The 135,677-nt window shown below is 39.9% G+C and overlaps 6 protein-coding genes across 8 annotated transcripts; 3 read left to right on the plus strand and 3 right to left on the minus strand.

The window, feature by feature from the left end:
* The first annotated feature begins 5,908 nt into the window (after positions 1-5,908).
* Positions 5,909-7,972, plus strand: cks2 (CDC28 protein kinase regulatory subunit 2). The gene is made up of 3 exons (XM_036587144.1): positions 5,909-6,125; positions 7,203-7,330; positions 7,411-7,972. The coding sequence occupies exons 1-3, from the start codon at positions 6,067-6,069 to the stop codon at positions 7,452-7,454; spliced, it is 231 nt and encodes a 76-aa protein (XP_036443037.1). The 5' UTR covers positions 5,909-6,066; the 3' UTR covers positions 7,455-7,972.
* A 92-nt stretch (positions 7,973-8,064) lies between these two features.
* On the minus strand, positions 8,065-10,677 carry odf3l2b (outer dense fiber of sperm tails 3-like 2b). 2 transcript variants are annotated; one of them, XM_036586925.1, is made up of 5 exons: positions 10,627-10,677; positions 10,094-10,419; positions 9,370-9,480; positions 8,785-8,898; positions 8,065-8,549 (listed from the first exon to the last, which is right to left on the minus strand). In XM_036586925.1, the coding sequence occupies exons 2-5, from the start codon at positions 10,146-10,148 to the stop codon at positions 8,065-8,067; spliced, it is 765 nt and encodes a 254-aa protein (XP_036442818.1). In that variant the 5' UTR covers positions 10,149-10,419; positions 10,627-10,677. The 2 variants fall into 2 exon arrangements, with proteins under 2 accessions (XP_036442818.1, XP_036442819.1); XM_036586926.1 differs by having other exon boundaries at positions 10,094-10,192; positions 10,354-10,664.
* Positions 10,678-11,861: 1,184 nt separating this feature from the next.
* On the minus strand, positions 11,862-63,499 carry cpamd8 (C3 and PZP like alpha-2-macroglobulin domain containing 8). Of its 2 annotated transcripts, none has more exons than XM_036586032.1 (43): positions 62,654-63,499; positions 59,787-59,938; positions 59,301-59,323; positions 58,930-59,095; positions 58,158-58,210; positions 57,646-57,663; positions 56,937-56,991; positions 55,158-55,271; positions 54,907-54,991; positions 54,722-54,830; positions 54,040-54,267; positions 53,707-53,877; positions 53,226-53,354; positions 52,767-52,962; positions 51,978-52,153; positions 51,498-51,647; positions 51,229-51,387; positions 49,972-50,111; positions 49,764-49,826; positions 49,371-49,602; positions 48,551-48,704; positions 46,996-47,135; positions 46,219-46,270; positions 45,691-45,989; positions 44,417-44,642; positions 43,920-44,096; positions 43,662-43,743; positions 40,806-40,962; positions 40,532-40,606; positions 38,614-38,779; positions 38,123-38,209; positions 37,534-37,670; positions 37,272-37,427; positions 36,098-36,160; positions 35,045-35,295; positions 33,340-33,427; positions 31,344-31,418; positions 31,022-31,127; positions 30,820-30,930; positions 29,602-29,814; positions 17,224-17,298; positions 13,783-13,969; positions 11,862-13,300 (listed from the first exon to the last, which is right to left on the minus strand). In XM_036586032.1, coding segments are annotated over exons 1-43 (5,583 nt in total). In that variant the 5' UTR covers positions 62,740-63,499; the 3' UTR covers positions 11,862-13,299. The 2 variants fall into 2 exon arrangements, with proteins under 2 accessions (XP_036441925.1, XP_036441924.1); XM_036586031.1 differs by having other exon boundaries at positions 11,866-13,300; positions 13,783-13,972.
* Positions 63,500-64,685: 1,186 nt separating this feature from the next.
* On the plus strand, positions 64,686-71,890 carry rex1bd (required for excision 1-B domain containing). The gene is made up of 5 exons (XM_036586924.1): positions 64,686-64,790; positions 65,009-65,091; positions 67,305-67,509; positions 70,608-70,696; positions 70,833-71,890. Exons 1-5 carry the CDS (start codon positions 64,788-64,790, stop codon positions 70,903-70,905), a joined length of 453 nt encoding a protein of 150 aa, XP_036442817.1. The 5' UTR covers positions 64,686-64,787; the 3' UTR covers positions 70,906-71,890.
* On the minus strand, positions 71,716-84,860 carry crlf1b (cytokine receptor-like factor 1b). Its single transcript, XM_036586922.1, has 8 exons — positions 84,568-84,860; positions 82,839-83,117; positions 81,048-81,177; positions 80,664-80,833; positions 76,538-76,695; positions 76,011-76,179; positions 74,315-74,496; positions 71,716-72,454 (listed from the first exon to the last, which is right to left on the minus strand). The coding sequence occupies exons 1-8, from the start codon at positions 84,704-84,706 to the stop codon at positions 72,431-72,433; spliced, it is 1,251 nt and encodes a 416-aa protein (XP_036442815.1). The 5' UTR covers positions 84,707-84,860; the 3' UTR covers positions 71,716-72,430.
* A 3,941-nt stretch (positions 84,861-88,801) lies between these two features.
* tmem59l (transmembrane protein 59-like) lies at positions 88,802-101,861 on the plus strand. Its single transcript, XM_036586632.1, has 8 exons — positions 88,802-89,078; positions 92,523-92,628; positions 93,054-93,148; positions 93,258-93,410; positions 97,716-97,824; positions 98,322-98,436; positions 98,695-98,812; positions 100,076-101,861. Exons 1-8 carry the CDS (start codon positions 88,914-88,916, stop codon positions 100,232-100,234), a joined length of 1,020 nt encoding a protein of 339 aa, XP_036442525.1. The 5' UTR covers positions 88,802-88,913; the 3' UTR covers positions 100,235-101,861.
* The last annotated feature ends 33,816 nt before the right edge of the window (positions 101,862-135,677 follow it).

The following is a 135,677-nucleotide window of genomic DNA, read 5'->3' on the forward strand; positions in this document are numbered from 1 at the left end:
AAGCTTTTTTGTTTATAAACTCAAAGTCAACACTGACAAAATTGTCTGTGGTACTGATCCAATAACATTACATGTAGTGATTATTATCTCTTTAATTTTGGGCAGTCTGAGTCATAAGTTAGTTAACACTTTATTTGGATAGTTCACTTTATTTACTTTCAAGTTACATTCAACTAAATATCCACTAAATTGACCATAATTTGACTTTTTTTATTGGGGAAAGTCCTTTGAAAAGAACATGGGGAAAAATACAAAATTCACATTATATCAAACAATATAGTAATTATATCAAACAATAACAGTACTTTAGTTAGCACCACAGTTATGACTATCTAAGGACAGTTCCATTATGGGCCTATACAGCTGCTTTACTTTCAATGCTTGTATGCTTTTATATACCTTTATACACATAAATACATAAATACATACACACAATCCTCTTTTTCTAATCTTTGCTTTTCTTATGGTAAACATATTTTAATAATACCGTCCATATTAATAATCATTATAAAGGAAGAGTAAAAGAAAGAAGGAAAGAAAAGAGAGAAAAAAAGACCATCATTTTCTGTAACTCTAAACCTGGCTCTAATCCTAACCCTAACCTTAACCTAAACCCAACCCTCACCCTGGTCCTAGCCCTAACCCTGGTCCAAATCCTAACCGTAACCCCAACACTGTTTACAATCAACATAGTTTGTTAATAATTTGAACATCTGTAGATAATCTAGATGGGACTATGGTGGACTATAAAAATAAAATGAGACCACAAATTATAAACAATTCAGCATGTAAACACTGTGACTTGTCCTAATATGCTGTTGAAGCTGACGTTTGCCACCCTTCACTTTACACATGAGTCATTTTACATAAAAAAGGCGTATTTGTGAACAGATCAACAGCAGCATCAGTATGATGACTGAAATATCTAAAGGTCAAATTATGTGTGAAAGGAGTCAGAATTTCTGCTAATGCCGTTACAGTCTGAAACAAGTTATGTGAGGCAACATTATTTTAATGTCACTTCCTGCCAAGGAAGTCGCCCAGTGAGGTAAGCTTTAAAAGATTCACATATTGTAATTTTTTGCAGTTTTAATGATGAGTGAATGTATGAATGTAATTGTAAATAAGTGTACTACCCCACAGTATACCACACGTCATCATTTCTGAGATGTATGATCCATTATTTGCTAGAAATATTTACTTTTTAATGCTACATGTAGGGCAAATTGGATGGGCTACTCACAGGAAGGAGTCTTTTAATGCCAACCAATCATTTTTTATTCCATATTGCATTGAGCTTCCGTCTTTGTTTGTTCTGGGTTGGCATTTGTTCTAGTTTGAAAGGTCACAGGAACACTGTGGTCAAATTTTAGCACTTTGACATTAAATAGTGTTTCACCTTAGCTTGGAGTTCACTTTAGTCACATGATCTCACGTCAAAATAAACAGCGTGTCTGTAGATCAGAATGAATTTGATGTTACAATTGACAAAAATACTGAAACACTCGACACACAGTGATGTGTGTGTGTGTGTGTGTGTGTAATGGGTTCCCACTGGGGAAAAGGTGTACTAGGTTTTGCTACCTACTTTTATACACTGTTGACATTAATGTGGGCGAGAATTACGTTTTATCGTCGTTGTACTTATTCCGCTTCTAGTATATGTGTAGGCCTTTTACATTCGGCTTTTCAACATCTACAGGAAAAGCCCCTAGTGAGCCCACCTAAGTCTAAGTAAGCATTTTTTCACACAGATTTTTCTGATTTTGGTGATATACCTTAATGATATATGAGATGAAAGATTAAACTCTCTTTTAACACAAGCAAACAAGCTTTATATGATTTATTTTAAAATAATAAGAATAATAAACAGAAAAGATGAAAACCAGTGGACTGTCATTTTTAAGCCCACTTGTATTTTTAAATACACCCACTTACTAAACTTTAACAGTTTTTTTTACTGATCTAGAATTAACATGACTGTGAACTTTAGCCATGACAGTGTACCATTTCAAGCCCACCATCAAAATAGTTGCTAAAAAAAATAAATAAAAATAAAAAAACATACAAACCTGAAATTATTCGTTTTAATCATAGGCGTAGATTTATTGGGGCGAGAGAATATGTGTCCCCTTCAGTGTTTGGAGGGGGATGAATTGTCCCCGACTAATAATTCGCTGATTTGTGATTGTTTTTGGTTCATACATTTGACCAACAATATATATTTTTAAATCATATAATTGTTAAACAACTATCTGTGATTTAAACAAAAGAGAGGATCTCCAGTTTAAAGCCTTATTTTCTGTCATCTCTTCACGTCCCTGTGCAGAGACTCAAGGGAAATGCAGTCCATCTACAGTCAGCATCTTTCATGTTCCTCTGCTTAAGCTTAGCTTTTCTAATGTTGAAGACTTTTAAGCATGTAAAAGTGAGGTGAAACTAAGCTACCCGTAATTATGTAAGACACTGTCAGCTTATCATCCGCAGACTGTGGCTGTCCCCCCGATTAACAACACTAATGCTGTAGACAGTTTGTTAGCAATAGCCAGCTATGTTAGTAGGTCAGCAGATTTATCTACTTTGTTAAACCAACAAAAAAACGTCTGCATCTAAAGATGTACTTTATGTATTCATGACTCCTACGTTCTGTTTGACTAGGGTTGCCAGGTGTCCAATTTGGATCGGAGAGTCCAGTTTTAAGCTCCGCGGTACGGCCGGCCGCCCGTCCTGTCTTGTTGAGTCTGGCTGTAAAGACATTCAGCCTGTTGAAGCAGATAAAGTGCTGTAGTTGTGTCATCGCACTTCTCTCACTCAGCCCTCTGACTAAAAACTAGACTGATCTGAGTTACAAATTCAGATCAAACTGGAGATCTGTGTGTTTAAACTGAAGAAAAACAAGTCTGATAATACACTTTTTCTGGGAGTCAAAGGCAAAGTGTAAGAGCAAGCATTAAGGGTCAGGTGGGATGAGTGGAGCCCCCCACCCCACAAAGTTGAAAAGGAAAACTACACCGCTAATTTTAATAATTGATAAGTAAATGAGCTACTGAATAAAGAAGGATTAAGAAACATTTAAACTGGGAACCTTTATTTATACATATTGTAGCATGTTCAAGAAATGTTTTGGTGTGTTTTAGGTTATGTATTTTTCCTGCATTTACTGCACGAGGTTTATTTTGCTATGAACTCTGATGGGGCACCACCCTGCGGGTGTATGTGTGTGTGTAGAAAGGGAGATGTGAGCTGGAGGAGAGAACGAGTTGTTAGTGTACGGCGTGGCTGTGGCCGACAACAGCTGTAAAATAAAGCACCATTGCCTCTGAATAGTGGTGAGTTCTTTAATGTTTTCAACTGAATGTGTCACTCCACTAATCGCATTCGTTTTGTGTGTATGTATTTTTTCAAAAGCTATAGATATGTTTTTGTAAATGGATGTTTGGACCATGCAGCCAGTGTCCATATAAATTAATCATGATTCTACTTGAACGTGTGGTTCTTGTGCATTAGTCATGCACTGGGTACTGAAGAGAAAAGCAGATACAACATGAAAAATTGCTGTAAACTCCTCAGTGCAAACCCAAGTAGGTCACTAATTCCTTTCCACTCGACTCATACTGCATCCATGAGCTCTTATAGACTTTAGGCTTCCATTTAAAATCTACTGACAAATGCCATAGGAATGAGTGGTGGGCTTGTTGAGAACAACAGTGTGAGAATTGAAGCATTTTGTGTAATTACACACCAAATACAGATTCAGATATGTTAGTGATTGCTTATATTAGAGCCTAATTAATACAGATTTGCATTGATGATTTTAATATATATATAAAAAACAAAACAAAAAAAACACATACACACACAAAACTGACCGTTTTTATATAATGATTCACTAAAAATAGAACTGGAATGCTTCCAGCTACTATTAAGAATTTTTAGGAGTTTCTTTTTAGTAATATTCCAGACTGTTAAGACTGTGGTTGGTCATTTGACTTCTGACTTTAGCCGCTTGCTCAGAGAAGCTATTTTTGAAATAGGAAGTAAGCAACCCTGTCATATAAGTACTCCATTTACTCATTAATCTCTACGTTTTGTTGATGTTATTAACCTTTAACCTATTAACCCTGTCATGTTTTGAGTTGACATTGTGAATAGAAAACCCAGCTGTAGGTCTCTGTAATTCCTTTTCAGCATTTACATTTAAAAATGCAAGGGGGCATCTGTGGTATGCAGGCTTATTAGGGACTTTCCCCCTATAAGACCACACGCTGACATTGTCACTGTCTATATATAACCATGTTAGGTGTTATAACCATGTGTTACACTTTTTAAGTTAAACTTTGCTATCTTTCCCATTAAGCTGCATCTTTTCTGCATGCTAGTGTCCTAGGGCACAGGTTCCCAACCTTGATCCTGGAGTAGCCGTGTCCAGCACATTTTAATGTTTCCCTGCTCTAATACATTCATTAAACTCAGCAAGTTAATGAGCAGGGCCCAGTTTCCTGAACGCATCTTAGTATTAAAGGTGAATTCCACCATTTTTTCAAAGTTTCTGCGTAATTTAATTTGAGATGTAAACAATCATTCTGAATGATTTGATGTGAAATGCTCTATAGTCCATAAACATTTTATGTAATAACTTTCTGCGAGGGAGCTTTTAGAGGCATTAAACTCTTCAAACGCCTGGTTCCTTTCGCCACCACTGTGAACAATTCTGACTTAGTCAAACCACTCTGAATGATATTTACACCTAACACATTTAATTATTTGAGAAATTGGTGGAATTCCCTATTTAGATCATCTTAACTGGTAGAGAGCATGTTCAGTGTGATGCTTTTGGGAAACACGGCCCTGATTACTCTGATCAGATGGGTTAGATCATTGAAAGCATAATAAAACAACAAAGAAACAAAAGACAAAACAGGAAGCAAGAAGAGACAGAAAAGACAGTGCTTGTTGCACTAAAGAAGACATCTGCATAAACTACCCATATATAGACACCTTCAAGTGCTGAAGAGTGGAGGGAGGTTTTACGTTTTAAAATCTTAACGCTGAGCGGTAGGCAGGTTTGTTCTTTGTGTATATATAACTCCAGAAATGTCCAGGAATTTTGAATTTAATAACAAGAAAGGCAGTTTGAACATTTGTTTTGCTGTAAGCTTAAAGAGGAATTCCAATACCATCAAAATGTATGCATACTTAAATCATTAAGATGTAAAAAAAAAAGTCATTCAGAGTGTTTTGATGTGAAATGGTGCATCATAGAAAAACTTCAAAAATTGTTCACAGCAGTGGTGAACCAGATGTCTCTAAACGCTACTTTACAGAAAGTTATTACACAACATGGTTAGGAATAACTCTGTAAAGCCTGAGACATTTTTATTCAATGACAGAAAATAGTTTTATTGGGTGGGAGGGCTATAAGCCCCTGCACTATATATATATATATATATATATATATATATATATATATATATATATATATATATATATATATATATATATGCCCCCTTTTTATTTTATTTTATTTTTTATTAATTATATAAATTAATGTAAGGTTTGTCCTAAAACATTATATATCATTTCAGCATTACGTATAAAATAAAAACTGGTCGTGTTAGATAGGAAATACGGTTGTATTTGTGTTGTACACATAGCGACCACTGGTTCCTTTCACCACCACTGCAAAGAAATCTGAGTTAACGTTGCTAAGTTTTCTTTGTAATGAACCACTTCACATCAAACCACTCTAAATTACTTTGGAATTTGGAAAATCTGGTGAATTCCTCCTTTAAAAAAGCGAAATCTCGGTGTGTCCCTCTGCGCCTCCAGTCAAGCCCGTCTGCGCGGGCGGAGCAGACATTGGTGTCTCGTGCGCGCCGCTCGGCCAATCAGAGCGCAGCGAGGGACCGTTACAGTTCAAAATCTGAAGCGGCTGTTGAGCTGCTGGGTGTCAGAAAAAGCGCTACGGAGCACAGAGAGTTTATTAGAGTTTCCACATAAAGGCCGTGGCCGAACAGTTAGCTAGCGCTTCCACAACGTGATTCTGTATTGTCAGAATTTGGGAAAATGTCGAAGAAACAAATTTACTACTCCGATAAATACACCGACGATGAGTATGAGTACAGGTAGGTCACTGTCGGTGAACGAGGCTAACGGCACCCAGTACTGAAGTCGAATTGTTAACTTTCAGACAGACAAGCCGAGCAGGCGTCTGCGCGAAATGCGTGTTTTCGTATGCGAGCTAAATTTGAGCACTAATGTTGGTAAATAAGCTTGTATTCTGAAAATCAGTACTCTAAATTAGACAGCTAGGTTAGCTAGCTAACGACATTAGTTTGACACCGTTAATGTAGTCAGAATCTAGGAAGAGCTGTGACCTACTTAGCGCTGGGTGACGTTGACGTGTTTAGTTCCTTAGCAGTTGTTTGTCCGCTTTGCCAGAAATTTGGAATAATGTAGCCAGCTGGCTACAGTTTGAGTGTCCTCCAGGAAATGCTGAGTTAAAGGGGAATTCCACCGTTTTTTTTTCTAAATGTCTATGTAATGTAATCGTAAAGATGTAAACAATGGGCCTTTATTCGCCAGCCATTCTTGAGAAGAAATTCCTTCTTAAAACTCGTGCAGTTTTCATGAAGGTCCTGGCTGTGCTTTAAGTTTACCTCATACCACTCAGTGCCAGCTGTCATGTAAATACAACAAATCTGACTCATATGCCATGTAAATATGCAAATAGATATACTTTTATCTTATTTCTCTTGTACTGTAACTTATGTCTAGATTTATTTCTATTTTTCTGCATAGTATATGTAAGTTTATGTGCAGTTGTGCATGCGTTAATGTTATTATATGTCTTGCTACTGAAACATTGCAATTTTCCCTTGGGATCTATCTATCTATCTACATATCTACATTCACCAGTGTTTTCTTATTTTAGGAGGTGTTTTTAGGTTAAGAGCACAGTTAGTTGTATGAACAATTCTGCCGTTTAAGAACATGTCATGAATCTGATGTAGACTTTTTCCTTAGGACGATATCGGTGATTGAGCCCCTGTGCTAAAAACATCTGAATTGATGTTTTTCTACAGTGAGCAATTTCACATCAGACAACTCTGAATGGCTCTGTTAACATTTCAGTGACTGAATTTTTGCAAATTTTGCAAAATAGGAAGAATTCCTGTTGATCCTTTAAACTTAATACACAGACATGTCATGCTGCCGAAACATCTTTCCAAACTGGTGCCTTCTTCCCATTTAATGTCCGAGGAGGAATGGAGAGGGCTAGGAGTGCAGCAGAGCCAGGGCTGGGTCCATTACATGATCCATAAGCCAGGTAAATTATATTTTAAAGTTTAGGTCATGCCTTCAATGTGCATTGAAATGTTTTCACAAATCTAATTCCTCTGCTTTCAGAACCCCACATACTGCTTTTTCGAAGACCTCTTCCCAAGGAATGAGAGAACTGGAAGATGACCATCAAAGATGAAGTGATGTGGTCAGCATTAGGCCATGTGTGCATTTCTTTCCATGTTTTGGGTTGTGTATATAAGGCTCCTTATTTACAGATCTATGGTATTGAAATGTTACGAATTGTTCCCCCCCTCTCCCCTTAATTCTGGAGGTGTAATAGTGAAGGCCCAAATGGAGCTTTAAGGGGAAAGGCCTGTCTCCTGTGTACAGAAGTGTCTGTTTAGATCTACACTGAGGTCATGTAATGAAAAGCTGGGTGGATTGACATGTTATTTCCAGGTCTTACTGGCATAAATATGTGACATAGTTTGAAAGGTGTTGATCCTCTGGTGCTTTGCATTGGTAAACCAGAGCCAGAGTGATTCATCAAAGACATGTTAGGTCTAAAATTTTACTTGGTTGTTGGCTGCTATGAATATGTAATAACATCCCTTGTACAAATGTAGACCAGCGGATTAGTTCATTAATTTGTTATCGACATCAATAAATATCTTGTTGAGATAGATCTTAATGCGTTTATTTTTATGAATGTTTGTTTATATTTTGGTTCATAGTATTCTAATACTTTTACACATCCTTTTCCAGACAAAGTCAATTTTATATGTCTACTACTAAAGGGGTAACAAACTCAGAGTGTCTGAAACCTAAAGTGTAAGCAGGTGCTCGACGCTTATGCACAGTCACGTTCTCTGGGTTATGACTTCCAGGTCCAGGTTTCAACAGAGCCTCACTGGGGCTGCTGTCATGTTTACCTCGCATTGAGAACGCTGGTTGTCGGGGGAGGTAAACGTTGGGGTCTGTGCGGTTGTATCTGCCAGGGCCTGGAGTCTTTGACAGGTCTTCTGCATGACAACCAGACTCGTATCTCCCAGAGATTGTATAGCTGGCACTGGCATGTTTCGTAAGCACGTGGGAACCCATAAGAGCTGGAAGGGTGTACTTGTTTGGAGCTGGCACTGTGTCCGCAGAGCGATAGGGTGTGCGGTAGCCCATGGTGTAGGATGGTGGTCTCCGGTGGGTGCTGCATAAAGGAGCTATTTCTGGGCTGTATGCACCTGGTCCTGGCGTCTTGAATATTCTCTCTACAAATTAGAAGCAGGTTTTGTAAGAGTGACCAAAGCAGTGGTACTCAAAAAATCAGTTATTCAGCTGATGTCATGTTGCTGTTTCAGTTCCACTCAATTAAAGGCTTTGAGCTTATCCTGTCAATACCAAGTGATGTTGCCTTATGGTTGTGACATTTAGTGGTCTTGAACAGTTCACAAGTAAGTCAACGTCCTATTTAACAACAGCTCAAAAACTACTTAATCGACTTACTTGGACCTGGCATTCTGCCAAGTATGGAGTAGGCAGGACTGCCATCTTTACCAAATCTAGTGACCTTTGCATCAATGTGATACTGAGGCCCTGGACTGGAATCCACATAATACACTATGGAACAAATTAAAGACCATGTTTATTACAGTTTAAGCAAACACCAACAACAGGAAAAAATGAAAGTTAAATATTCTCAAAGAAGCCATGAAAATCATTTCAAATTGCGAAATAGTAATTTGTGATGAAATAAGCAGGTTGTTTTCACTTATTACAGATTTTATTTAAATTAATGGTTTTCATTGCCTGTCCTTGTATTTTCCATGCTGTAAGTCCCATCTTATTATTGGCTTAATAATGACCCGATAGCGAGTTGAATCAGGTAGCACAGAAATGTGCAGTTCATGGCTCTTCGTCTCCCCCTAGTGCTTCTAATCTGGTTGTACAACATTTGATTTAGAGCAATGGGCTCTACACAGTAGATAGTACAGTGTCTCATTATGCTGGAGAGGCAAGTGATTAAATTACATTTTTTTTAACTGCTACAATATGTAAACACTTAAATTCACAAGGTCTGCCATTACTCACTTTTATCGCTCATCCTTCCATGGAAGGAGTATGCTGGACTTGTTGCCTTGGTGAAGTCATGGCCTATAAAGCCAATGGTTGATGGCAGGGCGTAGCGACCTGGACCGGGCCCTTTTGACAAAATGTGAATGGTATTTGATAAAATTAACAAGCAAGCTTGCCCAGTGTAATTTTATAGTTTTGTATAGTCTCATCACATTGTTAACTTTGTGTCATGTAATTATGCTGCTTGCCTTTCATTAACTGTTTCTTTTTTTACCTTAAAACTCACATGAAGTTCAGCTTCATGAACAGCATTGCACAACATAAAGCTAAATGCCTAAACAGTACATACACAGAGTAATGATAAGCAGGGTGTGGCTATAGCCCATCAGAAGTGGAACCTCATCTCATTATGATAGGCCTACTCTGAGTGGACAGGTTAACACAACCTGCGTATTATTATGCTGAGACACTATCAGCCTACAAATGTGGGATCTTGAAACATTCTTTCACATCAACTCCTGCATGTTCCGACAGGCACTAGGAGATTCCTCTCAGGGGCAGAGATAAACTCCCACTGAGAATGAAGAATTACAGTTTAATGAATTTAATTCTGCTAGTTTTCAATACAACGCTACTGTACAAATCTTAAGTAATAGTTTTGAAAAAAAAGTCAACATATACTATAATATAACAATCTGCTCATCATCAACGCATCTGGAAATACACTGACATGACTCACCTTTCTCTCTGCCTGCGATGATGGGCCTCTTTTTTTCCATATCGCTCATAGTCATGAATACTTCTGGAAACCGTGGCAGATCTGTTTGTGTAGAATTAACTAGACAGATGTTTCACACCAGGTTAAACTAAACAAAACCCCAAGCCATGTCTACTAGTAAATTTTTAGTGAACAGTATGACGCTATGTAATCCCTCAACTTTGCTATAAGGTCTAGACTACACAAAAATGGAGCTTCTGAGATGATCCTTATCTTCTCACCAGCAGAAATAATAAAGGCACTCTCTCCGGAGACTGTCCAGATGGCTCCAGCTTGCCAAGTCAAACCTTGTGGAGAAATATTGTGGAGAAATATTCCTTTTAGATTCAACAGGAATTCCTTCACCTAGTTTATAGAAACTAAAAAAGGACTTAGGTGTTGGATACGAAGTGCGCTCCTCTGTGGTCACCTCAGACTGAGCCAGACTGGCCCATAAAATATACATACAGGTATTTCAGAAGCACGAAAGGAGTGTTTAGCAAAAGTGTCATCACCTGAATCCTGGCTAGTGTAATGCTATCTCTCTAGTGCTCCTCAGATCACCCTTTTCCCTTTCATTCCTTCAACCATGTTCATCAGAGCAGGCTGGACTATCAGCTTCAGTAGAGCATGAGGTTGCCTGAGAGACCTGCAGACAGGGGGGCCCCCTGCACAGCTGCTGAAAAAATCTTTGGATGAATTTCTTAGGTATTTTGCATCAGTGCACACAAATAACATATACTGTAGTATACAAATTATACTACCTCGGCTTCATTCCAGTGTTACGAAAATGGTAACTATACCAATACCATGCTGGCTAAACTGTAGTGCCTAATGTGCAGAGTCACTATGTCATACAGGTGCATGCACTGCAGACACTGACATAAGCTGAAACATGACCCCTGCCCTGAGCTTCCAGCTGAAGCATTTCTATACTTTCACGAGGTCTGTTGTTTTAGACGTGGATCATGCTGCATCAAGTGCAGCAATTTCGTATTATAATCAGTAATCATTTTTTAAAAAAGTATGCACTCACCTTTTGGAAGTGAAATATTGGTTTTATTGAAATATATCACATTCTGGTATATTTCTATAGTCCAATAGTTGAAGCTACATTTGTGTATTCAAATTTACAGTACTGTGCAAAAATCAGATATCCTTTTTCATTTAATTTCCAGTCAAAACATCCATAAAGCACAAGTTATTCATTTTTCAAGGGACATTTCTGAGAAGATTAGATATTAAATATTCCGCCACCATAAGGCAGGGGAAAGTCAAAGGAGAATAATTTATAGAATACTATTTTAAAAACATTTAAAAGATTGAAAAACTGTCTTAAGTCTCCTGAAAATAAGGAAGCTGTAATAAATGCAAAAGATGGACACACAAATTACTAAAAAAACTGGGCTTCTCTGTAATTTTCTGTTAAATATGTTTTCTGCTTTTTGACAGGAATTAAATAAAAGAAGAGTGGTCTTTGACTTTTGCACAATGCTTTATTTTAAAAATAAATCTGAATCATGCCATAATGATCTAAAACACCCAGAATCACATCCTAAAAAACTGTAATATAAATTGAATTGAGGACAGATTTACATGATCGTTTTTCTAAGATGGCACAGTACTAGTTTTTCTTTTATAATACCGATACAGATATCAAAGTACTGGCTAATTCTAATGCAATATCTTTTCTTTAAAGTGACTATGCTTTAAAATGAGCTTTTTTATTAAACCACTTCACTTCAGATGAATGTCAAAAAGTACTAAAAGTAAACTAAAAGTAGGTGATGATGCTCAAACTACTTAAACATTCTATTACCCCACAAAAGAAAGACACAGCTAACATCACATCGCACAATGTGACAGTGTACTATTTCAGTCTACATTCGTTATAGATTTACAGATGGATTTATTCTTTTCCCTCTGATGTCCACTCCAGCATTTTCTGACGATATTGGTTCTTATACTTTTATCCTCCCCCCACTTCACATTGTGCCCCCCAAGAAACTCCATGGACGGCTCTGGTGTCATGGACCTTTCAAACTTTTCTTCAAGCTCTGAACAAGTTACATAACAGAAAACTGAGGCTAGGAACTTCACCTGAGGCTCCGACTGCATCTTAAAGCCCCCACCTCTTTTGAAACAGGTTGGTTCACCTGCTCCTCCCTTCACCACACTCATCCTCACATTTTCCAAACTCACTGAACTTTGGAGAAAAACAGGAAAAACATCAAAGTTCGTATACAATGTTTATTTCCTTGTTCTTATTCTTCCAAAAAACAGAATGTACCTGACGAGACTGGGGTTACATTCAATTCAAATTTAGTCAATTTACATCAATTCTTGAAACTTCATCGTTGACTTTCGGCCAGTAGTCCTTTGTACTGAACTTAAAACAGCTTATGCACTGCACAGTCTAATCTGTCTGCATGACAACGTAGGGACTGCAACCAACAGACCGACTGATTTAGACAGTGTAGGAACGTGTATCGGTTGCCAGGGTGAGCTTTAAACTGAGCTTATTCTGTGGTTAGTCATTACAGCTGCTCTCTCCGTGCTATCCAAGAAGCGAATCCTTTCTCCGGTAGTTGTGAAGAGGAAGAGTCCATTACGTAATGATAGTAGTCAAGCACCTCAACGTTTTAATGCAAGGCCTGCATTGGCAGTGAGCTGTCAATCTTTTGTGTTCAGGCAGAGTAAAGAGTAGAGTGGAGGACAGCAGGGAAAGAGAGGTGGTGTAGAGAAAAAGGAGAGGATAAGAAACAACAAGAGGAAAAAAGGCACTAGCTATAAATAAATACCACAGATAGAAAACAAAACAATAAAATAGCATTTTGTTTTTTAACAAATATACTTACAAACATAAATACTGGACTATTCAAATGAGATTACAACACGATTACAAGTAGACAACTTAATATCAGTAAATACTGTATAAAGAGCTATGGCAACTACTTCTGAGAAAGAGAGATGGCCATTATGACGTAGAAAGAGGACAGAGACAGTAGCTCTCTTTCAAACACACACACTATCACACAGACACATACACACATACATACAACATAGTACCGCCATCTTGTTGCAACAGATTTGGGTAACCCTTGTGTTCTCAAGCTCTCCTTTCACACAAACATATTCACAGAGAATGTACAATGTGCGTTCATCTTCGCTGCCGCCCGGATAAGCTCTCTATTTGAAAGACAGAGAAAGGGAGGAGAATTAGTGATGAGTGAGAGCACTGCTCAAGGCACATATTCTAGATAACGTACTGTTGCACAAGCACAATAATAAATGAAAAGTAACAGCATATTTTTAGTAGATTTTTACAGCCAGGACACTTGTCAACTTTACTGATTCTCAGTTTTTTTTTTTCATTATAACCTGATGCAAGCAGCTAGCCAGCTAACCAGGGCCCAGTTTCCCAAAAGCTTAACTAGTAGAGAGTATTCTGTGTGATTCTCGCTTTACCATTTATTAATCATCTTTGTGCCAAGATGCTTTTAGGACACCCAGCTCTGATCAACAGAGGAAAACCTCATTGTCACTCAGGGTCAGAAAGTACAGTAGTTGGTCATATGCATTCAAATACTGTTCGATGCAGATATTCGTATATCAAAATAATAATAATAATCCATAGTAGAGATAGCGGGGCCTCAGTAGCTGCAGCTTACCATCGTTCAGGTGAATCCTTTGTATCCACTGTCGGTGGGTGTCTGTCCAGGGGCCTGAGCATTTCAGCAGCTTCCGCTTCCTCTCCAGTCTGCCCCAACTGCTCCTCTTTCTCCAGAGGGAAGGGCTCCACATCAGGGTCATACTCATAGGAATAGTAGGACACTTCCCCCATGGAGTCCTGCTCATCTTCTAACACATGACAGCAACGGTCAGGGCACTGTACACATACACCGATCAGGCACAACATTGTGACCACCTCCTTGTTTCTATGCTCATTGTCCATTTTATCAGCACCACTTACTGTATAGGTGCACCTTGTAGTTCTACAATTACAGACTGTAGTCCATCTGTTTCTTTGCATACTTTGTTAGCCCCCTTTTACCCTGTTCTTCAGTGGTCAGGACCACCATGGACCCTCACAGAGCAGGTACAATTTGGGTGGTGGATCATTCTCAGTACTGCAGTAACACTGATGTGGTGGTGGTGTGTTAGTGTGTGTTGCGCTGGTCTGAGTGGATCAGACACAGCAGTGCTGCTGGAAGTTTTAAACACCTCAGTGTCACTGCTGGACTGAGAATAGTCCACTAACCAAAAATATCCAGCCAACAGCGTCCTGAGGGCAGCGTCCTGTGACCACTGATGAAGGACTAAAGGATGACCAACACAAACTGTGTAGCAGCAGATGAGCTGTCGTCTCTGACTTTACATCTACAAGGTGGACTGACAAGGTAGGAGTGTCTAATAGAGTGGACAGTGAGTGGACACAGTGTTTAAAAACTCCAGCAGCACTGCTGTGTCTGATCCATTCGTACCAGCACAACACACACTAACACACCACCACCACATCAGTGTTACTGCAGTGCTGAGAATGATCCACCACCCAAATAGTACCTGCTCTGTGAGGGTCCATGGTGGTCCTGACCACTGAAGAACAAGGTAAAAGGGGGCTAACAAAGTATGCAAAGAAACAGATGGACTACAGTCTGTAATTGTAGAACTACAAAGTGCACCTATATCGTAAGTGGAGCTGATAAAATGGACAATGAGCACAGAAACAAGGAGGTGGTCATAATGTTATGACTGATCAGTGTATGCCACATTGTCACCTTCCACATCAGTCGGGGACAAACCTTTGGTGCTGGATCGCAGCGAAATCCATTGCTAACAAGAGTATGCCCCATCTAAAACCCACCCCCAAATTTCACTAGTCTGGGCTTTTTTCAGTGTCCAGAGTACAATCGTTTAGCACGAATGCAAATCCCATAGCTGGCCTTTTCCTGAACATAGCTGCCAATTCTCATTTACTCAATTCACATTTACTCTAGCTGTGTTGTTGCAACTGCGAAAGGCAGAGGCCTCATACAGCAGATGGTAATATTTTATCAACATTTACCACTATCTTCTAAAGCTGATCCTGCTTCTGCTGTTTTTATCTCTTTTTGTCCATTTTATAGATAACAGTATTTCACTCACAACATGAGTAGGTTTATTCAAGGTCCCTAAAAAACAAATCAAGCTGATTTCGAGGATGTGTGTGATGTTAATTGGTGGGTATAAGCTTTCGTTTTATGTTAGCTACATTAGACAGAAGCAAATATCAGAGACCAAATGTGTTGTGGCTAATTGACTGCATTTAGGATATGGAGGAAATCGAAAAATCTAAATTTGATTTTGTGTACTCAACTATTCCAAACAAGTCACCAGAGGACTGTCTTAGATGAGGCCTGCAGGGGGAGCTCCTAGCTAACAAACAGTAATTCCACAGTCTGTCTAATCTAAAAATCACTTAACATATAACTTAATATGTGCAAGTTCCACAGTCTATATAATCTAAAAATTACTTTCACCATCTTATCATTTCACTCAAAAATAAAACCAAAAACATAATGGTAAGTTCATCATTGTTTACTTAATTTCTTAATATATTCTTGCTTATTGCCCATAAACATTGATAATTTGTTTGTGTGTGAGTTACAAATAATCTACCTTTTTCCTAGTTTTGCACACCACAGAGTGTGTGTTGTCGACAAGCTGGTCATGTGTATTCGACAGGTCATCGCTACAGTGGAGGAAGAATACTTCTGCAGCTGCAGAGTTTGTGATCGGGGGTGCATTTGGACTGTGCAGGGTTTAGCTTAAGGCTGCAGCAAGACACAGCCAAGCAGCAAGTCTGCACAAGCCAGGCCACCTCAATACACACACATTCATCATGTAATGATCCCTTAGCACACTAAAGATTAAGCTCAAGAAACACATCAATGCATACAATTGCCAGGTGGGTAGTTAGCTCTGAGTGAAGATTATAATTCAGAGGCTTAGATTTGTGCCTCGTAGGAGCTAAACTAGAGCACACAGAGTTAAGCTCAAAGCTGATGAACACTGAGAGCCAACTCAACAAGCACATCATTTAACTTGCTCCGACACAACACAGGGCAAGTCCACTCAGTCTTGCTGGAGCCTTTCTAATCAGTGTTCCAGTGGCTCTACACACACACACACACACACACACACACACACACACTATAGATATTTTGGTAACACTTTAATGAAGGACAGCGTTCATAAGGCTATGAGACACCTACGTAAGTCTTTCAGAACAACTGACATAAACCTACACACATTTATAAAGGCCTATTCTAACAAGCCTCAGTTGTCATAATAGGCTACTTTTTGAAGTGGAATGATGTCAAAATTGACAAAAACAGCCTTTATGAGAACTGACGCTTTTTGGAATAAGCCTTTATAAATATGTTTATTTATACAGAAGGTGTACATCAATTGTCTTGAAAGGCTTAAGGTGTCCTGCACGAATGCTTATGGATGCTGCCCATCTGTGAAGTGTTACCAATATTTTATTTACTACTGCCTCATTAAGTATTTGATTTTTGCTTTTTTGGCACATCATAGCTTTTGTCACACAAGTAACTCCACTATTCAAACCTCATGTTCCATCAATTTGAAAGTTAAACACACTCCACAGGAATATGGGTGCCAGGCTCCCACAGAAAACCAGATCCCAATGTCTTTAATCAAAGTGGACCCAGAATCTCATGCTGCCTGGTGTTACTTGTATGTTTTGCAGGTGAGAGAAGGTTGTTTGCTGCTACAGAGAGAGACGGAGTTGAGAGCAGAGCAGCCAATACCTTTATTTAACCCCGACTGCCTCGCAAGACACAACATGCACAAGCTTCCCTTCAATCTGCACTTCAACAGGATAAGCTCTCCAGCACCTGTCTGTGACTGACACACACACTCCTGCAGGGCGAGTGCAGCTGGTGTGCAGACAGAGGGATGGGGGTGGAGGGTGTGTGTGTGAGTGAGAGAGAGAAAAAATAGACAGAGAGACAGCCATTGAGAGAGATATAGAAAGGAGAGAGGAAGAGAGAGAGAGGGACAGAAAGATGGAGAGAGAGAGAGGGAGGTAGAGAGAGAGGTATTACCTGTAGGAATAAGTATGGGGATCTGCTCTGGCTCCTCGCCTGTAGCTGGCTCTCGCTCTTCAACCATCACCTCCACTGCAGACACACACAAACACACACACACATATACACATACAAACACAAGTTAAGAACAATTTTAAGCAAAAACCAGGAAACCATCCTCTAAACTAGTGTTTCACAATGTATCAGAGGTTGGTCAAACTTGGCCTGTTAGGACGTTTGATCTGGCCTGAGAGAGCGTTATACTTTTTTCATAATGAAATCATTTACAATGTAAACAGAAGTCATTCACAGTGGTTTTGTATGAAATCAGCTGTTATATATGCTCATGCAAATGTGAGTTGCCTGCAATGACAGTTAGACGAAGCAATTCCAAAAAATCAAAGTACACACAATTTACACAATTTCTCCACTGGTTAAATTATAATAATTTACATATTTACATTTTTTACAATCTTAATGTAGTTTTTCCAGCTGTCATTTCTGTTATTTTATATATCTGTGTTTTATCTATCTAGAGTTCTCTACTGTATATTTGAGGGTTTTTTCAATCTGTTCTGTGTATGTTAAGCCTTTGATAATTAATGATTAAATAGCTATTATGGTTATAGCCTACTCACTTGAAGCACAAGTTAGTTGAAGACCTGCTTCTGTAATAATTTGCATGCTTTAGTTAGTTTAATGATTTAGTGTCATGTAGTTTCAGATATGAAAGCCTCACCATGTAAGGCCAGCACTACAGAGTCAGAATTGTTTGCACTAGAGGTGATAGGAACCAGACGTCTTAAGTGTTTAATACCTCTAAAAGCTACCTATCCAATTTGAAACCGACATACCAGGGTGGACCTGTAAAGATACTGGCCTTAGCCTAGTTTATTGTAGAACTGTTTTGGGATATTTTCCCTCATATTTTTCTTTAAATCAACCTGTAAAATGTGCAAGTTCAATTTTTTAAATTTAATGCAAGTATTAACATCAACAAGATGTGAGATACAGCATCGTTGACTGGCATGTCTTATAAACAAAATCATAAAAAAAAACAAAATGAAAGAAGAGCAAAACCAGAAAAAACTGAAAATGAAAATACTTGTAACAGAAAAAGACGTGTCAAAAACAGATGCTTTTCCAATAGTTCCATTATTAAAGTCTTCTGCACACTTTCTCTGTCCACATCAACCCTCTCTTTTACACGTCTCTTCTCTAATGTTCTACTCTATCTATCTGTAGCACTCTATTAGGAACACCTCCTTGAGTCTACACCCTCTATTTTATCAGCTTCACTTACCATATAGGTGCACTTTGTAGTTCTACAGTCACAGACTGTAGTCCATCTGTTTCTCTGCATAATTTGTTAGCCCCCTCTTAACTCTGTTCCTCAATGGTCAGGACCCCCACAGGATCACCACAGAGCAGTTATGATATGGGTGGTGGATGATTCTCAGCACTGCAATGACGCTGACATGGTATTGGGGAATTAGTGTGTGTTGCGCTGGTTTGAGTCAGACACAGCAGTGCTGCTGGAGTTTTTAAAAACTGTGTCCACTCACTGTCCATAGCGAGTGGTACAAAGTGCATCTATATGGTAAGTTGCTGCACAGTTTGTGTTGGTCATTCTCTAGTCCTTCATCAGTGGTCACAGGACACTGCCCACAGGATGCTCTTGGCTGGATATTTTTGGTCTGTGAACTACTTCAGTCCGTAAGTGACACTGAGGTGTTTAAAACCTCCAGCAGCATTGCTGTGTCTGATCCACTCATACCAGTGCAACACACATTAACCCCACCACCACGTCAGTGTCACTGCAGTGCTGAGAATGATCCACCACCCAAAAAATACCTGCCCTCTGGTGGTCCTGTGGGGACCCTGATCATTGAAGAACAGGGTGAAAGGGGGCTAACAAAGTGTGCAGAGAAACACATGGACTACAGTCTGTAACTGTAGAACTACAAAGTGCACCTATATGAAGTGAAGCTGATAAAATGGACAGTGAGTGTAGAAAAAAGGAAGTGTTCCTAACTAAGTGTTTGGTGAGTGTATTTTAAAATGATAAATAGTCATTCAGTAAAAGTCTTCTTGCTTAAAACAGAACAAAAAACAATATCTGAAATATGCTTGAACACAGCATTTCATCTTGGTAATTGTATGAGAGTTCAGATAACGTAGGTAAAGTCTTTTTTACATAAACTTTATGCACTCAGACATTTTCTCCCTTGTATTCTCTCTCTCTTTCTCTGCTAGGGCCCGAGGTTTGGGTAAAGTTTGCCTGCCTTGCTGATGAAGACAAAATATGCCAAAGGTCATAAATCCCTGACCTGAAAAGTTGACAATTTAGCTAATAATGCAAAAATCAATTCTGGACAGGTTCGCATCTTCACGATTAACAGGCAAAGAAGCCACCTGACACCTAATCTTAGAACATGCTAGATGAGGCCATGTGTAAATTAGTTACGTACTTGATTGCAAAAGATTTGTATTAATAAAAAGGCAGAAAACATGAAAAAGAGATGTTAAATATAGAGTAATAAGTGGAATATTCTTTGAGCACTGTGAGACTACACACAGTATCAAACTCATAATTCTGGTATCATGACAACCCTACCCAAAACACACCTGCAAATTGGTCTGTTTCCCTGAATATTAATAGTGTTATGGAGTTACACAGGTCAGGTTATGGAAAGAATTACAAAGGCTAAAAAATGCTCAGAGAGGATTTCACCATTCTGTAGTTTCAGCCTTAGGTGTAATCTGGCTTCCATAACCAACGCCCAGGGGGATACTTCTGTGCCTCTCTTGACACTTCAAACCTCACTTCTGGAACACGATCAGTCCCTGATTTTTGAGCCTGTGTTTACGCAAAACTGGAGCGGGGCACCAAACATATCCAAACAAACACAAGCGGAACTCTTAGCCTGCCGCCGCGGCCCCTTTCAAGCCGGTCAACAGGAAGGAGTGCTTGGCAAGGCCTGCGAGATTTCCCGCGCGGCCTTTTTCTTCTGCCCCCCTATTCCCCCTCCCCACGGCGCTCCGTAAAACAAGAAAGCGCCTTTGTTGTTAGTCTGTGCGTCGGAAAGGAATGTGACACGGATTTTCCTTTTTTCCCCCTTTCTTTTTTTTTTCAAAGGGCCTTGGACAGAAGTGCCATGTCATTTGGGGTGCCCTGTAATACAGCATAGGCTGGGAAGTGTGTGCATGTATCTCTGTGTTTCATGTAACTACCAGTCTGCACCTGAACAGCTGTTTCGACCAACCAGGCACACACACACCTCACACTTTCAGGGACGAGCTGGAATTAATCTCTAAAGCTGAGCTTGTCTGGACAAGGAAAGGCTGTAATTGCAAGCAGGGAGCTCTCTGTGTCCCCCCTGATGTGTTTTCAGGTGTAAGAGAAAAACTGTCCAGATTCATTAGTACAAAAACAGTCTGAATAACGCTGTAAGTCTAAACCACTCCACTCTGCTGTGATCCACTTTAGTTTAGATGTTCTTTCAGCCCTGAACTGAACAGCTGCTGTTTGTGTTTTGTCTTTTACAGAAAACTTCACTATAAGCAGGGCCACTCTGAGTGCACTGGCTAAGGCCTCTGGGGTTTATGGTGTAGAAGCACATTCACTCTGAATATACTGGCTGAGACCTGTAATTACTGTTTAGCTGCAATGGTCACTACTGTATTCAAACGCATTTATTCTGAAGACAGCGGCTGAGCAGTCTAGACAGTGCAATGGTTTCCAACCCTGGTCCAGAAGTAAACATATTCTGTGTATTTTGGTATTTTTTCTAGGGCCGTCATGGTTGTTATATTATAATTAATCACTTGATAAAGCAACTTAGTGATTAGTTAGCAAATTGAATGAGAAACAAACACAGTGTTTTCTTTTGTGTCTTTAAAAAAAAGGTTTGCAACATAGTAGCTCAGGAGTTCTTGGGTTAAATGTGGAAACTTTGGGCTACCGAGTGGCACAACCGTCTAAGTGTTGGCCCTATCATCAGGAGATCGCGAGTTTGATCCCTGGTGATGCTACATCCAACCGTAGCCAGGAGTCCAAGAGAGCACAATTGGCCTCGCTCTCTCTGGGTGGGTAGGATGGCCCCCCTTCTCCCCCCATCAACCAACGCAATGCTAGTCAGCGCAGGCGTCTGTTAGCTGACGTAACAGATCTGGCGGTTGGCGCTTTCCTCCTAGCACGTTCAGCTGTCCAATGACGCTGCGTGAACAGCAGTTCGAAAAGATGCAGTGGCTGGCTTCACAGGTCTCGGAGGAAGCCTGTGCTAGCCTTCACCCTCCTAGCGTTGATAGTATCGTGTGACTGGGGGAGTCCTAACTAGCGGGTGGAATTAGAGACGATTAAATTGGGGAGAAAATCAGGGAAAAATCCAAAAAAAAAAAAATTGTGGAAACTTTGACGTGGTGATTTTTATAGTAGGAGCCAATCACGTTAATCGCTGGGCAATAATGATACTGAACATGAATTGTTGTAGTTTGTTTCACATCCCTATTCTTTATTTCTAGGTAATCTTATTTTTATTATGTATTTTTAACATTATAATTACAAAGCCTACTGCAATTTCAATGCTCATTTTCTCTTAAGTCCTGGGCTTCTGTGTCAAAAATCCCAAAGAGTGTTCTATAACTCTGTTGGGGTCTTTGAAAAGAAAAAAGAAAGAAATTAAAAAGATTACTTGGATAATCATCGAAATAATCACCAGATTACTTGATTACTTGATACTTGATCCTAAATTTCTCTGCTGTAACAGACCTGATCCAACTGATTAACTAAATATCAAGTACTTCCAGAGTTGAATTGCTAGAGCAGGGAAAATACTAAACTGCGCAGGGCAATGTGTGCAGGAGCAGGGCTGGTTTAGTGTATAGGGCAGATTTGCCCAATGTGAGTCCAGCAGGGTCAAAGTTCAGCACCAACTGTTGATTTCTCTGCTCAGACAGACTTGATTCAACTAATCAGCACTATGTAAGATTTTGGAACTTAGAGACCTCTCTGGTAGAAATATGTTCAGGGTATTTGCACATTTTTAAGTACAAATTTAATGACTTTTAAGACCTTTTAATACCTCTAAAAGGAAAAAGTAAAACCATTACTAACTGAATTTGCATGTACCCATGGCTGAACCTGCACTGCTTACTCACAGCGTCGTGCTCGTGTTTTTTTTTTTACTGCTGTAGCCCTCAAATCAAAAGCTGAATGAAAACGTTCTTTTTCTAGTTTGAAATCGAGATCACGGCCACAGAAACCGTACTACCACAACCTACCATGGATGTACACTATCTATTTAAAGTAAAATCAAATACTGTAGGTATTGGATGTTGCAGCAATGGTCATTGTTGTGGAATATAAAATACCGTTAAAATAAATCATAAAAACTGAACAAAAATAGACATGCTCATTCATTCTACCCCAGATAAACTTTAATCCCTCCTACAACCCCATTTCCAAAAATGCTGGGACGCTGTGCAAAATGTAAATAAAATATGATGTGCAATGATGTGCAAATCATGTAAGCCCTATATTTAATCGAAAATACTACAAAGACAACATATCAAATGTTGACACAGAGAACTTCTGTTATAATTTGAAAATATATGCCCATTTTGAATTTAATACCAGTAACACGTTCCAAAAAAGTTAAGACAGGGGCATGTTTACTACTATGTTGCATCACTTCTTTTAACAACACTCTGTAAGCATTTGGGAACTGAGGAGACCAATTGCTGTAGTTCTGAAAGTGAAATGTTTCCTGTTCTTGCTTGATATAACATTTCATCAGTTTAACAGTTTGGGGTCTCATTTGTCGTGTTTTTCATTTGAAAATGGGCCACATGTTTTCAATGGGTGACAGGTCTGGACTGCAGACAGGCCAGTTTAGCACCCAGACTCTTTTACTAGGTCATGCTGTTGTAATACATGCAGAATGAGGTTTGTCATTGTCTTGTTGAAATAAGTCAAGCCGTCCCTGAAAAAAATGTCGTCTGGATGGCAGCATATGTTGCCAAAACCGGTCGTTTAGCATTAATGGTGCCTTCATGATGTGCAAGTCACCCATGCCATGTGCACTAATGCACCCCCATACCATAATGGACGCTGGCTTTTGAACTGTGCACTGATAACAAACTTGATGTTCTTTAGCACCGAGGATACAGTTGTAACAATCTGATCAACTCAGCAGTTACTAATAAAATCCGATCACTAATTTGGTGAGAAAAAAAAAAAACATGAGCACCAGAACACAACAGAGCCTGCACAAGCTGTTCAGACACTGAAAACTGAAATGAGGAACTTACAGGAGGATTTTCTAACAGCCAGTGAAAGTGCAACAAACCGAGAAGTTATGCTCAGAGAGAGTATGGATCAGAGGTTTGAGGCCCTGGAAGAACTAATTAAAAGGTCCCTAAACCAACTTGAACAAGGTGTGGTTGAGTGTCTGCAAAGGAGAGATGAGCAGTGGAAAAGGGAGATGACTCGCTTGAGATCCAGCACTCCTTTGACCAAGGCATCTTTCTTCCCAGTAACTCCTACAGTGGAAGGCCCATGCTCAGTCAACAGTGCATCCTTATACTCAAAACCACCCATTCATCTGGAATTCCCCACTTTTGGAGAATCAAGAGATGCAGCGGGGGTTTTGGATTTTATGGAAAAGTGTGAGAACTTTCTATCTTTAAGACACTTAACTGATAATGAGCTTATGGCTACCCTCAATGCTGTTTTAACAGGGCCAGCTAGAAGCTGGTGGATGGCTGAGAAGAACAAAATCCACAACTGGGCTGGTTTCAAGAGAGCATTTTTGGCAGCTTTTCTCCCCACAGACTATATGACTGAAGTCGAAGAACAACTTAAAGCCATGGTCCAAGAACCAGACCAATGCATTCGGGACTTCGCCTATGACTACAGAGCCCTTTGTCTGAAATGGAAGAACGACTTGCCAGAAGTAGAATTGGTCAGGAGAATACTGAACAACTGCAATCCTGCACTGGCAGGGAGCCTAAGAGGGACAGTACATACTGTGGAGCAATTGGTCAAGGTCGGGTCCATGGTGGAAAGGGATTTAAATGCCAAAAAAGACTACTGGGCCAGGGTGAACCAACTTAAAGCACAGGACAAAGGCAGAAAAAAACATCTCGTCCTAAAGAAGCCAATCCTCAGTCTCCACATTTAGCTTTAGTTCAATCTGTGTCACCTCCACTGCTAAAGATTGCCATTGCTGTACGAGGCTTTCAGGTGGAGGCAGTGTTGGACACTGGCTGTACTTACACCTTGATGCAGAAGCAACTCTGGGAGGCCATGAACAGACCAGGAGAACCACTGACCAAAGAATTAAATCGGTCATTCATTCTGGCTGACGGGAAGATCCACTCCCCTGAGGGGAAAGTCCAGCTGTCATATGAGTGGCATGAACTTTTGGTGACAGCGGACACTTACATCATGACCAACACACAACTGGTGTTTCCTCTGGTCTTAGGACTAGATTTTTTGAGTAAGTCTGGTGTTCAACTGAATGTTGGGGAGCGCAACTACAGCCTGAAGATCAGAGGAAGGTGGAGTGTTTTTCCTTTTCTGTCGTCTGGGGTGACAAGCCACTCCTGTGTAAAACCCAGAGAGCCAAAAGTCAGCCTTTATGTGGCTTTACCTCTTGAAAGTGAACAGGTGTTGGAAGCCACAAGTTCTTTCCAAACACAGGACTTTGATGGACTACTGAAAAGCCATCCACCTGAGTTGCAACCTCTCTTTCAGAAATGGTCATCAGTCTGCTCAGAAAAGCTGGGAAGGACAAGCAAGATCAAGCATCATATTCTGACCACTGATGAAATCCCTGTCCGTTCCAGAGCTTATCGAGTCTCTCCAGTGAAGAGAGAGGTAATAAGACTGGAGATTGAAAGCATGTGCAAGGCAGGCATAATAGAGCCATCTGATTCGTCCTGGGCTTCTCCAGTGGTAATTGTACCCAAGCCTGATGGAAGCAACCGTTTCTGTGTTGACTATCGGCGGCTAAATGCCAAGACTCCCCAGGACGCTTACCCCATGCCCCTTGTGCATGATATCTTGGAGTCTTTATATGGAGCCAAATATTTTAGCACCCTTGACCTGAAGTCAGGCTATTGGCAGGTCGAAATGGATGAACGCAGCAAGGAAAAGACTGCTTTTATCAGTCCATTTGGTCTGTACCATTTTTTGACCATGCCCTTTGGTCTCAAAAATGCCGGAGCCACATTTCAAAGGCTGATGGAGCAAGTGCTCGGGGAGCTGAGAGGATCCATCTGCTTTGTTTACATAGATGATGTCATAATCTATTCTCAGACAAAGGCCCAACACCTGAGGGACTTGGAGACAGTTTTTGAGAGGCTCAGGGAAGCACACCTTACCCTGAACTTAAAAAAATGCCATTTTCTCAGAACTGAGCTAAAGTTCTTGGGACATGTTGTGTCTGGAGAAGGGGTCAAGGTAGACCCAGAAAAAAACATCGCCGTATCTGCATATCCTACCCCCCATGACCTACCTTCCTTACAGCGTTTCCTCGGGCTTGTAGGCTGGTATCATAAGTTTATTCCACATTTTGCAGAGTTGGCAGCTCCCTTGAACCATCTCAGACGGAAAGGAGTAGTATGGGTGTGGACTGAAGACTGTCAAAGAAGCGTGGACAAACTGAAGGCTGCCCTCCAACAAGCCCCGGTGCTCGCACAGCCCTGTCCTCTTCATTCCTTTCAGGTGCATACAGATGCAAGCAATGTAGGACTTGGAGCTGTGCTTACACAGATAGTAGATGGAGAAGAGAAGGTCATTGCGTATGCCTCCAGGAGCCTGAGGGGTGCCGAATTTAACTACTCAACCTCTGAAAAGGAATGCCTCGCCGTTGTCTGGGCTGTGGAGAAATGGTATTATTACCTGGAGGGAAGTCCATTTGTTGTTTACACAGATCATGCTGCTCTCACTTGGGCTTTCAATTCTCCCAAATCCACATCCAGACTGACCAGATGGACCATAAGGCTTCAGCGTTTTGACTTTCAAGTCAAATACCGAAAGGGATGCATGAACATGGTGCCAGATGCTCTATCTCGTTCTACACATTTGCTGGACCATGCGCTTGTGGCTACCTGTGTGACAAAGGGTCCCCACACTTGGAATGCCATGCTACCCATGAGTCTGGCTGATATAAATCTGGCCCAGGGTGAGGATGACTACATCAAAGAGTTGAGGGAACAGTGTAAAACTAGTAGCACCCAGAAAGATCGCATAAGATGGGAAATGCAGCAAGACATATTATACAGAGTCATACCATGTGCTGGAGGAGGGGTCAAATACCAGCTGGTGGTGCCCAAATCTCTGACTGTCCCTTTTCTCGAGTACTTCCATGATAGTCCACTAGGAGCACATCTGGGAAGGATGAAGACGCTCCTCAGAATCCTGGAGGTTGCCTGGTGGCCTGAAGTACGTAAGGATGTGTGGCAACATGTCAAAGAATGCCCTGTCTGTCAGAAGTACAAGCCCTCCAATACCAAGCCCTCTGGGTACCTTCAGGGCACTGAGATCAAAGAGCCCGGTTATATGCTTGGAATGGATCTTATGGGACCTTTTCCAAAGAGTAAGAAGGGCAATGTCTACTTGTTTGTCATAGTGGATTACTTCACCAAGTGGATTGAACTTTACCCCTTGCGGGACAGCAAGGGTCATCGCCTCTGCAAAATCCTGAGAGAAGAAATCTTCACTAGGTGGGGTGTGCCAAAATATGTCTTGTCTGATCGAGGGCCTCAGTTTCTCAGCCAACTGATGGCAGACCTGTGTAAAACCTGGGGAGTCATTCAGAAACTTACAACTAGTTACCATCCACAGACCAACCTTACGGAACGGGTCAATAAAGTTTTGAAGACAATGATGGCCTCATATGTGAAAGAGAATCACAGGGACTGGGATAAGTGGCTGTTTGAATTCAGGTTCGCCGTTAACAATGCCAGGCACGAAACCACAAAGAACACACCTGCTGAGCTGGCATTGGGCAGAACTCTGAAGGGTCCTTGGGAGAGACTCATCCACCATCATGCTGTGACGCCAAATCATCCCTCATATTCCCTTGTGGAGAGGCAACACCAGCTCAACAAGGAGGTGAGACGCTCAGCTCATGCAGCACAGCTCAGACAGGCCAGGTATTATAATACCCGAAGGAAAGATGCGCACTTTCAAGCGGGAGACCTGGTTTGGGTGCGTGCTCATCATACCTCTAAAGCTTCTGAACATTTCTCTGCTAAATTAGCACCCAAGTGGATGGGGCCTGTCAAGGTGGAGAAGAAGCTTGGTCCAGTGAATTATGTAGTCATGGGATTGCGCCCTGGTGACCAACAGGACGTTGTACATGTGGCAAATTTGAAACAGTACTTTGGTGCTGTTCCCCGGTAGCCTCCAGCTGGGGGGGGGGACTATGTGACACCACCACATAAGGGGACCTGTGGAGTACCTATTTTTAATGATCAACACTAACATAGATTTCAGGTAGTGTTATTTAGGTTACCCCACAGAAAATAAAGTCTCTAATTTCCTTTATGACTTATCACTGGGATGGTCTGATAGAAGTTGTGGCCTCATCTTATGTCTGGTATTTTTATTATGTCATCCATATTTTTTGTTTGAAAATGTTTCCTGGGCATTCCAACGGGGACTCTTATTTTGAATATAAACCCTGGTTTGGGAACAGGAAAGGGAAGTGTGGCAGCCATTTTCTTGGAGGATCAAGTTTGGGGAAGACAGGCCTGGTGGAGCCTGGCTGTTCAAGCCCTAACTAACTTTTACTCCTTTTTTTTTACTCATCTCTGTCCTTGAAGAGTGGATCCCTCTCTAACTGTGGAGTTACCTCAAGGAACTGGGTGAGCTCATTCCTGTTTTTTGTTTTTTTTTTTTGCATTGCTGGGCCTTTTTTGATTTTTGATTGTTGGGTATTTTTGGGACACTGTTTGCTTGGACTATGGTGGTAGTTGGACATTTTTTGGACGACTTCTTTTTTTGGATTCAATAGAGACAATCTTTAATAACTCTATCCCATCTAACGGACTTCTGCTTCAGATCTTATATTCTACTGCTTCTCTGCTTGTTTGCTGGTGCTGTTGCTGTTGCAGATGCTGTTAGTGTTGTCTGTTCTGGGGAATAAGAATAAGTAAAAGCTAACTTGTGCAGGCTCTGTTGTGTTCTGGTGCTCATGTTTTTTTTTCTCTCACCAAATTAGTGATCGGATTTTATTAGTAACTGCTGAGTTGATCAGATTGTTACACAGTGTCCAAGATTTCCAAAAGCTTTTTTCAACCATAAGACACTTTTACACTTTACACCTCAGTCCATCTTAAATGAGCTTGGGCCCAGAGAAGGAGGCAGTGTTTCTGGATCCTGTTTATATATGGTTTCTTCTTTTCATGGTAGAGTTTCAACTTGGTTTTCTGGACGCAGCCATGAATTGTGTTCAGAGACATTGATTTTCCTGAGCCCATGCAGTGATTTCTGCTGCAGAATCATGTCTGATTTTAATGCAGTGCTGCCTGAGGGCCCAAAGATCATGGTCAGCCAATATTGGTTTTCAACCTTGTCCCTTACATACAGAGATTTCTCTGGATTTTCTGATTCATTAAATTATATTATGTACTGTAGATCATCCCCAAGTTCTTTGCTATTTTATGGTGAAAAATGTTAAGTCTTGAGTGGTTGCACTATTTACCTGTGCAGTTTTACACAGAGTGGTGAATCCCTCCCCATCTTTACGTCTGAAAGACTCATCCTCTCTGAGATGCTCTTTTTATACCCAATTATGTTACTGACCTGTTACCAATTAACCATCAGGTGTTATTTAGCATTACACAACTTACAGCATTACAGTCTTTTGTTGCCCCGTCCCACCTTTTTTGAAACATGTTGCTGGCATCAAATTCAAATAAAATCCAGTTTCAACATTTGGTACGTTGTTTTTGTACTGTTTTCAATTAAATATAGGGTTTAAATTATTTGCACATCATGGCATAGTGTTTTTATTTACATTTTACACAGCATCCAAAATTGTGCTACAATTCCAGACATTTTAATACAATTTCAGACCTAGAAAAAGAAAAATTTATTTATTTAAAATTAAATTAAAGACATTTTAAAACTTTTCAAGGATCTGCAGGAACGCTGATGTGTTTTTACAAGCAATGTACATTTTGTAACATTTTGTAACATTGGTTGTGCTTTAGACTACTACAAATGGATGAATCCATTTGTGTATTGCGTATAGAGTATCAAGTATCAGGTTGAGTATAATTGAGTATAATTGAGTATAATGACTTCATCAAACTGTGCTAGATTCTGGCCCTCATAGACTGGAGTTGAGAACCCCTAGTGTACGGTGTAGGAGCACTTACTCTGAGGGCACTGGCTGAGGGGCACCTGCTCAATGCGTGTGCCGTTCCTGCAGGCAGACACCTCCAGCTGACACTGGTTCTGGTAGAGCTGGCTATCAGAGCCACATACTGGCTCTCCATCATACCCACAATCCCTGTAGCATGTACAGCGTTCATAGTGCTCTTCCTCTGGACAGCCAAACACATTATTACACTGACTGCCCTGCACAAAGCCTGTAGGAAGAAAGTAGGAAAAAGAGAGAGAAGGAGGAAAAAAAGATGGAATAAGGAAAAGTGTGACAGAAATAAAAAGTGCATAAGGTGAACTTGTTGAGTAACTTGACATGCACACTCTAGATATTCTGGAGGTCCATCTTCACAGCAACTCTACATCAAATAAGTCAGGGTCAGGCTGCGGCCACTACTATAGCAACAGGGCCAAAACCCAGCCATCTGTTGTAGCAACATCAGCCACCGCTAATAAGCGTGCCTGTGTGCTACACCACAAACAAAAACACACTCAGAGCTCTGCAGGAAAAGCAAAGAGTTGAGTAGGGCCTGTTGATAGAATGTTTCGTTTGCACAACTCCCTGCCCCGTTGCTGTAATGCAACAACAATGTGTTATTGTAATGCACCAACAATGCACGACTGAAAGAGCAGAACCATATGGATCTGAAGGGTAAAAGACACTATCTCATCTTAATGTTCTCTTTCTAAGACCATACCCTTATTAAAATAGACATGTAAAATCTGAAGCATACCCCAGGTTCAGCAACATGACTGGATCTCATAGATGCTGTTCAGCCATGTGGCCTTGAATGGTGAGTAGCTGCAACAAACCCTGTATCGTGCTTTCTGCTAGCAGCTGTTAATCTTTGTTTGTCCCCTATGGTGTATACACTCTTTCTACATTCTGTTTAAATATTTCTCACTCTTAGCTCACTGAAACAAGCAGAGAAATTCTGTTGAAAGTGTGGATTCTAAACTTTGAATACTAGGAGATTTTTTATAATTTGAATTTGATTTAAATTTACTATTGTGCATACAGTATTTATTCTTTTCAGAAAACCAACATTTACATTTTTTGGCATGATTCTGTCATTTCTTGAAAACAAACAGACATCTAAGGGTTACATGCAAAGCATCTGCTGCCATGAGAGTGGAGAGTGAGTTGAAGAATGGCCAGGTTAGTAAAGAAAGAGTTGAGATGTATTGCTGGCTGGAAATGGTGACTGTACCTGTCCACTGGTTACTGGAACTCTCTACTTCATTACATGAGGTACCATCACACAGCTCCCGTGCCAGTGGACTGCTCTCACTCACGTTATAGAAACGGGTGGCCTCAAATGCTGCACACAGACATATATACATATATAGACATATATGAGCCAACAAGGTATCTGACGTGATGTGTTTTTCACATTTGGAAATAAATCCTACCTGGCTCATAATAGTCATAGACCTTGACTGGCACTGGTGCTGTCTTTCCCACAATGTACTCCCTCACTGCCTGAAAGGCTACACAAGTCATGCACTGACTGGGGATCTGTGGGAAGCAATAAACACACAAAATTGAAACCCCTCAGCATGTTCAGAAGTCCTAACCCAGTCTGTACGATGCTACATTCATTTTACATATACTTTTTTCAATTCAGTAGCAAGAATGTAGGTGCTTGTTTTGCGGAGCAGATCCACAGAAAGGCTGGACAGAACACAGATGATAAGGGTACTTGTTGAACTCATTAATAGGCCTGTTGCTCACCTCATCAAAGTAGAAGAGGACTTTACGGCCCTCCATTTCGTATCTCTTGAGCCCCACTCGTTTATCCATCAACAGCTGCAAACAGAATAAGTAGTTCATAATGTGCAGACAAATTACATAAATACAGGCGTCACTATTGGTTACATTAATAACGGAGTAATCTAATTAATATGACAATTTAGTAATCAGAATAAATATCAGAATAAATATCTTTACTGAATCATAACAGATCATGTAGGACCTTTCAAAGATTCCAAAGAACTTCACTTGAAAAAAAAACTAACATATATATATATATATATATATATATATATATATATATATATATATATATATATATATATATATATATATATATATATATATATGGGAAAGAGAGAAAGTCCATAAATTGTTTTAAGAAAATGGTTCTATATAGCACCCAAAAGGTCTTTTTTAAGAGTGTATATAACACGTAGTATAAAAACACTGTGTCTGTGTCCATCAGATATAAAGGTTTTAAGGTTTGGCATCAAGGCATTATCATTACGCAAACAGCCAACTAATTACTGCTGACTGATTGAGATAGATTTTTTTTTCACTCTGTAACTGAATTGAGTTTAATCAATTCTGTCATCAATTCTGTCATGAAACAGATTGTGATTCAGAAAATGGTAAGGTGACAATATATAACAGAGAGCAGTAAAAGAGTACATCTTTTAGAGCCTCACTGTTTGTTTAGGGATTCTCACAGCACAATTAGGAGTAGATTTTGCAGCACCGCCCAGTTGTAATCTTACAGCTGGAGCCAGAAGGGCTTTAGTTTCTACATGGACAATGAAACGGTCAGGATGAATTAGTCAGACTCTGTTTACCAGTGTGTGTATGTGTATGTGCGTTAAATGTGTCCTGCTGGGACATGGGAGAGGGGGCGAGCTCCTAAACATAGGAGTTTTATAAGGGTCTCTCACACACATGCACACACACCTACTGCTGCCCCATATAAACTGTCACTCAATAGAACTGCATGAGTTTATGCATGTTTGTGAGCTCTGTTCACAAATGGAAACCACTGCATCACAACCATTTCAGTACAAAAGATTTGTTTCTTCACATAATCTCATTTTTCATTGCACCAGCACAGACCTTTGGCTGCCTTATTCTGATTCTGTCTCTGACAGTTCCACAGTACCTGACCACAGTATAAGGAGATGACCCCCCCCTCCCCCAGCACCCTATCAAAACAACGAGACATGACGGCATAAGTAAGCCTGGATCCCATAAAAACCCTGGAATGCAAACAACGGCAGCCATGTCATAAACATGGAGCCAGCCAGAGGTGGCCATGTAAAGCCAGCTCGTTAGCAGCTAAAAGTGCTAACAGGGTTGTCCCACCACAGTAAGGCCTGAAGCCTAATTGTAGCACAGTGCTCCCCGGGTAGCCTACGCTTTATTAGCGTGGGGGACAGGAGGCTTGGGACATATAACAAGGCTGTAATGAGCGACATGCAGTTGATTGAGGGCTGGGGGGAAGTGACCTCAGCTAACTCACGGACTCCATACACCTCATCAAACCTTCCACCCCCCATGTTACTAGGCTCCATACCCCAGTGAGAGTCAGGGGTTTTGAGGGGACCTGGTTCAGGCTGCTGTTGTAAGGTTATAGCTCTGTGGAGGATATGCTAGGGCTTCATGACTCTTTCCTAGGAATTGGGCAACTTGAATGAGGTTGAGTTGGCCGGCAGCCAGACATGCTTTTATATGCTGCTATAAAACCAGTCATCTGATAATATTTACAAAAACACAAAATAAAGATTGAGCAGCATTGCCAATCCTATTCACTACGATACTTCTATTGACATCATTTTCAATCTAAAAAATAGTGAGGGCTTGAAAGACACACTTCTGTTTCTCAAAATAACGACCCAAAACGATTAAAAAATTGTGCTATAGTTCCACAACAATCTCCTCTTTATGCACAGTCCACAAGCAAGGGTGTGAACACCATGTATCTTACCCTTTCCAAGCTCTCAACATCAGCACGGAAGCCAGATAGCAGAGGGATCTCCAGGACAGCCATGTTGGATGAACCAGGATGTAGCCATCTGCGGACAGGCAGAGAGCATGAGGCCAAGCTGCTGGTCCAGGATAAGCTTGACACAAGAACTAGGTAACAAAAGAGCACACTCTAAAGTGTGCACTTACAAAACTGTATCTAACCTTATCCACCTAGTGTTGTCACTTAGCAAGAAGCTGGTTTTGGCTATGTTCACATTACATGGTTGAGGTGGCACAAATCTGTGACAAATATCTTTTCAACCCAGATTTGAGCCACTTTCAAATGTGGACCTACACCGGATACATATACAATACATGGTCATGTTAGCTATGACAACAACAGTTAGATCAGAATTGTCCAGTGTGGGCATCAGGTCATCAAAATGAAAAATGAAATGAACCTTTTTTAGGCAACTGTGTCTGAACACTTCGGAATTAGACCTCCGCATTTAACCCATCCATGCAGTGAAACACCACATACACACTAGTGAACACACACACTAGGGGGGCAGTGAGCACACTTGCCCAGAGCAGTGGGCAGCCCTATCCACGGCACCCGGGGAGCAGTTGGGGGTTAGGTGCCTTGCTCAAGGGCACTTCAGTCACGTACTGTCAGCTGAGGGGATTGAACCGACGACCTTCCGGTCACAAGGCTGATTCCCTAATCTCCAGCCCACAACTGCCCCCAATAGCTAATGATGATAAAATTAGCTATAGTTTTCAGGACAGAGGCGTATTCACACTAACGACAAAGTACTGTGCAGTCCCACTTTGAAAACAGTCTTCAGTCAAAATGGCCATTAAGTACAAATTATTCACTTTTCAGGAGATATTTCTGACTAAGATTAGACGTAATACAATTTACCAACATAAGAAAGGGGAAAGTCAAAGGGATTTCTTGTTAAAAAACAAGAAAAGCGAAAACTGAAGTTCAAAAAATGATTAAAAGAATATTGGGTTCCTAAAAAACGTGCAAGACCAGGTAGACAATTATAACTGTCAATAGATAAACAGTACTTAAAGCTTTCATCTTTGAGAAAATTGAGCTTCACTCTTGCTTCAGATCTGAAAATATCCACAGGCCTTTCTGTCCATCCTTCCACTGTGAGAAGACTCTCAACAGTGTTATAGGTCTGAAAGGATGTGTTGTGGTCAAGAAGCTATAACTGAGAAAGGGAAATAGATAAATAGAAGAAAATCAAATGTGCAAATCACACAAAGAAGATTACTGTTTGGATCATTAGATACAAAACCAACTCTTACACTGGAGATGTAGACCATTTCTAATTTTTTTCGGCAAATTTCTTTGAAACACTGAAAGCAATGGAAGTTGTAACGAAGGCAAAGGGTGGACACGCTAAATACTGAGGCTTCTGTGTAATTTATTTAATATGTATTTTCTGCTTTTATTCCTAAAGCAAAAAAATTAATAACTTGTACTTATTTGCAGTTCTGACTGGAAATTAAATAAATAAAGGGGGCCTCTGACATTTGCACAGTACTTTAAGTCATTTAAATGTTTCCTGAATGTGAACAGTTAACACAGAAAGACTGGATCTGAGCAAAAACTGCAATAAAGCAATGTAACGTAAACAAACATGAAGCAACCAAGTTAAGATCAGACGATAATGTTCATAAGACAGGATGAAGGTGTTTCACTGTACCTGGTGCAAGCTTCAAGAGTGAGGCGGTAGTCCAGGTGGTCCTGGTGGCCAGCGGGATCCTCGTCATCGGCAGGGGCCCTGCGGGAACGACTTAGCTCCGAGCGGTTAGCGGCACGGGAGCGGGTGCGAGAGGATGAGTGCCACGAGGAGGAGAGCGGAATGTGGCGCTCCTGCCTGGGCTCCTTCAGCTGCACCATCAGCTGGAAGGCCGGCTTAGCTACAGGGTCAGGGACGTTATAAGTCACATCGATCTGAAGAAGAGGTAACAAAAATGGCAACTAGACTGTTATTAATGAACTGAACATACATGAAGATTGCTAAGAAGTCATGGAAAAATGTGCACTTTCTGCTGCAATTTACACATATGCTTACACAGAAACACAATGTAGTGAGCACCAACCACAATTTCTTTCATGTGGTCCCCCTGTGTGTGATTAAAGGCTGCAGTACAAACCCTCCCTCTGAGCCTAAGGCACTGTCAGGCTGAAGAGATCACACACAGACACATCCTACTTAATCTAAGAACATGCCTTATGCTTTATCATTTTCATCCATATTTTTATCTCTTTTGCAAATAAAGACATTTCAGGTGCACTTATTACACAATTACTTTCCTTGCCAATAGCAAAGCAAGTAATCAACTAACCTTCTATATACATTTTACCTTTTACCAGTGAGGAACAGATTTGGAATGGGCTTTTAAGATTCACATTTTTCATAACAATTATCCTAAGCACAACACACAGCATCCGGGGACTGGGGAAATATGCCAAGCTGTTGTTTTTTGGGCCCTGGTTTCAATGAGCCTTTTGTTTTGGGGGACAAGGTACAAGAAAAAAATGGCATCCTAGCCAGGGGGTAAGTAATTGGGAAAGAACATACCCGTGTAGTACAATTGCCAAAGTTTTACCAGATCTCAGTAATTTCCATGGAGGAATGTGGACATTTAGCACTGAATGAGTCATGGAAACAGACCTGGATGTCCCTACGGAGGAATTCATTGCTAGAGAGAACCTAATAAATCGTACAAAGAAGGAGGACAGAGAGACGTACCTGCATCAGACAGCAGCCTTCTCCTTTGGCGCTCACAAACAGCCCTGTGGGAATACTGGGGATCTAAGGGAGGCAGAGAAAGGATGAATAAATGCGAGAGAAAGGGCAGAACCAGAAGGCTGAGAAAATGGAAATTATTGCTCAGAATTAATGAGGCAGGTGCAAATAAACTCTCTAGAGCCTGGCATCCTTTTAGCCTGGTTTAAGTACAAATAGTTAACTAGCAGACAGGAAAGAAACAGGCTCAGCAAAGCTTGAAAGAGGCCTTCAGCTAAGAAGTAACCCATTTGTCTCTACACATGCATCCAAAAGTGAGCAAAAATTTTGAATAGGATTGGTTTTACACTGTATGTATCATACAGGACCTTTTATATCAAAGAACTGCATTATGTATCTGCTGTAAATATGTTATAAGAACCAACACTTTGGTCCAAAAGTAATGCCAAAAACATTGTAATAAAGCTAACAATACTAGTTTTCTAGTACTGAGTTGAAATTGGTTCCACATTTCTGTCTGACTGCACACAGAAGAAAACTTGGGAACACCCACCGACATGAGAGCAAAACAACATGACAATAGTGCCTCAATGTGCTGTTGAGTTCATATATTAACATACTTTGCTTTCAAGACATGATAAGGACATGTCTATGACATTAATTTCAAGCTAAAAGTAAAGGTGGGAACTCCTCAAATATAGCAACTGTAATCTGATGATTAATTAACAACTAACATTATAAAATGTGTATTTATTCAGAAAATACACATACTGCGATTATTTTTGCTTGAAATTACTGACACAATATTTGATATGGCTTAGTCTCAAATCATCTTATTGGTTCATCCAGAGGGATGTGTGGGTGTGGGTTCCAGAAATCTTCTTTTCAGAGTATCATTAATGAAAGAATATTGCTTACTTGAATAACGCAAATAATTAAGGCTGCTGTTTGCTCTTTCCGTTTGCTAAGCACTTGAAGCTTCACATCATTTATCATTGTTAACATTCATTATTAATTTTTTTAGGAAAGAAGTGACTGTTGAATGTTATTTCTGTTTTTGTTGTGCTAATGTTTTTAAGAATTGCATTATTTCACTGGTATTGGCATTGACTACCAAAACACACCTCTAGTCAGCTAGTACAGCAGGGTGGCCTTGGTGACAATGAGAATTATTTACCACAGCTTTCTGCAAAATCTTCTTATTATCCCGTTGAAGCTCAAAGGTCTCTTGAAAGTCCAGATTGGTTGAGGCCAGAGAGATGGTTAGGTTCACACCTCCAACATAGGACAAGATGGCATATTCCGATAGTGCTTGCAGGGCTACACAAGTGTCCTATAACATTAGAATGTTAGAGATTCCTTAAGGTTTGAGTCACAGTTCAGTTAGGATGATGTATCTTAAACATTCTCTGTACATTCAAGAAAGCGCTGTTCGCTACCTGAGTTGAGGAGAAGCCACCAAGCGCATTCCTTTGTTGAGATAACCATTTAACTACAGGAAGAGCAGATGCTACATCACCCATCAAGGTGTAAGTGAGCAGACCATAGGCTGTCATCTCCACCTCTGCTGACACCACTGATGGAAAAAGAAAATAGTATGTTCTGGGTTTGCACAATGAAAGCAGCACTTGCTATGACAGACTGCACTGATCCAATACCCAGTAGTGGTATCAAGCCAACACCAGCAAGATCAGACATCGAAGGTGAAACAGAACAAATCTCATCAAAGTCTGTAACAAATCTATCCTGAAATATCAGAAATAATGCAACATAATATAAAGTTAAGTATGTCACATGATAACATTAACAACAGTAGCCACATTATTTGCTAGGTACTTCCTCCTGTGGAATAACAGAGCATTTGAGCATGTTAGCCATCTTATGTAAAGTGATAAGCTCACTAGTTTTTAAAGAAAAAAATATCAGCAGGATCAGCAGTAGTTGCTGTTGAGCTTAACTAAAACTGTTACAATTTGTTGTATTCTTCGTTGAACAAGTGAAGATGGAGAGTGACAGCTGGATCAATACCTGACTGGGAAAGGCCATCATTAAAACCCATGAAGGTGTCCTCATCAGCCACAGTGCTGCCAGTGAGACTCCAGTGAGTAAACCCATCTGTACGCATACAGAAGATAATAGTGAACAAATAATGAGACTGTAAAAACGGCTGTATTTTTGAGTTTTATTCCTGGTTAACCCATCTATCGTACAATTTGTGATTTTTTTGACCAGCTTGCTTTATTTTTGATCAAAATGATTCAAGTTTGTTGGATCAATCAAAGGTCAATATCTTCATTCATCCAGACACCCACAGAAACGTATCTGGAGCGTGAAAGGTTGGTCAGGATGCTCACAGCACATAATGAATGATAAAGACCTTTAAAGACCAAAAAGTATTTTGAGCTCTCAAAAAATGCCTGATGAAATTCATGCACATGGGATTGACAACCATTGAACTGTACCGTCTAAGATTATACATTAAGGTCACTTCTACTAGTGCACAGACATTGTTGGAATACCTTGGGTGATGGCCATGTGGTTGAGGCGTCGTAGGGCCAGGGGGGCATAAGGGCTTCGCAACAGAGCAAGAGCATATGCAGAGAGAGCTGTTGTGTATGGGTCATCAGCAGAGTATGTGTTACTCTCCAGGAAGGCCTTAGCTTTATCCACAGCAAGCTTCTCCTCCTGCCAAAAAGATACTTCTGCTTTAAGGAAATAATACATTATGTTAAGAAACCAACATGTCCAATGACCCTCCAAGACGTGTTTCCTCACAGTCTAGGAACCTATGCTAAAATCAGTCGTGCATAATCTAATTTGTAGCCCAATTGTAACCTCAGCATGCCGATAAATCAGAGTCGATCCAAAACCACTTACAGCCATGTTAAATAGTATGTCAAAACATTCTATAGTGTAGTATGCATAGTTGTATGTGGTTTTGAATAAAGTGATCGGAGGCCTTCTGATATTTTTAAACGCGTGATTTTTACGATTAAAGACGTGACAATTTATGATTTCTGTAGTGTGAGATGGTCAGTGTAACTGAACATATGCTTATTGCAAAAGTCAATAAAAGAGCTAGGAAAGAAAAAAAGGTAAAGCAATGGGTATGCACAGTGATGAAAAAGCTGTTGAATAAGGCAAATTTACAACTGCAGTGCTTTTATAATAACAAAAGCTTCGAAGAACTTACTTTACAATTTTATGTCAACTTGCCAATTCATAGTAAAATACTGATGACATCCACATTTCCCAACCCCATATTCATCTAAATATTTGTCTAAATGATTTATAAAATATGGTTTGTAAAAATCACAGACTAGTCTGGTGCAGTTCCAGCTTTGTGCTGTTGTCACATATTTGGGACTCTGAGAGCTTTTTCATAGCCAAAACTCGATACCTGTGTTTCTGCATTATCATCTAAAGAAAAGACAATACAATAAATTCTGTAAAGACTGCTAAGATGTGTAGTATACGCCCAGCTTTAGACTTATGTATTGCTCAGGTGTGCCAACATTTCTTGTACAGGTGTTAGTATTATTTATTTACATAAAAAAAGCCTGAATTTTTGAATAGTCTCATATTAGGACCTCAGGACTTACCAAGTATCAATCTCCAAAATGTAGATACTTGCTGATAATGTTTCATCTGTTTGATACTGGAGCACTGATCTGTTCCAGATGTCCTCTTTCTCATGGATGCTATCCCTGATCAGTCACTCATGCTAATCTAAGCAGTCTTCTTATCATTAAGTCAATTTGAAAGTGGAAGGATTTGGGCCTTTGAAGTAAGCTAAGCAGGTGATTCCTTTTGCGCTTCGAAGAGCAAAACTCTCAAGATCAACCTGGGTTGATAAGAAGGATCGGGAACATAGCCAAGCCCCAATCTCTCACAGAATCAAGGCACTGTGAGTTTTGTGGATGAAAAGACAATATCTATATAAATCAGCATGGTCTATACATGATTAGTATTTGGCTCACTACCTCGAGTGATGGTAAATAACAATTTATATTAATAGAGTTTTACAGTTTACCAAATCTGTAACACTTTATATACATGCAGAACTCAAAGTAATTCCAAGTAAGCTGAAAAGAATGTGGGCAGAGTGAACATTTTAAAGAATTCTAGTGTATCTACATGCTTTTATCATAAATCTTTTGATTTAGACAGCAGGGTTCCATATTAGATTTCTGTCACATAGCTGGAAAAAAAATACTGTTGATATCCAGCCAGAATATCCATCTTCTCAGCTAACAGGAATGCACTCAACACAGGTCGGCAATATTTGTCTGAGTAGGTTGGTGAGACGGTGCCAAGAGCCTGCTGAGTTATTTTAAGTGGGAAGAGTGCTAGAGGGAACTGAGGACCTGCACGGGGGAAAATTCAGGTATAGACCAAATACATAGGAAAAAATCCTAAAAGAAACTAATCTCTCACCTCAGTTGTAATCCCGGTCTCCAAGAGAGCTGTCACCACATATGCTGTCAATGAGATCTTTCCATGGATCCCACCCTTTCAGAGAAACAAACAGGTTAACGTCCACAAGTGATGAGAAAGAACAGCTCAGCTGAATGATAATTTGTGACCTAGAACTCTACTTGAAAGTGCAAACAATACATTTTCTTGTCCTGCCACATTTGTCACAGCTTTAGTCCATTAACATCCATACATATTTGCTCCAGGACAACTGTGAACGTCTCTGCTTGGGTACCTGCAGGTCTTTGTTGAGTATCCTGCCCATAGCAGGAAAGGAGCCTTCTTCTCTTTGGTGGCTGATCAGCCAGGCTTTGGCTGCCTGCAATTCCTCTGGGTCAATGAAGATAAAACCACGAGACTGAGCAAAAGACTTCAGCACAAATGCCGTCAACCTGCAGAAGAGAATGGTGCCAAAACCCATCATGCATATAGAGATGCTGAGACTTAACTTTAACCTGTTTTGCTATAGGTCTTTGTATCACAGCATACATTTAGCTAAAATTATCTCTTCAGTGTCACTTGAATTTTATTTAAATATAGAGAATGAAAAATAATCAGTGTCTGGAATATAGCTGATGCAAATGGCTTGGTGGTTGACAGGGCATCTGATGGGAGGTGTCATTTTCTGTCCTGGAGATACATGTGAAGATCAGTGTTACAGGACCAAGCAGCTGTTCCATCTGGAAAATCCGGAAAAGTCATGATACCACATCAAGTATGTTTCTGCATGCCGACATATCAGAGCAGCATTCCATACTTTTAACTGACAGCTATCCTGGAGTACCCTTCTCTCGAAAAGGCGTCCTGACTTCACTTCATGACGTAAGTGAGGATGAGCTCAGAGGCACAATCTGAAACAGCTTAAGGCAATGGTGAGGAGCTTAGCACAGCAAGTGCTCCCACCTCCATAAGTCATTGCAACCTCTCCCCATTCCAGCACGCAAGCCCTGCGCCGACTTAGTTTAACGGCAACATGGCATGTCATGACAACATTCCTCTGGGAGCCGCCAAGCAATGAGGCAAGCTGCTTTGTCAATGAAAGGAGAGATCGGTAAATAAACAGTCACTTTTTTTTAGTGTACATTTGGGTTGTTACTACAGGAACAAGCCAAACACCCACTCATTAACAAGGGTATGATATCCAGGCCCTGGATGTTATTTCTCCCAAGAGGAGGAACAGGGCTGGAGCCTCCGGCCTGAAGGAATTTTTATAATGTTAAGTAATACTGTGTCAGAGGCTATAATGGCTTGTCCCTTGAGAGAGGCTCTAGGAAGTGTAAACATGATTTAGAGGGCAAGGAAATGAAGGAGACAGACTCAGCTTCCTTAGTTCAGGCTTGCTCAGGTCTTACAATCAGTGATTAGCTAACTAGAGTTTGGCTTTGGTAGAAAACTGCTAGAGCAAATGCTCTAGATAGAAAGGCATATACTATGACTGCACAATATGAATGAAATTACATATTAACATTTAATTGTACCGCTACATATTGCGATTATAGTATAACTTACAATATATTACAAACACATTAGTGAATACTTGACGTGGCATAGTTAAAGACTAGCCTGCATTATTTTTGAGCAAAATTATTTTTTGCTTGTTCAATCAGGTGAATATCCTGATTCATCCAAACACCCAACGAAACTCGTCTGGAATGTGTGAAGTTGGCCAGGACTTGCATATCGCAGCACTCTGTGAAACCAATATTGCAAAGACTAAAATAATGTGATAGCAGTTAACAATATGCTGTTTAGCCCCAGTGTATACTGTCAAAAGTGAAGCGATACAGTCAAAAGTTTTCTAATCCCACAGTTATATAGATATCATCATAGTTCAAGGTTGCGACAGAAAGATCGGGATGTAGTCTTGACTCTTTACTTCAAACCTGCTTAGCAAGTAGTTTACAAGATTTTGAGGGACCGTTGGGGGTTACTGGGGGGTGCATGTGAGGAGTGAGGGGAATGGGGGGGTTACACCGGTTACAGCCACATGTGGCTCTCATTGGATCCAGAAGTGTCAGGTATGTGAACGATGCCAGAGGATAGGTTGCTAGAACCTGCACAGAACACAAACAACTTTCCTTTCTTTCTCAAAGACATGCTAATACTCTGCTACACTCTCCTAAAGCATGCCCTCCAGGCACTGACTAGGAATGCTCTCTGATTAATTGCTCATGCTTAATTCCAGCTCAATAAGTGCCAGACCAGACTAGTACTGAAGAACTTCACATCACCAGGGCACCAAAACACTGATGGAGACATTAAATACTCACTGTGTTATTATGCTCAATCTTTTAATTAAGAGCAGCAATTTCCTCTCACATTGCCTGGCCAAAGCTGGGACATATTAACCCAGTACTAAGGCTGCTGTTAACCTGGCCTTAAATGATGTGTGCTAATGATTAACTCTGGAGCAGAAACAAAAGCATGGCTGTTCAGACTTAGAAACATTTTTTTCTGATGGATTAATAAACTGTTGGTTGCAGATTTGTGTAAGGGTTCAACACCTGCAAAGGGCTTATTGCCAATGGCTTTGAAGGTACTGCCACGGTAATGCCACAAAATTCAGTGATTCATGAAGTCAAAAGGCTTCTTAATGCATGTTTCCCAAGTGAACGTGTGTCATGCGCGCTGATGGAAAATTGAACAGGGTGTCTGCCAGTTTACAGAGGATCAAGAGACTAATTGCTTCGAACAAGATGTGCCCTACTTCTAGCCTCATGAATAGCCAAAGCTAATTCTCTTTTCCTGTACAGGCTCCCACATGTCTGACAGCATAAGGAAAGAGCACTATAGCTAGCAACAGGGGGGCTAAAGGCATCTATTCTGAACTATTGGAAGGAATTCCCCAAACTACATAAATTAAGGCGAAAATGACTGGAGTCAAATAACTGGAGTTCGGTTGCTTATTAAGACTCATGAGTCTAGTTATTCTTGGTTTTAACAATTCATGCCTTTATAAAAAAGCAAATTACCTACTCCATAAAAAAACATATATTACTGAAATGTGCCCACAGGCAGACACACAGAGGGCAAAGCTGTTGAAAGATAACTGCATATGCAGGAAGTCTTCATGTTGAAGATTCAAACTTACCACATGCTTCCAGAAGAGTCTCTCTCTCCAAAGGCACTGTAGGAGCCATCCTGCCTCTTATATGTTAACTGTCTCTGATATCCTATGGTACATTGAAAGTGTAATTTTTTTACAACTGTAAGTGTAGAAGAAACTTAATCTACAGCAAACTTATAGTGATTTACAAAGAAAGTTGCTTGTAATGAGTATGGACAGGTATGAATATAAGGGTTGAGGGTCAATTCTGGAATTTGGGAAAAATCTACATTACAGCAGTACCTTGTAGTAGGTAGTCTGTGGCTTCTGCCTCCACCTCTGGGCTGAGTTGATGAGTTTTCTGCAGGTACTTGAGCACAAAGACATTTGGTGCAAAATGGATCATGTTCTGCTCCCCGCAACCAAAGGGCAACCGGAGGAGTTTGTCCAGATTATTGAGAGTAGGACCCATGACATCCCCTGGGACACAATAATAAATTGCTTGTATATATCACAGAGTTTAACACTTTAAATCTTAGGCTTACTGCTCAGTTAATAATCATATTATGCACTATTTGGTAACTACTACGAAACTAATTTATAAGTTATGCAGTTATGGGAGTGAGCAATTGAAGTGTGGGCCAACATATAAGAACTTGAGGTTCAACGAGTTAAGGAAACTGCAGTCTAAAATATTAAAACACAAAGGAAAGATGCATCAAAAGAACACAGTATTTATTTATGAGACACAAATAAATGTGGGCCAGATGCATTAACTTAGCTAAACTAATCCTTCTTACCAATCATGGAGGCGGTGGCTCTCTCTGAACCTGGCACCACATTGTGTGGGACTCCCAGTGTGAAGGCTTCGTTGTGGTTCTCGTCTACATCTTCTTTGCGCCATATCTTGAACTCTCCCACTGAGCCCCATCCCGTGGAAAAACCAATGTGGTGTACCTGAGCTCGGAGGGGCCCGGCCCACTGCAGGATCAGCGACTCAGTGGATGGCTCCAGGCCATAACCCACCTATCACAGATTGGCTGATGTTACCATGAGAACACTGGAAGTGAGTAGGTCCAGAGAGACACTATGCAGTTGCTTTGTATTTGCTTGATTCTGAGCCCTTAAAAGCCTCTCAACACAATGCTTTCCAGATTTTTCACATCAGCTACATCCTGACAAAATTAAGAGGCAATTAGTTCCTGCCGTGTTACAAACATGTATGGCCTCATTCAGAGGAAATGAAGCAAACATGACTCTACTTCAATTTAATAATAACACACAGGAAGCCAATTGAGATCTCCTTAAAAAAACAGTTTGATGAATATTGCAATTTACTAGCAGCTTTTGATACTTGGGCCAAGTGGTAGCCAAGCCTTGGCAAAATCTAGTCCCTTCACCTTAAGCCTACCTAAACCCAATTTGTAGCCTCACGCAGAGTTCCCCTGATATCAACATGATTTTATGGTTGCATTAAATTTAAGCCTACATAAAGAGGATCCAATCTCATCAAACCAATCTGCAAAGAGGTCACTAAATTAACAAATGCAACTCTGGCTATAGGAGAACAGGGGAGGCCATGCAATACATTTTCAGTTTAATTGCTTTTAATGGTGAGTAGTGTGGGTCCAATATTGGACATGAACCCTGATCGCCAGTGTGAGAAAGGTACTGGCCATGGATCACTGAGTCCCCACAGTGACATCAGCCAACTAAGCATGACCTCACACAAGTATGCCATTAAAAGCCCAGTCTGTGTGCCAAGTCAGTATGCCAGGACACTCCAATACACACATGCACACACTCAAAGAAGCCCCTTTTGCCCAGACGCCAGGAAACACTCACACAGAAATCCTATGGCTCTCAGCCAGTGCTCCTAATTCCAGTGCCCAGAACTAGCCCTCAGCCAAACCAAAACAGTTTCTTATTCTATTTCTGGCTCATTCATTCCTTTCTTAATCCATCCATCCATCTACCCATCTATTAATCCAACCAAATGTTCATAAATGAAACCTCTGGCCAAACAGAACATTAGTACATTGCTTTTGCCATGTATCAGGAAAGAATTTCCTACCTGAACCCCACCCCCCCTCCAGCTGATCCAAAAGCTACGGAACTCGTCCCAGGACAGGATACCAGGTGTGGGGACGCTGACCACAGGTTCCCCCATCTTTCCCACTGAGATCCAAGAGCGAGAGTTCTGCCTGCCACCCAGCACCACCTCCACCATCTCAGTGCTGTCATGGGCGCTTGGTGCCAAGGCAATGTGGGCATCATTGTGTGTCTTTACTGATACTTGTATGTGTGTGACTTTCGATGGCTTCTTCACATACTGGTATTCATACTTATTTGGCGTGGAGATATGGATTCTTTCTGCAATGAGGTTTTAGCATCAGGAACAGAAACATAATTGTGGGGGCATGCATAAATATCTAGTCTATCTAGCACAAAATATCAGTCAATGTTCTACTAAATTAGATGACATTATGTTAACTAGATTAATCAAGAAGCCTGATACTGGTGGCCAAATGTACACACTTGAGCTGACACTTAAGCTGTGTAGTGGGTGTTTATGTAAGTGAACTGAAAGAGGCTTGCTTACCATTTGGACAAAAGAAGACACTGTACGTATACTCTCTAGGTAGACCTTCAGGCTATGGAGACATAATAGGTGAGTAACCATTTCTCATGACATGTATCTTTTTTCCTGCAGAATTTAGTCCCAGACCATGTCTAACATGCTGCCACTTCTTACCTCACTCCTCAATGCTAATATAGACCTCAAAAGTCGTACTTCATTCTATAGTCTGCATCATATAAATATTAAGAACTCCAGGTCTAAGGACTTTTGCCTATGGTGTTTTCAAAAATAGCCCATATTAAGCCCTGTTTCAAACAAAAATGTTCAAAACCCAATACTTTTAGTCCTGTGTGTATTTTATCCCAAATGTCAGTGTAGCCTCTGTTTTGTGAGGTTGTTAAGGAGATAAAATGTAAAAAATGCTAAATGCAAGCTACAAGCACGCTAACACTCCTGTGCATTAAAATGATGTTGCACAAAAGTAAGTCTATTATTAAACTTCTATATTGTTATATGCCAATATCAACTACTTTAAGTATAGCAATCTCTAATGGCTACTTGCATCCCGCTACATATGGCAGCCTGCTGCTGCTGAGTGAACACAGTGTGCAACATTCTACAGTTCATTTTTTGCTGGTGAGACTAAGGGAAGTTCTTCTAAAGACATGAATTAGTTAGGGCAGGTGTGGCACATTATGGTTGGAACTAGACTTGACAAGAAGGCAGATCTCCAGGAGCAAGGTTGGTGACCACTGCAATAAGGTAACATAAGAGAGTATGGGGAAGTGCAGCTCGTACCTCTACCAGCACACTTCTGCGCACATAGTCCGTTCCTGCAGGGCTCCTGCGCTCCTCCTGCTCCTCAGTTGCTTTGCCTGCTTTATTGGGCTGCAGGCCGTCAGAGCAGCAGCTTGGCTCACTGTACGCAATAGCACGAGCTGTCACCAAAACAAACCACAGCAAATTACATCAGCCACTGTATGGAGTCTACTGACAGAACCCTGGCTGTAAGCTCTATTATCAAATTGATGTAAAAATGGGGGTGGCTGGAATAGGTGACCATTTTGACAAACTTCAGTTACATAAGCTCCTGACTTACTGTAAATGGATGAAAGGGGCTATGCAAATACAATGACTGTGGCACATAATGGTGCCATTTACGCTATACAAAAACCCTGCTTATCTTCATCAACCATGATTGCTTTGGATGTGTGTGTGAAAGGTGTGTGAAGTACACACACATGGGTCTACGGCAAGATGGCCATATGCCAGCGCAGTCTCTTTGTGTGTGTGTAGTGAGAGGGAATGACCAGGGCTCACAGAGACTAGGACAGAACCATGGGGGGCTCATTGACCAGCAGTGACCCGCAAACTCATCCACATGCCACTGGGAGCCACGGAGAAGCCGGCCTCCCTTATCCAGCCCCCCCACTGACCACCAGCTTTGTCCCCAGGATGTACTTTTCTCTGCTATTGTTTGCTGCCCTCAAATGCACTGAGGGTCATTTCCAGCAGGAGCCATTACATGGAAGCCATTGCATGAATGTTCGCATAATGCTTTTGCTAAAGAATTATTCGAAGTTGAAATAATGTAAGCATTAGGAATGTGTTAGTAACTGAGCATTCACATATGTGTAGTCAAAACATCTGTCCATTGCCAAAAAATGTCTCATTTTTTGTTGTGATTCTTTTCTTGTGTAATACTAACATTTGTTTGTGATTTCTTGCATGCATCTGGACCACTACTGGACATCAAAAGCAAACCACGTGGGTTTGGATTTCAAAATATTTGTGCTTCGGTCTTAGCACTCAGTTCACCCTACTATGAGTGAAACTGTTGTGATATCACATGTTCAGCTGCAGGACACTTGAGTTCAACCTCACAAAGTTAATCTACACATGGTTACCTGCACCCTATGACACAGACTCATACAGCCTTTCATTCAGACACATGCAGTCTCCAAGTCAACTAGTTTTATTATGTTGGTGGGGTCAAACCTGGGTCACCCCCAGTGGGGGTGACACCAGAGACTCATGCTAGCCACTAAAGTAATCCTTCTTCAGCCACAATCCCAAGGGTGTGCAGCAGATTTGCAAAAGGGTCAAACATGAAAAGGTTATAACAAACCATACTAGCAAGTAACTTCTCAACCTTAATGGAATACTAAACTTTTGAAAACTTAAGTCAATAAATGAACATCTAAGGAAAAAAACACATGACATATAAGACTATAACAAATGCAAAAAGCAGGAAGTGGCTGTTCAATGTACTAATTTAGATATAGAACTACTATTAAAGTGGACACCAGACATCAGGTGCAGCCGCACTGCATTGGAAAGCAAAGATTCTGACCTGTGATGTTTGCTGTAACCAGCTCCGTAAAGGACAGTACTATAAAGGTAGGTGCTGCCTCTCCAGGGGCCACACACTTCTTGCGAGTCAAATGGTGCTTCCCTGGGTGACCCACAAACTTAATCCCTTTAGGCACAGACACCTTCACGTGAACCTGTGTGGCAGAATGGCAACAGTGCAACAGTGAAACAGTGTAAGTCAGGGTGTTCCTCCATAATACAGTATACACTGTGAATGGAACTCTCAGCACACAAAATTGCATCATATCTCCGGTCACTTGCTCTCACTTTCTAGCGCTCATGTAGCGTGACTTCCTGAAGGCTCATAAAGGATTTTGGGGAATTGGAGGCGCATTGCTCATTTTCCATGCTGCCTGACTCATGGTTTCCCATAGTCCCTTAAGAATTCTTCCTCTGCAATGAAATAAATGCGCACCAGTTCCATTTCTGCTCCGCATCCACATGCCATAGTACATCAATAACAGACCCCAAAATAAGAATATGGATGTCTACTCAAAATGGAGCTGACATTAGCTTGCATAACAGAATACTGAAACTCTGTGCATTTCAACCTTAAAGTGATAGCTTTTGAAAAACAATTAACAATTTAATTAGCCTATGTTGCACTTATGTACATTTAGGGTAAGTGGAAAACTGTGTAAACTAATATTTTTTGCTGAACTACAGTGTTAGGTGGATTTCTCTCTGATCAATAGGACAATAAGTCAGCATTGGCTTTTCCAGTGGCTGGCGTTTTTATTAAAAGCTTTGGGTATTACTTCTACTCTCAGCTGATCTGTTTCTTAGACTATGTCTGTTACCTCTGCGCAGGTGGGGAGGTAGTTGTAGACAGTGAGAGGGACTTTGGTCTGTTCTCCACGGATCACGCTGTATGGCAGGGTGAAGTCGATGAAAAAGGGCTTGAACGTGCGGAGTTCTACTGGATGTGCCAGGCCCAGCCCTTTCTCCTCTGAGAGACCAATCACTTCTGTCACCCAGGTGGTGATGGAATCTGGGACATCCAATTGCAACTCAGCTTCTCCACTTGCATTGCTGTCAAAGACATAAGTTAAGCAATAATAACTATGTAAATGATCATAGATAGGTAAATAGTTATATCCAGAATTCAGTAAATTCAAAATTATGGAGCTATTTTCTGATGCATGACTTGTAGCCTAATGTTCTGTGATAAGAGCAATAGGCCATTTGAGTACCTGACATTGAGGCAGTGCCATATCCATGTCTCAGGGAAGAAAGTGCGTTTGTGCTTGACTGCTCTGTAAAAAAGAAATGAAATATTCATGAGATAATTAAATATACAGGTCAAATAGAACATTTAAATTTGTAAGGCATGGTTGTAAACAAGAAATACTGAGAGTGCAAGTGGCTCTTGGTCAGTCAGTATTTGGTGGGGGTGAGTACCGTGCTGATGAGCGGGTGTGCATAGCTGCCTGGGTGGAGGTGTGAGCCTGGAAGGCAGGAACGGCCTCATCTGTGTACATGCCACCAGTCTGCCTGTGATTCAGCCTTACCATATCCGTCATCACTACCAAGCCTGTCTCCTGCAACACACAAAACCACACACCCAGCTGCTCTTTAAGACTATCAAATCAACTTTTACATTTTTCCTCTGAAAACAAGCTGCAAATGCTAATATTTTAACATCACAAGCATTTAAGTTGGCACCATTCTTACCATAAACATAATTTACACACATGATACACTTGAGACATGTCCCCATCACTATTCTGAAATGCCCAATTTTGTCTTCACAACCTTTCTGAAAGCTTTTTGAAAGTGTAGTCTGTTGATAATGTTCTTAAAATAGACAGGAATGTCTAAAATGTCCATAGAACCATGCAGAGGAAAAGTGTTTTCTCCTGCCAGGTATTCCTCATCATTAAATTGATACATGTAAGGCCCTGGCAGTTGCTGCGTGCACCAGTCCAGTCAGTCAGATATATACCCACCAAGCATGCATAATATGGGCCAACTGGTACTCAGAGTCACCAATACTGGCTCTTTTTCTGCACTGACGCCATGCTGTGGAATTACTAATTATAATGGCCAAATTAGTCAGTTAGCCCATCATAAAATGCATTTTAGATGTATTTATTCAACAAAGTTTCTATAGGACTTTAGCTTCATGTTAAAATGAATTCCTGCGGATAGCATCAATGCAAAATCCAGGGCATCAGTAGCTACAGCACTCTGCTGCAGCCTCTATGCACAATCCAACTTTTATGTAAAATTCAAAATGCAACAGAACCTTAAAGGATCAGCACAAGCCTCATCCAACATTTATTTGTCTCACTAAGACGGCAAACTTTCAAGGATGGAGCAAATACTTTAGTGCAGCAGAGTGATGTAATGGCAAGCCAATCTCACATAATTTGAGTGGTTGCTATTGTCATAGGTTTATAACATGGTGGTTTTAAACAGTGGTTAATGTCAATGGGCTGTCCTGGTTAACATAAGGCATGTCTGAACCATATGACAGTATCAGTGAATATTGTTTTTGCAAGTAAATCACTTTAGTCTGAGAACTATCAGTTTGCACATAAAACAACTAAAATACCAAAATGATTTTTTTTCTACCTATGAAATGCATTACAGTACAACAATCAAATGCAAATCTTCTCAACATGAACGCAATCTCTAACCTTGACCATGCCTCACCGTGAAAGCGAAGCGAGCATCCTTGGTGATATCCCAGTGCCACGGGAAAACCGAAGAGCGCCGTCGCCGTGATGACAATCCAGGCCACCAGAAATGCCCGTCATCTTTGGGTACGCCAAAAGCATCAGACACGTCAAAATCAGCAAGTTCCTTGAACACCTGCAAAATACCAATCAAACTCCTGGACTTCAAATCAAAACTTCTAGACAAAAGTGTTATGTTCTGGAATAAAATAAATAAATAAAATAAACAACTTATTTAGGCCAAACCTTTTCAGGGGTGAGTTGGAAGCCAGGTTTCAGGAGATACATGCTCTTGTCCACAGTGGCCACACACACACATGAGCCTTTCTCTCCTCTGACACGAAGACTGAGCGGACTGCCTGGCATCGACTCATTAGTGGACAGAGAGACTGACACCTAGAGGACAGCATTAGCCTATATTAGCAGCTGAGACAGAAAGAACAGAAAAAGAATGGAAATGGAAATGTAAGGCAACGGTGCCCAACACTCTGCAGAGTTTAGTTCTGTCCCAAATAAAAAAAATTAAATCTAGCGAATCAAGCACTTCTGTAGCATCTGACCATTACACCCAAGTGTATTACATTAGGATTTGAACTAAACTCTACATCCAGGAGCAGCATTTATTACCTCAGAAGTAAGGTATAATATTTAAGCATGAGAACCAAAAAGAGAAAACAGGTGAAGAAGAGAAGGAGAGAAGGATGATGAGAGAAAGAGGAGACAGACCTGATTCTCAAAACGAGGCAGTACGGGAATTTGCAGGCTGTCAGTCACCCCTTCTCCATTCTCACGCACATAATAGACCAGCAGGCGGCTGAGGGGCGCCATGGCAGCAATAACAGGGAAGTGCACCACAGACACACAGCTGTCTGAATCATCCTGAGCTGAGGCTTCTGCTAAACCTGGACAAGTAGCCCACCAATGAAACAACAAAAAAGGGAGAAGACGCCATGAGCAGCAACATATACAGCGGCACGTGGTTCAACCAAAAATCTAATTTATACAGTTTTCCCCTTGTAGTCAATCATCTAAGACACGTCAGGTGTCCATAGTGTGCTTCTTCAGCTTTGCACTAAGTCTATACCTAAATCATCACCCTTTTGTTTCCATAAACTGCAATGTCTCAAGCAGACTTACTGCAAAACTAAAGAAGCGATGGTCAGTCTTCTCAGACCTGTTTGGCATCTGAGACTGCTACATAGCAACTCACAGAGAGCAGCTTGCTGACTGTTGGTTAATAAACAATGCTGCTTGCATACCATTGGTAATCATGAGATATCCTGTTGTACAGCTTGAACAAAAATGGTCAAAATGCATCCAAAAAAAAAAAAAAAAATTTCTGTGAAGTGGGTCTTGCTAAAATGGCATTCTGAGCAGAGTATAATCTATAAATCTAAAAAAGCTGTATGCCAGAATTTCAGTGAAGTGCTGTAGAACTTTAACACCTGCTAACAGTACTGACAGCAATCATTTGATTCACAATATTAAGCTTAATGGCCTTGTAACAATACTGACCCGAGTCTAGTGGGGGCTGAGGAGTGGTGTGAATGTTTTTGTCAAAGGTGACAGCTGCTCTCTTGCTACGATGGTCTGTGCTGTTGGGATGCCTGTGGCCCGACTGGACAATATTCCCACGAGACGTGATCTCATAGTGCAGGGTGAAGTTGCAGGGGCAAGTGGACTTCAGCATGATCTCTGCTTCCTGCCCAATCTACAGTAACATTTTGGTCATAAAATCAGAGAAAAAGCAAAAATCAGTAATGCTAAATTCACATATAATACTGAACCTTTCATAAACATTAAAATCTGCAGTGCTAATTTCTAGCAAGTCTCTCCTTAATCTGTCCACAGGCCCACCAATGTAAGACATATATGTTTTATGTAAAAACAGTATGTAGGAAAACAGCTGTATATAACATATTGCTCATAAAGTTTAGGGATATGATTGACAATGGCTTTGTGAAAAGGTCTTACTATGAGTGGAGCAACAGGGCTCTGGAGCTGAATGTGACATTTGCTCGGAGAGTACCAGCTGCTAATAGACAGATAGCTGGGCAGATACTGGTCCCCTGCTGGTTTTCCATCAATGGCTACCACTTTCGTCTTCAAGCAATGAAGGGAGAAACCGTTAAGGGTTAGACAATGTGGCAAAGACATGAAGGATATTCACCATCATAGGAACCTGAAAACATTGTTGCTTTGCGCCATTCTTCAGGAAATCCAAAGGAAAACATACTCCATTTAGCGTCTTTACTTCTAAAAATGTGTGCCATCTTTGTTTGGAATAAAACTGTGATACAGCATGTTTTTCCAATATACAAAATTTTGTAAATTTTCAATATACTAAACTTCTATCAGTGATAGAAGATGACAAGCTTGCCAGGTTCCAGGCCAAATTCTGAACACAGCTGCAGGAGATCCCTCAGTCTCTGGCCAGCATGACCCTCCCACTGACCTCTAGCCAGACGTACTGGGCAGCAGTGGGGATGGAAGGGATCTCGAAAGCTGCCTCGCCATTCTGCGAAGTCAGCTCACTGGTGTAGACGTTGTCCTTTGGGGTGAGTTCTGCCTTCACACGGACGTGGACACCATCCGCAGGGCTCCCGTCCGGAAACAATACCTCAATCTGGGAGCATATAACAAAAAAAAAGATTGCATGTTTTAATGCTAAATTTTAAAAATGCAGAGTGTGGGACCATTTACAATGAAGAAAACTGCGTATCTGCAAGCTCATGACTGAAAGGAAAATAGTATTAGATACATTTACAAGTTGAAAAGAGCATCACACCTTCCCCTTGTAAGGCAAACCAGGCTTGAACTGCTTGCGTGTGTCCTTGGAGTACTTGATGTCGATGAGCTGCTTGTGGACTGGTGTGGAATCATCGAACATGGTCTGCCGGCCCCCGTCCACACTACTCACTGACACCCACATGTTTACTGTGCCCCGGAAGTGATCAGTGACATCCAGAGGCATCATATCCTTCACACAGAGACTGAAGGTGGCTGACCCTTTGATCTAGAGGGAAAGAGCAAGAGCTAAAGTAATGTTTACATACTTCAAATTATTTACTTGCATCTCTAAACAATGCTTTTTTATTGCTTTTTAAACACTGTTCAGAGTGTGTGAACCTAAATCAGATCTACACTGAAAAATTCAATGCAATTTTTATTTAAATTGTACATAGTTTTAACAGGAATAAAATATATTACATCATAATCACTTCCAAAAGCAGAAAATCTTAAAGACAAAATAATGCTGATGTTACACAGCTAATTCATGTAAAAATTATATACACATTTAAATCAAGTAAATCCAATGCATTACCATTTTCACTGCATGTTCAAAACGCTGCTTATTAAGGCTTCAGCTTACTTAACAAAACTTTGTCTGGTTCTTATTTTTACAACCCTTCAGGAATAATCTGTACATGCAATCCAGATAAAATTTATTTTTCCATTTCTTCACTTACCTCCATTGTCTTCACCACAGGATGACCCACTTCATGTCTGTAGTATCCAACCCCGTTTACTGTCATGTTCACTGTTAACTTGCCTGTCACAGGCTTCCCAAACGTATACCTAACGAAGAAGTGTTTGTAAACATGATATTCTAAATGGGTTATCTATTAATGTAACGTATTCATCATGTTCTCACCTGGCCTTTACAGTGGCCTGTTCACATCTGTTGAGATCTCGTATGTATGGCGGGGGTTCCAAAATCAGCTCAAACCTGGGTGTGACTGTTTGAGGCAGATGAAAAAAGAAGAAGAGTGGAAAGAAAAGAGTGATTTAAGCATTAGCACAATTCTAATCATAAAAATATGACATATCGACAGCAGTAAGAGCTCAAAGCCTCCATCTTAAAGACCAACACATTACAAAACTTCTACCCTTGATAGAACTTACCATACTTCTGAACTTCAAAAGACTTGTTGTAGGTGTGGCCTTGTACCTCGACGAAAACAAGCCACTCACCAAAGACTGGTTGGTCTGATAGCGGGAAACTCATATTAACAATCCCTGAGGACAGACAAAAAAGCAAGGGTCAACCGACTCTTTACTGTAACTACTGATGAACTGACTAAATACTGAAGCCGTATTACATATAACATGCATTACTTTCAAACTTTAAATGTATACCTTGTGGCGTAAGTGACCCACTACCATTTGCCCACTTACTTCATTATCTATTTTCTTCAGATAATTTACAAACATCAAAATATTACAAACATGTATTAGTCTATTACTTCATTTTTGTCAGCAAAATGTTTTGTCAATTTTACAATATCATGGCTGTAAAAGTTCAATATATGTTAAGATAAAAGTGCTGGGTCACTAATAACAGGAGAAATGTACAAATGGAGGATAAAACACCTATGCATTTAAGGGCCCATATCAGAGAAATTGAATTTTCCTCATTTTTAAATAAAAGACATTAATGTAGTTGAAAATGAAATGGAGGCTGACAAAACAGCCTGTTTTATTTTAATGAATTTTTAAAATAACAAATTATTTTTGTGACGTTACAAAAACCAGTGCAAATACATCTGCCTATTGAGCCTACAGCAGGTTAGCTCTGCTCATTCACACTTAAGTTATAATGAATGTTCCAGCCTGGACTGCTTATAATAAGACACACACAGCAGCCAATCAGAACAGTGGTCACTTACATACACTCACCAAACACTTTTATCATTTTATTTTACTATTAGGAACACCTGAACACCTACTTATTCATGCAATATGTAATCAGTCAATATATAGTGCAGTGCATAAAATCATGCAGATACGGGTCACATCAACACCATCAAAATGGGGAAAAAAATGTGACCTCAGTAATTTTGACTGTTGCATTATTGTTGTTGCCAGACAGGCTGGTCTGAGTATTAACTGCTGATCTCTCTGGATTTTCATGCACAACAGTATTTAGAGTTTACTCAGAATGGTGCAATAAAAAAAAACATCCAGTGAGCGGCAGTTCTGTGGACAGGAACTCCTTGTTAATAAGACAGGTCAACGGAGAATGGCCAGACTAGTCAGGGCTGACAGAAAGGCTACAGTAACTGAGGTAACCACTCTGTACAACTGGGGTGAGCAGAAAGGTATCTCAGAATTCACAACACATTGAAACTTGAGGCAAAGGCTACAACAGCAGAAGACCACATCAGGTTCCACAGCCAAGAACAGAAAGCTGAGACTTCAATGGGCATAGGCTCACCAAAACTGGACACTGGACACAGACTGGAAAAACATAGCCCGGTCTGATGAATCTTGATTTCTGCTGAGGCACACACGGTAGGGCCATTATTTTGAGCCAACAACCTGAATCCATGGACTCAACCTGCCTTGTGTCAACAGTCCAGGCTGGTGGAGATGGTGCAATGGTGTAGGGAATGTTTTCCTGGCACACTTTGGGCCTGTTAATACCAATCAATCACTGATACAATGCCACAGCCTATAAGAGTATTATTGCTGACCATCTGCAACGTTTGACGGCCACAATTTAGCATCTACTAATGGCTACTTCCAGCATGATAATGCACCATATCACAAAGCAAGAGTTGTCTCAAGTAGATTTCATGAAAATGACAATGAGTTCAGTGTTAGAATATGGGTCAATTAAATGTCACTGTAGTGGTATGATTATAAGTAGAACAGACTTATCTAAAGGATGGTGTGTCTTACCACAACAAATGGGCTTGAGATCTTTCCACTGGACCATGCGAGATCCTCTTGGGTCCTGGGTAAATACATATGTATTGCTAAAACCATCTAGTAAAAAAACTTCTCCGTTATTAGTTTGTCTAAAACTAGAGGCCACTTTACACATCTAAAAAGGTTGCTGAAAATCAGAGTTAAATAAACTAACTCCAACTCCTGTGTTGCCTTAAACAAACTAACCTTACCCCATTCAAAGGTCGGAGACAGTGGGAGCTGTCAGTCATAGCTAAACTACACAGACCCCCTGACTGCCACTTCCCCAAAGGCCGGCCGGCTGCAGCGGCAGACTTACACAAACTTTGTATACTTAGCAAACATTTATCTGCTGTGCCCTCCAACCCCCCATCCTCCCCCCTAGCCGTTTACACAGCTTCCAGAGGAATGTTCTAGAGGCAGGCGGCCGCATTTGGGTGCAGAGAGGCTTCAAAGGCTGGACAGCATGAGGGATGGAAGTGACATCTAAGTCTGGAGTGGCAGAAGGCGGCGGCCTGGGCAAAGCCACCTCTCTTTCATCTTGCCCCATTGCCTATGTGTGCCTACGTCAGGGTCAGACTATGAACTGCAGGCCTGTTATCAAAAGGCACAGCCCTGTAATCTTGGGCCTGCTGGGAAAAGAAAGCCCAAAAGCGCCTTGTGCCACCAGGGTGGTCCCAGCCGCATGACGTCCACTCACCACAACGTAAGCTTCAATCTGTGAATAAAGAAAAACAGTGGCACATGTTTGAGTAAGTGCATAACTACAAGGCAAAAGGTGCCCTCTCACCCCCCTCCCCTCCAGCTTCAACAATCTGGCATCTGTGTGAAGCAGTGCAGGCCTTTGGCACTAGCTGACTCTTGAGGCTTTGGTCGTGAATGAGGGCACTATCTACCCTGAAACGTGCTTGGTTTGGAGACGCTTCAGGAAAAAGGTGTTGACTCCACGCTGTCGGCAGTAAATAATATAATTGCGCTGTTTTTGTGTAGCTGCATGCATTTATATGCGCCAAACACAGAAAGAGCACTACTAAAGTATTGTGCTTTTTCTGTCCTGAATAACCCTTACAATTCACATTTATCTCAGTAATTCCCAGTAGGTAATGTTAATTGTATATTGTCCAACTACTGAAAGAAACATCTTCATGCAAGTTACTATTGGTACTCATTTTTATGTTAGGTACCAAAGACGTGGGTAGAAAATCACTGTACCTTGTCATTAGCAGGTCTCAGGTCTGGCGTGATGGAATACACATTGATGAGCACTAACACAGAGAGGACAAACAACAAGAAAAGAAACCCATTCACACCTCCATTCTACCTCAATGGCAACATGCAGCACCGGACATTCACAATACATCGATTATCGTGCCAAGTCACAAATGTTGATTTTGATAGACATGTGTAATGTCTGAAATTTACTTCTTTAGTTTTAAACAGGAGCTATGTGGCTAAAGTAGCTAAAAATTTAACAAAACTACAGAGAAAATTTAGGCTTCAAAGTTTCTGCTACTACTTTTAGTTATATGACTGACTTTTTGTCCATTTTTATAGATAACAGTGTGTCAGAAACCACGTAAGTCTAATGAAACTGTTTCATTATAAAAAGAATGTAACTCTTGTTTAACTGGATTTAGTGCAACACAGTGTGCAAAACATTGAATTAAAAACTACGGTATTCACAGTTTTTGATAGATTTTTTTAAATGTAGTACTACTGATTCTTTGTTCTCTGTTCTAAGTGATAAGGTTTCATTTATAGTGAAAATTTCTTGAAGTATCGCAATACTATATTTATGCCATATCGCCACCTCTAGTCTTACATGTTAGCTATATTAGCTCTGTATTTCCAGTAGGAAACCAATAGAAATTTGTAAATTAGATAGTAATTAATTGTACATTAGATTTTTCACTGAATTATCATTTTAATAATAACTACCACAGCTAAGAATATTATCCAACGCAGTCAGGGTGAGGACAGAGACCTTTGTGCTGTGGTTTGTAGATGGGCTTGTCGGTCTGAATGAAGATTGCTGTGCCTTTGCTGTCAATGGTCACTGTAGTGTGGTTGTGGAAGATGTAGCCGCCCTCAGTGAGGTGTCGGTTCCCCCACACCTTGAGAACAGCCTGGCCCCGTAAGTCTGATGGCACCTGAGCAAATCACAACAGTGGCTGCGCTAAGCAACTACAAGCAAACACATTGCAACTGTTGCACTGAGGTCAAACATTTGGGTGCTTTAACCTAGCATGTGTGTCAGGGACGCAACATACTGGCATCACAACCTGTTTCTACTTAATATCATTGGCATGACTGTCTTTGCAAAAATAAACAAGTAACAGTGACTTCTGGACTTACCTTCAGTTTAAGAGTGCCTTTATCTGGAAAAAAGAAAACATTTTAGTCCATTGTAAGATATGGTATATGACAGAGAGCAGCACTGAATTAATGGAATCTACTGCTTAACAAAGCATTTGCATTACTGCCTAAAATGCAATAAATAACAGCAGAGAATGTGCCATGTTTTGTCATCAGGTAGCATATCAGTGTCAGTCTTAATAAGCTATACAGGGGATATTATGCAACATTGTTGTTCAGTTATCTTAGATTTAACATGTGAAACTGTGCAAGTAAGCACAGTAAGCACACTACTTGTAGCATGAGGTCAATGATCAAACTGCATGTGCAGGTTTAATAGCTAGTTAACAGGACCAAGCTACAAGGCACCACATGAACCCTTAGTACTGATTTGAGGGTAGTATACCTTTTCTCTGTTGATGGCTAGGGCAGAATTTAGACTGATAATGCTGATGCTGGCCATAGCCAGTCTAGCAGAGTACTTACCTAGGACTGTGCCATGACTGTGTGCCACTGTCTCGCCCTTAACGCTTAGCTGCACCTGTACCCGTGTCTCCTCCACAGTGTTAAAGAGGGTGACACTCACTGCCTCCTCCACTCCAGCACGAAAAACTGATGGAGCGGCAATCAGGTAGCCCCTGTGCATCATGGGACACACACTTTAATGATGTGCATATGAACTACAAGGAATGCACACACATGGGAACTCATGGTCCTTCTTTTCTACTTTCCCTCTCACTATAACAAAAACACACAACATATTTGTCAGGTTAAAGTCGACATTCTCAAAAGACTATAAAGCTAGCTTAAATATTAGTGTAGCTTAATGGAAAGGCTATAATTTTACTGCCATGTCTTTGTTGTTGTTTTTCCAAAGACTCACAGCTTTGAAGGCTGCTGTTACAGAGGTCAAAAGTCATAGGTCACAAAACCATCTGAAAACATGAAGTCATGTTGCGAGAGACAAACTTGCTGCAAACAGATCAAATCTCCCTTGCTTTACACTTTTTTTTACTGTTTTCACTGACTTTTTACCTATTACAGATTTTCCACAAAATTAAACACTTTTTGTTCAGCTACACTTATTCTTTCCAATGTTCTAAACAAACATCAAAACCCCTGACAAGATTACTACATTGTACCAATTTAGCCTCACATTCTTTTTCTGGTTACACCCTGCTGACCCCTACAATTCAATGCCTTTGGAAAAGCAGCAATGATGGATACTTGAAGAATATTGTGTTTGATACATTCTTACAGCTAAAAACAACTGCAGGAATGCATACAAGTATATGGGCATAGGTCAGAGCACTCCTCATGATTATGCACTAATAATAACATAATAACTCATTAATGCTTCCCTGTGTGTTCAAAAGTTCAATCCAATAGAAAGACCACTACCATTAAATAAGGGACATTCTGTAGACATTTAAAAGTAAAGACAAAAAGTTCTGTAAGTACTCGACTGTTCACATGACTTTTAGGGCATTAGTGTGGTGTGTCTGTTTGTCTGCTATCAGAAGGTTGGCAATACTGTGCAGCGGGTTGTGACCCACAGGCAATTTACATCTTAAGCAAAGAGAATATTCCCCTGCAGCTTCAAGCTAGGAAACAGCATTTATCTGCATTTCTCTTCCCATTCTTTTAATCAGTTTACTTCAAAAAATTGAAAGTATATCCAATTTGCTGTCTAAGGGTTTTGGGGAGTGTACTGGGATCTTTGCTCAGGGGACAAGCTGTTACTGGACCCTCTTACTCCAGTATGTATTTACACATGGATGCAACTTCAAGGTTTCACCAAACCTTTCATACTGACTAACCACTAACATCTCCACTGAAGTCAAGTGAAAACTCCAGTATTGTAGACTTTGGTTGGTATGGGCACATCAGGTATTAGGCCCTAAATGACAATTTCATTCTTGTTTTCAGTTTTCTGCTAAAATTCCTTTTGTAATTTAGTTACCCTTTTAGTAATAGTTTCTTTTGCTTATTTATAACATACTCTGGTAAGAAACAGTTGAAACAGGAATAAACAAGAGTTTCTTCTATGAGACTGTCTTGTATGAGAGTGTCTTCTAACAAGAGTGTCTCCTATCAGCTGAATAAACCCTAGGTAAAGGGTTAGTCGTGCTCCACAGAACTGCAGCAAGTTTACTGTTATGTCATTATCTAAATCTAATTTCTCAACAAATTTTAAAGTACCCATCTAGACCTTATTTGACAAGAGTATAAGGCACCAGAAAAAAACAGGTTATTGCGGAAAGCCCTAGGAGGCAGATCAGAATGTGATGCAATGACAGTTAGCCCACATTAACAACCACAAGGCTGCCAGTCTGGGTCAATCACAGCACTGAGGAATTAGCACAGTCTGAGAAGCTGTTGCTCAAACACTGAGGAGAAAATGAAGCTTGGAGAACTTGGGAGTTAAAGAGGATTGTTTATAAAATTACCAAATTATTGTCTGCCAAACTCCAACCTTTGTAGTGCTCTATTTTTAGCACCTGATAAAATCAGAACTAAGAGATGGATGGTCATAATGCCTTTCCCTGAAGAGCTACTGTATGGGTTTTAACATTATAATGCTATGGGTTAGTTTTTGAGTCCAAAATCAATCAGAAATCTAAACTGATAGAGACTTTCAATGTTCAGTCACAGGAAGCAATAATTTTGTGCAAGATTTAATCAATCTCCAGGTAACCTTGTTAGCTCTTTGATAATGGGTGATCTGCAGCATAGGTTGGTCAGGTAGCGTTAAACCACACTCAAGGAAAAGTCTTGTTATTGCAGTCAAAAAAACATTACTCAAGGGAAAGTAAAAGCAACAAGAAACAGCTTCAGGGCAAAAACCTCCCTAGAGAACTGCAGTGGAACTTCCTAGTACATGCAGCATCTATCAGCACAGGAACTTAAGATTGCTCTTTTCCCCTTTTTGTGATCCTTTTGGCCTAAAATAAAACGCTGAAGCTCAAAAGTGAGAGGTGTGAGCAACAGTAAAAGAATTCAAGTGCTGTCACCAACAATGCACAATAAATTGTACTCTAAAAAGGGAACTAAAATGGATTAGAGAATAAAATGTTGATGCGTAAAATGGGACTGAGTAAAGTATTCCCTGCATCACAAACATACTGGAATAAATCTACAAGAGTCCTATAATCATCTGAAAAACAAAACTTAATTAAGATAGGTACAAAACTGAGATAAAGTGAAAACCTAACTGGTCCTATTTCCAAAGCAGCAAGAGAGCTGACACAAGCTAGCTTAACTCATGGAGATAAAGTATTGGGTCAATGGCAAATATTAATTAAAGGGCAGTAGTTGAAGGTCATGAGCTGAACACTGTCACACAAACTTACTGTCGTTCCTGTGAAGTGATTCCCCCAAAAACACATAGGAGAATAAACCATGACAGAGTCCACGACCTTTGGTACAAATGAATCATTCTCGCTCCGTCTTCAGACCGTCTTGTGCTGTGTTTACAAACTGCCTTATCAGATCCACCAAAAACCTTTTATTCCTTGTGAATGAATTCCTCAGTCAGAAGTTCGCCATTGATGGAAACATTGGGGCTCGTTCGCCGCCGTTCGTTCCCGGTTCAGCGAGGGGAGAGGGAGGCTTTTATCTCCCTTTGCGAAATCCCATTCCGTGCAACCCAATTTTTTCTCTCTCTCTCTTTCTCTCTTGGGGGCTAACTTCTCTCCTCACGCAGAGACACGACTTCTTGGCGTGCCTTGTTCATCCGCCTTAGTTCCGTTTGCTCATATTTCAGCATTAGCGATGATTACCGACCACCTCCGCCCCTGAAATATTCGTTAATGCCGATCGGTTTGGAGCCAGTGAGTGAGTTCCTCCAGCAGCAGTGCGGTCAGTCTGCGCCTTAAAACTGCAGCCCTTCGCTCGCTCTCCCGTTTGACCACTCCGAGCTTCTTTTTTGGTCTCAGTCAGTGCTCGCGCCAGAAAAAGAATCGAGTCGCGTGCGCTCGTGCTGCACTGGAGCTTTTTAACAGGGAGGCTAAGCACGATGCTTGAACTTCTGAAAGTCTGCAGATTGAGTTCGTCTACACGATCTGACACGAAAATGGGGACAGGCTTTTATTGTCTGTTTTCTGATCGTTAGTCTGAGTACAGCAGTGTCTGAGTGTCTGGGGATAAACGTGCAGAAGATCCTCAATTAACTGGCCTGCAGTTCTAATGCGCCTAAATGAAGCAGCACTGTTACTGTATTTGGGTGAGAATCTGGAATCCTGCTCGCGAAACCACGAGCCCGAAAGTCTCGGCTTTGGACGGCACACTGACTCCCCCTAGTGGCGTTTTTTCACAATACAGTTTTGTCAGAAGGTTCTTACATAGAGAAAGTGTTAACACATTTAAGAACCTAAATTGCCTGAAGTCTCCTGCGCTTGTATTTCCGTTCTGGCTACAGGTACTTTCTGTGTGGGACAGAAAAGGGCGAGACAGATGTTACAGAGCAGAAACGTCTAAAAAATAAATATAAAAATACTTAGCTAATTTTTTTGGCAGATGGTGATTAGACTTCTTGCCCCTGAAACAAACTACCCACAGAACAGCACAGAATACTGTTTGTATACCTTCATGATAAAACTTATAAATGCGAAGAGGATTTACAAGTACAGTTGCATGCAAGTTTGAATACATGTTTTGTTGATTTTTTAAGTGAAAATAAATTAACACATCCTCTATAGTGAACTTAAAAGTGTAATTTTTCTTCTTCAAATCTTTATGCACAATTTCTATTTATTTGCTGAGTTTAACATACTGGAAAAAAACTAAAATATGAAATGTGCCATGATAGGTCACATTTTATATTGTATTTTTTTTCACAATATGTTAAATTCAGCAAATAATTACATATTAATATGTGTTGACGTGTGCTCTCTGCAGAGGATGTGTTAACTTACTTTCACTTAGAAAATAAAAAAAACATGCCATTTAACCAGAGATGCCCAAAACTTTTGCATACATATAGCTTTATATACGTATACATAGGTAGTGGAACAGAGATGCTTAGAAACACGTGTGCTCTTTACTTACTTTTATTACTTTAATGCATGGTGGCCACATGCGTGGACAGTCCCGTTATATTTAGGAGCATTCGTTTTTATTTCATGCAGTTCTGAGTAATAATAGACACGTTTAAAAAAATCTGGACAAATATGCTCATTCTTTAATATTTTCTGCATACAAGGCTTAAACGCACAGGCGAGACACACAGTCTGCTACAGTACAAAACGTCAATCATAAGAATAAAAGCCCATCTTAACTCGTCGAGTGAATAAAAACTCAGTGAATGACACTATAGTTGTGTTTGTGTTAGATTCAGCGCAGTACAGCGATATCTGAAAGGCTGTCACGTGCGCGTGACGTCATCGGACGTAGTGGAGTTTTTTCAGGGAAGGTAAACAGGAAGTAGCGTTAGCAGGAGGTCGAAAGTAAAAGACTACTAGAGAGAAGCAGCAGCGTTGCTACAGCATGGTGAGTTCATGTGATAATGAAATGTGATGTATGGAAGGAACTGCTTTTTTAATCATAGCTGTAAGATACAGTTGCTCTTACGTACAAGCTGTAGTGTTTAATGAATTAGCTGCTGCTGGTTAGATTGCCTTTTTAGCTCTTTAGCTTTTCACGGCCTCTTCATTCTGATTATGATAGCGTTACATTATAATTTAATGAATGCCGTCATTTTTTGTCAGTCCCCCTCAGATTTCAGAAGTTTGGTACGACGATTTTACGCACTGCAGGCTGAACGCGTGGAGGCATACAAGCTTTTTGAAGAGTAAGTGTTACTGCTTTGTGACCACGTTCAACTAATGTTATAATTCTATATATTGTACGTTTTCTAGATCAATGTTGCCTAATTTCTGTCAAAATGTCCTATCTGAGCGGATATTTATAAGTAGCTCCATGCATTAAAAAAATGAAGGTAGAATTTTTTGATTGCCTAAATCAGCTTGGCAGAAAATGCTACAAGCTGAAGTAACATTAAATCCACAATAAGATGTTTGAAAACTTTACTACCCTAAGTTACTACGCTATACTAATGATATGCGCATGCTCAGTAGGACAAACTGTTAAAAAAGGTCCTTTAGTTCAGGGTTCTCGACCCTGGTCCTGGAGGTCCATTGCCCTACACTTTTTACCTGCAGTTGACAGCTAGGCTGGTTCTAAGGATTCCTGATGAGCGGAATCATGTAGCAGGAAAACATGGACATGTGCAGCGCATATGAACTAAAGGACAGCCCACTGTCCTGCACATTTAGAGCTTTTCCTTTTCCAGGTTATCTGGTTATAAGCCACGACAGAGACTAACGTCAGTCTCTGCTACGTGGTAAAACGCGTTTAAACATTTATTTACTTAACATGCTTAATGCTTGAATACTGATACTATAGCTAACTGTTACTGTTTTAGAAGCACAGAATCCGGAAGTGCAGACTATGTTTCTCAGTTGTCATTTCTAAAATATTTTTTTCCAGTCAGAGATACCATGTAGCTAATGTTAGCTAGCATGATTGATGTAAACTTAGTAGCAGTGGGACATTGCAAATAAACTTAAGGTAGCTAGCTAGCAAGTTAGCTGTATTAGCTTTTAGCAAAACAGAAAAGGTTATAAAATAACATAACTTACCATTCATATTATGGGTTCACTTGATATGACATGACTGTTTCAGACGCCTAAAGAAAAAAATTAAGGTTAATCTTATTGCACTCAACGTTAATCTGCCTTATTAAGAACTGAGTTATGCTAGCTAGCTAGCCAGTACAGCGGGCTAGCGTTAAAACTAAAGTTGGCGTAACAGTTTTGAGGCGATACAAGATTAAAGTGTGAGTAGATTATGAAATTACTCAAACGGTAACTTTATACACTATAATAAGTATATTATTATGTCTTAAGAATATTTTTTTCTCACCTCCAGTGTTTCACATAAACGCTGGATCCGTTGAGTTTCCGTTGAATTTTAAATATTTAAAATGACCGTTGGCTCGGGCTCGCGCTGACCCGTTGAGTTTTCCGCGGGATTTTTGATTTTAACCCATTTATGTCCAGCAGCAACCAAATGTGGTATGAAGAAAAATAGTAAAAATAGTATGAAGAATGCGAGTCTGATCTAACGTGATGTAATTTTGTATAATTATACCTTATGTAAACGTCAAACTGTCATCTTTTTTATATTAATTTTATATTTATACTGCATAGTAAATACAGATTCTATAGCGTTGTCAAAAGTTTGTTACAAGAGTCTAGATTTAATATGATATGTGAGTAAAACTTACTTTTGTTGCAATATGGATTGATTGGTTTAAAAAAGGAAAACTTTTAAAAAGGATTTACTCTCTTGCAAACTCATGGGACATATGGACTAAAGGAAGTGCAACATTTCAGATATGTACGTTAAAGAATATGCTGTGCAGACAGACTGTAGCAGGGAAGAGCCTTAAAAATATTGCTGAGGAAATACATTTTGGTATGAGAATATAATATATTATTCTGACCGTTATTGCATCAATAGCCACACATCCAGCACATCAATGAGTGCAAGAAAGAGCCATACTGGCCACTCTGGCTCTCTGTTGGTCCTGATCAAGCATGCTAGCTGGGTTTGTCTGGCTGATTACACTGACTCCTAACAGGAAAGTTCAATATTGAAGAGACTCTTCCGCTGTAGAGACTTCACTACAGGGTCTCCATTTCATTGGTTAGATGGAAAAAAAAAATGTATTTTTTCTTAAATAAAAGACTTTTGAAACACAAGGCATCAAGTTTGAGGTGTAAGTATGTTATTCAGTAGTAGCAGTAGCAATGCAGACCTATCAATTGGATCCAAAGGTGCTAAATCTCTTATTGTTCCATGTTTAACTGAAAATTTTGAAGCGTCAATGAAATGAACATGAACCTATGCAGTGCAGCTGGGAAAACCAGGACTGAGAAACACTGCAATAGACTATTACTGTTGGCCTGTATAGAGTAATATTGTTGCCTTGTTTCACAGGGGTCATGAGGCATACTTGAGGACAGGGCCCCACTACGACTTTGACCATTACAGACAGCTGGTCCATGAGATAACCAAGGCATTCTGTGGTATCTCCAAAGAGGTGCTGGAGATTAAAGAGCGCCTCCACCAAGACTTTGACCGCCCGGATCTCTCTGAACACATTGAGAAGCTGCAGATCAAGGAGAAGCAGAAACTGGAACTGGTGTGTACTTGGTGTTTGTCATCATTCTTTTATGCAGCTCTCTGTAATGTCTGTTTGAGTCATGTTAGAGTCAGTAAGTCCACACAGAAATATAGTGCATTCCTAAATGGAAAATAATTTTTCACTGGATAATCTTGGTTTAGTCCAGGACTGCTTAACCCATGTGTGAGAAATTGTTTGTAGTAAGAGATTTCACACACTTCAGCAATAATGACAACTTTCGTTCCACGAGATAAGATACATCTTCAAATGACTTTCATCACAGAAAATCATTCCATCTGATGGACAAAAAAGAGCTACATGCAGTAAAATTGTTGTCTAAAAGAAAGAGGCAAAGCAACTAAAAATGGATGGCTATAGCATGTAGTTTGGATAGCAAGTGTGCTAGCTAGCACAGTAGCTAATTTAGCTGAAGGGTTAGTACAGATCACATTCCTTTAAAACTTAATGTACATCAGTTAGTTCCAATGACACTGGTTGAGAAGCGTTCTTCACACGCTGAAACAACTAAACAACCTGGAATTCATCAGAGTTAAACAGAATACAATTAAGCAAGCAAGATGGGTTCCGAAATGCTTTCAGGTTAATCTGGAAAGTGCTAAAAAAGCTATTCTAAACCTGATGTTGTGACAGTTTTATGGCTCTGTTCGTAACACAGAAGGCTACTATTTTTTTTGGCGGAGGAAATAGCAAATATCGTTTGGGGTTTTTTTGCATTGTATTTTTCTCTATTTTGCTGAACTGTTGTATAAAAGCGTTAAAGCATTTAAACTTGTGTGTTATCCCAAATCACAACTGTGTTATTCACAATAACGCATTTCCTCTTGTGTTACTTCAGCTGAATTAGCTCTGGCGCTAGTTGCGTTACAAACTAAAGACTAACCGTTTCAAATAGTTTTGCTTCTTTCCTTGAAACATGGCTTTTACTGTTTGTAGCACTTTAGTTCTGTTTTTCAGAAGGTTTTGCTCCAATGAAAGGCTCCTTATTTGAAGCCGTATCAAACCTGACAATTTTTTAATAGGGTTTACTTTTGTACAGTGCATTGCCTGCAGCTAATAACAAGAATAAATTAAAGTTACTAACTCTACTACTAAAGACTTGAGACTGGACTCGCATGACGCACTTGATTTGGAGTAAAGTCACAAAGTAGACACCAAAGCAGAAGTACATAGTACAGGAATCTGTACTTTGATTAGTACTTAGTCAAGAACATGCACTACGATAATGTATTCTTTGAGAAATAAATACTTAAAAACAGATGTTCTTCAGTTATCCCTCTAATAATAAACTATATGTCCAAAAAAGACACCTGCTTATCCAACATTTCTTCCGCAATGTAGGGTATTAATGGTAGGAATGCACTGATTGTGATTTTATGTCTGAATCTAATTCAAATTTCTTTACAGCCCAATTGGCTGATGAATGATTTTTGTTAGTTTGTAGCCCAAAGCTCATGCTGTGTAGGCTAAATAAACACTCTTGTACATTTCAATACTTTCTTTAAGCCAGAGGCAAAACACAAATTAGTTATTCTTTAATGAAACAAACTCTGTAAACAAAAAAGCAGTTGCATAATTAAATAACATTCATCTGATGAACTGCTGAATCGAAAGTAAGAGGCACAATGAATCATACATAATTATGCTATGACATTTACATATAATTGTAGCAGTAACAGTGACTTGAATACACTTACCTGAGTTGTGTGATTTCCGTCAAAAAATTACAACACAAATCAGCCAGACTAAAAAGAATAAATTGGCCAATTGTCGATCACATGTTCTGAGCAGAAATCTGTTTCCGCTGGACATGTCGGAACATTTTTGGGTGCATTCAGTCACAAGAGCATTGGTGAGTTCACAGAGCATTACTGATGTTTGATGATTAGTTCTGTATCTCCAATGCCACTCCAACACATCATAAAGGTATTTGTCATTGGCTATGGTGACCTTAGTTTCATGTGTGGCTGCTCTTAGTCTATTGGCAAACATTTCCCATGGACAGTATAGAAGTATACATTATGCTTTGTGCTTGATCAGTATACAGACAGAACATTTTTGGATGCATTCAGTCACAACAGCATTGGCAAATTCAGAGAGCATTACTGATGTTCGATGATTAGTTCTATATTCACACACATACCAAAGGTATTCTATGACGATGCTCGTCATTGGCCACGGTGACCTGGCTGCTTTCATTCTATTGGCAAAGCTTTTCCATGGACAGTATACAAGTCATGTGTGGAAATATCGTGTATATCCCAAAAAACCTTTAGTAGTCCTTCTTTACTAAGCTATAAACGTCTGAGGGCATTTGTCTCACTAATATTTATAGCAGTCTAAAGCAATATTTCCATCTCCATTAAAGATTTCTCTCCTGCTGCTAAGATCAAGGTAAAAATGACTGTTTTTAAGTGTAGAATGCATACATGTGGTTCAGGTAGATTTCTTGTCACATATTTTAAGAGGTGCACTAAATGTCCAAGGCAGATGGGACAGGAAACATTCCATACAGAGCCTAGGAGTCACTGCAATCAGACTGCCAGTTCTTTCTTTTTTTCTTTTCCTTTTTTAAGCATATTTACATATTTGCCAGGAGACAGTTATAGGGAAGGACCTATGAATAGCTTGTTTTGACAACGAACTACGACGATAAATGTCAGTCAGGGACTTGCCTGTAGTGATTCCATTTAATTACGATCACTTATTGCATTCAGGGCATGTCCTATTGCCATCACTTAAGTATTTTTAATTGGATATTGCTGTCCCAGTTGCAGCCACAAGGGGTCAGTTAACCATCTCAGTATCAACAATAACTACATTGATTTAATGCTAGTAGTCTTTCCCTTGTCTTATTTCAGTACAGTAAATAGTGTGAAAACGCAGTAAGACACACCAAGTTGTAGGATAAACAAGAGTGTCAGACAGTATTTTGTGAAAATATGTGTCTCACAATTCCCAAAGAAGTATTTGTAATGTTTCTTGAATCATGAACATGCGGCGTCTGACATAAAGAAAATGTGGTTTGATCATTTTTATGAACTTTGACAGTGTATGATTATCAACAGTCTGATGAGCATAAATGGTCTTTCTTACAGACAGCTAAATTGCAGCTGGCCAAGCAGAGTGCTCAAGATCACCCAGATGATGAAGGCTGTCAGGAGAAGGTCCAGGAGATCAAACAGGAGTAAGAGTGGCTCTACATTATTCTTTGTGCTTGATCAATATACAGCCAGATTGATCATGCCACTGATGAAAATATGCTATAATAGGCCAACTTAAGTGGATCGTTTCATTCCTGTTCTCTCTTTCTGCTTCTTCAGTATCATAAAGAACAAGGATGCTCTGAGTGAGATTCTACAGGACTTCAAGTATGACTCAGAAGAACCAGAATGAGAGGTAGAGGATACCACCCAGCCCGATATGGATGTTCTCTTCCACAACATTGCCTTTATACAGGGAGCAGCTGAAGCTATCAATTGCTACCTGTGTGCAGTGTGCACATGTGCTGGTGATGTGGACATGTTTGGCAAGACTGTGTGTGGCTTATAAGCTCAGAAATCCTACTTTTTGCTTGTCCTTTTGGTGGTCTTGTTAAAGGAATGGTTTGGCAAAAAAATCAACTTTATACAATTTCCAAACAGCCCCAGAAGTAGCTGAGATCAGCAAAAACGTTTGGTATCCTAATTTTGCTTTTTTGTTTGAGCACTACAATTTTTTTTTCATTAAAATATCACCAGAAGTTCTCTCAGCCTGCTCAAACATATCCAGGTCTTCATTAAGGTTGTGAATACTTGTCTGTAAGGTTTAGGGCACAGTTTGATGTGAAGGTGTGTCAGATTCTGTGGGGAAGTCTTTAGAGAAATCAGAATTCAGCACAGCACCTGCTGTCTAACATGGCATGCTGGGTTCAGCTACACAGTGAAGTTTTGTTCATTTTTTGTGGTTTGCAGGAAGTCATGCTGTGTCCTAAACCATACTGATGAGCCTGCACAAACTAGTGATGAAGCGGTTAGAGTGGGTTGGTTGAGAGGTTTTGGGTACATATTTATAGAAAAGACTTGTGTATCTGTTGACCTCTAATGTTTTTAGCATCATTAGCCTTAGCACTTAAAGAAGCAAAATTTGGACACCAAACATGCCTTGGCTGATCCACTTACATCTGCGGTAAGAGGCAAAGTGTGTAAATTAGATGTGTTTGTTTTGTTTTTTTTGCTAACAGATTTCTTTAAAATACCATCACTTTTTATGAGCCATGAAATCAACTCCCATGAACAATATCATCAGTTCAGATTGTATTGAAAGAGGCTGCATAATATATATTAAATATATTGTGATTTTATACAAAAATAAAAGTGAGAAAACATGTACAAGGAATCAATGCCTGGTAGGGATGTCCATTTATATTTTTCTGATACAAATTGTGTGTCTCTGCCAGCAAATCACTGTAACCAATATTTGCTTGATGTGTCCAGGAAGAGCAGAGTATCTGCCGTTGGCTCTTGTTCAGAGGATTTTAGCAAGGCTCCATTCTAATGAGCCCAGAAGCTAGATGCTGAACAAATGATGCTCCAAGGGCAAATTCCATTTCTTTCTTTTTTTGACCTGCCTGATGCTTTCTCTCCATCTCAGGCATGTGGGTAGTGCTCCGGCTACCTCCGAGCTCTCCCCTTCTGCGACTTTGTCCTTGGAATGGTTTCTCATGCTCTCTCCTCTTTGTCTTTGTTCTTGGTTAGAGATCGCACGCAGTTGTGCAGCAGGGACACATCAACAGATCATCTCGCCACATTCTGGGCTCCATTTGCATTCTTCAAAAGAGCCTTTGGGTTTGTCAAAACAAACTATCCTAAGCACTTGAGAGTGATAAAAACCCCATAGTCACATTTGTCCGCAAACTGTTCCAGTCTTGTTTGGACTTGTGCTAAGATTTACCGCTTTGTACTACCTGAAAGGCAAGAGAAATGACATTTACAAGTAAATGTGATGACATGATCTATAGTGACTGCTCAATGTAATTGGTACCAGCTCTTCTTGAGGCATGCCACATGCAGCTTTACAGTGCTTAACGGATGTGACAACAAAAAACATTCTAAACTAATCAAGTAATCCAAGTCTTTACCAGTCTCCTGAGGAAAAAAACAAAACAACAATTACTTTGGTTCAGGGAGCATACAGAGGATATGCTGGCTGACCCAATGGTTCTTGACATTTGCAGTAGATTATGTGTTTATATATATATATATATATATATATATATATATATATATATATATATATATATATGTGTGTGTATATATATATATATATATATATATGTATGTATGTGTGTGTGTGTAAATATATAAATAAATAAAATCTTCAAAGCCGTGCATCCTTCTGGGTCGCGGGGGGAGACACATATATATTAGTCATATTTTGAGTGTACATTCTGGACTGTTAGCAAATCACTCCTGTTGTGCTGTTGTAACAAGTGCAAAAAGTGGTTTGCTGCTGTATTGTTGAAATAAACATGGGTGTCCCTGAAAAAGTGTATAGAAGGATATTGCCGCTGTCCAAAGAAAGCATGTATGGACTAATAGAAATACTTCTAAATTGCTTAGAATAAAACCTTTTTACATTAACTTACATTGAAATTAAAGAATGTTTTTGCCCTCTCCTGTAAAGTTACTATTTTGAAAATACTTGTTATTCTTTGGACAGTGACGATATGTTGCTCTAAAATATGTTCAGCATTAATGATGCTTTCACACATGGCCAGGTTACCCATTAATACCCCCTATAGCATGGCTTTCATTCTTTTTATTTTTATATACACTGGCTTTTGAACTTAACTTTACACTGGTAACAATGTGGATGATCCTTTTCATATGTGTGTGTGTGTGTATATACTTGCATATATATATATATATATATATATATATATATATACACACACACACACACACACCGATCAGGCATAACATTATGTTTCTACGCTCATTGTCCATTTTATCATCTATAGGTGCACTTTGTAGTTCTACAATTACAGACTGTAGTCCATCTGTTTCTCTGCATACTTTGTTAGCCCCCTTTTACCCTGTTCTTCAGTGGTCAGGACCCCCATGGATCCTCATAGAGGAGGTACTATTTTGGTAGTGGATCATTCTCAGCACTGCAGTAACACTGATGTGGTGGTGGTGTGTTAGTGTGTATTGCGCTGGTAGTTTTCAAACACCTCAGTGTCACTGCTGGACTGAGAATAGTCCACCAACCAAACATATCTAGCCAACAGTGTCCTGTGGACAGCATCATGTGACCACTGATGAAGGACTAGAGGAAGACCAACACAAACTGTGCAGCAGCAGATGAGCTATCGTCTCTGACTTTACAGGTGGACTGACAAGGTAGGAGTGTCCAATAGAGTGGACACAGTGTTTAAAAACTTCAGCAGCACTGCTGTGTCTGATCCACTTGTACCAGCATGTCAGTGTTACTGCAGTGTGCAAAAGTTATGGCACATTTTATATATATATATATATATATATATATAGATAGATAGATAGACAGATAGACGTGTGTATTTTTTTGTTAAACTCAGCAAATAGTGAACTATAATTTGCAGAAAAATGGCACAGTTTGTTCAGTTTGTTCCTTCTAGAGGATGTGTTTTCACAACACAACATGTAATTTGACTGTGGGTGTTGAATGTTTTGCAAATGACTGTATTGGTACCCTGGTTACTTGTGTTACTTATCAGAAGCATCAGGTTTCAGGTATGCAAACGTCATAAAGGTGGAACAGAAGTGCGAGCTGTCTTCTTACCTACCTGATTGCGAGTTTTTTGGGATTTCTGTAGCCAGGCACGCCACTGGTCATAAAGTTTGATACTGACGTTGGTGCAGCCGTAAGTGTGTTTTCGCATCCAGCCGAAAAACTGCTTTAGTTCCCGCCGCAGGGTGGTGTTCTGCTCTTCGGACTTTAGATCACATGACCCGCTCTGCAGATGCTCTACAGAAAGACATGGTATCAAGTGTTGTTATGGTTACTGAACAAAGTGTCCGAACCCAGGTTGACCCAAAGTGTACAAAAAGAGGTTATTGTAGTGATGACAATAATTACTATGGCCTATATAAAATTTTTGAGGCTACGAATTCTGATAACTGATATCGCTTGATATTTTTGTATTTAAATGTTCACAATTTTAATTTTGTACTCTTAATAGTTTTCGCAAGTGCTTTACGGACTGATGTGTTTGTCAGTTGTCAACTATGAATTTTGTAATATTATTAGATATATTAAATATCTTAAGTGTGCAAAACGACTATTCATCTCAATCAACAGATACAAAATGACTGACCACAAGCATAGACTTAACACTGTATTGCTGTAGAACAATTGCAAGTCACAGCAGTCTTCTACGTGTAGAGCAGAATTTGGTTCAGTATTTGTTTCACTAAATAACTGTAATATGGGCAAAAACCGTGGCAAACAAAAGAGCAGGGTACAGCTTCCTGTCTTAGGCCATGTGAAAGTCATGTAACCTGTCATTTCTCCAACTGATGCCAAGCTGTTTCCACTCAGTTTGAATGTGGCCACCGCTTTATTCTGAACATATTCAAAGGGCTAAATCCAGCCATTTATGAAGACTCGCAAAAAGAATTCATCAACTATTCCCTAAGGCCCATTGACATTTTGCTGGAAAGCTTTGAATACGCTGATGAGAGATCCCTATCGAGTTGCTTGACGTTTTTGTTTTGTTGTTTTGTGGGGTTACATATGGACTGAATCTAATTAGCCCATGATGTTGCAGCTTAATCCGTGGGGAGGGAAAGTTCCATTAAACTGAGGTATTTAAGCTATGAGTGTTCCTCAGTTCTCATTCAAAGCTCTGATCACCCTGTCAATGGATCTACTGAGCAATAAGTGTTCATAAAGCCAATATCATGGAAAACCAAATTTTCCTTCTTTTTTCCTTCTTTCTTTTGATAAAAAAAAGCTCTGACGTAGCATGTAAACTTTAAGGTTCAGTCCCCAGTTCATATACGTAAACTAAGCTACAAAACCAGCCTGATTTGAATTCACTGTTGTTTTGATGTATCAAAAACCAACACGTTTACATGTATCTGACTATTCATGCTAAGGTGTTGTAGAACAAGCTGCTTTTTGAACAAGTACAATCCAGGCAGCCAATAAGGACAGGAGGTCATTAACCTATATCAGTTTTAAAAGCAAAGGAACAAAAACATTATAATAATAAGGGATAAAGAAATGTTAAAAAATAATCATGTAAAAATGAACTGTTTTTGCTACATAAAACCAAAAAATAAGTGGACCTTAAAAAAATAAACGGTAGTAAATGGGTCTTTGAATATAACATGATTCTATTCCAAATCATTTTGGACAATTTCTGTTTTTTTTGATCACACAATGTAAAAGAAGGCCTTTCAAATGCTGTAAAAGAATAAAACCCATCCCATATCAGCAAATGTACAATAAAAGTACAATACGCCCAACAAGCTCACCGCTGTTGGGTGTGGAAGCAGCTGTTGGGTGGCTCCAGTCGCTCCATATCCCTGCTTTCTTTGAGCCGTAAATGCCAACGGGGTTGCAGCGCACTTGGACAAAATAGACTGTTCCAGGCTTGAGCCCTGCTAACCTGCAGGATGTCTGGTTTCCCACATCATCTACCACCTAATGGGGCACAAATGTGGAGTGACACTGGCTTAGCAAAGATGATATTACCACAATGTTCTGCAGCCACATTTTGCATACTGATTTTGTTTCCCCTACAGAAACAGCATGTACAAACTTGTAACACTACCGACTACATGCACAACAATCCCTTAAGGGCACTTGTGCTGAATTAATTTGCAGTTCAAGGCCTTTACATAAATCACCATTAACTTGACACTAAAGACTGCTATTTAAAACATTTTACAATTTCATTAGTTTTGATTAAAGGATTGCTGTGCTCTCTTACTGTCCGCATTCCTTTGGAAATGCCCTCTAATAAGCATGACTCAAGTATTTGGGAATGTCCTGGCTGTACCTTCCATTCGGCGCTGTCCTCCAGGCGGTAGCGGATCTGGTACTTGGCCTGGAAGAGGAAGTCCTTAAGAGCTGGGGGACTGGCCCAGCGAACACTCAGCTGATCGTCTAGCTCGCCCACCCGACTCACGTGCACATCAGGAGGGGGGTCAGTGGTCACTGAGACAGGAGAAATGCAGGAATAAACAAAAATATATATATTAAAAAGTGAATATCATACACATAATTTCCACATGACTACGTCAGCACAATTATTGCCCAGGAATGTTAATCTGAAATACTCAATTGTATTAATATAATTGTATTCATGTGGAAATGATGTACACATTTGAATCAAATAAATTCAATGTATGGTACAATGGAGACATGGAAACACTGAAAGAAACAAGGCTGTGTTTCAGTATAAAATAATAAAGACCCTTTGATAAAACGCTAGTAGTTGGGTGTCCAACTAATGCATCAACAGAGAGACTTACCATGACATAGAAAAACTTAAAAGAGTAACAGCTGCAAGAATTTGCAACTTACAAGTAGGGATGTATGGATGATTAAACATAACCTGTTTTTGTGCAATAACATGCAATTTTGGCTTGTTTTGGAGGTCCCTCAGTTGAACTATGCATATTTTTAATAACATTGATGGAATATATTAGTATAATGAAAATGTGTATGGTTTAGTAAACCAAGAGGGAAAGTCTTTGCAAGTGAGCAAGCAAGTTAACATTTATAAGAGTTTTTAGCATGTTTACATTGTCTCACTGCGGCGGTAGTACATGAATTTTCATTTTAAAAAAGTTGCAGTTCTTTTGATTATCTCAGCACGGCTGTCTTCATGGAAAGGTGTCGATTCTTTTCCCAGCAGGAAGTTCACATCCCTCCCCTTTTGCCCCTCATTGCTCACTAACAGCTCAACACAACATTTCGCACACAGATGCCAAGAGAGCAAAATTGGCTTTGCTGTCGCTCTGATAGGTCCTCTCTCTCGCCACCCATCACTCTGCATGATACTAGCCAGCGCAGACATCTGTTAGATAACATAACATTGGCAGTTCTCCTCCAAGCATGTTGAGCTGTCCAGTGGTGTTATGTTAGCAGCAGTTCAAAAAGATGTGGTTGCTGGCTTCACATGTCTTGGAGGAATATGTGCTAGCCTGCACCATTGCACCACTGATAGCACTGTGGGATTGAGGGAGATCTAGCTGGCAGGGGAACTAGATCTAGTTGTCTTAGAACTAGACTGATGTGTACAGTTGGGTAAAAAAAATAGTTGGGATGATTTGCATTATGCCAGCGAAATGGCCACAAGGGTGCCACAAAAGAGGCTACAAAAACACAAACAAATAAAAAAAAAAACCAAAAGAACAGCAGCATCAAAGAAAAAAAACCTACACATCTCAGTGTAAACTTAATTACAGAAATGATATTTATGACAGGGCTTTCATTTGTAATCCATATGTAACCACCATGGAACAAGCATGTCATGGGTTATGTGTTGTGTTATTATTGATCCTCCATAGGAATTTGTCATTTTGCTGCCCGGTCTGGGAGCAGTACAGTGTGTCCAGCAGAGCAGCATCGTCTGAGGCAGTGGGGAGTGCCTTGCCCAAGGGCACAACGGGGAATACTCAGGAAGTCCTGGGACTTGAACCCACACCCTTCTGGTTGCTGGCTCACCAGCAACCAAACTCAAAGGGAGGTTTTTTGGGGAAGTATTTCAGACAGCTGAAGTTCTAGTCGAGATCAAAACTCAAAAAAGCAGTAAAACTACTTCCTTAAATGACAGGCTTATTATTCAGTTATTAATTACAATACGTATTAAAGTAAATTTAAGATTTATTTATCTAGTGCTTTTTACAACAGGCATTGTCAGACAGTCTTTCAGAGATGTTTTCTTACAACAGTGGTGATGTGTCTGCCTTTACACTTTGTGCTGTTTGCTTTGGCTTCTACTTTGAAAATAATATGTAAGTTATGTACGGCCCTTAGGGTGTAAGGGGGTAAGAGAGCTAGGAGAGTATCTCCTCAGAGCATCTTCGGTCATGCTTAGTGTCTTTCACTTTCTTCTACAACATTCACACACATTAACACAGCAAAACTCCACCTTCTCTTTGTCAGTGACTCTGCGTTTGTGTATGTTCTGTTCTGTAACTGGTTTAGCAACACATGATGATAAGGTCAGTCACTATCAGTCTCCAGTGATTATTGCATGAACTGTTTTTCTGTCTGGTCACAGCTCAGAAAGACATGCTTTCACTTCAAATACGAAATGCTGTCACTGAAGCAAGCTTGCCTCCGGGCGGAAAGAAAAGTGAATTCCAAGACTTATTGTTTCCGTAATTGAGAGAATGAAGAAAGCAGAGGTTAGGGACATTCCATGCAGCCAGCATCCCCCTGCCTTCCCTCAGCATCTCCTTACCATGTTTGTGTGCCATGAAAAGAAGAGTTTTGATAAAAATTTGAAAAAGTAATTATTCCTATCTTAAGCCCTATTAAAGCTGGATTAGTTTTACCTGGGGAAGTTCTGTAATTTAAGTGATTACAGATATGTGATTTTAATCTAGTATCATTCTTCAGTGTCTGCAGTTTTTGCTTCTAAGTCTGACAGTAATAATTCTGGAGTAATTTGCTCTGTAATTCATTGAACCTGGAGCTCCCTCAGTGATAGCAGTCCACTTTGAACTGACCTCATGCAACATGCAACATGTAATGCAACAACCTGGTGATAGAGATCGCTGTGCGCTGTGTTGTTATTGTTAGTGAATGTGCTGTCTGTTACATAAAGTCTGACATAAACATCCAGGCTGAAGTTTCAATCTTAATTACACAGATACTTTATCCCATGCTGGCCTTAGGCCGATAGTTGATATGATCAAATATCGCATAAATGTAAATAATTGCCAATATTATGTAATTATAGCTGTCGTTATAATGATAGCTATATAGCTAAAGCCATGCAAACAGAACTAAAGCCTGAAATAATCATTTTAAAGCTGGGTCGTCGGGACGGATTTCGCAAGAGTTTTTCGGACCACATCAAATGGCTTCAGAAATTCACGTTAAAAAGAAGGTCTAACTCAATGTTCATGCCGCAAATGCAAAATCTACTTCATACTTAAGAAAATATGATGACAACACTAGATTATTCACTTACATCCTTGGAAGGCAGTTCTGTTTGAATGTGTGCTCCCAATCATTAAATTCATCCCCTTGGGGAAGGGGTCTGAAGTAGAGGTCTGCATTCCCACTGGACTCACCTGGATATCTTGTGGTGCAGGGCTAGTTCTGTGTCATGCACAGGAGTGGGATAACACATACGTTTAGAGAAATCCCACAAATGAATGAATAGCCTAACGCAGATGGAAACCAGCCATCTACAGGACTGCAGACGGGATAAAACATATGGTGCTGATTTTCTGTGGGAGTGTCCGGTTTAAATCTTGCGCATGCAGGACTTACAAATCAAATGTTACAAAATGTTCTTCCGCATGTTGCATGCAATTACACATTTCCACCAGAGAGGTCTCCAAATCCCCAAAACTTACATAATGAAGCTTTAAGTAGTATTAGAAGCTAACCTAGTAGGTAATTGTGTGGTAATTATTTTACCATCAGGGAAAATGCCACCCAGAGAGTAAGACTCTGTAACGCTCAAATGTGGTACTTCATAACTGAATTTGGATCATGATGATATCAGTTATCACAATAATTCTGCAGACGCTAATGATTTGCCTAAATTTACATTATTGTTCATCCTTGTCTTCTACCAACCGGCCAATCAAATCCTTCACAATCTACATTTCCTTATTCAGCTCCAGTAGTGCTTTAGATGCTTTCTGTGCTTGTGCTCTTTGTAAGGCGACCACATTTGGAATTTCAGCCCCATCACTGATGTTTTTCCTTTTCCAAACCTAATAAAAACCCACTCTCACAGACAAGTGTGTGTACCATATGCTCAAATGTTGCATAAAGGAGCTGGAGGATGAGCTCACTGTTGGGAAGTGCTGGCCAGATACTTGCAGAAAAAATCCCAGGACATTCTGCCTGTTTCGGCTTTGCTTTCGTTAGTTATTTAACAATACAATCCTGCAGCCTCAATTCACAAGACACAGGCAATGTATTCTACTTACCCACATCTAAGATATCCAAGATGATGACATCAGAGGTGGCAGAGCCGAGCTGATTGGACGCTTCCACCCAAATCTCATATGGTGTGAAAATGGCCAAATCCCGTGGGATGTAACACGTATGCGGCTGGCCCATGTTGTACTCCTCACACTCCTTCTCTTTGCCATACCATCTGCACACCAATTAAAACTTTAAAACGTCTGAATAGACTGCACAAACCTCTCAAATAATAACACATGTTAAAAGATCACAAGTCCTGTAACTTCAAGCCACCTGCTTGGCAAGTTTACGATCCACCAAGCTTCTCTCGGGCTCACAATTTAAATTTTATAGTCAGGGAGGAGCAGGTGTTTTAAATGTTAGTGCCTTTAAATGTTCTGTCTCACCGCAGTTTGTACTTGAGGACATATTTTGTACTGATGAAAGTCTCCCCATGACCACCAGGGCTCCATCTGCAGCTGAGGTCTTTGGTGTTCCGTGACCAGCAGGACAGATTAACTGGCTTTTCAGGGGGCACTGCACACAAACAGGATAACTAGATGATCCACAGTAGTGCTTTCACCAATCTGATACCCAGCTGAGACCAGCAGAAAATGCTGGAGTGGATATAAACAGCAGCAAACCTAGCCTGAAATACCACATAGTTTCTTGTAGCACAACATAATGTAAAGTAGGTTGCATGATGACAAGAACAGCCATAAGTAGCCAATAAGTTATCTTGCTGGCTATGTATGTGTTCCTGTGGGGTAGTACATTGTTTGAGTAGTCTGAGCACGGTACTTTAAGGTGATTAAAAAAATAGCTCATTTTGAAGCTTTGTAGTTTTTACAAAAAATATACTGAATATTGGTATCAGCTTCCAGTACTGTTAAAGAAAATGTGGTATTGTACCATCTCTAATCCAGTCTTATCAAGTCTTTCCTAATCATTTAAGAGTCAGAAACTGACCCTTTAAACTGCACGCATTGGTATGTTGGTCTGTATGTTAATTCTTGACTCAATTTCCATATTAAGTTCACAGTAGTTACTCGGAATATTGTATTATTCATATAAAATATTGTATTGTATCATAGTATTGAGGCTAGAGCTCAGAGTTAACATATTGTCACTTTCCAAAGAAAAACAAATATCTCCAAAATAGTAACTTTACAGGAGAGGGCAAAAACACTCTTACTTTTCAATGTAAGTCAATGTAAAGGGGTTTTATTCCCAGTGATTTTACAGCATTTCTATTGGTCCACTCATCATGAAATCACACAGTGTAAAGAACAGCTGGTGTGTTGAAATGATGCAGAAAAATAAAAATCGACAAAAATGGAGATACATGGTTTTCTTTGGACAGCGACGATATTAGATTGTGACTAGTGTGTTACATTGAGGCTAGAATTATATTTCAGTACAGCTACTGTTTAATATTTACAATCAGAATCAGAATGGATTAGACAATACTCCAGTGTGGCATTCTATTCTAATTCTAATTCTCGAATATTGTACTATTAAAAAAACATTAGCTTTAACATATTAACTTTTACACATTTTTAGCACATTTTTAGGCACAGTGAAAAATGTAACCAAAACAACAGTGTGGCAAAAACATGACTAAAACTCCTTATAAAAACTCTTTACTTTTTACATTAAAATTACAATGACCGCCTCAGTCTGTGCCTGTATTTGTATGGTTTCCCCTAACATTCAGTTGGTTGTCCAGGTGGAGTCTCCCACCACTTTTACCAGTAATGCTTGTCATCTGCATTGTCTCTTTAAAGGTGGAGTGTATTTTTTTCCTTCCATCTGATGTTTGCCATGCAGGCTGAAATGTCATGACAATTTAATGTAAAAAGTAAAAGTGTTTTTGTAAGGAGAGTCGTGCATTTTTGGCCACTCACTATGTGATTAATATACTTTTTTAAAGGCAAAACCTCACCTTATTTTCTTTTATACAACACCACATTGAATTTAACTGAACTGAGAATTGTTCCCCTATTAGTTATTAAATAATTCACAGTAGTTACCACATAATAAGCTTTCAGATTAATAAATGAATCACAAACCATATGGAGTTTAATGAATATAGCATGCTGTCTTACTTATACAATTCAACATTATATAAAATACCCAATTTTTCTCACTTTCTAGAAATTCTACACTTTGAGAATTTGCCACTATATCCCACTTACTTCCAACATAAAGACAGGAGCCTGCCAGCACGTCCCCACTGCCACCATGGCACACCAAGTTGTCCCCTGACTGCTGCTGGGAACCGTTGAGCCTGTGCAACGTTACGCTCAGCTCTGTCGGACTGAGCACCGTGTAGGTGCTCTTGGCCAGTCGTCTTCCATTAAGCGTCCAGTACAGAGAGCTGGCCGCTAGCCCCAGCTCAGAGCTAACAGCGCACACCACAGTTAGGCTGGAACCGATGGGAAGTGCTGGGTCCTGGGGGGAGATCACAGCCAAGTCTGGGGGTCAGAAAAATAAAAATCTGTATTTATGACCAGCAGAAACGGGAGTTTGGAGCTGGATTTATGACGGCAATGCTTCAACACTTGGGAGATCACTTGGAGAGGTCACATGAGGTCGTTTGTCAAGAGCTTAAGTGGTTTTCCATCCTCCAAATTTTCCCCCTCTATGTCAGAGGCCCTCATATTTATTCAGGTTTATGACAAATGCTCTAAAAGCAAACTGGACTGTTCTAGCGCACTGCTACTTATGTTCTTTAGGGACACCGTGGACCCAGTTTACTCTCGGTGGGAGGTGGATAAGCTTTTTAAACATGGCTATATCTCTCTGCTGGATGAAATATTTTTACTGTCTCTCTTCTTTTGCATTATAATGACTCACACAGGATTAAAATGAAGTGTTGTGATAGGAATATGAAGCAGAATGTTTGGCAGTTAAAGGGCAAAATAGCGGTGTATCATTACTCTTTAGTCTATCTTATAGTTCACTTAGTTTTTAAAGGAATGGTTCAGCGAAAAATCTTACTTATCCTAAGGCACGTTTCGTGTTTCGTTCTCGCTTCTTTCGTTTTGCACTGAAGTTCAGTGCTAATGCAGCTAACACATAATGTAAGTCTGTGTCACCCAGAATCTTTTTGGGTGGAATTGACTTCTACTGCATTAGCCTTGTAGCTCCACTGCAACACTAAAGAAGCTAACTTTGAACCAAACATGTCTTGGCTGATCGATGGCATTTGGACTAAGGGCGAATATGGAGTAAAGGGGAATATTATGTTATAAAGGGGGAGTTTTTTAAAGGATAGTCATTTCAAATTATTATGACGAGACTATAGGCCTGATCATCCTATCTAGTTTTTTCAGTACAATCTCCAGAGTTTAATGAACCCATTAATGTCCATCTGTATTGGTGCATGTGTTCTCTGAGATTGCACAAATCTGAAGACATGTTTTAATCAAACAATATGGCTAAAATAACTTAATATTACCTAATATTTCAAAATCTAGTCTTTTTGTCACATCAAACTACCGATTTTTAATTGAACGTGTAAACCCCAATTTTGATTTTGTATTAAAGTACATATTCAAAAAATCCAAAATGGGTTCTGTAAACCCCAAATTTGATTTTGTATTAAAGTACATATTCAAAAAATCCAAATGGGTTCTGTTAGATGTTCTACCAAAGTACAACTACACAATGTTTCATCACTTTAGACCAATCAGAACAAGTTCTGTGGAATTTGTTCAACATGTATGGGTTAATTAACATCCACAGCCTCCACTTGGAAGTTAGTTCAACACTTTAGGTGTTGATTCAGTTCTAAACCGGGGCTTTTGCTGCACATTTCCTCAGGAAGGCTGCTTTGGCCTGTGCACACCTTTCTCTAGTAGCTATCCAAACTCAAGCAGCATGCAGAATGTATTACCCGGCTAAGCAACCCAGTCTACTTACGTGTTGTCGAGGTAAAAACGTGTGGGATGAAGATCAGACACGATGTAGTCCACACTGCTAGTGCCGTCTTCATCGCGTCGCTGCTGCTCCGGGAACCGTTTTCATCACGTTGGTGGGAACAGATGCGCGGACGAGCCATTTTCGTTTCTCAGGCAAAAGTGGAAAAAGCCCTCGTTTTACATGAATTAGCAAACCACGGCAGGTGTGTGACGCTTTCTTCCTTTGTGGAGAGCTGCGTTCACACGGAGCCCGGAGTTTTTAGAGAGGTTTGAGTGCGTGTTGGAAGTCTGGAGTAAGTTACTCCTGAAGCTCCTCCTCCATCTTCCCCAGTCGCTCATCATTAGGAGACTCCTTCATTTGCCCATTGTAGTTCTATTGTGGTCCATTTTTCTTTCATTTGAACACTTAAAACTGGAAATCAAGGGTAAGGAATCGACAATCAAGTCTGTATTTTTGATTTGATGCTTTAATTTGTGGGGATCCTCAGGTTCAAAAATATTTAGACACCTGCTCAAACCAAGGGTTATAAACAGGTTTGGACAAAATACTTTGAAAAAGTCCACTGCTGAAAAAAACAGCACCGGCTAAGCTGGTCTATTCTGGTCTGGTGTTGGTTTAGCTGGTCACCCACCATGGCCATGCTGGCTGACCAGCATACCAGCATCCAAAACACAACATGTGCTGGTTATGCTGATGATCAGCCATGCTGGTCTGTGCTGTTTTTTTTCTAGCAGGCCTGCTTCAGTGCACTTCTACACCCATAATCCCCCAAGCAGGAGTCCACTACAATACCGACACTAAACTAATCACTCGCAAGCATGTCCACAACTGAGGAGACTATTAGTTTGATCCTCCCTCGAAAAAGCACAGTAATGCTGAGATTAGTAACCGATCATCATGTTGGTTTATCAGTCTACTCAGGCTTTAGTATGAACTTCAGTGTTTGTAAAGAAGCTGTTAATCCCCTTTAGAGTTTGTCTAACGAGCATGTTTGCTACATGCCATGTGCTGATTTTAAAATAGCTAATAAGCAAGGATTGATGGTGTTTCTTTTGAAGACTGTATTTTTTTAATCTAGTAGGTATTCTATTGATATTCCCCTAGCTGTATTCTGAATACTGCCTTTACTAAATGTAACTTGGACTGAATACAGATACTTAATTTACATATTCTGAATACGTATTCCCAATACTTATATTCCATTACATCCCAACACTGTATAAATAGTAAGTTTGTGCCCCTCCACTCCCCCTTACTTTGCTGTAGTAACAGCCTCTTCTTTTCTGGGTAGGCTAGATGTTGGAACATTGCTGTAAAGATTTGACTGCACTCAGCCACAAGAGCATCAGTGCGGTCAGTTACTGTGCCTGAGTTCTGGATCACAAACTCCATTCCGACTCATCCCAAAGGTACTGGATGGACCTCCATCACTAAAGAGAATGCAGTTTCACTGCTTTACAGCCCAATGCTGGGGGGTTTATATCTCTCTGAAAGATGCCTGGCACTGGACATGATGACTATAGGTTCATCAATTCTGTTGGTCAGTGCATTTCTATAGAGAATGTAAAAGGTGTGTAAGTCTTATTTGTTTATACTCTAAGCAGATGTAAAGATATCTACCCAATGAAAATAAACGTTATTGGCCAATAAACTTCCAAAGAGTTTCCTTCAGACCACCAAATGGAACTTATTAGCACATTCAACAAATATGATAATTGAAACTTAAATCTGCTCTCTTTTTTGGGATTTCCTTTTTTCCTTATTTAACTCTTATACACCCTTCAAAAAGGGGTTCTTTAAAGGTTTTTAGTAAATGCATTCATTATATATAGAACCATCAAAATTCAAAGAACAATCTGAATGCTTAAATCATTGTTTGCATAGTTATACAGTTCAATGATGCACAGAACTCTTCTATATGGTACTCTTTTTTGATACTAGGCTATAAAGGACCCTTATAGTGCTAAGAGTGTTTACCTTAAGGAAATACAAAGACTGACGCTCTAATCTCTCAGTGTGTTTAATATATCTTTAATATTGTTACTGTAATTTTCTTTAGGCTATTGGAGAATAACAAACAGACCTCGTGTGAAATTACTCCTTGCAGCATCAAACTACCGGTGATGGTTTAAGAAGATGCCATAAACCTGTCAGGCTTGTAGTCGGGCTCCAATGACAGCAAAATGAGCTCAGTTGGCACCATAAACATGGATCTAGGCATCCACATGTTCAGGATAAGTGAAGAAAGCATCACACATACCATAGAAATAACGTGGTGTTATAAAGTTGAAGAACATAAAGTCAAAGAAGGTGGGCGTGATTGTTATATACAGTTGTTTGCTAAAGTCTGAACACCCCCAGCCACATTAAATGTGTTGATGATATTCTGTGTGAAAATAAGTTAACACATTCTCTACAGGGACAAACCTAAATATGCCATTTTTCAATGCATAATTTTTATGACTTTGCTAAGTTTAACATACTTAAAACAAATAAAACATAAACTGTGAAATGTGCCATAACTTTTGCACAGGCCACATCTTGTTAATTTTCCCCAATATGTTAAATTCAGCAAATAAACAGTAGTAGTGCATTAAAATGTGTAGAAGTGTGTTCTCTGTATAGGATGTGTTAACTTATAATATTCACTCAGAAAATCAACAAAACATGTAATTTGACCCTAAACTTTTGCAGACAACTATGTTGTTGTAGTTATGAATATGCTCATCTGGTACTTCTCTGTAATCACCGATCAGCCATCATGCTTACCTTGTTTCTACATTGTCCATTTTATCAGCTCCACTTACTGTATAGGAGCACTTTGTAGTTCTGCAATTACAGACCTTAGTCCATCGTTTTCTCTGCATACTTTGTTAGCCCCCTTTTACCATGTTCTTCAGTGGTCAGGACCACCACAGAGGACATATAATTTGGGATCGTTCTCAGCTCTGACGTGGTGGTGGTGTGTTTGTGTGTGTTGCGCTGATACGAGTGGATCAGACACAGCAGTGCTGCTGGGGTTTTTAAACACTGCGTCCACTCACTGTCCACTTTATTAGCCACTCCTACCTTTTGGTCCACCTTGAAGATGTGAAGTCAGAGATGATAGCTCATCTGTTGCTGCACAGTTTGTGTTGGTCATCCTCTAGTCCTTCATCAGTGGTCACAGGACGCTGCCCACAGGACGCTGTTGGCTGGATATTTTTGGTTGGTGGACTATTCTCAGTCCAGCAGTGACACTGAGGTGTTTAAAAACTCCAGTAGCACTGCTGTGTCTGATCCACTCAGACCAGCGCAACACACACTAACACACCACCACCACATCAGTGTCACTGCAGTGCTGAGAATGATCCACCACCCAAATAGTACCTGCTCTGTGGTGGTCCTGTGGAGGTCCTGACCACTGAAGAACAAGGTGAAAGGGGGCTAACAAAGTATGCAGAGAAACACCTGCACGACAGTCTGTAATTGTAGAACTACGAAGTAATCCTATATTGTAAGTGGAGCTGATAAAATGGACAGTGAGTGTAGAAACAAGGGAGTGGTTTTAATGTTCTGGCTGATTGGTGTATGTGTAATATGTATTTTTATAATTCATAACTGTGAATTATTGTTGTCTCATTGCCAGCTATTCTCACTTTTTCACAATGAGAAAAAAAAAATCTATTTTCTATCCTGTTATTAAAATTTGATTGCCTGTTTTACTGTTTACTTCAGTCAGTCTAATTGCACATTAACCTGCAGTGAGAACCAACTCGCTGTGAAACACATTCAAGCGGAAAGTAAAGCGGTTGTTTGTGTGCACGTTCGAGTCTTCAATGCAGCGGTGCGCGCGCGCTGAAAAGCGGCAGGCGCGTGCGTGAGGGTGTTATCAGGCGGGACGTCACAGCGCATCCAAAAGCTTCTTAGCGAAGCGGCGTTGTCTTTTTCCCACCCGCATTCCGTCTAGCCCCGCCCTCCTGCGATGTGATTGGTTGATATTTCATGCTCAGAAGCAGTCCGCAGTTCTAGAATGCGAAGCAGTGAACGCTATTCAGACAAGCCCCGCCTCCCGCGCTAGAATTGGCTAATAGTTCGTGCTCTGTCAGCCAATCCTACCGCAGGCTAGTACCTCACTAACCAATCGTAGTGGAGGAAGTGTGCTGCGACCAGCCAATCCGCACCCAGGACGAGGGCTCCTACTGGCCAATGCTAGCTCATGAGGCAGGGCTTGTCCTAATACGGGTGGGGAAAATAAAAAAATAACGCTGGCGAAGCAGATGTAGATCGAAGCGAAAGCGGGGGAGTCGAGCCGGACGGAGCCTGCAGTGCACGCCGCCTCTCTGCTCACTGCATTCGGCCAGAAGATGCTCCGGGTGGGCGGCATGGCGCGCAGCGGTCCAGCTCTCCTCTCTCTGCTCTGCGTGGCGCTGGCGGCCGCATCCACCGACCTGTTCGACAACCAGCTGGGCGACATCAGCTACTGCAAAAAGCAATGCCAGATCAACATCAGAAACAAAAGCCCGGCCAAAGTAAGTGACCCCAGCCCGGCGACACGTATGGTGTGCATCAGCTAAAGCGCAAGGTGTGCAAAGTGCAGCCGCAGTGAGAGTGCGATTTGTGCAAAGTGGAAAGGGTTTTCGCTCAGCCGCAGCCATTTGCAGCACCACCAGGTTTTTTTTCTTAAAATGATGTGCTGCAACCTGAAAAAAGGGAACGAATGTTTCTTCATGCTCAGATTTTTATCTCTAGGGGGGGTGGTGTGGTGTAAAAAATGGATCGTCGTTAAAATGAAGGTTTATATCGGGCTGATTCTTAATCGATAGAGGCTTAATAGCCCAGCTGCGGCTTTGTGTGTCTTCGTTCCTGCCCGCATGGACGTCCCCTGCCCCGTGCAGCCTGCAGTCTGAAGAGCAGGCCCAAAATTATGAGGCTGTTTTACGATGCATGACTTGTAGCCTAATGTTCGGCGACGTGAGCAATGGGCCATCTGCACCAAACCCATAAAGTGACGGTCCACGTTTATAGCCGTTTATTCATCCCCCTCCAAAGCATTTTATGCCAAAATGTGTCCTCGTGTAGCTCTTCATTGTTAGATGCGGGCCTGCAGACCACCCACGTTACAGAATGAGACTGAGGATGAAAACGTTTCCCTAAATGATCATCACCACAGGCTAAATACACCACACCTGAATAATAATCAAGCAGGCTGCTCCATTTTGTCGGGGTTGGATTTCATTTTCCTCTGGGCTCGCTGAGCATCACCTTGGGCAGGTGCAGTGCTAGGGGGCGCTTCGGAGCTCCTGAGCTCCTCACACCAGCACAGGGGAGATTAAATGCAGTATTTTAATCAATGGGATGCTTCTGTAGCCGTTTTAATCAGTCGGATGCCATTATGTCCAGCCAGAATTCCTCACAGGCTAATCTAGACTGTCTAATCTCTTCACCAAATGCTCGGTGTTTATATTGATATTCACTCAGCTCCATTACTAGACTGTGAATATCCATGAAATGCAGTCGTGCGTTGTGTCTCAGTGGCCCCAGTCACACACAGGTCGAAGAGCGGTGTGTCTGCGCTTTGTAAAAGGCCCAGTAACACTGCGGATCTGAGATAATGCCATTAGTCTGCTGACGTTTTCATCTCAGCCGTCTGGCGGCGCTGTTTATTCGAATGGAACGTCGCAACTTTGACAGAGCATCATGTAGCCTGTTGTTTTCCTTTAAAAAATCCCCACATGATTATGTAAGATCAGGGAATTAGGCCAGGAAGCTACATGAAAATGAGCCTGGAGCATTCTTTCTGAAGGCAGGCCTGCTGATGTTATGCTTTTAAGCACTTTTTAATGACGGATCCCAAAAATGTCACTTTTTTAGGGATATTTACATTTCTACAAATAAATAACATGAATGTAATGTGCATTTACTTTCATTATTACACTGGATGTTGTGCACTGAGAATGATATTAGTTTACTGCAGAGTTTTAAGCAATTTCAACAAAGTGTTTTACACAAAGAATGTAGGTTTTGAGAAAAGAATTAACCCCTCATGGTCGTTTGAATAAGAATAAGAAATAAAAATGTGTTGACGTTAAATGATGATGTTGTCTTTAAATAACTGGGTTACAGAAGATGGACAAACATCAATGAGAGTACATTTTAATTAATGAAAGCTGCTTATTTTGATTCAGAGAAAATTTAATTCCAAGGAAACCCAGATAAATAGCACTGAAAGGTTTCAGTCGTGTTCCGTAAAGTCTGTGTATACGGACTTTATTTAATTAAATAGAAAAGTGGCAAAATTCAATAAAGTTCATAAAATGTTTGATTTTTTTTAATGTACTACTTAAAAATGAAAATATACTAAGGTGACAGTTATTTAAATTAAAATCAATTTGCAGACTTAACTTGAAATTAATTTGTTTGAAAAACAGAACTTTTTTTAAAAGTCAACTCACTGGGCCTCATTCACCAGCCATTTTTAAGAAGAAATTCCTTCTTCAGATCCACTTTTGCAGTCTTCACAAAGATTCTGACCTTCATCAATGTTTTCTTATTTGGAATTTGTTCTTAGGTAAGAACAGAATCTACACACACTCTAGAGCAATTCTGCGGTTTAAGAACACGTCATGAATCTGATGTAGACTGATGTAGGAGCTTTCTCAGGAACACATTCAAGAAAAAACTTAGAAAGATATTGGTGAATGAGGCCCATTGTTTACAGTTTACAATGTGTGGGTCTGTGGGGTATTTATGTTTTACATATCTTTGTAGTGCTACACTAAGATGGTAGTTCTAGTTATTAACTGTTCTAAATTATTGCTAAATATCCTGCATTTAATTCAGTCTCTTCATTTGATTTGTATATTAATGTCAATAGGATTCAGTTCACCCATACTTTGGTAATCATATAACCTCTGAGTTACTACTCATACCATTATTTCTGTTACTGATACTGTTACTAACTTCTTTACAACATCCATTCATTGCAAGTAGCCTAACAGAGATTATTTACTCAATTAAATGTGTACATAATGCTGGCAACAAAATGCAGTATATTACAAAGTTAAACACTAATTTGGTGTAGTGAACTATTTACACAACCCCACTGGAACCTTTACTGCAGTAACAGTCTCTACTCTTCTAAGAAGGCTTTACACTAGATGTTGGAACATTGCTGTGAGGATTTGATTGCATTCAGCCACAAGAGCATTAGTGAGGTCAGGTACTGATGTTGGATTATTAACAGCTCCAGCTAATCGGGAAAGTACTGGATGGAGCTCCATCACTCCAGAGAATGCAGTTCCACTGCTCCACAATCCAATACTGGGGGGGGCTTTATACCCCTCTGACCAATGCTTGGCATTGGGTGTCCTTATGCTAATGTGCGGCTGCTCAAGAGTGTCCCATCCTATTGGCAATTTTTTTCTATTAAGATTACACAAGCTGTATGTGTGCCACGGAACGCCAGTGTCAGCAATGGGTTCACCTTAAAGGAACTGAATTCACTAATTAGAAGGGGTGTCAAAAAATTTTGGACATGCATTATAGATACCTCTGTATACACTTCAGAGTATTCACAGTATTCAATTCTGTATTCAATTCAGAGAGAAATATGTTTTCTATAACAATCTCTATTGTAATAACACACTATTGACAATGTTCTTGCATAATTTATTGTAATTTTAAAAGTTTAGCCAATCTGTGATCAACAAACACTTATCACAAAAAAAATTCTGGGGATCTCTCCATCAAAAGTATCGCAGTATTGGCGCTGACATCTTTTTCTTTTTCAGCGTCTTAGCTTAAGTACGTCTTTAGACTCTATCCTATTCACACTAGCTTATAGATACCAAGATAAGAAGACAACAAAGCACTTCTGTATTTCACTCTGGATAAAAACGTCTCCTAAATGCAATAAATGTAAATATATATCAGATATGATTGTAGCTCTCACAAAGCTCCTTGTGTGTTTGCAGGACTCCATCATGAATGCGTGCTATCGCGGCTGCCGCCTCTACTCCATTTGCCAGTTTGTGAATGGAAACACAGGCTTCAACAACAGCAAGGAGGAATGCCAGGGAGGTAAGGCCTTGGGTGCACCTGGACTGGTGATAGAGTGTTGCTTAAACAAAAGAAGACCACACAAAGACACCATAGAGTTGCATCAGAGTGTCTCTGCACAAAGTATCTAATGGAATCCTTTGGAGTTCACTGTTGGAAGGCTCATATCGCAAGTCTTTGTCTTGGAGATTGTCTGGAGATGTTTTTTTCCAGCAGTAGCAGCTGTGCCCTCATAGCAAACAGCACTGCCTGAGACAGAACAGTCTCTATTGGAGCTGTCCAGCCTGTGGGAGGCAGCTTTAGTGAAAATCAATCCTGCACTCTGGTGGAAGAGGCAGATGCTCAGATGTTTGTTGATATTGATGACTGCCAGGCTGTAGGGAGAACTGAATGGGGATGGAAATACCTGACAGGTACCGTGCATGTGTCTGTGTATTTGTTTGCAGCGTGCCAGGAGGCATACAGTAAGTTACTGGAGCAGGAGGCCTGCAGCACAGGCTGTGCCAGCCAACCAGCCGAACCTGAGATCAAACGGAGGAAGGTAGGAATGGAGGAGTATGGCTCCTTGAGGCGTGCAGTCTTTCGACATTTGAATCCAGTTATTCTACGAAACAAACTGCTAACAAACACCTTCGGATTTCTTTCTGCAGCTCAAAGCCCTGACCAACCGTCCCAAACCTGTCTCAGTGATGGACGCTGTGTCCAGCTGGTGTAACGATATTGTCAGCTCTGCTCAAAGCTTCATCTCCTCCACCTGGACCTTCTACCTGCAGGCTGATGACGGCAAGGTGGTCGTCTTCCAGGTTAGTTTTTATCTCCTTAAAAACTTTGGTTACAGTTCTCCCCCTTACGCCAAAGGCATTCAATCAGCAAAGACATGTTTACTGTCTTTAATTTGCTTTTTTAGCTTTGTTCTAGAGCTATGGAGCTAATGTAGCTAGTAAATAATGTAACCTTACTGGTGGCTAACCATGTGCAAACTGCATGCCTAAATTGTCATACACCTGCCTCAAAAGACATTGTTTGGCTACGTAATGCCATTCGTACATAACCAGTTTCATAAAATAGTAAAACAAGTCCATATAAAAATTAAATATACTGTACAAATAAAACTGGAAATATATGATCATACAAATTGCTTCTACCTTAATTGTTCCACCTTCAAACTTTCTCTGTAATGTAATGTATGTCTGACATGAACTTGTTAAACCTTTAGAATGAGTTTATTATTCATTTCTTAATCTTGAAGCATAATTCAGCAACTACTAAGGTATGTAGGTACAAGAGAGAGAAGGGAATTCGGGACCTGCAGATGGGTTCTTAGGTGTCAATGGGAGCCCCAGGTTAACATGTTTACTGCAAAAAGTTTCCTTAAAAAGTCTTATAAAGTCTTAAAAAGGTTTTAAAATGTATTTTCATAAATGTCATAAACTATCTTGTTTTATGCTATTATAGGTATTAATTTCTGAGATGCCTAAAGGGTGAAAAGAGTCATTTTGCATATTAGCTACTTAAGTAGCCAGGGCCCACTGGTGGGCCCCACACGTCTATAACCTAAGAACAGCTCAGCTATTTTGCATTAAAGTCCTTGTATTTACTGAAAAATAAGCATTAGTTTGTAATAAGTCTGGGATTTTAAAGGGTTAAACTAATAAACAGAATAGACTACCAGTTAGAAACATTCAGCTGAGAGGAGTCCTGTGGTCAGAAGCTGACCGCTGATGAAGGGTAAGACACTGAAAAATCATCAAGCATACATCTCAAAGCAAATATGCACAGTGTAAATGTAATTATTTTACCTTGTTGAGATCCTAAAAAGGTTAAAAGGCACTAAATTTCATTTAAAAATTGTGCTGCAACCTTGGTTAACTTACTGTGTTCTCACCAAAACATATGTAGTCTTTTTTGGACAGCATTCACTCCACCACAGCATTAAAACCCATGTAGACTAGAGTGATATCCACTTCATGACGCCCACTAGCAATCTCTACAGAAATAGCCCATGTCCCCCAGGGTTCATGCATAAGCCAAAGGCTTCAGTTCAAGTTTTTCTGCAATGAGTTACACCATGGAACTCCAAAGTTGGAGCACCGCTATTCACATCAGCAAAAACCCAGCAGATTCTGCAAGCCAAGACAAAACATGTCTTTAGCAAAACAGGTTTAAAGATGCGGTTCAAGAATGTAGAATTAAGCCATCACAAGGCTGTCTGCCTGTCTTTCTTTATCCAGAGGCATGATGAATGTCTGTCTTGCGGTTATGACATGGGGGGGAAGTGAGAAAGAGACTTCCACAGACCATCACTCAGCCCAACCAGCCTGTGTTTAGTGGGCAGCTGGCAGACAGCCAGTCATTTGAAATATTGAGTTTGGCAAAGGAAACTACCAAAAGGAGGGAAAAATCAAGACCAAGGAGACAGCGCTTTGATATCCAATGTTTAAAGTGAGGCTACAGAACTAGCACTTTCTCAGAATAGCAGTACGCCATTTGTGGTGAATGAAGGGGACTAATGATGGGCCTTTTGCTTCAGTGGTCTAAATGGAGAAAAGATTTTTTTTTCCTTTATGGGGGAAGTTCTTGTAGTGAGTGTGATGTTGATAAAAGCAGGTATATATATTTACTGACTGTCAACAAGAATGGAAGATGTATAGTGAATGAACAGAGGAAAAGAAAGTGCAGGGTGAAGTTTACATCTGTAATAATCCATATAGAATAATTTCTAGCAGTGCCTCGATCATTGCAACGTGCAAGTTACTTGAGCTTTATCTACACAGGTTTCCAACAGAACCACATTCCAGTTTAGCATTCTGAAGGGTCTGCAGGGCACTTGGGAAATCTGTGACCCACTGGATGTCACTCATGGGGCAACATATTCCATCGGTTAAGCAGCAGCCTGGACTTAATCATGTTTATCCATTCTGCCCATGCCTTTGATGAGTCCCTCAGAGGTAATCAGGGGGAATCAGCCTGTTTCCTCAGAGCCAGAGAATAAACATAAATCCACTGTGGACTAGCCACTGATTGGGGGGACCAAATCTTGTTTCAAATGAGGTCTGGCATCTTGTTTAAATTCCAGCTGAGTTCAGCGTGGACATGGTGCAAGGTTTTTTCCGCAAGAGCGGAAGAGGAGGTAAGATGGGTCCGGAGAAAGAAAAGTCCAAATAAGGGAAATGAGATTGTTTACAATTAAGTCAGCAATCCCAGCCTCTTGTCTTGGTGGAGTCTCGTGAATGCTGCTGATCACCTTTGGCATGTTTTGCGGTAATGCGTGACAGATGCACATTAGACCGCTTTCACTAATGGCAAGATTCCATCGGTCTGTGGCCAGTGAACATTAACTTCCTAAGATGTTCATTTTTTCCCTCTTTGATCCTCTCCCTTCTTCGACATCTGGATTCAATGCTTTTGACAGGATGGCTTTCAATAACAGTGACTGTGAGAGGCTTGAGGTTACGTTGGACCAATGGGACCTGGGCAGTCTAAGGATATGCGTGCCAAATTACCCATTCTATATAGCATTTCTTGCTGCATATGTCTTCATGGGGCCTTGGTAGGGCCTCTTGTTGTTCACTTGAAGCATCCTAAATCCAGGCAAATGTAAACTGAGCATTCTCCACCAGCCAAACATCTCTAGGAACCTTCATCTTGAATATCCGTGGGGCCACCAACTATGAGCATTTGTAAAAAAAAATTCCTAGCTGTTAATCAGTTGTTTTTTGTCTTGAAAGAATAATTGAGAGCTTCTAAAACGTCTGTCCTTCTGATCTAGTGAGATTAAAGTCACACGGACTTAGTGCTGCACTAAAATGATGCTTTGAATTTACAGGAATGATAAATAAGTATTTAAGCCATTACTCATTCAAAGCCAGTCAAAGCATCATTTTTTCAATGCATCAGCCCTTGTGTGTTCGTCCATATAGTTAATGTTAGCTTCTCTCACGAGGAGAACTGTGAACAGTCTGCTTTGCTGAGGTCACCACCACAAAATGTTTAGGAGTGCATCTCTTATGAGCTCCTAAAAGGTAACTTCAGAAAGTTTTGCAAAGAAAAGCATATTCATTCACAAATTTAATGAAAGGGGTATTGAGTAGTGAAATAGATTCATCCTGTCCCCAAAACTGATAGAACATTAAGGTAATATTCTCAAATATTTACTGACAAGGTCTCCTCTTGTGGGCTGTTTACCAAAGTCTTCTTACTTTTCTCCAAGCAGTGCTTGCTGACTAAGCAAATTTTGATTTCTGGATCCACCTTGGCCTCCTCCTCAGTGCATATATTTAATACATCAAACAGTATTTTATCCACCTTGAATAAGTACTTGAAGACTATAAAGTGAAATGGCTGCATTATGCATTAAATACTCAGGTATAATCTTCAGTGGGCAAAGCTCTTGAGGTAATGAAAAACTTATTTTTGAAGGATCACACCGACATTAAGGCATCAAAGTTGGCTCAGTCAAGACTTCAGATGAATTTGAATGAGGTTAAACATCTAATCTTGTATTTTTTTAGAATGACAGTTCTGTTGTTGAATAGAAAATGCTGTAATTATTACTTTTCCTTTCACCTTTGCTGGAACTGGTAAAGGCTAGCGTTAGTGTTCTGATCATTTCACACACTTCCTGTGTCGCTGTGTCACTGTGTGGTTGTTGATATTGTGTGTAGGGATGCGCTGACATTTCAGCCACCTAATGAAGTGATAAAGGTACATACACAGTAACACAAAGGTCGGTAACTGATAACCACTGACAGAACAGATACTGATAAGATAAATAGAAAACTTGAACCTGGTAACATGCGAACCTGCAAACATACAGCCCAGGCAAGACTTTGCAAAGACAGTATAAAACAGGGACAGCAATTACATAGATAACAAGACACAGGTGATACGATTGAAGGGGCAGTAGATCAGCATGTATTTTTAATATTATTATCTGTATTTTGTTTTTCTGTCTGTTGACTCATATTGATGAGGCCAGTTTGCAAATAGTAAAAAAACTATGCAAGTCATCTTCAGTCTTGTTCAGGTTCTGTTATTCAGAAGCCTCCCTCCAGAACAAATCTCTCAACACACTTTCCTGCTCTCGCTGTGTTTGTTGGTTCTTTCAGAGCCAGCCTGAGATTGAGTACTCCCTGCCTGAGTTGCAGGCTCCTCGCTCCAGTGTTGCAGACAAGCCCTGGCCCCAAGTCAACCCACACACGCAGCGGCCACACACTGGTGAGATGGAGCGCCTTTAGCTCTTCAGGCTGTTTACAGCTCTTTTCTCCGTAAGCCCAGCCCTGGCCTGTAAACACAGTTGATCCATTCTTTGCCTTGACTTTAACTCTTAGAAGTCTAGAGTAATAGTGGTTTTGGCCTACATTGAATTTCTCTTGTGTTATTATTTAAACGCAGCTGCAATGACTTTGTTTGTTTCATTGACAAAAATGTAAAGAATTTTTTTTTCAGATAAATTATCTCCGACTCACAAACACAAATATGGTACAGATTTAAAGTCTAGAATCTGCACTTTTGACAATGTCTCCACTTGTTTCAGGGAGCTACAAGTGAGAAATAATTAATATAAAAACACCCTTTTGGTATTGCTTGCTAAAACTGCAACATCTAAAGGTTAGTGTGTGGCATGCCCTGCGCAATGCTGTAGTTTCTTCAAAGCTCACAGGTCACAAAATCAATGACCTCCTGCTGAAAGTGCTGCCTCTGCATCCTTTTAGGAGGGCGGTCGCATGGGGAGAGAAACGCAGCGAAGGCCTCAGGAAAGGGAAAACACAGCAACCAGCATGCTGAGGACCCCGCTGCTGAGCACGACTTCCTGGGCTGCATGTCAAGGTGGGAGAGGTCGAACAGTTCCAACGGTGCCAGTTAAGGCTTATTATTTAGTAATTATTAATAATTAAAATGAATTATTCAATGACTACCATGAAACAGATATGTCAGTTTATAGGTTATATAGTAATGATAGTAAAGAACTGAAATATGGGCCAAAATACAGTTTAAGGGATTAAAAGTCCAAGGAATTATTCGAGTAAACAGTGAACAGGGCAGTAAAGAATCTGTTCCCTCTCTGTATATTTTTCTCTCTCGCAGGCGTTCAGGTCTGCCGCGCTGGATCTTGGCAGCGTGTCTCTTCCTGTCCATCATGGTGATGTTGTGGCTGAGTTGCGCCAGCCTGGTGACGGCGCCTGAGCAGCACGTCAAGACTCAGGTACACACTCATTCATCAGCTGTTCACTGCATACTCATACAAACAAGAAAGCCATAGCAAACCCCTCTTTCTGCCTAGATCCCGCTGCCTAGCAGATTCACTTCTCTTAACCCTTAGAAGTCCAGAGGTATTACTATGGAACCATGCATCTCATCAGTGATCAAATTTGTCCCCTTTAACTTGTTTAAATCTGCTGTCAGATGAGTTAAGGCACATGCATGTCTACATTAGCCACAGTGAAATGGATCCGCACATACAGTCTGCGCTTTCTCTGTGCTACTGTGTTTTCTGTCACTGTATGAAAGACATACGAGGCTTCCTTTAAGGTTGGATGGACTGTAGCTTGTCTGTTTGAGTATGCATGCTTATTCAGAGCCAATTCAGATCAGTAAGAGCTTATCATTATCTGACATGACAACCTACTGATCTCCCTCAACTACTTTTTAAATATTAAAACATGTTTTGAAATGTATTCATCTGCATGATGCTAAACGCTTGTGTAACACCAGTGCTGTCACCTAAAAAGGTAAGCCACAGCTCAGATGAAGATATGCTTTTTCTTCTTTTTATTTTGCCATTGCTTTGTCCTTCTCTGTGGTTAACCAGATATCCATTCATGACCTTCTACAGATACTCCAAAATCTACCTTATTTGGAAGGCAGACCCCTGTTTGCTACATCATGTTTTTTTGCATATCTAGTAAATGTAACAACAGCACTGAGAAATCACATGATTAACAGAAAACCCTAGACTAAACAGCAGAAATAGCCATGTCTTTGCACTGGCTTTAAAAGGTAAAATGCTTTGCATAATTAATTGTACTGCGCTTGTCGGTTTCTCCCATTTGTTTTGATGACAACAAATGACAAAAACAGGGCATGTAACATTTAAAGTTTTCTTTTTCTGTCTACGAAACAAGACTTTATGCACAACAATATCATTTCATCAAATCCACACCATAGTGAAAAATGTCCTTTTCTACTTAAAACCACAAATGTTGTATCGTTTGAAAGATTGGAAGCTGCAATTTCAACAGAACTTCTCTGCACTATGACTGCGAAATAAATCAAATTATATCATAATTTTATTATTAGTGACAATAGCTGCAACTTCTAAGTGTACACTTAACCCTGGTGATTTTGCTGTGTGTACTATATGAAGGTCAGAAAAACAATAGTGTCCTAATGTTTAATATACTGCGTACACTTTGAGACAGTCTTATGTTTGCTTTGGTTTTACTCATGGACTGATTTTCCACTGCAGCTGAGCATCAACGGAGATAAGGAGTTCCTGGACGACATGCCAAAGGTCAGCCCCTACCATTTGACTCCAGTGATTGCTGTCGCAATTGGCCAGTCTGACGAGGGAAAAGAGGCGGGGCCTCTGCCAGTCAAAGTTGACCTGAACAAAACCTCACTTTAGAGGGGTCGGAATCTGTTAATCTCGCTCTCATTTACAGGGATAAAATCACACCATTTTTTTCTAAAGTAACCATGCATGGCATCATTTAATATAACATTTATAATTATGTCCTGTCTGGTGTCTGAAGTCTTCACAGAATCTGCCAGACACTTGCAGTTGTACTATAAATGCTTGTCCACACTCATTTTACTTTACAATCCATATTCATAACTGTATATGAGCTAAAGAATAAGGAATAAATTACACAGCTGTCATGAAAGTAATTTTCTTCATGGCTATGTAGATTGGTAGGTTTTGTTCACTAGACAATGCTACTTAGGAAAACAAGATTACTCGCCAAGCATTGAATGCTGTGCTTAAAGAGTTTAGATAAGAAAGAACACACACTGCAATGTAAATGGAAGGTGAACACTTCCTAAGTGCTCGCGCAGATTAATTAGTGCCATGCAGAGATGAAGCACACAGATAGATAAGCCTGGGGCTTTGAAGGTGATTCTGTTGGAAACTATCCAGCTTTGTTAACGTCAGATACTCGCTGATCTGACAAGTGTGAGGAATCAAACCTGGCCCATAAACGGAGCCTCACCGTCGGAACAGCTGATTAAAACATTTGCACAACATGCAGACGGAACGCTAATATATTCTTTGAACTAGCATGTCGCCGAAACAGCGAAGACACTCTTAATTACAGCGAGAAAAAGACAAACGCTGACAGCTTGATTAGCTTGCTTGTGATTGTTTTCCGTCTCCGATCGGGAGTGGGTTCCTTTTTTTGGAAGGAAGGGAGATTTTAGCACTTATTTTCGCCTGTTTGAACACAACTGGAAGCATGCCCCCACTCACAGATGAATGGGAGCATGACGCAGTGTACATACATGTAGTTATTTATTTATTTATCTATTTCTATGTTTACACAGAGCTTATGATAACACTAACGTATAAGGTCTTAAGCGTCTCATCTATCATTTAGATGCTCTTTGATAAGATTCCGTCGCAAGTGTACCAAATTTGTCCCCTGTGTAAATCGCTGCCATCTAGTATTTATAGCCAGTGCAGATTTCTCATAGGGAAGGTAGGGTGATGCAGAGGTACTTTGTTGTACTGTTGTACAGTAAGAATGTGAATTTCTCTACTATCTTCGGGCTTTTTTGTGTTCATATATATATATATATATATATATATATATATATGCCAATGGTAGGGTATGGGGTGGTTCTACTTCCGCTTAATGCTAGGCTTTAACAAATAGACCATTTGTAACCAGCTGTAGAACTGACCAGCCTAAGGTCGTTTCTAGTGCAAACTGTCTTGTAAAGCTATTTTATCTATTCAGTCCTAGTCGCAGTGCATGCTAGTACGCTATGAGACTTAAATGACCTGTCACCTTCTGGCAGCAAACTACTGTACGCTTTTAATCTTTGTGTTTACAGCTTAATGTTGAATAGGCAGTGTAATTATAATTGCAGGTGATAAAGAAGGAAGAAATTGTGTATCTTAAAGTCCATATCCTAACTGGCTCTCAGTTAAGGTCACTGCTGTATAAAATAAAAGTCTTTCTCTTTTGAACAGTTTTCAATGACCTGATCCATAATACACAACGAAATAAAGTCTTTTCATGTTGTACTTAGCCGAGCGTTGGTCGTATTTGTTTGTTCCATAAAGATTTGCTCCAGGTTTTCTTCTCTTTTTTTTTTTAGCATTTAATGCAAGGAAAAAACAAGTGACAAAGCTCAACAGTAGAGGGCAGACTTCACTGAACAACTGAAATTTTCTCTCCATCATTCACAGTGACGAGCCAACAGCAACAATACCACTTGGAGTCGGAAGAGGGATCTCTGGCAGTTATTTTTTCATTATAAAATCGACATCCTGTCAATCATCCGCAACTGTTCACACAAACAGTGGTACAGCGTTTGACCTGCACGGAAAGCCAAGCATCAAAGCTATGTGAACATATTCCTAGTTCTTTTTTAAAGATGGTAGCAATTTTATGTTATTTTGAAGAGGAAAAGACACCAGAACGTGCACAATCTTTCAGAGGCTCATAAGCCACAATCAGAGGCTCATATCAAAGGTCTTTGGGTGCTGGAAAAGGGTGGATAGTTACCATTTCCCCCCACATTATACCATCTTAATACTTGTAGCTTGGGTAAACCTGTTTATCATATGGCCACTAGATGGTAGACGTTAGCTTGGAGATGGAGTCGGCTGAAAGAAACATTTATATGCACGCAGAGGACGCTTTACTGCATCACTGCTTTTACACCCTTGGTTTAACTTCAAAACATTGCTTAAAGAATAAAGAAGAGATTCTCTGATGTAAAGAAAATATATTTGCCTAATAGGTTTCTATATTTGTATTTCAATGTGGCCTTCTTCTGCACTTCACTGGCAAAAAATCTGGATAAATGGAGATTTATCCCATCGGCTAAGTCTTTCAACATCTCCCCGAATTTATGTCTAAAGTGTGTCAAGCAATCAGTCACAAAGTGAGTTTTTCTGAGAGCTGTCCAGCAGTGTCTTCTAAAAAAATAGCTGGCTTTTAAATCAGACATGCACACATGCCTGCTGCATCCACTGACACTAATCGAGCCTTTCCCAGAGGAGAGAGTTGCAGATAAAACAGTTTAAAAAGAACAGGATGTAACATCAATATTCAGATGTTGAATTAAATGTATGTACTGTAAGATGAATGATGCTAAGGAAAAGAGACATCTTTGTTATACTGCTGAATGGGATCATACATCATCTCCTTATGGACCATAGGACATTCAGAAGCTTGAAGTGCACATCCTTAAACTATTGAGTGCTTGCCAATGCTTCACTCCAGCTCATAAGCCCTAATCTACTGTGTCGTCTTGCGGAATTTATGCCAAGCCAGTACCCATATGGTTTAACATTATTTTCACTTCCAAACACTTTATCAACGCTGCACTTGGCCTCCATCACATGTACAGTTAGACTGTTTGACAGATGCTACTAGAAACACACCCTATAGTCAACAGATATTATTATTTTGAGCAAATCATCATCATCATTTTAAAATTACTGTTCTTTGGAGCGTAGAAGAGCCATTCTGCTCACTAAAGAATGTTTCACTCAACTTCCACATAATGTACTGGTTCTATAGCAAGTATAGTTTTTTCCTAGAACCATACATTTAGGAACCTTTCTCCTTCTAAAAGTATATTCCCTTCATCGACCATGTGACTATGATTTCCACCAGCTGTATATTTTATATGTCACAATTATGCATCCCATCATGCACATAGTATTTTGTGCATCCTTCCTTGCCATAACATCCGTACCAAGTCTTCTCTTACAATGCTGGATGAGATGAGGTGGGAGAACACATTGCCTAAAATTAACAGATCATTCCTCCACCCAAAATCTCTGCTCATCCTCCAAAAGCCAGATCCTCCGTCCTCGGTTCCCCATGGATCTTCAGTAGGGTTTAGTTTAGGGGATTGTGATGGTCAGCACAAAGGCTTGATTCTGTGGCCATTGTGATTTGATGACAGCAGAGGCTTTCTGCTGCCAAGGGCTCCAAATGGTCATGGCCACTGAGGTGGCATCCATTGTAATTTTGAGACTTGATGACTCGGTACATCCAACGACTGCAACTATCCAATGTAATCCTTTGAGAAAGTTTTGCCTCTCAAATCATCCTCCTCGCTGTGGGTGGGCGGAAAAAACACTTGCATCCTCTTCCAGGCAGGTTCATCACAACTGTTTGAAAACTGTTTTGAATATTCTGAATATTTGCCCTAATAGTAGAGTAGTATTTTCAGGTGAGAATCTATTTTTGGAACAGCCACTGATTTATGAACGTGAACAATCTTTCGACTCATTTCATTTGTGTATTTTCTGATTTATCCCTGCTGCGTGTTGGTGGGGGCGTACCTCATATTTATACCTAGCAAACTAAGAAGTCAATATCACTTGAGTGTTCTTAAAGACTCTGTCTCAACAAAGATAAAATATGGATGGTTATTTGTAAATTAGATTTTGTTTTAAAAATGTCTACAAGTCTCAGTAGTTGAGTCGTTACATGTTTTTGAGAACACTGATTATGTTTTTGCTCTAAATAATTTAAATCTCTGAAAAATTGAAAAAAAAAATTGGTTTCATATTTTAGAGTAAGATTAAGCTGATAAACAACAAAGACATTTTGCACATGGTCTTTTTATGCTTCAAGGGTGCTAATAATTCTAGAGGGCACGATGCAGTCGTTTTCAAAAGGACAACAGACCACAGAGACTCAGCTCAGCTCAAGTGTGACATATAAGGCTGGGTCCTCAGGTAGCTAACACCATATGAGCTAATATGAGCCACATATGCACAATAAACTCAATGACATCTGTCTGCACGGCTCACATGGAATCTGAATACAGCCTGTAGCCCAGTGTATTGCCCTTCAGGACTTTAGGGAGAGAGCAGGTGAATGAGGAAGTCTTATTATGACAAAGACCGGTGCTGCCATTCTGCCATTGTAGATGCTGCTTGTTGTCTTGAATACTATATATATATATATATATATGTGTGTGTGTGTGTGTGTGTGATTTTGCCTTTCCTATAACAGCCAATGTTCCTAAAATTCATCCAAACTAATAAATGTGTTGTTTTTACAGATTCATCTAAAGGAGAGTGCATCATTAAATACCCACCATTTAAAAAATATAAGATGGTTCTTTTTCCACCACGCCTTTAAGCCGGAAAGCTACAGAAGTATCAAATAAACATCTGCATGCCTGAGATAACTCAATGTGAGCAAGTGTAGCCCTAAGAACAGAATCTTAGTCCATCACTACTTTCACAGACGCCTAGCGGCGCGAAGACATATGCCCATTCTGGAAAGGTAACCATAGGGGGAGCAGTGGGGCTGCGTTTGAGTGGTACCTTAAACAGTGGCTGAGGTTGGAGGCAGGCTGTAGGCTTTTCCGCTGCTCCAAGCCCGCACTGCTCCCTTATCAGCCTCTACCTGCTGGTAAACTGAACCTGCAGTGCATTAAACAGCCAAACCCACCGCCGCCGCACACAGCCCACTGAAAATAACTGCGCCCTGTAGAAACGAGCAGAATAATGAGAGAGAGAGAGAGAGAGAGAGAGAGGGAGAGAGAGAGAGAGAGGTATGAACGTGATATTGGGTATTTTCCATAATCAGCTCATGAATGCATAAACAGGTGCTTTTTGAATGTGGTTTACTAATGTGGTTAAATCATTTTTGGAATGACAAAATATGCACAAGACGAGAAAACACAAGCAGGCTCCACGTTGCTAGACCTCCCGTACAGACCAAACCCATAGGTGAGGTGCAGGAGACTCACCTGACACGCTTGCATGCGCAACATGCAAGACCAGCTGCCGGCTGATGCCAGATTTTGCTTCACAGGTCCTGACAGTAACTGCAGTGAAGACAGAGAGCAGCGAAACAAACATGTTCTGCCTGCAGGTCACATACATGTCAGTCAAAGCTAGTGGAGCAACTCATGTCACATTCTGAAAAAGACTGTGTAATTACATGTGAAGTCAAAACACTTTCCATTTGTATGACGTGTATAAATGGATGAGAGCCTGTAGCGCCATGTGTTCTTCTGACTGCATTAAAGAGACATTCTGACCAACATGAAAAATGTAACCACTGCTATCCATCCGCTGTAAACATGCCTATTTGCCTCTTACAGTGGTGCCATAATGGTCTTAAGGGAGAGATTTTCCAGTTTAAAGACTAGAAAAAGCCACTTCTGATGATGTATCATGAAGGTGGGAGGAACTTCTGAAAACCTGAAACTGCTTTGGGATGGATTTTTGGGCCGAGCTGTTTTTTTCCCCACTAGTTTACTAATGCAGAAGGAAGCTGGATAGCTAAGATTACTTCTATGAAGCCAAATATCATGTCTGTATCTGTATACATCAGTGATACATGAGAATAATGGTTATTTATTTGTCTTTTTCAAGCTAGATATTGAAGTGAGAGAACAACAAAGAGATGAAAACGATATAAAACTTTATTCTGTCAAACCGTATTACTACATAATGACAACACACTGAATGCTAGTTTTAGTCCTGAATGCCACTTTAACTTGGTAATGCAGCAAAATATTTAACCATATAACACTTTTATTCATAACGATGCTGAACAGGAATACACTGCCGCCTCAAAAACAGCAGAAAAGTTGCATACTCATGCTAAAGTGATGCACTTTCCAGTTGTTTGTGCTGACTCTGAGTCATTTTGCTTTTACTGACTTTTCCAATTCGGTGTGACCATGCAAACCTGTGCAAATCTACTTGTGTTAGCAAGATTGATGTGTTTTAGACCTCCTGCTGAAAAAAAACACAGAAACCAATAAGTCTTTCTGTTCCTGGTGGTTCTGTAATGTGTTTTGGCCTTTCTTGATGGGTTGATATCACCAAACACATGTAAAGGATCCTAATGATTTACCAGGTGACCTAAACGCATCTGATGGTTTCCTAATGGGATCTAAAGGTGTCCTACAGGATACTAATGGTCTCTAAAGGTAACCAATTTTGAGGCAATTCTCATTAGGAAGCAAACACATCAGGTATTAATTCTAATGCTGTGTTTTTCAGCAGGGCTGTGTGGGAATGTCTTCATCAGGCAGAAGGACGATGAAGGACACTGAAGGGAGGATTAAATAGACAAAAATGAAATGTGGGAAAAAAATTTAATTAAATTTAAAAAGGAGGAAAAAAAATTAGGAAAAATAAAATGTCGTAGTCGTGTTTAGCCAAAAACCAGACGACACACGAAGGCTTCCTGAGGTAAAGTTAATGAAAACGACCGAAACGTTAAGGCTGAACTTTGGTAAACACTGCGACGTAAAAAAAAATCTGAAACAGACCAACTCCGCCTCAACGAGAGAGAAGTGACAGTAACGCAGTTTACTGTGTCGTTTTAGAGCGACTCATCGCCCCCGTCCTTTAAAAAAAGTTATGAGACAAGACACACAGCCTGCGACGGGAGAGATGGACAACATATCATAGATCTTACACAGAAAGTTTAAGCTCCGAGGTGCCCAACACGCCGCTCACCAAACTCAGCACACACAGGCATGAGTGAGACGGTTTCAAGCTCCCCCTCTCTGTGAATTGATTCTACTATGAGCCTACTCGAATCCGCTCCGGAGAGGAGCGAGGTTCGCACGACGAAGACGAACTCAAAGTCCAGAGATTTTCACTAAAACATGCCCCTCTGCTAAGAAGCGTTTTCCTTTCAGTAAACACTTCCACACTGTAACTTCGCGACACGGCGAAATCGCGTCTTTTGCGCCGGTTTTCACTCGCATGTGTTTTCCCTTACAGGCGAACCCCCCTCCTTCGACAAATGGAACATTCCACAATTTATTCCAGGGAAAGACTGACAGTTTTTTGGGTCATGAAGCAGCTGTTCAAGTCAGCGTCCGCTCCCCCCTCCGCTAGAATAAGAAATTAGTCCATTTTAAAGTAAATAACTAAAGCCCAGAGCTGATAAGGGAGTATTATAAAATAGTGTGCAGTCCCAATTTTACGGAGAGAATGGTCTTGGAATGGAAACATAAAGAGGCACTAAATGTGAAAATTTCTTTCCCATCAAATTACTGCATTTTGAGATCTGACTATCATATGAGCAGAACTGTCACCTCAGATCATGAGCCGAAGTGAACAATGAACACTGGGGCCTATGAACATGACAAGCAACGACATGACAAGTGAAGATTTGTCAACAGAGCAATATAGCAAGCCATCAGCAAAAATTCCACATATTAGCAGTCCAATGTGATATGGCTAAATAAGAATACCTCTAATTTACTCATTTGAGAAGAACCTTGAAGTGGTGTACATTAATTATAGAGTTGATTCATGTTAAGGTGAATATAACATGAATGTTTTTGTCCAATAGCAATATTATATCTGTATATTTGATGAATGCAATTTCTTAATAGTTGGGGAATTACATGAGCAAATATTTAATGATAATATCAGCCTCACTAGAATGAGCAATATGCCACGTCTGTTGAGTTATCTGACATATATTAGCACATGTTTTATTGCTTTTGTTACACTGGGTACAAGAAACGTTTGCGAGAAATTGCAGAGTTAACCAGAATGCATTATTCAAAAGGTGAACAATCCATCGGCCACCTTTCACTGTGCGTAAACCATTTTTTTTCAGTATGCTGGTTTATTCCACTATGAAGACATCCCAAAGGTCAACCTTGAGTTAGGCCACTATCAGTGACATATCCCTCTACTACAGCCCACCTATACCTAAATATGGCCCAATACATAGGTACGCATGTATTTCGCTTGACTGAATGCATGCAGTGCATGTCTTGTGTCGGATTTGGCTGTTCCTTTTAGTCCCTGAGTTGGCAGTGAGTTCATGTATGGTTCGTATTAACACTTCCACCCAGCCCACCTCTGCCCAGCGTCACCAGGCAGCCCGCGCCATGCGTTCCTACTCCAGCCTGTAATGGGGATCATATGTTGAGCCAGTGCTGAAACCCAACACGGAACGTCCACATCAAATAAAAGCTGCTGTCAGCAGTGGGGCCTGAAGGCTCGGCCTGCCTGGGGGAGAATGAAACTATATCTCAACAGGCCTGCGAAAAGACCATAAAACCAGAGCGAGGAAAAAAAAAAATCAACCTAGCCATGCTGAGATGGGTTCCAAACCCCTGTGTCAGAACACATGGGGATCACATGATAAAGCCATGGATAGGTTAGATTGAAATGTAAGTGTTTAGATTGGCTTCTTAAACTGGTGTGCCATTAAAGTATGGACAGGAAGCGTCAGGTCAGAGCATATTCTAGCTATATGGCTAGTCAGAAGGGTTAGAAAACATCTTCAACACAGTTTAAAAGATGGAATGACTGGAAAGGGAATACGTTGTTGTGATTGTTTTGGGTTGCTTATTGGCAGAAGGGTCTCAGGGCAAAAATCAAGCTGCTCTCAGTGAAGCTTACTAGCCAATTGAGACCAAGAGAATATTTACAACAGAGAGTGTGCTACGGAAGACCGTTATCTATGATCATATTTCCTGTTTATATGACAGATAGACAACAGAATAAAGTTAGGTCAAGGACAACATTCCTTGTGCTTGTTAGTACAAAGGCTAAGCATTAGCTAATGAATCAAACATTAGTTACAGCCACTTGAAAGTCTGAGAAAACCAGTGTAAATCCTCTGACTGGAGAATAGCCCAACACCCTCTGGCCAAAAGCATAGTGGTTATAGTTAATTCCTTAAACTCTAAGGACCTGTCGGAGGGTCAAGATTTCCATTTCCCACTCTCGTAGCTACATATCTTACATATTAGTTTCATAGTAGATGCTGAATAATTCATACTGGATAATAAGCCTTACGATTAATAACTGAATATTAAGCCTAGAGCAGTGGTTCAAAAGTCAAATTTAGTTGATCAATCGAGACCTGGTTGGTGTCCAAAATGGGCAAATATATCGCTGTTGTCAGAAGAAAACCTTGTATCTCCAAAATGGTAACTTTACAGGAGAAGGAAAAAACATACAAGTCATTTTGAGCCATTTCTTTTAGTCCTTTCATTGTGAAATTTACATACAATGTAAAGGACAACAGGTATTTTCAAATTATGTCAAAAACTGCAAACCATCAAAAATGGAGATACGAGGTTTTTTTCCAAAAGCAGCGATATAAAAGTCCTTGTTAGTTACATTAGCCTAGACCATCACTTTAAGGAGTTTTAGAATTCAAACATACATTCAGTGCTTCAGCCTACACCTGTAGGTCCAGCGCTAACAGCAGCACAAAAGCCAGTCTCATTCCCCAGTCGAATTCCACCTCTCCTCTCATGTAACATCATGCTCCTATGAGCAGCCAGACACACTTGGGCCTACGGTGGCTGAGCGCTGGAAAAAGACTGAGCCCCGTTGTTCATCAAGCCCCCCACACCCTCCCAGACCTGATCTTATCTCTGGAGGAGGTGTGAGCGGTGCGGGCGGCTGGTTTACACGCGGGATAAACAGCAGCAGCGGGCTGTAATCCACTGTCCTCAGATCAGCCTCCGTGTGTGGATTAGTCCAGCATCTCTCCAGCCTCTCCACTTCACTCTCACACCTCCAGAGCAAGCCTAATTGAGCCAAATCTCATTATTTGGGGACCTGGCCGCCAAGACGATAATCAGTTCAGCCCTTGGTCGCCTTTAAAAAGATCACACAGACGTGGCCTACCGGCGGCTACCACGCTGATGAGTTAGGAGGGATGGGAGATTTGATGGAAGTAGGAGGAGAGTGCTTCAACATTCATTTGGAAGCTACTGTTGGACCTCATTAGCTATGACATGTAGGATGGCAGTATTTATGTACGTGCCATTGCTTTTTGGAGTGTATTTAATTTACTCTGCTTGCATGTGTTTGGTGGAATATTTTAGCTAAATGTGTCAAGATAGCTCTCGGTGCTTTCAATCACATGCAGCATACAGCTGCCTTTGAATCTCTTTCCTAGAATTCAGTTAAAGCGTTCAAAGCAGTTATAAAACTACTTACTGCCAGCACACATTCCTTAGTTTCCTCATAGTCTCTTTAAAAAAGCCAAGATTTCTCCCAGATATGAAGTTATGAGAATTATGAATGGCCACAAAAAGTTGACCCTTTGGGGAAGCTAGCAATACAGAGAAGGAAGCTTTCATTGACAGAAAATGAGGAAGCGTGATCTGAAAAGAAGTTCACATTAAAGCCAGAATCTTTTGCTTTTTTTTTGAAAAAGGGCAAGGTCTATAAAACTGATAATGAGTATATTAAAGACAGACACGACGGACAAAATATCCTTCACCTAGCATTGCCTAACAAAGCACCATGCTAGTACCGTGTGCTCCCTTTCTGATTTGCATATGCTTATGCATGCAACACATATGCAAACAGACATGAATATGTACGTGTGGAGCAAGCTGAGGAGGAAAGAGTGCTGGAGGAAAGGCGGAGAGCAGCGAACCTTGGCACACACCTTCACTGGAGAACGTCCCGGGCTGCAGACGCACTTGACACAATGGATGAATCAGTGTGCACTGAAATGAGACAAAAGGACCAAAGGCATTAAGAGGCCAGGGAGCCAAGTGGCTGAGCAGGAGCTGTGGATAGAGTAGACAGCGTAACCCTCAGAGACCCGCACTGGACATGGGAACTCATGCTTGGCTTTAGGCTGGGCTGGCGGCACTTAATAAGCCCTGAAGGGTGGCGTGGACAGACCCTGCCAGAAAATTCCTGTGAAAATGTAGGATTTCAAAGCCCTGAGTTAATCACTTAAACTGCAACACACTTCAATTCCTCACTTTCATAACTACATACCTTACAAAGTAGTACCTTAGTAGTTGAATGAATCATTTATTGTAGCTACTGAGGAATAATAACAAAAATAAGGCCACAGGTTAAGGGAGTTGATGCTAAAAAAGAAAGTTTATTGCATACACCAGATATTTTTTATGCTTCTTTTTTGATATTCCTTATAGCTTTGTTTAGGTCACCTTGGATTCTGCTTGTGGATCACAAAATAAGCAAATTTTCCAAAGTTGATGACTGATTTACTTGATTATTTACATTAAAACTTGTAATTTGGGTTTTGAAGACATTTTGGATGCAAAATATGTCACTAGGCACGTTTACATTCAGCCTAATAGTCCATTAATAATCTGATTAATAGCTCGATTGTAATAGAATACGTCCACGTAAACACCTCAATTGTAATAGACTGGTCCGATTGAGGCTGTTCGGAATACAATTTCTATCTGATTGAACGAGGTGGGTAATCCTGTAATAATCCCTTAAATAGAAGAATAATATCTGTGTAAAAGCCTGTATCTGATTACATTCCCAATTGGAATGTGTAAGTATGTTCTGCGCATGTGCGAAAGTTTATAACATTCAACATGGCGGGAGCTGAAACTGGTCTGCAGAGGAGACGGAGTTCATGCTTTGAGCTTTTAAAGACGGCGGCGGGCCGGACCTCCAGCTAATGTGTCTCAGAACATGACGTCTTCCTCTCAAAGTACATTTTTCGGAGGTTGTCATAATTTCTGAACAATTAAAAACACTAGTGCGCCAACTTAAACCTCGTTTCGCTCTGACTGGACTCACTAAGCGATTCTCTATGGATGCGTGTAGTTGTGCATGTAAACGGAGGTTTTCCATCAGATTGTTGAGTACAGTGTGCATGTAAACACCCCAGTCTTAATAATAATAATCTACAGTGGGAATGTATTCATTCAGATTGGCAAAAATCTTTGCATGTAAACACAGCCACTGTGCAGCATTTCAAATTGTTTTATGTCACGTAAACTGTGAATTTCACTGTTATGTTCATTCCTTTAGTTGATGTACAGGTTTGAGTCCTACATGATCATCTAAAAAAAATATCTGGTCGTGTTCTTTGTAGGGGGAGAGAACAAACATGACCTTTTCCCATAGATTTCCGACTTAAATTTAAGTGTCTCAAGGGCTGTGATTTGGAGCTCAGCTTTCTCCTCTGAAAGTGTTGAGGCACTCAACAATGATGGGTGTCTACATCACACTCAGCAACATTGTAAATGACGGTCACTCTAAACATTCTCCGAGGTTAAATAAAGGTTAATTGATTGATTGACTGGTTGATATTAATCATATGTGACCTAAGATATTAAGCTTTAAAAAATAAAACAAGTGGTTGGCTGGTTCAAACCTGCCTTCTGTTACCTGCAATCTGATTGGCTGATTGCATCATGGCCAATGAACCCTACAGATACAGGCATGTTCAAACCTGAATAAACTCATCAGCACTCATATATAGACACACAAGCAATTTAGTGTAACCAATCCACACATTACTCATGTTTTCACAGCACCTGGAGGAAACCCACACAGACGTGGGGAGAAACTTACCTGAACCTGCAATATCTTTGGTGAGAGGCAAACGCTTCACCCACTACACCATACTTCTGCCAAGAGTTAGACGCTCTCTTGTATTTTTCGGCTGTTGCCGCTATAGAACTACCACAACGAAAGCTACTTTTATAGACCACTTGTTTCTAGTCTAAACTGGGTATAGAATTATTTGGCAGTATATTTTAGTTATAAACTCAGAGTAAAAAATGGTATAAGACGTATAATGGTATTATTTATATGTACTACATCAAGTGTCATTATTAGTCATAACCACTGCCTGCAAGGCTATTCTTCTGTCTCTAGTAGTTCTTACAAAATGAGTAAATGAATGCCCTCAAATACGTTAATGTAGTCAGTAGTGGAGTCAGCAGGGCCCTGGGCCCCACCCTTGAGGAGTCGCACAGGTGTGACCAAAAGTAAATAAATAATAGTAATGAAATATGTAAAATATTCTTAACAGACTTGTAGCAGATGTTAATGTGACAACAGTGGTATGAGTTGTATTTGCTCAGCAGAACTGAATTTCAGTATAGAACACATGACTGCGTGATGAGCCTCGCAGGGCCAGACTTGATCTCGTAACAAGAAAGTCACAACCACAAGAAATTCAGGGCTAAATATGGGTGGGAACGTAGAATAATTAGGGAGGGAACAAACTGAGTTTTTAGCAATCCAACACCTTGTGAAGGCAGAGCTTAAAGTAGGGGGCGATAGTGTGCTCATCAACATTGTCCAATCAACTACAAGCCTGTCATTATCCCATAGGTGTAACGTTAGCATCACTAAAAAGTCCCACAAGATACTTTAGTTGAGCATGTAGATACTGTTATGTGTGCAGAGGCACATTATTTGCAGTAAAAATAAACATAACCTCTTGGAAGGGAAAAACAGTTCAGTTATGATAACAACACACTAGCTAGTTTGATTTACTTGTGTTGTCATTGTATTACGGATATTATAAGAGTAAGTACTAGAGCACCTTTAGAGGGGGTGTACTCTTGTTTGTGGCAGACCTGCCCTCAAACATATGCATTTTCATTACGAGATCATGTCTGGTTCTGCGAGACTAATCATGCCATAACACTAGCCCCATTTACATGCAGCTAATAGCTCAATCGGAATAGAAAACATCCATGTATACACCTCAATTGGAATAGGCTAGTCCAATTGAGGCCATTCGGAACACAATTCCAAATTGAACGAGGTGGGTAATCGTGTAAATAATCCATTAAATAGAAGAATAATAACCATGTAGATGCCTGTATCCGATTACATTCCCAATCGGAAAGTTTAAGTACGCTCTGCGCATTGCATTCGTGGCTTATGTGTCTCAGAATGTGACGTCTTCCTCTCACCGCTTCTTTAATAAGTACATGTGAAGTACGTTTTTCTGAGTCTGCCAGAATTTTGCAGTAATTAAAAACACAAGTGCGCCAGCTGAAAACTCAGGTAACTCACTGCTGCTTGTTTCACTCTGACTGGACACACATTATGTTCGTTGTCATGGTAACGTCTACACTAAGTGGTTCTCTACACATGTGCGTAAATTTGGATTGGATTACGTTTAGTGTGCATGTAAACGCAGATTTTCCATCAGATTGTTGAGTAGAGTGAGCATATAAACACCTCAGTCTTAATCTATAATCAGAATGTATTCAATCGGAATGGCAAATATCTTTGCATGTAAACCCAGCCACTCACACGAACTGGCAAGCATGGGTGGCAGAAGTACACAAGTACTCTGGTAAAAAATACATAAGTTTAAAGTTTTACATTTGTTCCTCAATTATAAGTATAAAACTACATGTTCCTGGATATACTTCAAGTAAAAAAGTGAAAATATTTATTTAAAAAAGCGCTGAGCCCTTCTTCCTGTAAAGCGACAGTGCTGCCCACTGCACCACCATGCTAGATAAATAAAATAGGTATATATATTATATATAAATAAAATGTAGCAGATTGTGTCCAATGTAGTGAGTAAAAGCAAAAAAGTATTAAGTGACATAAATTCTTGAGTAAATTAAGAATGCTTAAAAATTTGACTTGAGTACAGTAACCAAGTACCCATACTTTGTTACTTCCCACCCCTGCCTGCAAGCACTAGAGAAAAAAAGAAATAACAACAAAAAGCTCACTTGAACTCACTTTTTTCCTTTGAGTCTACCAATAATTTCAGCTTCCTCCAATGACTGAAAGGACAGTGACCATCAAGATGAGGCGGAGAGTTCGACAGATGAGAAAATGACCACGAATAAAGTGAAATGCATGAGAGGAAGGATGAGGACAGTTCAAATGATGAAAAAACATAAAACAAAATGAGAGGCAGCAGGATGGTAGGCAATAACGAGGGGAGTCGGTTACCGCAAATGATGTCTGTCCAGCAGAAATATATGAAGATATTTTTTTCAGTGAGAGAGATGAGTTTTGTTCTCTGTTTTGGCGCACATGGTGAATCGTGCTTTATGCGATCTGGACGGCAGCTTTATTGCGCAACGCGCTCAGTTTTAACTTGAATTGGTCAAGTAGCTTACAGGGCAGTGCGCCTTGCATTTTTAGTCTTCAGAAAACAATGTGATCTTCTTATGTAATATCTATTATGTGTCTAATTGCATATGCGTTTGTAATACTGTTAAAGTAAAGACTGTAAAACAGTTTTTGTATTTATTTTATATATATAAATATACCTCGTATCTCCGTTTTTACATTAAAAGTAAAGTATGTTCTTAGCTTCTCCTGTAAAGTTTCCATTTTGGAGATACAAGGTTTTGTCCTGACTGCAGGGATATATATATATATATATATATATATTAAAAGTTAAAAGTATATATATAATGAGCTGTTATTCAAGCATCAGAATGGCCTTCTGTACTGGCAGGGCCTACAAGTGTGCCACCCCCCTTGAACCTCCCCACCTTTGCACAAGCAATGATTAGAACGTATGTTCAATGCCAAATGATATGTGTTTAGTTGATCAACCTGTAAAAATCTAGAACTCAAAAGAATCTGTTTGTTAGAACTATTAAATCAGGTCAATAAACCTTCATCACATTAGATGTTCTTTTAAATGATTAATCTTCACTGAACTCATTAAAAAATTCTCACAGTAAAAAAACATATTTCTCACAATGGCCAAAAAAAGCAAAAATGGAGAATTAGAATAAGCGCACGTGAATGTGCATAGGTAGTCGAGGTCATGCGTGGATGGGTTGCAATGTACAGTGTACTTCATGTACAATATTTGCTGTTTATACAATAATCAAGGTTACAAAGTGCTCATGAAAGAGGTGAGTATTTGTGTGAAAATGTCTGAGTGAGTGATGAGTGTGTGCAAAGGTGAACATGTGAGAAAAGGAGTCTGCCTGCAGAAGACTCTGTGTGTGTGTGTGTGTGTGTGTGCGTGAATCTCAGAGGATAAGGAGTGTGTAATGGGTTTAAGAGTGTGTGAAGGTGTGTGTGTGCAGGAGAGCAGCAGTAGTACGTAAGGCAGCAGGGTGTGTTACTGCATACGTCACTGTGTAAGTATGTGAGTGTGTGTGTGTGTGTGTGTGTGTGTGTGTGTGTGTGTGTGTGTGTGTGTGTGTGTGTGTGTGTGTGAGTGAGTGTGGGGGGGTATCTTTTGTACATTTTCAGCAAAAAATGTCCTGACATATTTTCTGATGTAACACAGGGCTAACAAGACCAACAAAATCATTTAATACAAAGTGCTTCTATACCAAAGCTTGACGTTTCATGTTTTAAAAGCTTAGGATTTATATATATGAACAGACCAGACCTCTGTACATTAACATCTATCATAAGTAATGATTGCATCATACAACCCCTGCAGATTTTTAGGTGCACTTTCATGCTGCAAATGTCCCGTTGTACCACATCCCAAAGGTGTTCTAGGGGATTCAGATCAGTTGATTGAGTTGGCCACTGAAGAACATTGAATTTGTCACATTCATGAAACCAGTTTGAAGTGACTTTTGCATCGTGACACGGTGCAATATCATGCTGGAAGTAGCCATTAGAAGATGGAAAAATGTGGCCATGAAGTGATGCACATGGTCAGCAACAATACTCAAAAAGGCTGTGGCTTTCAGGCGCTGATTGATTGGTATTAAAAGGCCTTAAGTGTGTCAAGAAAACATTCCCCACACCATTACACCATCTCCACCAGCCTGGACTTCAAGGCAGTTTGGGTCCATGGATTCATGCTGTTAGTGCCAAATTCTGACCCTACCGTCTGTGTACCTCAGCAGAAATCAAGATTCATCAGACCAGGCTATGTTTTTCCAGTCTTCCCCCTGTTTAGCTTTGATGAGCCTGTGCCCACTGCAGCCTCAGCTTTCTGTTCTTCGCTAACAGAAGTTGAACCTGACGTGGTCTTCTGCTGTTGTAGCCCATTCGCCTCAAGATTTGATGTGTTGTATATTCTGAGATGCTTTTCTGCTCATCACAAATGTACAGAGTGGTTATCTAAGTTACCATAACGTTTCTGTCAGCTCGAACCAGTCTATCCATTCTCTGTTGACCTCACTCTTCAACAAGGTATTTCAGTCTGCAGAACTGACACTCACTGGATGTTTCTTTATTGCACCATTCTAAGTAAACTCTTGAGTCTGTTGTGCATGAAAATCCGTCTGGCACCAACAATCGTACAAAATCACTGAGATCACATTTTTTCCACATTCTGATGGATTACCTGAAGCTGCTGGCCGGTATCTGCAGGATTTTATGCACTGCATTGCTGTTGCCTGTTAGATAATTGTATGAATGAGTAGGTGTACGGGTGCTCCTAATAAAGTGCTTGGTGAGTGTATATAATGCATATGAAACACATTATTAGATAATATAAGTACATATATGAAATACATAATGTCATTATCCAAAATAAAAGTATCTCAGTTTTTTCTTTTTTCCACATCATTTTAACATGAACCTTTCTTAACTAAACCAATAGAAACACCCCAAAATTGCTTGAAATAAAATGTCTTTACATTAATTAACATTAAATTTTTGCCTTCATTGGACAGTAATGATATATTATCCTTTATTTTTACTCATAATATATATATTATAAGTAAAAATATATATAATTGGGATATATATACATGAGTGTGAGAAGGCTTGGCAGTGGTGTTTCTTCTGCACTAATCAGAGAGAGTGGAGTGCTGGCTCTGTGTGTATCTCTGTCTGCCTGCGGTTTGTCCACATGACTCCTCCACTCAGAGGGGGGAGGTGTGTGTTTGTGTGTGTCTGTGTGTGTGTGTGTGTGCGTGCGTGCATGGTTTGAGGGGTGTTGAGGCCCTGAAAGGGAACAGGCAGATTGTGTTAGCTGGCCTGATCCAGAGAAACAGAGTCAACAATGCAAAACACTAAGACTTCTTATTGCTTTCATATCCACCAGCGTGCAACACAACACTGCATGAAGGAGAAAGCACACATGTTCAGCTGTACTGCATTCAAATGACTTCTTAGAAATGTGTTATGATAACATACAGTAGCAAATTTCACCAATTTCTCTAGTGGCCAAAGGAGGAACTTGCCAAAAAATTACACTCCCTTGTCCCCGTGACGAATCAACAGAATTCAGACGCTCACAGATGAAATGGGCTAAAGTGGTTTTATTATCATCAGGCAAAGTCATGGTCGAAAAAAAGGCACGGGTCAGATCCAAAACACACATCAAGATCACAATTGTGATCATTACACCAGGCAGACAAGAACAAAGGGAATCAGCAAAAGTCGTGGTCGAAAAAACATGCTAAATAGTCAAAAAAACACAGATCCAAAACTATAGGCAATAGTACAAAAAGGGCTAGGCAAAAGACAAAGTCAGAGAAACAGAGTAGAGGTCATAACAGGGCAAAGACAATCGGAATATAACGCTCAGTAAGTTCTTAGCGAAGCAATACCTCGCAATGTCTCAAACTAAAACCCGGGCTTAAATACTAAACTAATCTGATCATATGACAAGATACACAGGTGCACAACATTAGTAGTCTGGAGATTGCGATCACTAATAGGTTCGCGAGCGATTGTCTGAGGTCATGTGATCTCCTGAAGGATTGTGGGCAATGGAGTCCGTTACGAACTCCAAGTTCGAGGGAAGTTGCTCTGACATGTGATCTTCCAATGTATTCTGGGAAATGAAGTCCGAATCCTCCCGATGTGTGACAGTCCCTAAACGTAGTTGATCAGCCAATACTCTCAAGTTTGCCTCCTTAGCTTTGCATTAGAACTACGAGGCTTATGTAGCTAACGATGAATAGAAGCAATGTGTTTTCTTATATTTTATGGCAAATTGTTATATACAGTGAGGGAAAGTTTTCAGACACTGCGGTTTTTGTTATTGGATTAGATTTTGTTGTACTGTTTGCAGAGAAGCAGCCTTATATCATGATGCTCCCACCTTCATACTTCACCGTGGTTATGGTTGATGTTCTTGGCATCGTACATGCAACTCTTCTTTCTCCAAACAAGATGAGCTGAATTTTTGCCAAACAGTTCTATTGTTGTATCATCTGTTCACAATGCATTGTTCCAAAGGACTTCTGAATTCAGACATGCATCTCTAGACTTCTTTTTTAGCAGAAGAGTTTTGTGTAGAGTGTAGGAACCGAGATGACTGAGGTGCAGTTCAAGGCTCATTGTTCTCTGTGTAACTGTTGTTCCTGCTGCTTTTGGGTCAAGCTGCAACCCTTTTTGAATGAATGCTGGCTTCTGTCTTATCTTCCTTATTATTAGTCTGTGAACGTGTTTTCAAATCATGTGTGGTGCAACTGTCCAGGGTGATTTGTTGAGGTTCCATCGTTGAACCAGTTGTACTGATGGGGATGTTTAAGGTCTATGCTATGGCTCTGCAGCTTTTTCCACTCCAGTGTTGTTTAATTATTAGGTCACCACCTTGGACACCTTCACCTTCACCATGACTTGCATGAAATCAGAATGTAATTTTATGTAACAGTCATGCCTCAAACTTTAACCTTTACATATGTGCATCTTACTCAAAGTCAGAGTTCAAAACACATTTCAGACTTTTAACTGACTTGGACTGACTTGAAAATACTTTTGCTTTGAATGATCCTGTATCTTAATATGTTTATTTTGTTGAAATAAATGATTGAACATTCCATTTTGTCACTACCAAAATAATAATAAAATATGATTGAAACTACCAAATGTGACAGTTGTGACAGTTTCAGTAGAGAAATTTGGAGTGGAGCTGAAAAATGCCAGCTAGTATGACTATCAAACACAGCTTTGAACAGCTGTACACACATAAAATCAGAATATGTGTCATTAAAACGAAAAATTTTACTTAATAGCAGAAAATATGTGTTTCGGTAGTGACATTTCTTAATGTTACACACTGATTTTCAGACTTTGGAACATATTTACTTCAAAATAATGGAATCTAACTGCTGACCATGTGGCCATGATGGACAGTATGTTTACGTGGACAACATTTCTTTTCATTGTTTTCATTTAAGGGCGGCATGGTGGTACAGTGGGTAGTGCTGTTGCAGAAGGGACTGGGTTGGGTTCCCCAGCCGGGCATCCACAGTCCTTTCTCCGTGGAGTTTGGATGTTTCCTCCCACAGTCCAAAGACATGCAGTCAGGCCAACTGGACATGCTAAATTACCCATAGGTGTGATTGTATATGTCTCTAGGCTTGCCCTATGATGGACTGGCAACTTGTCCAAGGTGTTTCCTGCCTTCTGCCCAATGGCTGCTGGGATAGGATCCAGCACCCCCTGTGACTCAGAAGGATAAGTGGCTTGGAGTGCATGTGTTTTTTTATAACAATTCATGTCATGATAAATCTAAAATTTTCAGCTTTAAAAAAATGGCAAAAACTCTTTAAAAAGTAAGTTAAAAGTAAGAAAGTATTATTTTTGCCAGTGTAAATTTAGGCGTTATGGTTTGGGATAGTCACCTCCCAATAGACAGTACCCTATAAGTGATGATTTTCTCAGTTAATGCCTTGTGTTTCAATATATCATGACATAATTTTGCAAATATCTAAGGTCTGAATACATTGTTTTTTAAATGTTTTTTGATTCTGGGACTGCGGTTGGAACTAATTCGCTAGAATGGTCCATAATTTTTTTAATATAGCGTCTTAATGCTTTTTCCCTATTAGTTTCATTATTAGTTAGCATTTAAACACAACCAACATATCCAATACAAACAGGAATATTCATTTTCTCTTTTTTTTGATGTGGAAGCACATGGCAAGGCTGAGGCCCTATAATGACCTATCCAGTCTGTAGCGTACACCAGCCTTGGCAGTGGCCATCTTAAAGCCTGAATTTTGTCTGTACTTCTGTCCAGCATAAAACTAAAGGAGAAAACTTTGGACCCTAACAAGAGTTGCTGTCCTGACCAACTACATTTTTAAATCATCTATTCCTTCTAAAACTGACATTCTATCCTGAAAAAGAAGGAATATTACAAGTTTTATGAATTCAAGTCTACTGAGCTAAAATGCTCAGCTCTAGAAGGTAGAAGATACAACTCTGAAACAGAATGAAAGATTTACATTTTTATGCAGGAAGAGATACACTTTCAGCAACATATCTACTGCCTGCACTCAGCATCAGGATCTGGATACAGTGCAGTACAGTACAGAGGACAGTAAGGACATTATACAATAGATAGGGAAACGAATAATGGCTGCAATCATATGAATATGGAGCACCTGAAGGCATCTAATGCATGAATACTCACGTGTGCATAACATGCAGCATGCTTTGTGCTGTTCATGTTGCATTCTGCTCGGAGGAAAGAGCTTGAATCTGAATATAAGTGGTTTAATGTTGCAGTAGCACCACAGATACCAGACAGAACTGAACAGATTGTGGAGATTCATTATTGCCTTTGTAGAGGTGCTAAAGTCAGAGACCACCCATTCTTTCATTTCATTTCTAGTCAGAACCACCATTAAGTACAAGTTATTCATTTTTCAATGTCAGTAAAAAGTAGAAAACATAAATTTCATAGAAAATTACACAGAAGCCTCGTCAACTAAATATAATATCAAAATTTTTTGTATTTAATTTGTCGACCCTTTACCTTTATTGCAGCTTCTATTCTTTTTAGAAGACTTTTTAGATCAAGAAGAAATCTGCAGGGATATTTTCCTTACCTCCAAAGTTCAGTCTTAAAAGTTGGTTGCATTTTTGTAAACCTAAAGACTTTCAATGATGTTGAAGTCCGGACTCTGGGGCGGTCAGTCCACCGTTCTGAGAACATCAGCAGCTTCTTTGTTTGATAAGTATGTGTTGATCTTCTCAGCAGTGTGAGAAGCTGAGAAGGGGCTGTTATCTTGCTGCACACTGTTAGAAATAAAGGTTCTGTGCAGGTACATTTTTCATTCATCAAGGTACAAACAATTTAAATGTTCCCTCAAAGGTACAACAGTGGTTTTAAGGTCCAGTTGTGAAGCTTAAATAAGTTTTTCCCAGGTTAAAAGTACATATTTGTACCTTTTCATAACCTAATGTTTAAAAAAAAGCACAATAATATAAAAGACGAGATGAGACAAGACGGGGTGTGTGGAGTCAATACAACTTAGACAACGTAATTCCAATGGATTATGGTACAGCTATGTTCCCTGACTAAAGGAACTACCCTTGAGGGAACCACAGTGACAAAAAGGGGAACTGCCCCAGTGACAGTTTTGTACCTTTTTTTTGGAGAGTGTGATGAAGTGATGAATTTCTTCCCACTCAAACATTTTCCAGACGGCATTGCATGATGTATTAAAATGAGTTTGTACAAATCAGCTTTCATGATGTCTTCAATCAAGAACACATCATCAACTCCAGATGTTATGCATCCCGAAACTTGTGCTGATCCTCCACCATGATGCTTGACTGATTGCAGGCATGGGTCGCAGAGTCTTGCATTGCTTGTATGTACACACTGCTTTCTCTTACTTCCAAAAGTCTCAGATTTAGACTCAACAATCCATAAAACCTTACATCACATCTCTGTTTCAGTGTTCTAGTGCGAAATTTCTTTTTTCTTGTCTATCTCCTTTTCTCAGTAAGGGCTTACTGACAGCTCCACATCCTTTCAAACCCATGGTGTTGAGTTGTCTTCTCACAGTGGAAGGATGGACAGAAACACCTGTGGATTGTTTCAGATCTGAAGCAGCTTGATTTTCTCCTCTCTCTCAAAGTTGAGAGCTTTAAGTGCTGTTTATCTGATGGCCACAGTTTTGGTGTTCTACCATTTCTTTCATGGTGTTAGGGGTCCCATTTCCTCTATAAACTTTAGTCACTTTTTGAACTCCAGTTTTGGAAATTCCACCTTTTTTTTTTATTTAGTTTCCTTTACACCTCTCCTTCCTTATATCTTATATCCCCTCAGAAATATCTCCTTTACCCTTTTAGATTATTTTTAGATGAAGGTTTAGCATACTGTATACTAAATACTAATAGATTTGGTATTATACTTAGGCCTAATCCCATTTCTTATTTTTACTCCTACCCCTTGTTTTCGAGTGTCACCTTGCCCCTTGGAACTGAGTTATATGTATGTAAGTGGTTGAAATCTTCCCCTACGAAATGGGACAAGCTTCAAAAAAAAAAATTAATTAACAGGCTATTAGCGGAGTTCTGTAGGCGACCCTAATTCTTCAGTGATATGAAGCTGAAGTCAGCTATTTGCTAGCTTCTCGCTAGAATATTCCCAATCCACCTTAAATAGAGCCAGAATGTAACTGCTGCACCATTTAAGGTGGAACAGGAAAATTAGCTAGCTAGCTACTGAGACATATGCGTGTTATGAAGAAAAGAACCATGATACACTGAAATGACATTAAACTAAGATAAAACAATGGTTATCATCATTTATTTACCCCCCCCAGTTTAGTCGTATCCAATTCCACCCACTAATATTGTAATTTTTTTAACGGAGAAACTTCTCACAATTGTGGGTTTCTTTGGGTTTTCTTTTTTTCTCATAACACTCTGTTTAGAGTGAGCCTCTGAAACACCTCTGTTTGGAGGACCATGTAGCCCCAACACTTCGCCCTACCCCTCTATCTCAACAAAAATCAGGACACCCTACCCTCTAGGCGTGGACGCGCAAAACGGAGGGCTAAGGGCTAAGTGGTAGGGGCAAGGGGTGAATGGGATTGGGCCTTGGTGTTGGACACTTCGTATAGTGTCACTGTCCAAAGAAAAACATGATTTTTATTTTTCTACATCATTTAAGCTGCTGTCTTTTACATTGTGTGAAGATGTCATGATGAATGCACCAATAGAAATGCTCCAAAATAACTTTCAATAAAACCTTTTCACATTTTCTTACATAAAAAGTGAAGAATGTTTTGCCTTCTGCTGTAAAGTTACTATTTTGCAGATACTTGTTTTTCTTTGGACAGTGACGATACATTTCCATTAACTACATGTTTTCTGCTCGTTCCTGATGCTGAAAAATGAGGAACTGTTGCTTAAAGGCTGTTTTAACTGGAAATCAGATAGACAAAAGGGAGGTCTCTGACTTTTGCATAGCACTGTATATTTGTCATTTCCTTGGTTTTCTGCCCTATTAGATCATGACATCATTAGTTTTGACACTGTGAGTAGTGAAACATCTGTAGTCTAAATCTGGCCAGAGATTTATAGAGGGAGGCCATGAGTAGGTACACTAGCACGCTATTTTAACATGAGCATTTTTTAAATTGCTGGGCACAGTGCTTTGCTGTTGCTCAGGGAGATTTGCTGTTGATGGCACAAGTGCATGGAGCACGCATGCCTTCACTTGACACAGTGCTGCTGATAGTCTGCTAATCGCCACACTGTTGAAAGTGGGTTGTGGGCTAATTAGCTGAAAGCATCTGATTCTAGATGAGCGAAAGAAATACTGTCATTAGAATGATAACAAGTGCCTACAGTAAGTGTTATTATAAGTCTTGTTGCTATTTTGGGTCAGTAAAAAGTTGAATTTTTTGTATGTTACAAATAAATAATGAAAACTTTGGATGACAAACATGTCTTGGCAGATCGACTAAATTTGGGGTAAGTGGACAGTTTTTCACCAGACTAACTCTTTAAAGGGCCCAGATCATGGAAATCTAATTTTCCCCAGTTTTTATAAGTCATAAGACCTTCAATTCAAAGCCCAATGAAGTCAATGTATTGATATATTGATCCAATATACTGAAACTAAGCTTCACAATCAGCCTGTTTTGAATGAACTGTTTTGTGATGTCACAAAAATCGATGCATTTACAAATATCTGCCTATTTACTCTATAACAGTTTAGCTCCACCCAATTTTAGCCTGGACCGCTTTTTGAATGAGGCACAATACAGGGCAGCCAATGGTAAAATTTTACATTAAGGGTCACAAATTAATTGATAATTATGTTCTAATAAATGATTAAATAGTTATTAATTATATTTATTAACTGCGCGATAACCATTAGTTGATGATAAGTATTAGTAATTAGCAGTTGTTTACACTATTAACTGATAGTTTAGTTAGTTATTAGTTTATGGCTTATTTGCTCATTACCTGTGCACTAACTTCTGCTTCTGCATCACTAATGGACTGATAAGTGTGTTCACTCATATGAAAAAGTAACATGAGAATAAGTACTTATGTGTTGTTCTTTTCGTTATCTGTTAATTAATTTACTGATTTAGTTATTTAACTTATTTAAGTTAGTTATTTATCTCTCCTAAAACAAAAAAATATTGAGGGATCCAACAGAGGGTTTCCATGGCATCGTTCCAAAAAGAATCCTTCTGGCACCAAATTTCAGATATTAGGATATTAATGTGAGATACTGCTAATATGTTCATATTTCATTTTGTTGCTTATAGGACAAACTGTCTACACACACCTGTGTTTTAGATCTAATCAGTACGTCCACTGAAGTTTCTGCTGTGATTCACAGTGAAGTGTGTAAAGGCTGCTCTTCATCATGAGTGTGCAGGGTAATTAATATATTAGCAGTGAAGGTCATTGATTTACTCAGAGGGACATATAAAGCAGTAATTAATGCTTAAGTAATATGAAGTAATGAGTAATTAATGGTGAAAATGTAAAGGCAGCTCTGAACACTGTGAGGCTGCTGAATATGTGGAGGTGAACTGCACAGTGGAGGAAAATGTAACTTATTAGTTGTCATGTTTCTTCTTTCTATGAGCAAAAACATACTTCTTAGTTCATTAGTGATGTAATAGGTAAATAAGCTATGGACTAATAACAAAATAAACTATCAGTTAAGTCTACTCAAATGCTAATTGCTAAGTACTTAAGCATTAACTAATGGTTAATAAGCAGTTAATTAATATATAAATACTAAATATTTAATTATTTAACATGTTCATTAGTGATGCAATAATCAAACAGGCTATGAACTAATAACAAACTGAACTAACTGTTAACAGTGTGATCAATTCATAATTACTAAGTTGTTAAGCATTAACTAATGCTTAATAAGCAGTTAATTAATACATAAATAATGAATGTTTAATTACTTATTCTTGCATTCATTAGTGATGCAATAAGTAAAAAGGCCATGAACTTATAACAAACTAAACTACCAGTTAACAGTGTGATCAATTACTAATTACTAAATACTTAAAAATTAACTAATGCTTAATAAACAGTTCATTAATATATTAATACTGAATATTTAATTACTTAACACATTCATTAGTGAAATAATAAGTAGAAAGACTATGAACTAATAACAATCTAAACTACCAGTTTACAGTGTGATTACGAATCACTAATTACTTAAACATTAACTAATGCTTAATAAGCAGTTAATTAATAGACAAATCCTGAATGTTTAATTACTTATTAGTGCATAATTATCAATTAATTTGCACACCTTAATTTAAAGTGTTATCCAGCCAATCAGAACACAGGTCATTTACATATATTAGCCTCAAAAGAGTAACAAAAACAGCGTGTTTAACTCAAAGACATAAAAAGAGGTTAAGAAGTTGATTATGTTTGGTACATAAAACCATACAAATATCATACAAATGCCATGAACGATAAATATAACACACTGAAAAAATGTAAAATATGGGCCCTTTAAATGTCCGACTGCAAAAGGACTTCAGCCCAGTGAGGTTTATTTGCTACAGTGGAAGAACAATCAATATTTTATTTTAAAGTAACTTATTTACTTCATAGTCAACACTCATATCCAATGTTAGTCTCCATGAAATGTTTCCAGAAATAACTAGAAACTGGATGGATGTCATTATAACAAAGAAAATTGAGCAATGGCTCCATGTAGGCCTTGAAGGTTATGTGGAAAGTTTAATCCTTAAATTGTGTGCTAATATATGTAAAAGAAATGAGCACACAGGGTCTTGTCTGTCTGTTTTCTCGGCTGCGATCCGATGCCACCGCCCACTCTAATTCCATCATGCATCTCTGTGACTGCGAAAAGCCATAAACACAGCAGATTAGGTCAGAGCCGCTTTCATAACCACTTTCATGACCTCTTTACTGCTCTCCCTCTCTCTTTCTCTCTTTCTCTCTCGCTGCTCCCACTTCACTTAGCTTTAAAGTGGCTCTCGTCCAAGATCTTGCACTGTCTAGCTTCTGTTTTTAATTCATTTCTCCTTATTCACAAAACCACACATTTCGACACTGCTGCACAATCAAAAATATGCAAGTCCTTGAAAATATGCTGAACTCTGTGGCCTTAAGGAAGAGTGTCTTTTGGGGTGGAGTGTGAGCTCTTCCTTTGTTACAGGTGACTTGACCTTTGTCTTCTCTTACTGTAGCAAGAACATGTCTCATGGAATAGGAATGAAAATGGAAAGCATTCAAAAGTAGGTTACGTAGCTTACAGGGAGCCATGCATTGGTTTTGAAGGAACGGTTCAGTCAGGACATGCTAATGTTGCTAACACTAAATGAAAGCAAACTGTCACCATTTAGCATTACATAATGTCAGTTGATGATTAATACCTTTGAGTCACTGTTAGCCACATAAGCATGTTTAGTTTAGAATCTGGCTGTGCCTGTAAGTGTAGTCTATAAATGTCCAGTCACTGTTTATCATGCTAGCATGTTTGGATGAGCTATTTCTTTAGTGTCTGGTTGTGACTTCCAGCCACTGTTAGCCATGTTAGCATGTTTAGAACTATTTATTTAGTATCTGGTTATGCCTGTATGTGTAACTTCCAGCCAGTGTTAGCCATGTTAGCATGTTTAGAACTATTTATTTAGTATCTGGTTATGCCTGTATGTGTAACTTCCAGCCAGTGTTAGCCATGTTAGCATATTTGGATGAACTATTTCTTTAGTATCCGGTTATGCCTGTATGGTAACATCCTGCCAGTGTTAGCCATGTTAGCATGTTCGGATGAGCTATTTATTTAGTATCTGGTTATGCCTGTATGTGGAACTCCCAGTCACTCTTAGCCATGTTAGCATATTTGGATGAACTATTTCTTTAGTATCTGGTTATGACTGTATGCGTAACTTCCAGTCAGTGTTAGCCATGTTAGCATGTTTGGATTTACAAGCTATGTCCAGTCTACTAGCTCCTACTAATTAATAGCCACTTTAGCCCATTTGGAAAAACCTTCTTCTCATGGAATAGGAATGAAAATGGAAAAGCATTCAAAAGTAGGTTATGTAGCTTACAGGGAGCCATGCATTGTTTTTGAAGGAAAGGTTCAGTCAGGTCATGCTAATGTTGCTAACACTAAATGAAAGCAAACTGTCACCATTTAGCATTACATAATGTTGGTTGATGATTAATACCTTTGAGTCACTGTTAGCCACATAAGCGTGTTTAGTTAGAATCTGGCTGTGCCTGTAAGTGTAGTCTATAAATGTCCAGTCACTGTTTATCATGCTAGCATGTTTGGATGAACTATTTCTTTAGTGTCTGGCTATGCCTGTATATGTAACTTCCAGTCAGTGTTAGCCATGTTAGCATGTTTGGATTTATAAGCTATGTCTAGTCTACTAGCTCCTACTAATTAATAGCCACGTTAGCCCATTTGGAAAAACCTTCTTCCTTCTTTCTTTCATATATGACTATGTAGTCAATTAGTTAGCATGTTTGGCTAATCTAGTTCTTTAATATCTATGCCAGGGCTGCCCACAGTGGGGCCTGCAGGCCATAGTTGGCCCATGACAACGTTTGATTTGGCCCTTCAGAAAGGTGTCCTAACCTTTCTCCCTGACCCCTGGACAGACATATTTCAATATCTAACGTATTACATTCTTATTTTTCTTTTAAATGTGTATTTATGAAGTGCAAACTATAGCATATTACCATAGAAATGCGTTTTTAAAAACTCATTTTGAAACTTTTGTGTATTGTTTGTTATCTTCTGCTTTAATAATTGGCTACATTTGTATGTACAAATGCCTGTGTGTCCAAGCCAGTTTGTCAGTCAGTGTTTTATGGATTTTCCTTCATGAATGGTTGGATACTTTCAATTTTAGGATATAGAATTTCTTCAACAGTGACACTTATTGGCTACAGCGGAAGAGGAACAGGCGCTGAGGGGGATGGGAGAGCTGCTAGAGAAAGAGGGGGGGCAGCATTTATAGGCTGCAATTATGTGTAATTTTCCAACAGTGGTGAAATTAGAAACCAAACAAAACAAGAGGGCAAATAGACTGTGTGGATTAGCTCCTCACTGACACATGGAATGTACTGGAGAGAGAGAGAGAGAGAGAGAGAGAGTGGATGGGGAGAAGAAAAGCAACATCCTATATGCCAATATTGACAAACAGAGGCATTTGGAAGCAGGGTGGTGTGGCGGCTAGAGCTCAGTGGAATCACATGCCGCTGTCTCAGCACCTGGGGGGTTTGGAATGATTGAGTTTAGCTGAATATCAGCATGGTTTTTAACATGCTGCCACGTTTCACACAGCAGCATCTCCTGACTGCTTGTTAATGACGATGTACTGAGATGTGATTTTACTGTTTTACTGTTCTTTTTGTGCGGAAAATAATGGGAGTCCAAAAAAATAATTTCATATTTGGTTTGATAGTTGTAATGGTTTTATGCGTAGGGTGTCAGTCCTCAGTGGCCACAGCTTCCTACTTCACTGAACATACTTGATTCAACTCAATGATGACCACCTAGGTCTTCTGGAGTTGAGCTTAGCACTACTGAAGCTGGGCTAGTTTTACCAGGACAGGTTCTGTGTGCTGAATTTATGAGGGATCTGACTGGCCGATTTGTACATGATAGCCCAGATGCCCAGATGTTCACTGCCTAGATCAGTCATGGCCCAGATGTTTATGTCAGCGTTATGCACTGACAGGCATTGCACTCAATAATGATAACAGCAGGGCTGGATCTATTACCAGGTTCTGTTAATACTTTACTGTGAATTCATTTTAAAAAGAGCTACTATTATAGTTTGGTAAGGTAAGAATCATTAGGAGATATGACTTATTGCAAGTTGTTACTGCAAATTTTGCCTCCAAAAAACATTTGTTTTACTTTGTTTTATCTAAGTTTATACTTTGTTCATTTCACTTTAATCCTTTTTAATTGAAACAAAAATATGCATACAATAATATCATACATACTAAGCATGCAGTTTTATTTGTAAAGTAGACAAAGCAAGATTTAAAAACCACAGATGTAGCTTGGATGCAGCCTGGATTGGGACTGAACCCTGCAGGGAAGTGTTTTATCCACTACGCTATCCAACTGTTCCCAACAGTGACAACACTGGCAGAAGCATTGGTTTCCCCAGCATCAAACAGAAATCAAAGCATTATGTTATTCAGTTATTTTTTTCAGCAGTGGTGGCAGGCCTGCACTCCAGTCCCCCAAGCCCCCCAGCACAGTTCACTGCCTGGTGTTGCACATCAAAAGGTACTAAAATTTGCAACTATCACATAAGATTTGAAACAAAGTGACACAACAGCAACAGACATTATTAATAAGGATGCCGGTCACTGGTTAAAATATGAGTGGGAAAGTTCATAACGCTCAACATAGTGTCTGTTTGTGTACAAAGTCTATTCTTCAAGAAAAAGAGCCAATCAGCTTGTTGGTTTTGGCACAAGCAGAGAAGTATCGATGATACTGTGGCATGAGTGGGGAAAGCCCCATCTCATTGTGGAGATGCGTGTAAGTGCAGCAGCCAGAGCAACTCAACAAATCATGCTTCTTGTGCATTGTTGAGCCAAATTCTACAAGCTATTCCCAAGATTTTTGTCAGATTTTACCAGTGATTGCAAATATGTTGGCTGGAAATAACTTACCGGCAGCATTGCAAAGATGGCTGCCAAATGAACAGACTTTCCTATAAGGACTTCGACCACAGTCACTAATCAAAATGTTGGTGATTAAAAATTACATTTCTATGTAGAATATAATATTCATTCTGTTGCTTTGCATCTTTTTGCCGTCTACACAGGCTCCATTCATTTGGCGGTATGGACCAAATCTAAAGTAATTAAATGTAATAAATTACATTACTTTGGTGAAGTAAATAAGTTTCATTACTTATTACATTTTAACAGGACAACTGTAACCTATTTCAAATATTTCAATTTTTCAAAAGTATTTCAAAAGTAACTTTCCCAATATAAACATTGTTGGCAATCATTTACTGATTTTGCTAATGTTAAGGTTAAGTTAGCTGGACCATTATTTCATGGTATAATAATAATAATAATAATAATAATAATAATAAATCAATGGCCATGAACATCAATAGAGAACATAAACATGCAACATAAATACGGCAGAAACAATGTATTGAGACTTGGGTCTCATCTATATTATATTTAAACTTAAAATTTTAACAATTCTTGGCATTGTTTTTTTCCCCTTAAACCATAAAAGCCTAGAGTTCTGACTTTTGCTTTATGATACTATTTAACGCAATGGCAGTATTACATGTTTAATTACATAGTCATTTCACAGTTAATTACATTTGCAGGCCACACTTCACTTTTTCCCTTTTTTCCACAACAATATCTTCAAATGCCAATTATAACAAAACCTTCTTGTACACTTTCAAACACATGTTGTTTACAGTCTGTATGCTGTAGCACCTTCCCAACTAATGCAGTTTGAACAGAGGGAAACCCTTCAGCTCTGCAGGGCTGCGGCCTTCCCTGGCCTGAGTTTGGCAACCCTGCTTTAAACAGTCAAGGTGACATTACTGTCGACGAGCAGAGTGTGGACAGTAAAGGATTCTGACAAAGAAGTGACCCCACAGTGAAGTGGAGTATCTCCTAAGGGATAATAATCAGGTGTGAAAGTGAACACACGACCAGCTCAATGAACCACACACTCCAAACCTGTGAACAACGATGAGCAGGTAATTAGCCAGGCTAGGTCATTTAGCTGAATGCTGTGGCCAAAAACCCACTCAGATGTGGTTAGAGGTTGCATTCAATGACATCTGGGTCACAGTAATTAAAAACTAGTGTGTAAATAATCCCATCAAAACTGGAACAACATAACCTCTAATCCCTAATTATCCTAGCTCCTCCCCTACCCAAATTCAGCCCCCACGAGCAGAATTAATTACGAGGCCTAGAGAGGATCTGACACCCCCCGCCCCCACAGCATTCCACCCCCACCCCTGTCTCCTATCACTATGGATACCACAGCTTTCTGCTTCGTTCTCATGCTGCTGCGCTATCGGTCGCTGTACATTCAGTTTAAACTGGAGTAGTTTGTACTGATGTCAGGAATGAGGGTTGATACAAAATAAATAAATCATATTTTGGATTGTCTTTAAAGTGACAGGAGGGTGAAAGATCAAATTTGCACAATTCCCCTCTTGAATGTAGTCACTCAGCAAAAATTGATGTTTGTTGTCCTTAGTTTTGCACTGGAGCTCCAGGGATAATGTAGCAAACTGCAAATAATTGTAGTTTATACTTCATTTATTATCATTGTGCCAACTGCATGCCTAAATCATCACATACATGCCTCAAACTGTGTCTCAAATAGATTTACTCATGTTTATTTATGACACTGTGACATACTAGCATGGGTAACATTTTACTGAAGGGCAGCATTCAAGGCTACACAACACCTACATTTCAGAGTTTCATGACAACTAACGTATAGCTATGTAGATGTGACAATCCGTTAATAATCCGACTAGTAGCTCAATCAGAATAGAATACGTCAATGTAAACACCTCAATCAGAATAGACCAGTCCGATTAAGGCCATTCGAAATACAATTTCTATCCGATTGAACGAGGTGGGTAATCCGGTAAATAATATGTTAAATAGAAGAATAATAGCCATATTTACGCCTGAATCTGATTACATTCCCATTCAGAAAGTTTAAGTACGTTCTGCACATTACAAAAGTTTATAACGTTACACATGGCTGGAGCAGAAACTGGTCTGCAGAGGAGGTGAAGTTTATGCTGTGACCTTTAAAAGACGGTGGTGAGACGGACGTCCAGCTTATGTGTCTCAAAACATGACATCTTCCTCTCAGCCTTCTTTAATAAGTACATTATAATGTCTGACATCATTTTAAAGTAATTAAAAACACAAGCGCACCATCTGACTACGGTCTGTAATTGTAGAACTACAAAGTGCACCTATGTAGTAAGTGGAGCTGATAAAATGGACAATGAGCGTAGAAACAAGGAGGTATTCATCAGTGTACTATTTAATGCTATGTTTTACAAAAAATGGTACAAATATAATGTTATTTATTGATATATATCATATGTAATGAATGATAGTAAATGTAGAATGAAGTACAAACAAATTTCAATTTTCCCCCTTTCTTCTTTTTTATTTTTATATTCTGAAAAAAAGTCTTAATCTGGTCTTGATCTTGGTATTGTCTCAGTCTCACCACTCTTGGTCTTGGTTTTGACTCAAAGTCAACTACTACAAACTCGGTTTTGATTTAAACTCGCCTCTAGTGGACAGCCTCATAGCGCCAGTGCAGACTTAAGGTGCTGGACATGCCTCGGTTAATTGGTTGCACCTGAGGCTAGGTGGAAAACTGTGTTAATTTGATCTTTGACTATTGCTTAAACTGATTAGAGCATCACAATATGCCTGAAATCGCATGTCCAGTCCAACCATTTGAGACCAGTCAGCCTGGCCTGTACTTCTGGAAGAGTAAGAGGTGGACAGCAGTGTCAGGCAGCATGACGTATGACATGGGTGGCGGACCACAACTATGCATGATGGTAGGCCTCTAGGCTCTCATCCTCGCAGAAAGCAGCTTTTTACAATTACTGGTTCTGCAACGAAGACATACTGTACCAAACTCTACACATGGGTAGTTTAGCCATCTGTGAGCTGTAGAACAAAGTAGCAAAACAAAATGGCAAACAATTGTTAAATCACAGACTTCTGTAAGTTCCTTCCCCGTATATTTACGCATCACTATAATTGATATACTTGGGCAGACAGCAGACATTAAACTTAAAATTAAGCTTCAAGCATTCTTGTCTTTATTATGCTATAGTTTATTTGAATTAACCGTGGCTCTGTGTGGAATCCATATGCATATGTCTGTCGCGCTCTTTTATTTGAACAGCACCTGAACAGGTTGGACTGGAAAAGAAAGAACAGATTTCAGTTAAAAGCAGTTAGAGTCTCAAAGCAGCAGTCAAACACTCCCTTTCACTGTTAGAATGGAGTCACAGTACTGCACTAATGCAGCTGGTTTCATGTTGCTTGAAAGGAAAGATGTGAGTAAAGTGTACTATATTTTGTGGCAAACACAGCTGAGCGACTATGAAACACATGACCTTGCCTTTCTCTGCATCACGTCATTTTGGAATTTTAACTAAAGTCCTTTTGTTTTGAATGAACCTATACTTTAATTATGTTTATTTTATTAAAACAAATGATTGCACATTCCATTTTGTCACACAACCTAACCAGATGTTTCAGTAGTGACAATTTTTAGCCTAACCCATTAGCAAGTACATGACCGATGAAGAAAGCTTTGAATTATTGTACACAATCATTTTTAAAAATCACAACATTTTTAATTAAAACACAATTAAAACACAAAATATGTTTCATTTTTGACAATTCTTAATGTTCCACACTGATTTTCTGACTTTGAGACACGTTAACAAAACTATGTGATGGATCTGCTCACCATGTGGTCATGAGGGACAGGGATGCAGTCTAACTTTCTGCTGTAAAATGCAGGGGTGTGGCTAAAAACTCTGTGTTTTGGTAGTGACATGATTTCCCTGAAGCTTGTCCCATACTATAAAATTATTTTGTTGTCTTTGTGTTCTTTGATCACTATGTTGTGTGTATAAGTCAGAGAATTTACACCGTTGTTTTAGTCACACTACTGGTGCCTGTAATATTGCATCATTTTGATGCCCTCAAGCAAAACACAATGAGAGCCAGCCAGGCCACAGTACAGCCTCCACACGGCGGGGTTAGTTATGGCACAGTGTGCAGCTAACCCACCAAATAGGTAACAACGAGGGGAGCCAATTCCTCCTGTATGAGTTCAAAACTGAGTTATTTTTTACATAGTTACATTCATGAGTTACATGAGTTACATTCATCAGAAACATACACATTTTTGTGTTGATATTAACTTCTTTCATTT

The sequence above is a fragment of the Colossoma macropomum genome, unplaced genomic scaffold (assembly GCF_904425465.1).
Source record: "Colossoma macropomum unplaced genomic scaffold, Colossoma_macropomum, whole genome shotgun sequence".
Classification (NCBI taxonomy): domain Eukaryota; kingdom Metazoa; phylum Chordata; class Actinopteri; order Characiformes; family Serrasalmidae; genus Colossoma; species Colossoma macropomum.

Excerpts from the sequence above, each read along its gene's own strand:
- cpamd8 (XM_036586031.1), bottom strand. The coding sequence starts at position 62,739 with ATGATTCATTTGTACCAAAGGTCGTGGACTCTGTCATGGTTTATTCTC. Across the intron at positions 33,428-35,044 it reads ACTCTTGAAGCTTGCACCAG|ATGGCTACATCCTGGTTCAT; the intron begins GTACAGTGAAAC and ends GCCTGTCCGCAG. Across the intron at positions 29,815-30,819 it reads TTCCAGTAACCAGTGGACAG|GCTTTGTGCAGGGCAGTCAG; the intron begins GTACAGTCACCA and ends TTCTTCCTACAG.
- cks2 (XM_036587144.1), top strand. The coding sequence starts at position 6,067 with ATGTCGAAGAAACAAATTTACTACTCCGATAAATACACCGACGATGAG. Across the intron at positions 6,126-7,202 it reads GACGATGAGTATGAGTACAG|ACATGTCATGCTGCCGAAAC; the intron begins GTAGGTCACTGT and ends CTTAATACACAG. Across the intron at positions 7,331-7,410 it reads TTACATGATCCATAAGCCAG|AACCCCACATACTGCTTTTT; the intron begins GTAAATTATATT and ends CTCTGCTTTCAG.
- rex1bd (XM_036586924.1), top strand. Across the intron at positions 65,092-67,304 it reads GCATACAAGCTTTTTGAAGA|GGGTCATGAGGCATACTTGA; the intron begins GTAAGTGTTACT and ends CTTGTTTCACAG. Across the intron at positions 67,510-70,607 it reads AGAAGCAGAAACTGGAACTG|ACAGCTAAATTGCAGCTGGC; the intron begins GTGTGTACTTGG and ends TCTTTCTTACAG.
- tmem59l (XM_036586632.1), top strand. The coding sequence starts at position 88,914 with ATGCTCCGGGTGGGCGGCATGGCGCGCAGCGGTCCAGCTCTCCTCTCT. Across the intron at positions 89,079-92,522 it reads GAAACAAAAGCCCGGCCAAA|GACTCCATCATGAATGCGTG; the intron begins GTAAGTGACCCC and ends GTGTGTTTGCAG. Across the intron at positions 98,813-100,075 it reads AGCAGCACGTCAAGACTCAG|CTGAGCATCAACGGAGATAA; the intron begins GTACACACTCAT and ends TTTCCACTGCAG.
- crlf1b (XM_036586922.1), bottom strand. The coding sequence starts at position 84,706 with ATGGCTCGTCCGCGCATCTGTTCCCACCAACGTGATGAAAACGGTTCC. Across the intron at positions 74,497-76,010 it reads TGCTTCCACACCCAACAGCG|AGCATCTGCAGAGCGGGTCA; the intron begins GTGAGCTTGTTG and ends GTCTTTCTGTAG. Across the intron at positions 72,455-74,314 it reads CCCAAAAAACTCGCAATCAG|GTAGTACAAAGCGGTAAATC; the intron begins GTAGGTAAGAAG and ends CTTGCCTTTCAG.
- odf3l2b (XM_036586925.1), bottom strand. The coding sequence starts at position 10,148 with ATGACTATGAGCGATATGGAAAAAAAGAGGCCCATCATCGCAGGCAGA. Across the intron at positions 9,481-10,093 it reads CATCGCAGGCAGAGAGAAAG|GGCCCGGTCCAGGTCGCTAC; the intron begins GTGAGTCATGTC and ends TTTTGTCAAAAG. Across the intron at positions 8,899-9,369 it reads TGGAAGGATGAGCGATAAAA|TGTATTATGTGGATTCCAGT; the intron begins GTGAGTAATGGC and ends TTTGTTCCATAG.